This window comes from Rhinolophus ferrumequinum, chromosome 19 (assembly GCF_004115265.2).
Source record: "Rhinolophus ferrumequinum isolate MPI-CBG mRhiFer1 chromosome 19, mRhiFer1_v1.p, whole genome shotgun sequence".
NCBI lineage: Eukaryota > Metazoa > Chordata > Mammalia > Chiroptera > Rhinolophidae > Rhinolophus > Rhinolophus ferrumequinum.
This window is the reverse complement of record NC_046302.1, coordinates 37,904,506-38,047,183: the sequence shown is the minus strand read 5'-3', so window position 1 is coordinate 38,047,183 and position 142,678 is coordinate 37,904,506. Positions and strand designations below refer to the sequence as shown.

The 142,678-nt window shown below is 40.8% G+C and overlaps 3 protein-coding genes across 4 annotated transcripts; 2 read left to right on the top strand and 1 right to left on the bottom strand.

Moving 5' to 3' along the window:
- Nucleotides 1-22,571: 22,571 nt before the first annotated feature.
- Nucleotides 22,572-36,525, bottom strand: HAUS1 (HAUS augmin like complex subunit 1). 2 transcript variants are annotated; one of them, XM_033135621.1, is made up of 9 exons: nt 36,456-36,525; nt 35,529-35,703; nt 28,590-28,725; nt 26,720-26,854; nt 25,391-25,514; nt 24,968-25,033; nt 24,099-24,170; nt 23,802-23,849; nt 22,572-22,794 (listed from the first exon to the last, which is right to left on the bottom strand). In XM_033135621.1, exons 1-9 carry the CDS (start codon nt 36,480-36,482, stop codon nt 22,744-22,746), a joined length of 834 nt encoding a protein of 277 aa, XP_032991512.1. In that variant the 5' UTR covers nt 36,483-36,525; the 3' UTR covers nt 22,572-22,743. The 2 variants fall into 2 exon arrangements, with proteins under 2 accessions (XP_032991512.1, XP_032991513.1); XM_033135622.1 differs by lacking the exon at nt 36,456-36,525 and adding an exon at nt 36,035-36,088.
- A 2,828-nt stretch (nt 36,526-39,353) lies between these two features.
- ATP5F1A (ATP synthase F1 subunit alpha) lies at nt 39,354-47,379 on the top strand. Its single transcript, XM_033087610.1, has 12 exons — nt 39,354-39,508; nt 41,033-41,111; nt 41,932-42,101; nt 43,720-43,893; nt 43,975-44,141; nt 44,326-44,474; nt 44,868-45,019; nt 45,137-45,361; nt 45,888-45,995; nt 46,115-46,259; nt 46,870-47,020; nt 47,155-47,379. Exons 1-12 carry the CDS (start codon nt 39,449-39,451, stop codon nt 47,234-47,236), a joined length of 1,662 nt encoding a protein of 553 aa, XP_032943501.1. The 5' UTR covers nt 39,354-39,448; the 3' UTR covers nt 47,237-47,379.
- A 7,555-nt stretch (nt 47,380-54,934) lies between these two features.
- PSTPIP2 (proline-serine-threonine phosphatase interacting protein 2) lies at nt 54,935-130,672 on the top strand. The gene is made up of 14 exons (XM_033087851.1): nt 54,935-55,117; nt 93,271-93,371; nt 105,197-105,274; nt 110,506-110,540; nt 112,768-112,874; nt 117,478-117,540; nt 122,549-122,647; nt 123,225-123,270; nt 124,166-124,245; nt 126,955-127,053; nt 128,130-128,226; nt 128,348-128,429; nt 129,499-129,533; nt 130,615-130,672. Exons 1-14 carry the CDS (start codon nt 55,085-55,087, stop codon nt 130,662-130,664), a joined length of 1,005 nt encoding a protein of 334 aa, XP_032943742.1. The 5' UTR covers nt 54,935-55,084; the 3' UTR covers nt 130,665-130,672.
- The last annotated feature ends 12,006 nt before the right edge of the window (nt 130,673-142,678 follow it).

Genomic DNA, 142,678 nt, shown 5'->3' with positions numbered 1-142,678 from the left:
TTCCCTTGGCAGTCAATGCTGCCATCATCCAGGACTCTGGAAGGTAGAGTGGATTGCTTTGCCTCTCCCAGTGGTACTGAAACATAAAGGAGTGCATCTGAGGAGGAAGGAGGAATTAACTTTCCTGGTGACATTTCAGGTACCAAATCCTGGGTGGGGAAAATAGTACGGGGTGGGGATCATCCCAAGATTCCTCATTTGCACATAGTAAGTGGCCACCTCCCACGTGTTAGAAGGGCCGAACAAAGTATGCATGACGTGCAGTTTCATTCGAAAGACATTTATTGGAAGCCTGCCCACCAAACACAAGGTGTGCTGTGTTAGGCCCTTGACGTGTGGTATTTCATTTATCTTCACGACAGTCATCAAGGGTAGGCAGGTTGTACAGAGAGGGAAACTGAGGCTTGGAGAAGACAATGCACCAGACCAAGGTCACATGAGCTAAAGGGGCAGAGGCCGGGTTCCCGGAAGAGAACACGTTCACCTCTCACAATAACACTACTGTCTGTTTAGGAACCATGTTACCGTAGGCAGAAGGAAGTGGGCCACGGGGAGAAAAGGGCGAGGAAAGGAAGGAAGAGGTAAGGGGAGGCAAAGGAAGGAGGAGATGAGGTCATTCTTAAGAAGAGGTGCAGCTACCAGACCGGCCAGAACTAGATTTCAGTGGCTGAGAGCAGACCCAGGATGCCCTCTTGTCACTCAAGGTGAACTTTAGTTTATCGTGATGGATTATAATATCAGCACTATGGGCAGGGAAAATCTCCACCCCTTGTGCCACCACGACACTTCTGACCTGAGCCAAATAAGGACAAAAATCCCTCCTCCCCACAGGAAGGAGTGGTCAGCAAAGACCAGCCTGGGGCTACCTATAATGTCACCCCTAAATCTTAAATATTTTGTGCCCTCATTCTAGTAAATTCTAAGCCTCTTTGTTCTACGGCGCAGTTGCTCTTCTGGCCTGCCGGCTCCCACCATTGCGGGAGTGTACTATCCTCTTTTCTTTTAATAAATTCACTGCTTGCTTGGTTTATTCAGTGTGTCCTTGAATTCCTTCCTGTGGTGAAAACCAAGAACCCGCTTTCCACAACAACAAGGCTCTATCTGGAAATAAATCGCAATAGTCCACAAGTGGAACACGGAAATCTCCAAAACAGAGACAGGGACATGGGAGAGGGAGAAATGAATTCCCAAGAGCAAGAAGGACTGTGGAAGAGGAGGCTTTCGACCAGCGTCTTGGATAAAGAACAGGGGATCCGAAGACAAGGTTGAAGAGAAAGGCATCCGAGCAAAGTCCAGCTTGAGTGCAGGGCACAGCAGAAGGGCCTGGAATAGGTGTTTTTCTCAAACAAGTTGATACATCAAGTGGTATGGTTTGGGCGGTCATCTCCCAACCCTCCAATTTTACCTTTTTGGTGATTAATAACAACATAACATTTGTACAGAGTTTACCTTGCACCTTCACAGTACGATTTCATTAGCCCCTCTAGACAGCCCTGAAAAGCAGTGAGGGTGGGTATTGTTAACATTTTGCAGGGATTATATGATGACACAAGGAGATTTGGAATAAATGCTGACTGAATGGATGACTTGCCCAAGGTCACCAGCACTACAGGGGAACGTCAGGAGCAGACCTTGCTCTGCCGTCTCCAATCGCAGACTCTTTTCACTACTGTACATACGTATCTGGGAAGCTGAGCGAGGACATTATGTGTGTGTGTTGGGGGGATGGGGAATTGGACTTGTTATTGTGTTTTATAACGTGCTGATCGTTTGAAAAAGGCTCTGGGCACGAGAACAATACAAGCATTCATCACAGGACTTCAGTAGACTGACAGCAGCAAACGTGACCTCAAATTAAAGGAAGTAGAGCATCTCATGTGACCCCTCTCTGGAGGAGTTAGTGCAAAGGCACCAGGCTTTGGGGAAGCAGGACGGGGTCCCCTAGAAGAAAGACAAAGCAGAGATTTACAGAACTGCTTTGGGGACAGGAGGCTGGAAGGGCCTCCACCTGCCAAGCAAGTAAGCCCCCGGGAGAGCAGGGGGCAACTTCCAAAAGGCTCACCTCCTCTTGAGGAACTTGTCATTTACTGGCAACCATGAGTAACCATCAGGCCAAGGAGAGGCCTTAGTGATTATCCTCTGATTTTGCAGAAGAAGGATATCTTTTTACTAATTTTACTTTTTGGAGAAAAGTGATTTGTAGAGCTGCTCTGGCTTTTAATCCTGCTAGTGGTTTCTGCCATGAAGCTTCAAGTCACCAGAAGGGCAAAAGGTCCTTCTTTTCCCAGGATTTCCACTTAAACTTCAGAAGCTTCAAAGCCTATCTTCTCAAATCCCCCCAACGTCAGGGATCGGGGGAGGACAACCATAAGCCAAATGTTTTCCCATTGCCACAGGCCTGTAGGACAGCTCACTTCCATTCTGGCGGGCCATGATCCTGTTGTATAATCATGTGCCCAGAAACCCCAAGTCAACGTTGTTGAAATGAAAGAGCCAGGAACACTGAGGAGAGAGCTTATCTTCCTGGGAGGCCCAAAAGAGATTGCCCCGGGCTACAGGGGGTGGGGTTGTACGGTCACTGCTAAGGCTACCCTGTCCCTGCACGTAAGCCTGCCAGGATCTAGAGGCAGAAAAGACCGTGACACTGAGGGCTCACCCCAGCCAGTCCCGGGAGCTCTGCAGAAGGACCCCAGCTGCTAAAGGGCTGCCTCTGCCCTACACATCTCTCTCTCCAAAACAGGGACTGTTTATATTTGTCTTGTCTCTCCCTTCCCATCACCGCCCTATTTCCCTTCCTCGCTCCTTTCTTTTGCTACATCTTTTTCTTCATGTTCCTCTCTTGTATTGTACCCCAGTTCACATCTTCTTGGTCCCCATTTTCACTCCAGCTGTGTGCTGATGTCACCTGCCGTGGGGCTTCCCTCCTGGGACACTGGGATTGACGGTCAAACCTGGAAGAGATGAGAAATGAACACCACCCAGGGTGACCCTTGGCCAACGGGGCGGGGCGGGAACTGGTAGATAAACATCCCACCTTCTGTCCCTCGGGTGGACAATTCTGCAGCCTGTGCAGCAGGGCTCCTCAGAGGTAAACATCAGGACCACGCCCCAGGTGGCATCCATGGAGAATAACCTAGTAGCTAGCGCAGGCACCCTGAAAATGGCTCACCCTCCTTCTTTGAACGGTTCTTCCAAGTCCCTCCCTCCTGTTTGTAGGGTACGCCCCAAAATCGACTGCCTATGGGCAAGCTCTCATCTCCGACTCTGTTTTGGGGGGAACCTAAAACCACAGTTCTCCTCTTTCCTCACCAGTCCCCACTGGGCTTTCCCTCTTCTCATCGCTGCTCTGTTCTCCTTTCAACAAGTTCTCCTCCCAGATTTACCTTAGAGACAGTGTGCCCCGGGCTGAACCAAGTGTGAGGGAGTCAGAGATTCCATCAGGACACTGTCCTTGGGAGCTTTGGTCTCCGCATTATTGAGGTAGAGGAGGCTAGCAGGACAGGCGAGAGGAGAGAGATTCGCAGTTTCTAAGAAGTCTTGGTTGGGGTACAGGTGACTAGGACCGGGGATGGGGAAACCTTCCCCGTTCCCCTCTTAGTTCTTCTGACTCATTGAATAATTCAAATGACAAATGGCAGATTAACAGGAGAAAATCAAGTTTTAATACGTGCACCCAGGCAATTCACATAAGCATGAAAATTCCAAAGACAGTAAGGCAAAATGAGATATACATCATTCAGAACTACGGAGGGGGAAGTAAGGCAACTCACAGGGAGGTGAAACAAGGGATACACAGAGCACTTTGGTCAAATGGGTCAGTGCTAGGTTCCTCCCCAGTAAACGAATCACACCCAGTTCGTATTAAAGTACGGTCATCTATGATGATAGCTCCCTTCCTGGAGCAAGTTCTTTGTCTAAATTCTTTTAGGCATTAAGGGGAGAGGTCAGTTTCTTCCTGAGCCTTGTTTGTTTTCAGCTTGAATAATCTGCCTGCCAGACTGGCACATCTTGGTGTGACTGGTTCTGAACCCCCCACACTAGTCAGGTCTGAGAGAGAGAGATCCATTGACATCCTGTTCCTCGTGGGCACATCATTCTCTGGAGGGAGGCCTGGTTCTGGCTGGAGGGGTCTTTCCCATCTCTGCACAGCCCTCCCCCCACCTTTCCCCATCCTACCTGGACTCATTTCCCTGATAGCTTTGTCTTCAGCCTCCCTAGGGTGTCTCTCCCTCCAGTAGGTACAACTTGACCTTGAGCAGCTGCTCCACTCTCGTCCTCATTGAGGGAACAATAGAACTTTCTTTCCTGGGGCCTTTAGTCTCTGGCAGGAAACACCCACCAGGTGAAGGATTCTCCTTCAGGAGCTAACCCAGGAGACCATGAGTCTAGAGAATGATAAAACACCAAACTGCCACATTCTAAGCACCAGGTGAGCGGAGGATGAAGTAAGTAAGTTCTGGGTCAGTTCAGGCCTCGGCGAAATTTCTGGGACAGAAGAGGAGGAGGAGGAGCAACGTTTCGGGGTCTAAACAAAGGATCCAGAATTCATTTGTACTGGATGATAACCAAGTCCTCCAACTCAAGTATGCAAGAAACATCCCTTCTTTATGTCCTGTAAATCAATTTAACATCTACTCTAAGCACACCCACCTCCCAGCAGGAAAGTCCACATCGGTCATTGCTGAAGCCTCATTTCCCTTCCCCACCCAGGACCCCCAGAACCCAAGTGTCTGGAAAGTTAGGGGGTGGGGAGGCGGGGCGGCGCGCGGTTTAGTCTTCCATCCCCACAGAGATGTCATTTTCCAAAGCCCGGTGGTGGGCAGTAGCTGGATTCTGTTTTCATGTCAAGTATGGGGAGCAGAAATTTTTGCCAAGGCTGGGATCCCCAAAGGTCTCCGACCTCACGAAAGTGGACTGGCCACCTCCATCATGGAAGGCTGTGCAGGGGTGAGGGCACCTGCACCTCTCTCTCCTTTAAGGACCTCATGATTTCCTCTCTCTCAAAGACCATCTCCCCTCCTTTCCCCTTTCCTTCCCCCACAACACACATGAAACTCAGTGAGTTTAGAGTTAGTTTTTCTAAGGACAGGAAGAGTCATTGACCTCTCAGGCTTCTTCTGCTTTTCATCAAGCCCTAATCCCTGAGACAAGGAATGACCAAACTGGCAGTCTATTTGAAATGGACGGGGTGGGTGGAATACTATGAGAAACACACAAATTAGTATGTCAAAACGTCATCCTGTCACTCATTCATTCTCCAGCTCTTTATAGACACTGTGGAGCCAAGCTCCACGCCAGAACTGGGGACACAGATGTGACCAGAGGAAGTTCTTCCAGGTGCAGTGCTCAAACTAGTCTGTCCTACTGGGGAAGACAGACATGACATCATCTAACATCAGGACTCCATGACAACATGATGAAAATATGTACCCAGAGACACAGAAGCTGAGACCAGGAAGCTGCAAACTTGGCTTGGACCCCAGAGAATACTCACCTAGGAGACTTCTGAGCCAAGACTTGGAGAATGAAGACAATTCTGCAACATAGAAAAGAAGAGGAAAGGCATTCTACGGAGACGTCACAGTGGAATCGAAGAGCCAAGCCACTCTCCAGGGAACAAGTGGGCCTCGAGGTAGACAGCTCATTTGGGAGTGCTGAGGGCAACAGTGAGAAAGGGAGTTAGAAAAAAGAACCGAATCCCCCAGGAGAACATATTTGTAACTTGGGCTGTGATCGTTTTCTCCTTTTTCCTTGCTGGGGTGGGAGTGGAGGTACAATAAATAACCGTCTCTCTTCTTCGCCTCAAATTCGAAACCGATTGAGAAATAAGACACAGGAAACAGGTGAACATTTAAATGTCAACTTCATGGTAGATAAAAGCTAGATTGGAAGACACAATGCAAAAATGCAGAGTCCCCATGGACTTTCTAATATGTCACGGCCACTGTAGACATTCACCCAGCTGCAGTCAGACCTGGACAACCTCAGCCTTGCCCTCCAAAAGCAGGTTTGCTATATGATGAACAGCCCAGAGTGTACCCCCTCTGTAGGCAGGCAAGTCCTAAAGAGAGTATGATATTCGTTCTCAAGTCCCCGAGAGAGTATTGTACTGGTTCACTAGGGCTGCCATAACAAAGTACCACAGACAGAGTGGACTAAACAACAGGACGGTATGTTCTCACAACTCTGGAGGCTGGAAGTCTGAGATCCATGTATCAGCAGATTGGGTTTCTGAGGCCTCTCTCCTTGGTTTACAGATGGCCTCCTTCCTACTGTGTCTTCACATGGTCGCCCTTCAGTCTGTGTAGTGTGTGCCCTAGCCTCCTATTATAAGTCATAGTGGATTAGGGTCCACCCTCACCAACCCGTTTTAACTTCATCACCTCTCTAAATGCCATTGTATCCAAAAACAGTCACATTCTGAGGTATGGAGAGCTTCAACATATAAATTTGGGGGGAACACAGTTCAGCCTATAGCAAATACGCAGCAGGTCTTAGCAGAGCACGCTCAGTTCCTTCCCTCAGACTCCCAGTCAGATAGGTCTTTCTTCCCAGGAGAGAGGCCTGAGTCTCCCGGAGTGGGGCTCAAATGCAGCCCCCTCCACAAGGAAACACAGGAGCACGATAAGAGGTTCCAGGTCACGCCCCACGTATACTCTGAGTAGTCACATTATTACTGTTTTCTGAAATAAAGGGCTACCGCACACTTATGCAGAAATCAAACTTTCCAAAGCACTTTCATATCCATAAAACAAACCATAGAAAGAAAGATACAGGAGTTTTCAGAAATCACCTAATCTGTTCTTTCTTACAGAGGAAAGAATCCAGGGCTAGGGTTTTAAGAGACCAGCCAAGGGCCACACAATTAGTTAGTGGTCACCTGTCTTTCAACCCTATCAAATGTCCCAAGTTCATTTGACTTTAAGGTCCCCAAAACAAAACGTTCTTCCGTCTCATCTTCTCTGTAGGACCTACCTATCCTGAAGACCAGCACAGCCATTTGAAAAGGGACTTGAAAGAAAAGAGATTCAGAGCTAACTGCTCTGAATGGAACTTAAGTTGCTTGGTTTAAGTGTATTTGTTTATAATCGTGTTCCCCAGTGTTCAGCATAGGGTCTAATCCACAGTAGGTATTTAATTCATGTTAGCTATACACGTGCATGCAGAGCCAGAAGATTGGAAACAGGAAACGTCATGTTTTCGGAAGTGGATGAAGGATTTTTCAAACAATGGAGCCACGAACAGGAGCCATTGATCTGACGCCCCTGCTGGGCCTGTACTCTGGCACCTCTCCTTATTCTCCAGGGATCTTTTTAAGGTCATGTTGGGATCTTTCCTCTCCTCCACCTCTATATCAAATTTGTTTCCAAGTTCTTTCCTATCTCCTTCTTTCCCATCTCTGTTGCCACGTCTTGGCCTAGACCCTTATCACTTCATGCTGGTCTGGACTCACGTGTCTGGCAGCGCTGAGCACGGAGGCCGAGGAGGCAGCAAGGAGGCTATCTCAGCCGATCAGGCTGCAGTTGGACACTTGTTTTGACCCCCTCCCCCTCCACAGCCTGTGTCTTCCTCCTTATCACGCCCCCCATATGGACCCTCGCGCCGCCTCCTTTCAACCAGCTCCCAGCTCCTTACTCAGCCAGTCCTACTCCCCACCCTTTTGAACTTTCTCTACCACCCCACCCAAGCCTACCCCTCCTCCCAACCCCTACTTCAGGTTTCAATTAACTAGCTGCCCATAGAAAGATTCCAACAAATTTATTCTCCCTGAAATAGAAGTGACCCATAACAAGACTTAATGAGATCATCCCCCAAGGAATTTAATAAGGGACAATTGCTCCAGCCAGTAGAATGAGAGTGTCAGCTGTGTCTCAGGGAGCATTTGGGGGAGGAAGGCAGCAATCTGATGCTGCATCTCTGGGAAGCCTTGGCGGACTGAGGCCTCTGCGACAGGCAGCAGGGCTGTGGAAAGCAGGGAGAGTGGCAGATCGGCCTGGTGGGAGAATACAGAAGCACAACCCTCTTCAGAAGTTTACCAAGAGCTCACAGGAAACCTGATAGTCTCCCTGACTCAGCTTCCCATGAGTTTCCCAGGTTAGTTCCTGAGGTCACCAGCTTTAGGTGTCTCAAGGTGAAGATTGCTGAGAATGGACTCTTTGCCCCCTCCTAAACTGGCAGAGATGGGGGCGGGTGCCCACTGTGGTAGAGCTTTCCTTACAGTCTCCCTTACAGAGCAGGGAAAAGAGGATGCTTGTTTTTCCTGCTTTTGAAAGCTGATCGCCTCTGCAGCCAGGACCAGTGCCAGCTGTGGTCAGCGTCCAGCCTGGCAGATGGGTCATCGAGGACTCAGGGTGACTCCTCAGCTGTCTGCACTTTTCTCTGCCTGTGCACCAGCTGCCTCAACCGTACATCTCCTCGGCACTCACAGCCCCCAGCCCTGCATCTTCTCACCCACTACAGAACCATTCTCCCTTCTCTCAACACCAAATCACCCAGCACCTGCCTCATCCAGAGAGTCTCCAAAAGTCAGAGCTGGAAAGACTCCTTTGTGCCACCTAATCTGACCATCTCCCCAATTTACAGATGAGCCACTGGAGCCCAGGGAGGGTACGGGACGTCTGTAATGTACTACTTCTCTATGTTACTTAACCAATGACCACAGTCTGCTGGATTAAAACAACACACACCTATTATCTCAGTTTTCATAGGTCAGGAGTCTGACCTTGGCTTGATTGGATCCCCTGTTCCAGGGTTTCGCCAGGCTGAAATCAAGATATCAGCTGGGGCTGCCATCTCATCAGAGGCTCAAATAGGGAAAGGTCTGCTTCCAAGCTCCCTCAGGCTGTTGGCAAAATTCACATTCTCACGGTTGCAGGACTGATGTCCCCAATTTCCTTGCTAGTGGTTAGTGGTATGCCCTCAGTGACTAAAGGCTGCGCAGTTCCTTGCCAAATAACTCTCTCCACAGGCCTGCTCACAGCATGGCAACTACTTCCAAGCCAACAGTTGTGAATCTTCGACCTCAGGGAGGGCCCAGTCCTTCTTTTAAGGCTTTTCCCTGATTAAGTCAGGCCCACCCAGGATAATCTCCCTTTTGATTAAATAAAAATCAACTGATTTGAGATCTTGCATCTTTCAAATCTCTTCACCTTTGCCATGTTCTATGAGTTAGAAGCAAGTCAAGGTCCTGCCCACACTCCAACGGAGGGGATTATATGGAGCACAAATAATGCAGGAGATATGACTCCTCAGGCCATGCTAGGGTTTGTCTACCACATCTCACATCACACAGCAGCGATAAGACATAGAACTTAGATTTCATATAGAAACGGGTCCCAGGGGCCAGCTATGTTTCAGGATTCAGAATGTTCCAGATTTAGAAGACAATCAGGTGCTTACACCACAGACTCACAACACCTGCAGTGGAGTCTGGACAGCACCCTGTAATCAGTGAAATATATTTGAGTAGTCACGCCAAGCTATTAGCTGCATGGTGGTTCAGATGAGGTTTGCCACCAAATGAATTCAGGTCAGAGTAGGTTTTGACAAATAAATTATGGAAGACCTTTGGCTTTTTAGAGCTCTGGGGGCTTTGGAAATTTCAGGAAGGGAGTGTGGACATGTAACACCTACCACTCGTTGAGTGCTTGCCCTACACAAGACTCGGGCTAAGTCTGGGGCATCCTCCCAACCCAGTGGAAGGAGGATATTTTTGAGATATTAATCATTTTCCTTCTTCTCCTTCAAGTGGGCTCTGCATTCGTTGATGTGGGGTGGGGGGAGAGGATGGGGAATGAAAGAGCCTGGAAGTCTTTCTTGCTTATGTGTTCCAGAAGCAGCTCAAGCCTCAGCTTGGGAAAGAGGTATGGGGCTTTGACAATACACTCTGGACAAGCAAAAAAAAACAAAACAAAACCAGATCAAAACAAAACAAAAACTAGAAATAGATCCCTCACCCTAGGCTTGGGAGAGGAGTGAGATGGGATGGGGGTCCTGGAACCCACTGACGCTGGCAGGCCCCCATAGGTGGTGGCTGCACACTGCGTCTAGAGAAGCTGGAGTTTAGGTGGCCTCAGTAGGCTTTACCTGAAACGGAGGGCAGGGGCGGCCTGCTGGGACACTGGCTCGCGGCTGTCCTTACTGTTTTCTCATGTTGTGCAAGTGAAGCCTCTCTTTGTAGCCAGAGTAAGCCTAGTTTCCTCCCGCCCAGTGCAGAGCTGGTTGTTGAATAGGGGCAGTGCTCACTGAATGCTCGCCGAGTGACTCTCTTCAGTGAGGACTTGAAAGGTGGTAGGAACTTCCCACCACCTCTAGTGGTTCCTGTGCAGTTAACTTCCTCTGAAATGTTTGGTCTGGGAGACCCTCTGATCAATTTCATTATGGGCAGTCAGGCATTATGACATCATCCTCCATTCAAAGCACCAGAGCCTCGCGATAACGTGGTGTAATCCCTAGGCTTGAAGTGGGAGTGTTTGGGTACTAGTCTGTGCCCCAAGTGGAGTGAATCCCACCAGGTGATCTGACTCTGGCCCCAGAACCCCAGAGATAGCCTTTCCGGGAATGGGTTTGTCCTTTTTTTTTTTTTTCCCCTCTGAAAGTATTTTTTAAATATGACCGCCCTCTGGTGGCTAAAATTATATATGTAAATACTCCATGCCCTTCAAACACGATCCAGTCAAGTGATTCCATGTCGCAGGAATGAGAGAGTTGCTGGATCAGGTTACCGAGTTTGTCTGGCGGGGTGGGAGGTAATACCTCCTTTCTGAGTTTGTTGGCACAAAAAAGCAGACTTTAGGTAGTTAACTGGATCTGGCTCAATCTGGCTGTAAACGTCACGAGGGCTGGGAACTACTTCTTCTGGCCCAATGTTTTCTCCTAGTGCATAGCAGACTGTCTGGCACACAGTAAGTGTTCGAAATATTTAGGGAATGAATGGATGGACTGCAGGCATGCCTCAAAAGGAACAACCACAACCTCTTTCATTTTTACCTTACTTTGCTGCCTCTTCCTACACACTAAAAAGGCATTTGAAAAATTTCACTATCTAGTATTTTATTTTGAAACTCAGTAAAATTGGAAGAGAGACTTCCTTGACACGATAAAGTAATAACTCTGAAACCAGGATTAAAGTTTAAAACCCTGTTAGTGGAAGAATTTCCACTCAACTCAGGAACCCAACAGGGGGTTTCTTTGGCAGATTGTATTTTCCAAAGGTGGCCACCTTTTCAAAGATGGTATCTCCCATCCCACCTGCTCTTCTTAGACTGTAATCCTGACAATCCAAATCTGCCCACTGGGTGGGGAATCTATGTCCCTTTCTCTTGATTCTGTGGGTATACTTTTGTGACTGCTTCAGTTGATATGATGGAAGTGATAGATGCTTTGTGACTTTTGTTCTTTCTTAAAGTATTTTTTTAAGGGGAACAGGACTTTTATTGGGGAACAGTGTGTACTTCCAGGATTTTTTCCAAGTCAACTTGTTGTCCTTTCAATCATAATTGTGGAGGGCGCCATTCAGCTCCAGGTCCAGTTGCCGTTGTTAGTTGCAGGGGGTGCAGCTCACCATCCCTTGTGGGAGTCGAACCGGCAACCTTGTGGTTGAGAGCCCACTGGCCCATGTGGGAATCGAACCGGCAGCCTTAGGCGTTAGGAGCTCCAACCGCCTGAGACACTGGGCCGGCCCTGCTTTGTGACTTTTAAGGTTAGATCATGAAAATGCTATACACTTCTGCCTTGCTCTGTTGAGATGTTCATTCTTAAAAGCCAGCCACCATGTTAGAAAGAAGCCCAAACCAGCCATCATGGAGAGACCACTCAGAGGGGTCATGTGTAAGTGTTTTACCCAGAGGCTGATAGCCAGAGACTCCAGTCAACAGCCAGCAAAAACTGCCTGACACGTAAGTGAAGACATCTCCTGACAACTTTACCTCTCAGCTGTTGAATCTTCTCCAGCCTTTAAATCTTCCCAATTTGAGGCACCAGATAGTAAGGAGCAAAGTAAGTCATGTCCCCTGTGCCCTGTCCAGATTTCTCACCCCCAAAATCCATGATGCTTTTATGCCTGTTTTGGGGTAATTTGATGCACAGCAATAATGACTAAAATATTTACTGTGTACCACCATTCCTACATGGGTATTTCCATAATATGATAATACCTCTTGGGGGGAAAAAATTAGAAGAACTAAAATTGATAAGGAGGAAGTAAATCATTTTTTGCATGTGAAGTATTACATACGTGGAAATGCCAAGAGAATCAACCGAAAGCATATTAGAACGATAACGGAAGTCAGTAAGCAGCTGGGTTCAAAATTTAATTTCTTTCCATTGTTTCCACTCCGAGCTGCGACTCCCCTTGTGAAGATAACCACAACATGGCTGCTCGCAATCGGAATTCTCATTTAGAGACACCGTCAGTGAAGAGTACACACTGGTTGCCAGTTTAGCAAATAAAAATACAAGATGCCCAGTTACATTTGAATTCCAGGTAAATAGCAAAAAAAGTTTTCGTCTAACTATGTCCCATGAGTTCTATTAGTTAGAAGGAAGTCAGTAAGCTCAGCCCACACTGAAGGTGAGGGGTGCAGACAAAGAGGCTACTAGAAGGCAGGGGTCATTGGGGGCCATCTTAGAGGCCTCCCATCACACCCCCCTTCCTAACTTTTCCTGAGAAAGCCGTTGTATTCCAAATAGATACTGCTGCTCCTTTCCAGAATTTCTTTCTTGGACAATGATTTTATTCGGAAGAGCCAAAGGTTTAAAGGTCTTCCCACTAGGTTTTCGTCTACCTCGTGTCAAATTGAATGGATGTGTTTGTTGCCTGCTTCCCACGTGAATAATAAACGGGGAGATGAAAGATGAATTATAGTGTTTGCACTTTATATGTCCACAGCGTTGCTGAGGTCTGTAAGTTATAAATATCTGTCTGATGGAAAGCAGGGTGGTGGGATGACATTTACTTCCTATAAAAGGAGGTGGACTGGAGTGGTAAACTTCAGACCAGGTGGGGTGGTACAGAGAAAACCGTGTTATAAAGTATAAATGTGGGGCTATATGGGTGGATTACTTCTCTTGCTGAGAACTAGAAAGGCTAGAAAAATGAAAAAAGAAGATTCTGTGTGAAGGCATCGGAGAGTCACATAGGCAGGCAGCACTAGAGGAGCCAAGATTCCAGAGAGAAGGGAAACTCTAGATGCTGAGTCTCTTTCCCCTGCCAGGAATGTGCTGAATCATAAGTAGTGTGCGACAGGGAAGCTGAAAAGCTGAGTGAAATGGTGCCAAGAAGTGGGAATCTGAGCAAAGGTTTGGTGGTCTCACTGGGCTGGGAAGGAAAAATCTGGAGTTTTGGACAATCAAAGCAAGTCAGAGATGCCAAGATCCCAGAAAGGAAGCTCAGAGAAGTGAACTCAACAGCCTGAATTGTTTTTTCTCCTTACTCAACAGCCTGATTTTTTTTTTTTCCTCCTTAAAGCGCTCTTCCATTTGTAAGTAGCACAGGTCAAGAGGTAGAGGACTGAGTCCAGAAACTAGCATTCTCATAGTGTTGGGGAGATAAACCTGTGTGTGTGTGGCAGGGGGGTTAGGGGGGGCGAGGAAGAGCCAGGAGTGCAGTTTCGAGGCTCTCGGCCTCATGTGGAAAGGTGCTGGCTCAGGTAGTAAATCGGCCATCAACTGTGATTGGATTGGCCATCAGCTGTAACCAGTGAGCCATTGGCCACTAATATAACTGCCGTGGCTACGCTAGCAGAAACATGGGGGCTAGCCAGAAGATGGTGGCTGAGCTAGCACAGATTGCAGTTAGCACGGACAGTGTGGCTCCTGCTTCCTGTGTCTCCAACCCAGCCGCCAGCAAGACTATAGTGGTGTGACTCCTCTATCTATGGCTCTGTGGGTGTTCCTTTTTGGCCTCACCATGTCCTGTGCTCTTATGTGGGGAGCGGGACCAGAGACCCCACATGACACCCTGCATGACAGTGTGTGCGTGTATATATATATATATATATATGCACACACACATGTTATAAAACATATATACATATATATACATATATAATATATATATGTATATATAATATATAATATATATTATATAATATATATATAATATATATATAAAATATATACATATATATTATATAATATATATATAAAATGGAAAGTATAAATTGAAAAAATACAATAACTGAACTTAAGAATACAATACTGTACAAACAGCACATTAACCAGAACAAGATTAGTGATCTGGAAGATAGGTCCGTAAAAATATCCAGACTGAAGGAGAGAAAAAAGATGGAAAAACAATTGAAGGAGAAAAAGGATGGAAAACACAGAAAAGAAAATAAGAGATATATGGGACACAGCGAGAAAGCCTACCGTCTAGGTAATTGGGAGTACCGAAAGGCAGGAGAGAATGGAGCGGAAGCAATACTTGGAGCTATAATGGCTGAACTTTCCCAAATAGATGAAAAATATCAACCCACTAATACAAGAAGTTTTATGAACTTAAGAGAAGTTCAAAGAAAAACATACCTAGAACCTCATAAAATTGCTGAAAACCAGGGATTAAAAAGCAATCTTAAAAGCGGCCACAGGAAAAATACACGTTACTTTCAGATGAACAGTGTTAAGATGGAGGGGTGACTTCTCAGTAGAAATGACGTGTGGGGGCAGACTCTTAGGGTGATCCCCATGATCCCTGCCTCCTGGTGCTCACACCCCTATGTAATCCACCTCTGAGTGTTGGGCAGGGCCTGTGCCTTGCTTCTAACCAATAGAATAAGGCCAAGGTGACGATATGTACATGATTGAGTGTGTGTACGTGAATTATGAGATTACATGATTATGTTAATAAGATCATGGTGCCCATTCTACTGGAGTCTCACTTCCCCTGCTGGCTTTGGGAAGTGAGTGACTGTTGGGGAATCTCATCTGGCAGGGGGACTGCAGGTGGTTACTGGGAGATAAGGGCAGCGTCAGCTGACAGCTCTCAAGAAACTGAAGCCCTTAGTCCTACCACCTCAAGGGACTAATTTCAGCAACAAACTAAATGAACTTGGAGACAGATCCTTTTCTAGTTAAGGCCCAGATGAGAACTCAGTCCCAACCAACACCTTAATTACAGCCTTGTCCAGGACCCAGCTAGGCTGTATCCAGACGCCTGACTCTCAGAAACTGTGAGATAATAAATGTGTTTTGTTCTAAGATGTGAAGTTTGTGGTAATACTGTTACACAGTGCTAGAAAACTAATACAGGACGGAAGTTAGAAAATACCTGAATTCTGTATTTAAAGTGCTAAAAGAAAATAACTGCCAACCTGTAACTATAAACCCAGTGAAAACAGCTTTAAGAATGAAGATGGGGGGCGGGAGGGTGGAGCTGGCTGAGAAAGGGGAAGGGATTAAGAAGTACAAATTGGTGGCTACAAAATAGTCATGGGGATGCAAAGCAAAGCATAGAGAATACAGTCAATAATGTTGCAACAACTATGTATAGTGCCAAGCGGGTACTAGACTAATCGGAGGGATCACTGCAAAATTATATAAATGTCTAACCACTATGCTGTACATCTGAAACTAATATAAAGTAATACTGAATGTCAACTGTGCCTGAAAAACACATAATTTTAAAAAAAGAATGAAGGTGAAAACCAAAAAGGTAAAGATTAATAAATTGGATGTTAACATTAATTCTGTTCACAAAAGATGCTATTTTAAAAGAGTAAAATGTCAAGCCATAGAATGAGAAATTTGCAATACTTATAGCTGATCAAGACCTCATAACCAGAATATACTGGGGGTGCCAAAAAAATGTATACACATGACTTGTATTCACCTTTTGTTATCGGTATAAGTATTACAATTTTTATATAGTTTTTTCCTTTCTTAAAATGGGTATACAATTTTTTGGCACTTTCTGTATAAAGAACTCTTATAAATCCACAAGAAAAAGGCAAACAGCCTAACAGAAAAATGTACAAAAAGACTAAATACGTAACTCACAAAATAAGGTACCCAAATAGTTAACAAGCATGTGAAAATCTTCTCAATCTCATTAGTCTTCAAGAAACTACAAATTGAGGGCGGCTTAGTTGGTTACAGCAAGTGCTCTTAACAACAAGGTTGCTGGTTCGATTCCCACTATGGGAGGGGGGCTGTGCCCCCAGTAACTAGATTGGAAACAGTGACTGGACTTGGAGCTGAGCTGCACACGATTTGACTTGTAGCTGACTGGAAAAAACACACTACCCAATAAAATTTAAAAAACAAAAACAAAAAACTGCAAGTGGAACACTACTGACAGTGACAAAATGACTTAAAAATATTTTTATTGACAAAACCAGGTATTTATGAAGATGTGGAGCAACTGGAACTTCACCCACAGCTCGTAAAGAGCGTAATACAATCATTTTAGAAAACATTTTGGCAGTATTTTCTAAATTTAAATGTACCAGCAGTTTTAGTCCTAGGTATATACTTCACATAAATGCACACACATGCGCACCAAAAGACATGTATGAGAATGTACATAGCATTAGGTTCTTTATTCATAGAACGTCAAATGGAAGCAATACAAATGTCCATCAACAGTAGAATGGATAAATAAAATAATGAAGTATTCTAAAGTAGGCCACAACTGACATTTTGGACTAAGTAATTCTCTGTTGGGAAGGGCTGATCTGTGACTTGTGGGATATTTAACAGCACCTCTGGTCTTTACCACTAGATGACAGTAGCACTCCCTTAGCTGTGTCACCTAAAAATGTCTCCAGAGGTTGCTAAATGACTCCTGGGAGGCTTAAATCTGAACCCCTCCATGTTGAGACTCACTGCTCTAAAGCAATCAAAGTAAACAAAATTCTGCTACATGCCACTCTGTAGACAAATCTCAATTAGGTAATGAATATCGTGTGAAAACAGCTAGACACATAAGAGTACACGCTGTATGGTTTCATCTAAATGAAGTTCTAAAGTAGGGTAAATCAATCTATGGGATAGACGTTGGGATTTTTATTACTTTTGGGAGAGTAATGACTGGGAGGGGGCATATGGAAGGTGGTCTCTTGGAGATAGATTTAGATATATAGATATTGATATACAGACATATCTATCCATATCTGCGTCTGTGTCTCCTAATTTGGGCGATGATCATACTCGTAGGTATGTTCACTTTGCAAAAATGCATCAAGTTACACCCTTATGATTTTGCTGTGTGTGCTCTACTTCAAAAAAAGTTACTTAAGAACATACACTTGTAAACCTAGAGATGATGAGACACATAATGCTAGAATATGAAGCAAATGTTTTAAAAAGTTACTTTAAAAATACAACCTGAAGGGAGTCCAACATCTCATATTGGAAGAGAAAGAAAAACTGAACTGTTAGAATAAAAAAATAAAAAGGCAGAAAGATGTGGCAAAAGATGAATAAAAAGAAGGAAAATCTTAACTTACACCAATTGATACTCAAAAAAAAGGAAAATCTTATTTTCACAAAGAACAGAAATGGAAGCTAAAAGAAAATTCAGGACTGGAAGGTAAAAGGATTTCTACTGGGGTGGGGACATCCAGTTACTCACTTGTTAATCCTGCCTTCCATTCTTCCTTAACTAACAGAACCCCACATCTATTCTGTGCAACGTGCCCATGAAAATGCTACATTTTCCAGTCCCCCTGGCAGCTGGGGTTGTCCAAAGTGACATGGACGTGAAAGCTGGTGCTGCCAGCAGCCAACATGTGACTATGAGGTGACCTTGTGGATATAAACCAGTGCTAAAACATAGTGGACCACAAAGAAGGAACTGTAGTCCTTAATGACCATGGAGGTCCCCATCTCCACTCTGGACTGCCTGCTTCTGGCATTTTATATGAAACAAAGATAAACATCTCTTTTGTTTAAGCCACATTTTTGTTTTTGTCATATGCAGCTAAATGCAGTTCAAAACTCATACAATGACCAGAGGGATCTGCTGGCCCAGTCGAGGGCATTCAGTATTACAAACTGGGGCTAATGAGCCTTAGCAGCAATAGAGTCGTGGTCCCCAACTAAGAAACAGGGGATGAAACAGGGACACTTACCAAGAAGGATCCAGAACCTATATAATATACACACAAGAAAATCTGTTGGCTGAGTATGTATCATGTGTCACACATACATGATAATTTTCAAGTATTTGTAGATGCTGTTTTGATGAATAAATTGACATAAAAATGGTGTTAATATCTGAATTCATATTAGCTTTTTGTTATTGCACGTTTTCTCAATCATTGGATACTAATCGCACAACTTTAATGGGGTGGGAATATCTGATAATTTTTGATGTTTAAAAAATATTTTGGAGACCATCTGAATGTCATGAAGTATAACATGTGTATTTCTACGTGTTGAAATACTCCACAGTGTTAAAAAGAATATAAAAATATGTGTAAATGTTGAATGTGCATAGATATCTAGGAGGATTCACTCTAATGATACTAGTTACTCTTGGGGAGTAGAACTGGGAACGGGGTAGGAAAGAGTTTAGATTTTCAAATTTCATATACTTTTGAATTGTTGTGATTATTTACAATAAGCAGATATTACCTTTGTGGTTAAAAGTAGTTTGGAGTTTTGGAGGTCGGGGGATTAAAGACTTTTCTTTTTTTTTTTCCAGGAACTTCGGCATCCTCAGCCTGTAGTTAAAGGCTAACTCAGTCAGTGGCTGAGTGTGACAGTCATTTTACTTCTTTGGGCCTCAGTTTTGTCATCTATAAAACTAAAATGGGAATGTACAGTCCTTTCCAGTCTGATATTATGTAAACTTATAAACTGACTCTTTGAGATTGAGGGGAAATTCTTATTTATTTTTGTGGCCCCACTACGTAACATACAGTATTTAATACATAATAAGTAGATGAATGAGTGATAAGGGAGACAGAGCAACTATTGTGGCCACTTGACGCCTGCAAGTTTACATGATGGCTTTATCGTCACATTGCTAAGTAATGTAAGAGCTACGTTTCATGCTCAGTGTCTGAACATGCTTTAGAAAATCTGGATCCTGGAGGCAGACAGAGCAAGTCTTTCTCCCAATGCAGTGGAGGCTGTCAGCCCACAATGGCTGCTGCAGAATTCAGAGAAAACTGTTAAATGTGAGAGCTGGGCACTGAAGATAAAACGAAAAATATATACCTGCACAATAGGAGAGGAAGCTGTGCTGAGATTAGAAGTGGTCCGGGCACTGTGGTACTAAATAAAGCTGGCAGAGTGGCCTCTCTGAGTGGTGTCTCATCAAAGCCGGGATATAAACAGCCCAGGCACAGGGTCACAGACAGGCTATGGTGAGCCACCTGTCACATGCTCCTGGGATAATGCACAGGAGAAAGGTCCGCTGGCAACCAAACAGGCTCCAAGGACGTCCACACACAATCCTCAGCCTCCTCTTAAAATAGCTTCCGATGCATTTTGGTGAGGAACGTATTTTCATTCATGCTGCACTTCTTACCCAGTATCCAGCTTCATTCACATGCTTCCCGATTGTGGAAGCTAACCCCATTCTGCTGGTAACTCTGAGCCCCTGGCTAGGGCCTGAGGTCTTAACTTAGTGCAGACAAAGGCAAATCTGTTGACAGTACTGCCCCTTTCACAGGGCAGAACGTTGGGCAGAGGGCAGTGACCCTTCACGGCTTGGACCTCAAAACGTTCCTAGGTTTCTGCCTCCCTGGCTGGTCTAGTTCAGACAGTTGAACTGGGAGGGAAGTTTCATAGACTTAGAAATGGGGGTCTAATGAAACAGTAAAAACAAAATGGTCAAAAGCAGGTATCAAAAGCTGGTTTAACGTAGACCCAACTACACAAAACGTTGATTCTGGATTAGAAAAACAATTGTCATGAAGCACATTATGAGACAATTGGAGAAATCTGAGTATGGACTATATATTAGATAATATTTAATCAATGTTAAATTTCCTGAATTTGATCATGTTACTATGATCAAGTGAGACTCTGTTCTTAGAAGATAAATGCAGAAGTATTTAGGGGCGAAACAGTGGTTCTCTCCAGATAGACATGAAGTCCAAGTGTCAGAATTAGAGACAAAAAGAGAGGGCCCCTCGTACCCCGCCCTCACATGTGCATATATTTTGATGTTTCCAGGAAATATGCAGGTTAGAGACCTAGGAGTGGTAGTAGAGCAAAAAGGTTTAACTCTGAGCTGCCTTAGGTGTTTGTTTAGCCACTCCACACCCTTCCTGGCACATCAAGGCAAACAAAGTCAGCTTGAGCTGTTGCCCGACTCCTCCACAATCTATTCCTTCTCTTTGCTCTCTTGTCCCAGGTTTTTTGGCTTTCTAGGCCAGAACTTTTTTTTAACCCCAAATTTTGTTGGAACAAATAACCAAAGGTGATTCACTTTAGATTCTGGACTAGAGAATATTAATAAAAACACTATTATCTATATATTTAAAAATTTAGATGACACAGCAAATTCCCTAGTTTTTTTTCAAAGAACCAACTTTTGGCTTTGTGGATCTTCTCCAATGTATCTATTTTCTGTTTCATTAATTTTGCTCTTATCTTCGTTATTTCTTCCTGCTTGCTTCTTTGGGTTTACGTATTTTGCTCTTCCTAACTTCCTGGGATGAATGCTCTCACTTCAGTAACTTCATCCCTTTTTTTTTTAAAGATTTTATTGGGGAAGGGGAACAGGACTTTATTGGGGAACAGTGTGTACTTCCAGAACTTTTTTCCAAGTCAAGTTGTTATCCTTTCAGTCTTAGTTGTGATGGACGTAGCTCAGCTCCAGGTCCAGTTGCCGTTGCTAGTTGCAGGGGGCGCAGCCCACCATCCCTTGCAGGACTCGAGGAGTTGAACTGGCAACTTTGTGGTTGAGAGCCCACTGGCCCATGTGGGAATTGAACCGGCAGCCTTCGGCGTTAGGAAGACGGAGCTCCAACCGCCTGAGCCACCGGGACAGCCCATAACTTCATCTTTTAATAAAAACAGTTCTACCTCTTCTTTGTTCATCGGCAGACCTCTTCTTCAACAGCTTTATTGATATAATTTACGTACCATAAAATTCACCCATTTGAAGTGTATAATTCAATGGTTTTCAATACATTCACAAACACGTGCAACCTTACCTCAAAGAACTCTGTATCCTTCACCTATCACCCCCACCCCTCAACCCCCTCGCCGTAACCAACCAATTTGCTTTCCATCTGGACATTTCATATGAATGAAATCCTGTAATACATGATCTTTTGTGATTGGCTTCTTTCACTTGGCATAATGATTTCAAAATTCATCCATATTGGAGTTTGTATCAGTACTTCATTCCTTTTTATAGCTAAATAATATCCCACTGTGTGGATATGCCATGTTTTGCTTATTCATTCATCAGTTGATAGACATTTGGGCTGTTATGAATAACGCAGCTGTAAACATTCATGTGTAAGTTTTTGTGTGGACATGTGCTTTCATTTCTCTTGGGTATTATATACCTAGTGGTTGAATTGCTGGGTTACATGGTAACTCTAATGTTGAATCACTTGAGAGCCTGCCAAACTGTTTTCCAAAGCAACTGCACCATTCTACATTCCTACTATTAGTGTATGAGGGTTCCAATTTATCCACATCCTCGTCGACACTTACTATTATCTGTTTCTTTTATTCTAGTTACCTTACTGGTTATGAGGTAGTATCTCATTCTGGTTTTGATTTTTATTTCCCTAATAACTAATGATGTCAAACATCTTTTCATATGCTTACTGGGCATCTGCATATCTTCATTGGGAAAATGACTATTCAAATCCCTTACACATTTTTAAATTGAGTTATTTGCCTTTTATTATTGAGTTGTAAAAGTTTTTATATTCTGGATACAAGTCCCTTATCAGATACATGATTTGTAAATATTTCCCCCCATTCTGTGGACTGTCTATTCACTTTCTTATGGTGTCTTTTGAAGCACAAAAATTTTTAAGTTTCATGAAATCCAATTAATCTATGTTTTCTTTTGCTGCTTGTGCTTTTGGTACCATATCTAAGAATCCTTTGCCAAATCCAAGCTCATGAAGATTTATCTTTATCTTTTCTACTAACAGTTTTATAGTTCTAGCTGTTATATTGAGGGCTTTGATTCGCTGAGTTAGTATTCATATATAGTGTGAGGTAAAGGTCCAACTCTACTCTTTTGCATGTGGATATCTAGTTGTCCTTGGGCACCTCCTTGTACTACCTTTAAAAAAAATATTTAAATCTTTGAACCTTTGAAACTCTCCTGACATAAGGTATGAAGTATGGATGTAGAATCAGTGTTGAATTATCCATTTCTCTACTACTGATTTAAAAGGCCACCATTTTCATAAACTAAATTCCTGCGTACATTAACATCTGGAGGTAAGCAGGTGAGCTGATCAGAAAGAATGAAAGCAAACCCCAGGAGACAGAAGAATGGGAAAAACATAACTGGAGTTATAGAATCTTTTCTTTCTTTTCACTTAGCTGACCTAACAAGTGACTGCATGACAACTGTCATAATGTTTACTTAATAGAGCTACTGAAGGACACTTAGCCACCAGCAATATAGAAAACTAACATTTTTTAATATGAAAACGATGTATGCGGGCACAAAAATGCAACATAATTAGAAACAACTATCCTATCAATAATGACATTATTATCTCATCTAAGAACACAGAAATTAAGTTATTAAGGAATGCCAAGAGGAAATAATTCTGTAAAGTCCTATTTAATTTACTTTGGTTCTGGTCACAGTTCCAGCATGTCTACTTTCCTTGTAAGTTCAGCTTCAATGGTATCCTAAGGAAGAAAGAAACATCTGAAATACTACAAAGAACAACATAAAACAGGTGCTCTAACTTCTAATGTCATTTAAAGTAAGAAAAGCAAAAAAGAAAAATACTAAAACAGAACTTAAAAAATACCATTACAAATATTAAATATGCTTTGAGACATTCCCTTGCTTTTACATCTCTCCCCTTTCCCAAACCCCAAAAGTTTTCAGACTCGATTCTAATAGACATCTAACGGGAAGAAAAACCCTTCAGAGAAATAAATCAGTGTAATGATACACAAATACATTTTTCTGACCTTTACTCCTTAAATAACGTACTTCCATAGTTATCTCTCGTATCGCCTCTATTCCATTCTCTTTGCCACTGTCCTCATTACTTCTCATTGTCCTAAATAGGTCAACTGGTTACTGCAATTTTCTTTCTCCCTCCTCCTATTCATCCTGTACATTGATTACAGAATCATCTACCAAAAGAACTGACCTGATCAAAAAGCATAGCTTCGCTCATATTTCTACTTGGCTTAAAAAACAAGGAAACACATAGCAACTTTCAGTGGTCCCCTACAGACTCCATTCTCTTTACATTACATGCCCTTTACATCATAAACCAATTGACCTTCTTCTGCTCTATCTCCCATTGCATACTCCTAGGCAGCTGGACCTCATCACTTGCCAAAGATCGGAAAAGTTCTCCATTTTTCAGCTCTTGTGCATTTGCCAATTTCTTTAGCCTAGAATATTCTATGTCTCACCACCCTCCCCTCTTTTCACCCAGGAAAATCTAAACAAAATTTTAAAAGACATAAAAGACCACTATGTACCTTTTATGGAAAAAAATAAATACACATGCCAAAAGAAGTATTAAAAGATGCATATGAACAATACACAGTGACTTTGGGACTGAGGTTTACCTCTGAGGAGGAAGGAAAGAAGGAGGAGGAAGGGAGCTTTAGCTATCTCAGCATTTATTTTATTTCTTTTTTTAAAACTTGAAGAAAAAAATGGAACTTACTAATTCTCGCTTTGCTTCTTCAATTTTCACCTGAGCAAGAGATGGATTCTTTTAAAGAAAAAAACAAAGAAAGATTATATTGCCTCAATTAGGAATCAAGGTGAAAAAAATGCAACAATGCTTTTCAAAAGGCAAAAACAATTACAGAAGAGTATATCCAGTGAAATTCGGCTTGGACTTTAAATCCTTAAGCATGAACTCACTAATTTCATGAACTCACTAATTTCATGATCATTTAAGGCCTTTGGAGAAGGTTGGAGGAGATGTCTTTATTTTTTAATTCATAAAAATAGTTACCGGCATTAAATCTAAATAGGACTCCAATTTTTTCTTCAAAGGTACAGTCTGTCGTTTTAGTTCTGCCAGTTTCTGGGGGTGAAAAAAAACACAGAGTCACAGAGTAATAAGAGATATCACAATGCAACTAAATACTGCCAATTTCTGAAATGAAAAGTGGTAAAGCATTCACATTAGGATATTTAAAATAAAGTATCAAATATAGAGCTTCAAAGATAAATGGATACACAAAGTCACCTCCAATGGAAAAACAATCCTTATAAGATGCTTAAAATGGGAAAGCTGTACTACCATTTATTAAGAATAGGATTTAAGTTTGCTGTCTAGGAACACAAAATAAAGTGATTAAGAGGAATCAGAATGTAAGGGAACAACTAGAGTCTCAAATACATATTTATTAACTGTCAACTTTAGATTCCCAAAATAAAGTACAAAAAAAATCTTAATAGTAAAGTAAAACAAAACCACATGTTACTCCCTCTCCCACCAAAATAGATAAAACCCTAATCAACCTAAAAACCCAGAATTGCATGCCACAGGAGTTTGGGGGCCTGCATTTTTACTGTATACCGAAAGAGAAGGACGAGGAAGACCTAATGGTTAGTACATCGTCCTTCAATAAATTTAATAAATAAATCAATAATGTATTGACTCCAAAGAGTTTCTAGCATATAGTAATAAATTTGAAAAAACTAAATAAATATGAGGACATATACAGACAGCTAAATAAGAAATACAGATGTAAATACTGGGGAACGTAGAGTACAGAGTTTAGTAAAGCAAATCAGGTCGATAGTGCATAAAGCTCTATAAAAAGAAACGAAAAAGCAGATTTTAAAGAAAGTTAAATTGGGTTAAAATCAGCTCACCTCTGAAAGTGCTACCAGTGATTGATGAGACAGAGAAGCATCCATGCCTCTGGCTGAAAGTTTCTCCTACAATTACAGAACAGTGGGTCTAGTTAAGAAAATTTTCAAAGTGACCATCATGACAAATTTTCAACATATAACCCACTGAAGAGAAGCTACAAATCATAGATGTAAAAACACACACACATCTAAGCAATTCTGTGTTGCATGTGAATCATTTCCATAGTCACACACTTGTGACAAGATGGGCCTGGCTGCCCATGTTTAAATCTGCTGCCAAGTGGCTATGTAACCTTGGGCAAATTAACTATCTTCTCTGTAGTTCCCTTATCTGTACAAAGGGAATAGTAATACTACCTTGTGAAGATGAAGGCCAAAAAGAAGTCTGAAGAGAGCCAACTATATTTAGTGCTGCACACATACCTCTGCAGCTCTGATTCCAATTCTGAACTCCTCTGATTTTGCTTTTAGGAAGTCCATGTTCTGAAGACGATTATCAACTCTGGCCCTTTCCGTACACAGATGCACTTCTGCCTTCTTGAGATCCCTTTAAAAAGTAAAGTTGAAAACATTTTCTTCTACTCAGTGAAATTATTATAAAAAAAGAAACTGTACTACTTTTTGGATTCAATTCTGGATAAGTCAAGAGTAGATAACAGGGGTGGCCAATTAGCTCAGTTGGTTAGAGCGCGGTGCTCTTAACAACAAGGTTGCCGGTTTGATTCCCACATGGGCCACTGTGAGCTGCGCCCTCCACAACTAGATTGAAACTATTACTTGACTTGGAGCTGATGGGTCCTGGAAAAACACACTTAAAATAAATAAAAGTTTAAAAAAAAAAAACGCAAAATCTTCCTTTTTTTTAAAAAAAAGGAGTAGATAACGTACTTGCTGGATTTTCTACCATAAATTTTATATATCAGAGTAGCTACCAGGCATACCTCCAGGTCATCTTCCCCTCCACGTTGTTAGGTGGCATTTTTCTTAAGAAATACTAAATAATTTTAAGATTAATCTATCACAATTATTCTTGGAGAAAGTAAACCTGCTGCTCAAAAAGTGATTTAATATATCCTAAAGCCAATTTGAATTATGGAGGTCCCAAAGGCCTCCCTCCTAGATACGATGTGACACAACGCCTTGCATATACATACTTAATATTTGTCAAATAATTTACACCCCACCAAATTACTTGTGCCTATACATAATCCTGACCCACAGCATCTAATCTCTGGGGCAACAGGGACCTAAAGAAGGTCTGGAGCATTGAGAAGCATACCAGAGCTCTAGTAAAAAATGGCAACAAAATATAATGTACTTTTTATTTTTTTATATTGAAAGAAATGCTTTATTAGTAACACTTTTTTGTTGTTTTTTTTTAATTTATTGGGGTGACAATTGTTAGTAAAATTACATAGATTTCAGGTGTACAATTTATATGTACTTTTAGTTGCACTGTAGTTTATAAGTTAAAAAAAATTTACATACATTCTGAAAATTATAAAACCCAGGTTAGTTGTAGAAAAGAAGAAATAAAGTAGGAAATTATATGAAGTAAATGGTGAGAAAGTGTGTACCCAACCACCCCCCCACTTCCACCCAAGTAATATTCTACGTAAGAAAACATTTTATGGACCCCATTTCTTAATGTGTTGTTTTAAATCATATCTATTGACTTAAAACTAAATCTGACCATGTCTTATTTTTGCCATTATAATAAAAACTATCACCTTTTCCAACTCAATTACTTACTCTTGTAGACATTTTTCTAATACTAAAGTTGCAGTAAGATTTTTTTCAAGTTTTGCCAATTCAAGCTTGATTTCTTCATTCTTAGATTTGGTACGAAAAAGATCAGAGGTCAAATCATTCACTGCAGGGATAAAACTAAAAAAAGAATCAGGTCACATACATGGACATTAAGGACAATTACAATCATTCCTGATTTCTCACGACGATTTTATCTCTATGTGGATTCTTCCATAACCACACTGTTTCATATCTCTATGCATTTTGCACATGCTGTTCCCATTGCCTGGCAAACCCTTCTTCAGCTGGCAAATTTCCATTTGTCCTTCAAAACTCAAATGAGATTTACGCTCATCCTGGAATTCACTCTCCGTTTCTCTGTGCTTCCCGGCTACAGCTTGTACATTCTTGTAGATTGCAGCTGTGCTATAGTTTTACATGTCCACTTCCTTTATTTGGCCATGAGCAGAGACTGTCCTTGCTTGCAGTTATTATCCTATTTATCTCTGCTTCCCCAGTGCCATGTATATATAAATATGTATACATCTAGCATATAACTGGTACTTGGTCTCTGCTGAACTGACTTAAGTCTAGATGTCTGCTGCCATCAACCTACATGTTCTTACCAGGTCAGACAATTAAGTTCGAGAACTTGTTGCAACAATATTGCAATATTGCTAACCTTTTTTGGTATCAGAGGGATTATTCATTGTGAATTTGTACCAACTGGACAAACAGTTAACCAAGTTTACGATTTGGAAGTGCTGAAAAGGCTGCATGAAAAAGTTAAACGACCTGAACTTTTCGCCAACAATTTATGGCTCTTGCATCACGACAATGCACCAGCTCACACGGCACCGTCTGTGAGGGAGTTTTTAGCCAGTAAACAAATAACTGTATTGGAACACCCTCCCTACTCACCTGATCTGACCCCCAATGACTTCTTTCTTTACCCGAAGATAAAGGAAATATTGAAAGGAAGATATTTTGATGACATTCAGAATATCAAGTGTAATACGACAACAACTTTGATGGCCATTCCAGAAAGAGTTCCAAAATTGCTTTGAAGGGAGGACTAGGCGCTGGCGTTAGCACATAGCTTCCCAAGGGGAGTACTTCGAAGGTGACCATAGTGATATTCAGCAAAGAGGTATGTAGCACTTTTTCTAGGGTGAGTTCACCAACTTCATTGTCTGACCTCGTATACCTGAAACACTACTCTGGAGCATATAGAAAAATTCTAATCCCTTAAATTGGCAATGAAGCAGACTAGCTGAACGGTCCTCTGATTGTAAGCTACAGTGATCGTCCTAGCTAAGACATGGCTGCCGGTGATAGTCAGACGGACTTCGGAGTCAGACTGGGTTTGAACCCCAACTCTGCCATTCACTAGCTCGGAGGAGTTATTTAACCCATCTCTCCTGAGCTACACTTTCCTCTTCAGGTTGTTGGAAGAATAATGTCCTCATATAGGTGAAATGCCTGTCACAAAGAATAAAGGTCCTTAACCTACTCTACCCAAGAGGGTAGGGACACGACTAAAATTCACTATGCTGAACCAGATGACTTAGCCTGCTGCTTTTCTTATTGTCCATTTATAGGGAACAATGTAAGAGATACCTAATCCCTTTCCAAATATTCATGAGAACCAGTCTTCAAAACCTAATCCTGGAAGAAGAAAACACCAAAATTTAACCAAGACCAAGTTAATCTAAACTAATTATACCTACCAGCAAAGATAAGGAGTTAACTAAATTCAGTGTTTTGGCATTTACTGTTCATTTTGTACACAGAATTACCCTGAGAAGTAAGTCTTTGGGTCAAGACCTTATAGCATATATGATTGCAGAATTAAAACTGTCACAAGAATTACCTAGCCAGCGAGGTATCCTTTGTTTCAAGGGCCACTGCACTGTCAACCAAAGTGTTCAGATACCTAGAACCAGTGCAAGAGAGACTGGCTGGGGAAAAATTCACACTCTCCATGAGAAGGTCTTGCAGATGCTTGGCTGAAAAGACATAAGCGTTCTATGGTGACTATGATGTTTGCTTAGCTTTTATTTTAACCTTTAACAGCTTAATTGAAATCTCTCACATATCATATAACCCATCCACCTAAAGTATGTAATTCAATGGCTTTTAGTATATTCAGACATGTGCACTCATTAACACAACTAATTTTACAACATTCAACACCCCAAAAAGAAACCTCATGTTCCTTAGTCATCATTTTCTGATTAACCAACCCATGAAGCCCTAGCAACCACTAATCTACATTCTGTCTCTACCCATTGCTTATTATGGACATTTCATATAAATGGTATCATATAATAAATATGTGGTCCTTTGTGACTGGCTTCTCTTACTTAGCAGAATGGTTTCAAGGCTCATCCATGTTACAGCAGGTGTCAGTACTTAGTTCCTTTTTATGAATGAATAATATTCCATTGGACGAATCTACCACATTTTATTTCTCCATTCATCCATTGATGGACATTTGGGTTGCTTCCACATTTTGGCTATTATTAATAATGTTGCTATAAACATCCATGTACAGGTTTTTATATACATGTGTTTTCCTTTCTCTTGGGTATATACCTAGGAGAACAGTTGGTCATATAGTTTAACTGTGTGAGGAATTAAGACTGTTTCAGAAAACAACTGTATGATTTTACATTCCTACCAGAAGTGTACAAGAATCCCAGTTTCTCCACATCTTCACCAACAGTTGTGATTGTCTTTTTTTTTTTGTACAGTGGTCATTCGCAGAACTGAATGACGATCAATGAAATGATAACTCAAGACCTGAATATCAGTCTTTTTGATTATAGCCCCCCTTGTAGGTGTGAAATGGAATTGTGGTTTTGATTTGCATTTCCCTAATGGGTAATGATGCCATGCTTACTGACCATTTATATATCTTCTTGGAAGAAATGTATATTCATATCCCGTACCCACTTTTAATTGGATTATTTGTCTTTTTATTATTGAGATATAAGAGTTCTTCAGGGCGGGGGGGGGGGTAAGGGGGAAGGTGAGGGGATTAGAAAACAATCAGTAACCACAAGATGGCCACGGGGTTTTGAAAATTAATCTGGGGAACGTAATCAATAATGTTGTAAAGATTTTGTAGGGTATCCGATAGACACGTGTCCCATTTGGGAGACCATCTCAGGGAAGATGTAGATGCCTGATCACTGCACTGTACACCTGAAGCTGAACAATAATGAATGCCAACTATAATATTATATATACATATGTGTATATATACATATATACATATATATGTATATATAGGTATGTATACATTTACAAGAGGCAGAGTACAGCATTGGGAGTAGAGATAGTGGAAATGGGATGGCTCGGTGCGATGTCAGAGAGATAGCGGATGGGGGGAGGGGGATCCACAGTGTGAGGGATATAAATGATACACGTCTAAGGAAAAAAACAAAACAAAACAAAACAAAACAAAAAACCTCATAGACACAGACAATAGTTTAGTGGTTACCAGAGGGTAAGGGGGGGTGGGGGTGGAAGATGAGGGTAAGGGGGATCAAATATATGGTGATGGAAGGAGAACTGACTCTGGGTGGTGAACACACAATGTAATTTATAGATGATGTGATACAGAATTGTACACCTGAAATCTATGTAATTTTACTAACAATTGTCACCCCAATAAATAATAAAAAAAAACAAACAATGAATTTACCTGCCATCATTTGCATTATACAGATTCAGATGGGATTCTAATTCCAATACTACTATGTTCCCCTAACAAAAGTACTAGTTTCAATTGATTTTTTGTTTAAAAAAAGCAAAACAAAAAATATTGGAAATATTTATTAATGCAACTTTCTCAACATGTGGCTTCTTTTTCTTAAATAAACACCTTATTATTGAGTGGGGGAAAAAAAGAGTTCTTTATATGTTGTAGATACATCAAATCCCTTATCAGACATATGATTTGCAAATATTTTCTCCCATTCTGTTGGTTGTCTTTTCATTTACTTAACGGTGTCGTTGAGAAAAAAAGTTTTTTAATTTTGATGATGTTCAATTTACCTACATTTTATTTTGCTGTTTGTGCTTTTGGAATCGTAGCTAAGAAACCACTGCCAAATCCAAGGTCACGAAAATATACAGGATGTTGTCTTCTGAGCTTTAAGTTTGGCTCTTTTTCCAGGAGGAACAGGACTTCAGTGTTTCTCATCCTGCCACCAGCTATCTGTTGCTGAGCTAAGTCCCAGGGGAATGTGGTTAGAAGGGGTGGATTCTCTTCCTCCCTCCAGTCACTGCTCTTGGAATGATAGTTCTACCTTGGGTGAGGCACACAGAGAATACTGGGGCTCTAATGGCTCTTACACGAGCTCATGAGGTGGTGGTATCAAACCAGGAAAGGCACACCAAGAGGACCTTACGCTGCTGTACTTTCTCTCCACCAAGCACTCAGCATCTACATTGGGGGTGTCACTCAGAGAAAAGCTTGCCATTGTCTCTACCCCCAGCTCCAGAGTCCTGGCTCAGAAATTTTCCAGAGGAAGAAGCAAGCCATAATACAGATAGCTCCCAATGTCTTCTCAAAGGAACTAACTCCATTTGCAACAGAGCGTGCAGAAATTCAAGCCTAAGAACACCCTAAAAAACAGTGGAAGTTGTAGTAAAAGGCATTTGGGAGAAGGTTCTTGATACAGGTTAAACTGCAGGCCACCTACTTCACATGGAAGAACCAGAAAATAAGACATCTAGGAGGAGCCATCCTTCGGTGAGAACAAGTATCAAACACTGACTTCAGAAACTGTTCCTTAATGGTGCCAGAAGTTGATTGGATTAACTTGTAGAGCAATTTGTGCCCTGGGGTATTGTTGAAAATAATTAGCTGTCAATTAGTAAAATTTTACAGCTAGGTGTGGTCAGTGAAAGAGTAAGACAGTCCTACCAAAACCAATGTCATCCCACAGTCACTGTGGACATACGCAAGTACCGATATGCCTTGACTTATGATGGGGTTACGTCCAGATAAAAATGGACAAGGTAGAATATCGACAAGAAACCAGAAGACCTAAACAGTATAACCAAGTAACATAACAGACACTTTTAAAACACTCTACTCAACAACAACAGTATATATACATTCTTCTCAAGTGGATATGGAACATTCTCCAGGATATAGCTTTAAGCTAGGCTAAAAAAAAACTCAATAAATTTAAAAGGATTGAAATAATACAAAGTATTCCCTGATGACAATGGAATGAAATTAGAAAAAAAACTTAGAAAACTGATAAATAAATATGTGGAATTAAACAACACATTCCTAATAACTAATGGGTCAAGAAGAAATCAAAAGGAAAATTAGAAAATACTTTAAGATGAATGAAAATGAAGACACAACATACCAAAACTTATGGGATGCATCAAAAGTAGTGCTTAGAGGAAAATTTAGTTGTAGTTCTTGTATTAAGAAAGAAGAAAGAGGGACGGCCGGTTAGTTCAATTGGTTAGAGTGAGGTGCTCCTAACAACAAGGTTGCCGGTTCGATCCCCACTGTGAGCTGCGCGCTCCACAACTAGATTGAAACAACTACTTGACTTGGAGCTGATGGGTCCTGGAAAAACACACTTAAATAAAAGTTTAGGGGCTGGCCCGGTGGCTCAGGCGGTTAGAGCTCCATGCTCCTAACTCCGAAGGCTGCCGGTTCGATTCCCACATGGGCCAGTGGGCTCTCAACCACAAGGTTGCCAGTTCGATTCCTCGACTCCCTCAAGGGATGGTGGGTTCTGCCCCCTGCAACTAAGATTGAACACGGCACCTTGAGCTGAGCTGCCGCTGAGCTCCCGGATGGCTCAGTTGGTTGGAGTGCATCCTCTCAACCATAAGGTTGCCGGTTCAACTCCCGCAAGGGATGGTGGGCTGTGCCCCCTGCAACTAGCAACGGCAACTGGACCTGGAGCTGAGCTGTGCCCGACACAACTAAGACTGAAAGGACAACAACTTGAAGCTGAAAAAAAGTTTATAGAGAAAAAAATGTTATCCTTTAAAAAAAAGAAAAGAAAGAAGATCTCAAGTCAACAGCCTGCCATTCCACCTTAAGACTGAGAAAAGAAGAGGAGACTAAACTTAAACCAAGCCAAAGAAAAGAAATAATAAAGATTAGAGTGAAAATTAGTGAAATAGGGAATAAAAAAGCAGTAGAGAAAAATCAATGAAACCAACAGCTAGACTGAGGAAGAAGAAAAGAAAGACTAAAATTACTAGAATCAGAAATTAAAGAGAGGATCCCATTGACTTACCTACTTAATAAAAAGGATTCTAAAGAAATCTATGAACAACTGTACCCAACAATTTAGATAACTTAGATGAAATGGACAAATTCCAAAAAGGACACAAACTACTGAAACTAATTCAAGAACAAATAGATAATCTGAATAGATCTGTAATAAGTGAAGAGATTTAATTACTAATAAAAAAACTACCCACAAAGAAAAACTCAGGCCCAGATGGTTTTACCACTGAATTCTATCAAATATACAAAGAATTAATACCAATTCTTCACCAACTCTTCCAAAAATAGAATGGCGGGAAAACTTCTCAATTCTTTCAATGAGGCCAGTATTATCCTGATACCTAAACCAGACTTAGACAACACAAGAAAAGATAACTATAAACTAATACCTCTTATAAATATGAATGCAAAAGTTCTCCACAAAATATTAGCAAACTGAATCTAGCAACCTATAAAAATAATTATACACTATAAGGATGTGGTTTTATCTTAAGGATAAACATTGGTTTAACATTTGAAATTTAATTAATGTAATACATGACCATAACAGAAAAACATAAGTCACACAATCATCTCAATAGACACAGAAAAAGCATTTGGCAAAATCCAAAGCCCTTTCATGGTAAAGGCACTCAGCAAACTAGGAAGAGATGAGAACTTCCCCAAATTGATAAAGGGCATCTACATAAAAACCCACAGCCAACATTAATGGTGAAAACCGGATGCTTTCCCTCTGAGATGGGGAAGAAGGATGTTCACACTTGCCACATCTATTCAACTTTTTATTGGAGATTCTAGCCAGGGCAATTTCTTTTCGTTTTTCTCTTCAAATGAAGAAAATGGCAGCATGAAGAAGGGTTTCAATAGTTTCATCTGTATTGGTCATGACTAAAAAGGCTTCATACAAAACGTTTACATCCGCTGTCAATTCCTGAAAATAATTTCTAAAATGTTCCAATGTCATGTGCTGCAAAGAATTGTACTGTATATAAATAAACACTGCATCTGAAAAATGACTTTGAGCTCAGAAGTCATTCAAGTCCAAATAGCTATATGGCATCACTATTCAGCATTTAGTTACAAATTGGGGAAGCAAGACCTCCTTAACGGTACATATCAATCCAGACTTGTTACAAGGTCCCACAAATTTTCTATTTTCTGCTGGATAGCTTCACTGTCTAAAAGAAGGGAAAACTTAGAACAGAGGAGTGATGATTCAAGTCCACGACATGAAATGTTAACAAATATCACTGGAGGCAGGGCTGTTCTCGATACTTAAGTATTGAAAATCGTGTCAAAATTTGTATGTATTAATAGAAACATTTGCTATTTAACATGTGTCACCCTAAAAGGTACTTAAGATCACAAAAATCTTACTTTGAAAATCTTCAGATTTTTGTTATAGGATATTATAGACAAAAAGAAAGCTCTTAGAAGATTTTTTTGAACCCAAAGCTTCTTCCTCCATATTGCATTTTAATAACTACAAAAATACAATCATTTAAAAAATAAAACAATTTTAAAAGCACACACAGGAGAGTATGACTACAAAGGAGCATTACAGGGGAGGTTTTGCGGGATGACAGCCTGATTGTGGGAGTGGATTCCAGAATCCATGTGTGTTAAAACAGCACACCAAAACAAAAAGTCTATTTTATGTATGATAATTTTTAAAATTGGAAAAAAAAAATATCTGCAGTAAAATTACAATTGTAATTTTTCAAAATATTGTATATAATACCTGCCATACACGTGGTTAAACATAAACCAAATGTAGGTCTTACTTCCTTTTGTATATTCCATCCATAAAAAGATTTTTATCACTGTTTTGTTGTGGTTTGTAGTATAAAAACAATAGGTATCTTAAGTGTACTTTTTCAAACTACATATGCACAACAGAAAATTGTAATGCAATCCATGAAGACATAGCGATAGAGTGATGTATTCAAGTCTCACAGTTCATGGCTGCCACCTCAGGTATCCCAATGGCTCATTATAACTAAAGCAAAAAGATAGAGAAATGAAAAACCACCGGGCGGCCGGATGGCTCAGTTGGTGAGAGCGCGGACTCTCAAGGTTGCCGGTTCAATTCCCGCATGGGATGGCTGGCTGAGGCGCCTGCAACTAAGATTGAAAACGGCAACTGGACTTGGAGCTGAGCTGCGCCCTCCACAACCAGATTGAAGGACAACGACTTGGAGCTGGTGGACCCTGGAAAAACACACTGTTCCCCAATATTCTCCAATAAAAAATTAAAAAAAAAAATTAAAAACCACAGGCATCTTCTATGTCAGGCTAATAAGTTTAGATTCATGTTTCAGGGCTCACTGTTCTGCTATCAGAGTACCAGTAAAATATACACTGTAATGAAATTTATTGATTTATTTAGTACAACACAAAGAAAAATCTGGGTAAAATAAAGCAAAACTAACAAGTAGTCTACACTAAACTAACCTTGTACACGTTAGTGTTATAAAATTTGGTTACTTCTAGTTATTGTCTCATTCAAAACTCTGGAATTAATCTCACCTTCTGATTCATATTCACTTGCTTTCTGTTTCAAGTCCTCTACTACCAGGTGAACATCTCTGTCCCGGACCCTGTTGCGTTCTGAAAGGTGATGTAAAATCTCTGTGGTCCGTGGATTCACCTCATATTTTGGAATGGGATGATCTCCAAATACTTTTTTCAACCATGCAGCAACCTAGCCATTAAAAGGAAGACAAGTATTACAAGCCTTGTTTATTGCAATGACACGAAACAAATATAACAAAGTGATCAAAAGCAAACAAAATGCTTTCTATGAATATTCTGGCTTCCTACTTAACATCCTCACTTGTCTTTAAAGAGCTAGATCCCAGATATCAGGAAATAAAAAGTGATCAAGCACAAAGAAATTACCAGAAAATAATCCATCCTTTCCCAAAGCTACAAAGCAGTACAAGCAACACTCAAATAATTATAAAGCTTAATATGCAAGTGCTAACGCATTATAATACGTACGAACTCTGAAAAAAGAGTTGTCTCCAACACACCATAAGCCCCGTAAGTGTCATAAGCCCGCAGAGGCTCCTAGAGTTGGGATGCGGGCGGTGGAAGCAGGTCAGGTGTGAAAATTCTAGTAGGAATCAGCAGTGAACAGCGAGGTTTGGCTGGATGGTAGGTTTGGGTTCAGAATACCTACGTCAGTGTGCCAGAAGGGATTTTGTACCAGGGGACGCCACAACACCTCTCCAAATCCGAGTGCAAGCAAGGAAAGTCCCAGGAAGGAAGGGAAACACCTTTTCCAAAGCAGTCTAAGCAGAATGGGGATCGAAGATCCTGAAGGCGGGACTAAAGATGGACCAGCGGAGTAGGGCGAGGAAAAAAGTAAATGTGGTGAGCTCGGCGGGACGAGCGTGACAAAGACGCGGTTTCTAGGAGGCCGAAAAATGTCGGTCCAGCCCCATCACCTACCTGTGCGTCTTTCTCCAGCGCTTCCATAGCTGCTGCTCCCGCCACTTCTCGAGAAGCTCCTCGCGAGAGAAGTGCCTGGCTCTTTCTGAAGGCCCCGCCCACACACCGTTTGTCCCTTCCCACACACCGTTTGTCCCTTCCCCTTGGGGTCCGGGATTTCTGGGAGTTGTAGTTTTTACTAGGACTCCAGGCTGCTGAACCCTTAGACAAGACAGTTCCGAGGCTCCAGCACTTCAAACCTCTCCTTGCTTGCCACTTGGCCTGTCCCTCCACTTTCTTTTCTTTTTTTTCTTTTTTTTTTTTTTTTAAGATTTTATTGGGGAAGAGGAACAGGACTTTATTGGGGAACAGTGTGTACTTCCAGGACTTTTTTCCAAGTCACGTTGTTGTCCTTTCAGTCTTAGTTGTGGAGGGCGCAGCTCAGCTCCAGGTCCAGTTGCTGTTGCTAGTTGCAGGGGCTGCAGCCCACCATCCCTTGCGGACTCGAGGAATTGAACTGGCAACCTTGTGGTTGAGAGTATGCGCTCCAACCAACTGAGCCATCCAGGAGCTCAGCGGCAGCTCAGCTCAAGGTGCCGTGTTCAATCTTAGCTGCAGGGAGCTCAGCCCCCCAATCCTTACAGGACTCGAGGAATTGAACTGGCAACCTTGTGGTTGAGAACCCACTGGCCCATGTGGGAATCCAACCCACAGCCTTCGAAGTTAGGAGCATGGAGCTCTAACTGCCTGAGCCACCGGTCCAGACCCCCTCCACTTTCCATGGTATAATCTACAGGATCAGAAGTAGAGCCGCTTAGAACCAGACTGTGTTTTCTTTCTCGTATTTTTATTTCTCACTTGAATCACTTGTCTTAAAAAATACCCAAAACTTGTTTTTTGGAAAGCAGATTATTTGTTTCTTCCACACTGAGTGCATTAACAATTTTTGTTTGTTTGTTTACCCTGGCAATATAAACTGCGGAAACCTTAATCTTATCTGTTAGTTTCCATTAGCAAAGAACTAAATGTGCGGGAGACTGTTTAAAATGATTGACAGTATCCAAGTGCTGGCACTGTCACTGCCACTGAGCCATTCTTCCATTCATTTCTTGCCTTCCCTAAAGTTCTCTCTTCCCTCCATCACTCTAGTTAATACTGTGAGAGGTTCTTTATATTGCTACAGCAATGTCTCGTTTTCTATGTGTTTTCCTATTTTTGTTTCATTCTTACAGGAACCCTGTAAAAATAGATGGACTCACATTATTTTACCTATTTTCACATAAAAATGACACACGTGCACATTAAATGACTTGACCAAGATAAGGAAGTAGAACTGGAACCTGACCACAGTGTTCTGGCTCCAAATGGGTTTTCAGTCTCCTCAGGTTATACCACTCTGTTGTCCGCAACCTGCTGTAGTGTACTGTTTATATTAGAGAAAGTGGACTATGTACTCAATTTGTTGTGATGTGTAGTTGACTGTCAAATAGTGCATCAGATTTAACACCAAATAATTTTCTTCTAAGTCATATGCACATTTTAAATGATTAAACCTTTCTTTACAAAGGAATTTTATTAACTAGCCAATACCATATTGTATAGCTTTCTGATTCTTTTTGTTTCAAATATATCTCTGCTTAGTAACCAAATTTCATATAAGTTGGTACAGCCCCTGAGTATGGGGGAAAAAGTTATCTTTATGTCCTTGTCCACTTTAATAATCACTACAAATTTCACAAAATATCCCTGCAATTTTGTTCTTTTTGTAAATCAATTTTTTTTCTATTCCCACCAGATTCCCAGGAGGATTGTCATATTTACTCACCCATGGCTCACTTCGAAAAAGTGGAATATTAAAGGGATTGCTAACCATACATTTGCAAGCTATGTTTTAGGAGATGACCTTTTTAACCCAGATAGTTGTATGATCCCACTTAAGATTTTGGGTGTAAACCAGGATTTGGTGGATGAAGCTGGAAGATGCTTCTCAGAAGTTACAAGGCAACGTTAATAGTCTCCACTGTCACAAAATACCCAACATCCCCCAAATTCTGTACATATCTAAGTATCACCAAAATTCTGAGAAAAAAGTCCTGCTCCAATCTTATTGGGTAGGCATAGAATGTTATTTTAATCATTCTGTTCTACTCCAAATGGAAAAATAGAGTCTACTGTCATGAAACTAGTTGCTGATGGAGAAAAACAAGCTTTAGTATAGTCTGGCTCAGAGTCTGGTACAGACACTACCGGTTCTGGACCATTCTTCTCAGTAAGGTTGGCAACCACTCTACTTGGTACTCCTTGTACCTGTTACAATTTTTAAACAATTTGCTCTAATTCTCAGACAGAATTCTTTTAGGTCGGTTCTAAAAGAACTGCGATTTTCCAACTTGAGTGCATATCGGTATGGGTGCTTGTCAAAATTCAGATAGCCCGATTTTCGACTCAGGGTTTGGGGTAGGGCCCAGCGATTTGAGTGTCAACACGATGGGCAGAAAACGCTCGGTGGAGGACACGACGGGGGGAGGGGAGGTAACAGTTTACTGTTGCTCGGGCACCAATGTTCAACAGCTGTAGCCTCGGACTAGACACCATCAACCCGCCTCACAGTGCAGCCAGCCTGGCCTCGGGACAGGATGACACCAACAATATCTCACACCCCAGATAGAGCCTGAGAACTGCTTCTCAGCGGGTTCCGCTACCCACGTGGTCACCCTGGGCAACCACAAAGTCGACTGGAAAGACCAAAGTAAATGTGTAACGAATGTCTGGGCTGAAGCTGGCAAAGGTCTAATCAGTCAGTTTGAAGTTTAAATCTGAAAATGATTCTTTAAGAAAAAGTAACCACCCTACTCCCCGCAAAAAGGAGATTCGCGTCCGGAGGTGAAAGCTAGGGGCGGTACTTCCGGGTCAGGTGGGAAGGCTGCCTTGACCTTCCTCGCCGCTCGGCCATTTTGTCCCAGTCAGTCGGAGGCTGCGGCTGCAGAGGAACCACCCGGAGAGAAGCTGCAAAGATGCTGTCCGTGCGCGTCGCCGCGGCCGTGGCCCGCACCCTCCCTCGGCGGGCCGGGCTGGTGAGCGCAGAGAACCGGCGGGAGGGAGGTGGCCCGGTGGGGTGCAGGCGGGTGGGTGACAGTGCACTAGCTCGGGAGCTTTTCCTGCAAGGAGGGTGAGGGGCTGTGCCGGGCGCCGCCATCTTGCAGCGCTGGCCGGCGGTGCAGGGCTGGTGGCCGAAGAGCCCTTTTGCTCGTCATCCGTGCGGGACGGTGCAGAGTGGTGGAGGGGAGACGGTGACCTTGATGCTGTCCAGAGATGGGGCCTCAGGAGGATTCCTGTCTTCTGCTGAGAGCGGCCCGCGAGGGGCCTTGGGTGAAGGTCAGGGTTTGGGCGCTAGAAGGTGTCCGAGGCCTGCTTCGAAACGGCGAGGCTCGGGCCCGCTGATTCTCCGCGACTCCCTTGCTGAAGGTCAGAGCGAGCTGGGGAAGCCTGACATTGTATGAAGGTCAGCAGGCCCCGGCATTTCACCTCTGCCGGGAGGGGTTCAGAAAAAAGCAATAAATAGAGGTGGTTTTCTGTATACTTCGGAAGTCAGTCTCTTAGTGCTGAAATACTGAATACTGAGGCGATTGTGAAAACACCGCACAGGTGCAAATATGCTTTTCATGTTACCGATAACCTTGACAGCAGTGAAGCTGGCTTCTAAATTGTCTCGGTCTGGCAGAAGACTGCTTTGTGGTAGTTTGACATGTTTTAAGATTTCGTTCCTGAGTAATTGTTAGACCATGATTGCGAACTCGAGGAAAATAGAAGATAGGTTGGAAAATACTTGTGAAAAGTTAGTGCCCTTCATTACTTAATCTCCCTTGAACTTAAGAACGTAACCCTTAAGTCCTGTGTAAACGCTTTTGCATTTGGTTTCTCCCCCCCCCCCCCCCCCCCCGTCTTAAAAGTAGTCCCTATTTGAAAGGTGAAATTAACATACTGACCATTTTACTGCCGTAACAACCGCTGGTAGTATCTTGGATTTCTGTTGGCAAAACAAAGCATTTTTAGTCCTTTTCATCCAGATCCTATAGAAGCTTCAGAATGGACACAGCATTAAAATTCAAAGGAGGGGGGTCCAGATTGTTGCAGGTTTTGTTGAAGGCAGTATAAAAAAGTTGCATATGCCAGACCTCGTTTCTAATCAAATTCCAACATCTACAGGTTTTTGTTTGCTTGGGGTTTTGTTTTTGTTTTTTTAAATAGGAAATCTAGTGAGATTTGCCCCTTTTAGGAAACAGTTTATCTGATTGACAATTTCCACAACTCAGTTGAATTATATCTAAAGTGAAAATAGTAATACCTGATATCTTTAAAGGGAAAGATACTTGTTAACTGTTGTGAGTACTTACAATGTATCAGGAACCATATAATAGATTTTCACATATATCAAAAGGTATTTCCTCATGCGATAAATACTCTTCCAATTTTAGGCAAAATATTTTGAATATAATTAATATTTTTACTGATAACTCGATCAATTAAGCCTGCATTTAAGCTTGCCAGTTTTATAAAGTCTTTTAAAAATCAGATTTTTAAAAATATACTTGCTCTAGGTCTCCAAAAATGCTTTGGGATCATCTTTCATTGCTGCAAGGAACCTCCATGCCACCAACACTCGTCTTCAGAAGACTGGTAAGTAATTATTTCTAAGTCTACACCACACTATCTTCTCATTAAAAGAAAAATAAAAGAAACATAGTTGTTGCAGTTTTTTTCCCCATTTGTTAATTTTTTCTCAATTTTAGTTATTACAGAATGTCAGATTCTTAACCTATAAAGTACCAGTTAGCCCTGTCAGTAGATTTGCTTGTTGTAGTGAAATGAGCTACATTTATTATATATATTTCTCTTTTGACTTTAGTACAGCTTCTTTGTTCTGATAATGTTCCCTTGGCTGCAAACAGAATGTACACATGTCAGGTGGTGGGCACGCTTTCTGATCTTTGATTTTTTTTTTTTTCCTTTCCTAAAACACATGAGAAAAAAGGGAGCACTTTTTACCTCTGTTTTTCAAAGGCAGTAGCTGCTAATCTATGAATGGTAGGGAAGTGGGAAGATACGCATAGCAACCATAGTAGAAGATAGAAAATATTTATTTTAAGGGTATTGCTCAAAGGCAATAGCTGCAAATCTATGAATTTTCACTTTGCAAATTTGGTAGAGAAGTAGAGAGGGAAGCATAGGAACCAAAGGAGTAGGAGGTAGAAAATGCTTATTTTGATTTTATTTGCTTATTTGGTTTACATTTATCTTGTGAAGTTTTCTTTCAGTCACCTGGGTTCACTGTCATAGTAATAGGTATCAAGCTTTTGAATTGAAGCATATATATTACATTTTGGAATGTAATTTGATTATTATGATCACGAAACTATAGTTTTTATAGTTGGGGAAATGGGCTTTGAAAAGATTTTGGGACCAGATAATTTTTGTAATAGAGTTGTCCTCTCGATAGGCACTGCCGAGGTGTCCTCTATTCTTGAGGAACGCATTCTTGGAGCTGATACCTCTGTTGACCTTGAAGAGACGGGGCGGGTCTTAAGTATTGGTGACGGTATTGCCCGTGTACATGGGCTGAGGAATGTCCAAGCAGAAGAAATGGTAGAGTTTTCTTCAGGCTTAAAGGTAAATTATAAAGTGAAATTTTGTTATTTTAGTACCGGCGTCTTCATTCATTTAGTTATTCATTTAGTAAATCAGAGATTGTGTCCAATTTTTTTTTTTTTTTTAACTTAAAATCTTAATCTGCTTCAGTGTTTTGGGAGGAGGGGGTTTTGGTCATTGTCATATGTTGTGAAAAGAATAAATTTAAGGGTCTTGGTTAACCAAGTTTTTATTCTAGGGACTGACTGATTTACGTATAGGTTCTATCCACTAGCTCCTAAATATACACTTTAGTAAACCTTTACCCAAATTCTAAGAAGTTTGATCTTATAATAGACTCATCTTATACAAAAGCATTTGATAACTTCAACAAAATTCATTTCTGGTGGACAGCTGAAAGTCATTGACTTTGTATTTTCTAGTAAGAGTAGATCTGTTATTGAGAGGTGAATTAGTGGTGTAGCTGTCAGAAGCTGACTGGCGATATAAGTCCACTTCTTTTTGTTAGGTTGAGCCTAGTGGGCCAGTGGGATGAGAAATAAAAGTTGTAGGGTCATGGGTTCTCTGAGGAAGGCAGAGCCCGATAATCTGGATGGACCAGGAGCAGCGGGATTATCCGCTAAGCCCACAGATAGGGGAAAAGAGCGTCTTGGTCTTGTTAGTGTCTGGGTATGGAAAAAGCCACTTAATGTGGAAGACTAATTATAGAGCCAAAAATTCTATCAGTATCTGTAAAACCTTGGCTAAAAATTTAAGCTTTTTTATCTTCGGTGTATGTATCTTATATATCTTTGAAAGGTTAGGCTGTAATAGGTGAACTCTTGAGTTTCCTTTTAGCTTTTAAGAGTCTTGACGTGTACTGTCCAATAGAACTATCTTCAGTAATGGAAATATTCTGTATCTGTCCTGTTTAATATGGTAACTATACGTATGAGACCATTGAGCCTGTGACACATGACTAAAGGATAATTGAAATTTAAGAAGCCATATGTGGTTAGTGACTTAATGTTGAACATCAGAGATTTTAAAGATTTTGTACCTCCAATGATATTCCATGATATTCTTCTGTTTATTCTAAGTACTTCTCCAGAGCTTTCATTACTGACCACACTCAGATCCTGGAATAGCCTTTTTGTGTTAGTCATGATTTAGGGACCTAAAATCTTACTATTTTGAAATACAGTTGTAATGATGAGAGGTGACCCAGTACTGTTATATTGTAAAAATGTGTTCTTTATTGGGTAGCTTTTAATTTCACTTTCTACTAACCTGACAAATAGAGGTTCTGATTAGATAATTGAACTGTGTATGGCGAATCTCAAAGATCAAAAGATGTAATAACCAAAGGAAATGATTGGAAAAAGCTTAACCTGTTCAATTGCTTTGCTTTGAATTCTCTGCGGATGCGATACGGAGCTTGATAGGTTTATAATGTTAACTCTTAAGATTATTTCAGGGAACATGTTACTATTTTAAAAGTCTTAACCAAAGAAGATTGTTTATTGGAGAAACACGAGTAAACCCAGACCTAAAGGACAATACTGCTTTTTCCTCTCCCTATTTTCGTATCATGTAGTATTAGCGTATAGGAAGAAAAGCCCCTCAGGCTTCATTGGTGTTCAATGTATCTTCCATGTAGGGTATGTCTCTGAACTTGGAACCCGACAATGTGGGTGTTGTCGTGTTTGGAAATGATAAACTAATTAAGGAAGGAGATATTGTGAAGCGAACAGGAGCCATTGTGGACGTTCCAGTTGGCGAGGAGCTGTTGGGTCGTGTAGTAGATGCCCTTGGAAATGCCATTGATGGAAAGGTGGGTTTATCATTTATTGGATGTGGTTGTAGCTTCTAACAAACATCAAAGCTGATTGTTCTGGCTTCCTTTTTTTAACAGGGTCCAATTGGTTCCAAGACCCGTAGGCGAGTTGGCCTGAAAGCACCTGGGATAATTCCTAGAATCTCTGTGCGGGAACCAATGCAGACTGGCATTAAGGCTGTGGATAGCTTGGTGCCGATTGGTCGTGGTCAGCGTGAGCTAATTATTGGTGACCGACAGACTGGGTAAAGACTCAATAGCTTATTAAAAGTTCTAACAAAAATTTAAAATTGGCTCTATGGAAAGATTTAGGCTTGGAATGGGAGAGTAGAATGTGACCGTGCAGATCAGTCATAGTAGTGAAATTTTAATTGGGAAATCCTTTGAAGTGTTTATTTAGTAAGATTTGTGTTTACTTTCTTTTTAAAGCAAAACATCAATTGCTATTGACACAATCATTAACCAGAAACGTTTCAATGAAGGAACTGATGAAAAGAAGAAGCTGTACTGTATCTATGTCGCTATTGGTCAGAAGAGATCCACTGTTGCTCAGTTGGTGAAGAGACTGACAGATGCAGGTATTAAAGAACTTCAGTTCCATTGCTGTCATCTGGGAGTCCTATAGCTGTCTGTCTTAGGATAGCGTCTGCTTAATGTTGAGACTGATTTTAATTACTCCCTAATGAACTGGTCTTTCTATTGATACAATCAAGTAAAACAAAACAAGAAATAATAGCATAAAACAATAAATTTTAAGGTTTTATCAGTTTCTTTCAAATAGAAGCTATTTGGTTCTGGTTTATCTTTAAAAATTTATTTTTCAATTACCGTTGACATACAATATTAGGCTCTGGTTAATCTTGATAGTAAATCACTTAGTAGTAAAGCACTCATAATTTTTATTATAGTAGCTTCTAATTTAAAAACCATATTGACAACTTTGTAAAACCTAAAATCTGTTTCCTTCTCAGATGCCATGAAGTACACCATTGTGGTTTCAGCTACTGCTTCTGATGCTGCCCCACTTCAGTACCTGGCTCCTTATTCTGGCTGTTCTATGGGAGAATATTTTAGGGATAATGGCAAACATGCTTTGATCATCTATGACGACTTATCCAAACAGGTCAAAGGAAATGTATTTTTAGGATCTGTTTGTACATTTGTACCACAGTGGAAGTTGACAAATGTATTATAACTTCTGTATAACAGGCGAATTTCACAACCCTTTTCTGTATTGTAGGCTGTTGCTTACCGTCAGATGTCTCTGCTGCTTCGCCGACCCCCTGGTCGTGAGGCCTATCCTGGGGATGTGTTCTACCTCCACTCCCGTCTGCTAGAGAGAGCAGCCAAAATGAACGATTCTTTTGGTGGTGGCTCCTTGACTGCTTTACCAGTCATAGAAACACAAGCTGGTGATGTGTCTGCTTACATTCCAACAAACGTCATTTCTATCACTGATGGACAGGTATTTTTATGATTAAAATAAGTGTAAAAGCTTAGGTTGATTCCAATGCATTGGTTGAGACTAGTGGTTATGAATGATTTGTTAAAAGCCTTTTACTTTTTATTATGGAACATTTTCAAATGCATATGAAAGGCGAATAGTGTAGTAAAACCCCATGCATCTCTCACCCATTTATCAGTTCATGGTATATATAGAGCATTTCATTCTTGGCTTCACTTGTACCCACCACTGTTCTTACCCCTAGATAATTTTGAGCAAATCCCAGAGGTCGTGTTACTTTACCTGTATATATTTTAATAAAATGTTACCTATTTTTTCCCCACGTCACACACATATCCTAATCTCAGCAATGGAATATGTAGGTTGATTTGGGTTGTGAAAGATTTGAGGGGCTCTACCATAAGAAGTCACTTAGCATTCTTCATCAGAGTTTTTAGGCTTCAGTTTTTTTGAAGCACAGTGTCTTAATTTTATTTAAATGCTTGATTTCTTTACATTTGCCAGCATGTATATTCTTACGTTGCAGATCTTCTTGGAAACAGAATTGTTCTACAAAGGCATCCGCCCTGCCATTAACGTTGGTTTGTCTGTGTCCCGTGTTGGATCTGCTGCCCAAACCAGAGCCATGAAGCAGGTAATTTGCATTACTTTGTCAGGGAGGGGTATCATTAGGTTAAACTCAATATGTATTTGTATAGTGCTGTGTCATTAAGTATTTTTGTACTGTATGAGTTAACCATTTCTGTATTTCAGGTGGCAGGTACCATGAAGCTGGAATTGGCTCAGTATCGTGAGGTTGCTGCTTTTGCTCAGTTTGGTTCTGATCTTGATGCTGCCACTCAACAACTCTTGAGTCGTGGTGTGCGTCTGACGGAGTTGCTGAAGCAAGGACAGTATTGTGAGTTTCTCTTTTCATTTGGTGAAGCTCCTACTGTGTGTTAGGCTTGGGACTATCACAGCTCCGTATAACTGTTGTAAATGCTCTTCTCTTTCATCAGAAGCTCTGCCCTTTGAATGCAGTTGATGCCTGTTTTGTTTAATTTAAATAAATTAAATAATCTAATTAAAAACATTTAAATGTAAATGCTACAAACTTAAAAACTGGGAAAACTTTACTAAATATATTTAATACCTTTCTTTCGGTGATTAAGACCTATTAGATGTTCCGTCTCCTCCCCTTCCTCTTCCATGAGTGTGGAATTTGGCAAATTTAGAAGAACTTATTTAGTTTATCAATGTAAAAGTTGAGCAAATTATTTATATCCAAACAATGTAAACACTGTCAGATGATAAACAGTGCTTATGGAATATACCCCAATACTACACTTCAGGTCTTGCAAGAAAAAAGCTTGCCTGGGGAAGGAGGTAGGAAGGAGTTTCTCACTACGAAAGTGAGAATAGGGACTATGTAGAGAAATGTCATTAACTGGAGGAAAAAGTAAGTTTCTTACTTTGGTGACATGGCATTTATTTAACAACTCACTTGGCATTCTTTTCTTTCTTTTCAGCTCCCATGGCTATTGAAGAACAAGTGGCTGTTATTTATGCTGGTGTAAGGGGCTATCTTGATAAACTAGAGCCCAGCAAGATCACAAAGTTCGAGAATGCTTTCTTGTCTCATGTGATCAGCCAACACCAAGCCCTGTTGGGCACTATCAGGTATGAACACAATTGATGGCTTCTGTTTTGTAAGTTTTAAGATACAAAGTCTTGTTAAAATTCTTTTGTAGTTAGGCTAGTGGTTGAATTTTTGTCTGGGTCAGAACTGATGATCTGCTTTCATTTCCAAATAGGGCTGATGGAAAGATCTCAGAACAGTCAGATGCAAAGCTGAAAGAGATTGTAACAAACTTCTTGGCTGGATTTGAAGCTTAAACTCCTATGGATTCACATCAAATACCAGTTTGGTTTTGTCATTGTTTCTTTTAGTAATCAGTTCCATTTGTAAAGGATTATTCTCATACTCCAGATGTACAGAAATCACATTAAAAATAAAGGTTCCGTATTGCTTGGTGGTTTTCTGTAGTTTGAGTGATTCTTTAAAAAAAAACACCCAGATTATTTTGAGGATTGGTAAACATGCTTCTTTCTTAGCTTATTTTACTTGACTGTTATTACAATCAGCGAGCTTAGATAATTCGCTGCTTAGTTCTTTGCAGGATTCTAGAGTGGTTTGCGATTAACAAGAAATTCATAAACTGGATAACTGGCTGTATGTGGCAAAGTTCACATTTGATAATGTTGGAAGTGTCTGGCTTCTGCCCAGAAGACTAATCTGCATAAAGAGGTACTATAGGCAAGAGAAGAATACGACAACTAAAATTCTCAAGGAAATGAAAAAAATAGTAATGGAAGCATGAAAGATTGGGACAAAAACTGAGAAAGGAAATACCAGAATGAATAGAATTATGCACGTTTGTCAGTATCCTATCGTGTAGCTTGTTTACCATAACTTCATAAAACAGCTTTTAATTATAATGTAATCCAGTTGTTAAGGTATTTTTGTTTTTATTTAGGAAATCTTTAGTGACGAAAGACATATTTTATACTAAAAGGTTTGCTTTTGTCTTAAGACCTTAACCTGTGTTAGAGTTTTCCAGAGAAATACAACAGAGGATGTGGAGAGAGATTGTGGGGGCTAGCAAGTCAGAAAGGGCAGGCGGGCAGGTTGGAGACCCAGGGAAGAGTTGGGCCTGGAGACAGAATTCTTCCTTGGTAGACCTCAGGTTTTTCTTTCAAAAATATGGTGAATGTTTTTTCAAGAGAAAAACCTGAGGTCTACTAAGGTTTTTCTAGATGGGACCCAACCACGTTATGGGGAGTAAGCTGCTGTACTCAAAAGTCTACTGGTAAAAATTTTAAGGTGTTAATCATGTCTAAAAAATGCCTCAAAACAATGTCTAGACTGCTGTTTGACCAAAAACTGGATACCGTAGCCTAGCCAAGTTGACACATAAGACCATTACAATCAATCTGGAGTTAGGTTTTTGTGTGGAGGTCAGAGATCTATTTTCCTTTTCCATATGCATATTCAGTTTTCCAGCTCCATTTATTAAATGGCTCCTCCCCACTCCTATGTCCTGTGCCGCCCTTTCCCTGGTAGTTTTGCTGAGCCAGAGCTCAGCTCATTGTATTGCAGCAGCAAACCAAGAGAAACATTCTGAGATTTAAATGTTATTTTTTATTAATCTCTCAGACTGGTGAGATGGGAGACTTCACAGACTGTTCTCACCAGGCGTGCCTAATATACTCTGCCTAATGGCCCTCTTGTGTGACAGCCAAATGGCTGTCAAAATGTGTTTTTTGTATAGCTTATCACTGGTGAGTGGTTAGTGAGAAAATTAACATTGATTCAATATCTTGCAGGCAGTCCATTGAAATTTCCCCAAAGAGCTCCCTATCATCTTGCACAACAGAATTTTTAACACCAGAATCCAACTAAAGTTTACATATTACATTTCCTTTGTCTATTTTAATTCTTCAATCTATTTTAATTTCAATTTATGATATCCCATTGGTCTTGTTTGTTTTCCATGACTGAATTTTTTGAGGAGACAACTAGTCCTGTAGAACATCTTACAAATTGAATTTGAGATCTCAAATCAGAGTACTGCTTTTGTTATTCAAATTGTCCCAACTTTGGCCATGGGGGGCTCTTTCAGTTGGCTCCTGTGCCCCAATTTTGTGTGTCCGTGCATGTATGTGTATGTATATACGAAGTGTGGTAAAAATATGGTGAATGTTTAAAAATTTTAAAAAGTTTCAAAATTGCAGTAAAAGACATTTGCCATTAATCCCCCCTCAAAATACTCCCCCTTGCTTCAAACACATCCTATCTTTCTTGCCACTTTCTGAAGCAGTTCTGGCAGTCCTCTTTCATGAGTGTCTAGTCACATTGTCGTGGCTGCCCCAATGTCCTGAATCAATTCAAAATGGTGACCTGTCATGGTCATTTTGACTTTGGGGAAGAGCCAGAAGTTGCACGGTGCCAGATCTGGTGAATAAGGTGGATGAGGACACACCGTCATGTTTTTGACAGAAAATGCCATATCAGAAGTGGTGTGTGACATGGAGCATTTCCGTTGTGATCACAACATGGTGAATGCTGCTGCCAAGTGCCATCCAACAGAAAGGCAGGGATCTTCAATATGGGAAGCTGCGTGTGGAACTTTAGTAACAGTGTGACAAGTTTCAACGTGTTCGGTGCAGTCAGGTGTGAGGTATGGTTGAGAGGTGTTTTAAAGTGTGCCGTAAATCATGACAGCACTCCGTGTCACACATCACTTCTGGTATATGGCAATTTCTGTCAAATAACATTACAAGGTGTCCGTATTCACCGGATCTTGGCACCATTCGAATTCTGGGTCTTCCCCAAAGTCAAAAGAATTCAGGACATCGAGGCAGCCATGAGGCAGCTATGACAGCGCAACTAAAGACACGAAAGAAGACTTCCAGAACTCCAGAAAGTGGCAAGAATGATAGGATAAGTGTGTTCAAAGCGAGGGAGAGTATTTTGAGGGGGATTAATGGCAATGTGTCTTTTACTGTAATACATTTTGTAAATTTTTATTGGGGAATATTTGGAGAGTATTTTGAGGGGGATTAATGGCAATGTGTCTTTTACTGTAATACATTTTGTAAATTTTTATTGGGGAATATTGGGGAACAGTGTGTTTCTCCAGGGCCCATCAGCTCCAAGTCATTGTCCTTCAATCTAGTGGAGGACGCAGCTCACTGGCCCATGTGAAAATCAAACCTGCGACCCTGTTAAGAGCTCGTACTCAAACCAACTGAGCCATCCGGCCGCCCCAATTAATTTTTTATTGAAACAGTCACCGTATTGTTTGATCACACCTCATGTATGTGTGCTTTCTGGCACTACGAGATGCTCCTGGCTTACCTTACATATTTCCTTCCCGAGCCCTAGAAACAATCAGTTTTGTTTTGTTCTACAAGTTATATATTGGTCCTGTGTAGCACAAATGTATCACAGATTTCCTCTCCTGTGGCTTACTGTTCACTCTTAACAGCTTTTGATGAAAAAAAGTCCCCCATGTACACTAGGCTGTGTTTTGTGACAGTAGATAGCCAAGTTTTCCCATCTTGAAACTACTTTGACCAGAAATGGATCCTTTGAGTCCCTTACCTGATTAACTTTCACTTACAAAAATTCAAATTTTGATGGTACCCACTCCAAGTAACCCTTGCTTAGTTGGCAGACCTCAACCACTACACAGCTAATCTCTGGGCATTGACGCCTCCTCCTGAACATTTTTCCTGTATATTCTATTCCTGTCCTGTCCTGACTCTGCTCCATTCGTCAATCTACTCAGCTTCTAACCTTAGTGACAAAATCCAGCCTCTACCTTTGACGTTGACTTGGCAAACCTCTTAACACAGCTTACTCCTGCCCTTTTCCAGGTCATGGCTTCTGCTTGGCCAGGTCCTGGTTCTGGAATCCTATCTGGCTTTAGATACTTGGACAGTACCTCTGCCAGATTTGCTTCTGCTTCCTGGAAGGGAGGGATTAGACTATGGGAACAAATAAAAATCGGTATTTCTGTTGAGGATCAGAATGAGTTCACTGAATTCTCTGGCTGGCTCCATCATTGTCTCATCCATGAAAGTACATGAGAGAATACCCTTATCTTATGGTGCTTTGGAGTCGGAGAGGTAAGATACCTAAGAGGGAACAGAAATTAGAGAAAACAAAGATATGTCATATATTAAGGGCTGTGATAAAGACAAGTTCTAGAAATTCAAGAAGTGAGAAGACACTGAAGGCTGGGAAAGGTGGAGAAGGGGAGAGAGGATGTGAAACTTGAGCAGGAGGAAGAAAGACCCAGGTAGCCTGCAAAGCACCCGCAAAAATAGGGTGGCAGGACAGGAGCCTGACTGAGGGGTGGGGAGGAAGCTGTTGAATGAGATGGGGAAGGTCAGGCAGAGGCGGGTGGGATTGGTTCTAAATGGGCAATAGGGAAAGTTGGTGGTTTTGTGAGGAGGAGAGACGAAGAAAGCAGTGTTTTACGGATGAAAGGTTAAGAAGAGTAACCTGATACAATCAGTATGAAGTTGGATTGGCAGTGGGAAGAAAGAGGAAGTAGAGGGATGTAATCCTAGATACCAGGTTTTCAAAAGCGTGAAAGGAAATGTGATTGTAGTAGGCGTTATTTTTGTCACCCATCATCCATTTATTCCATTTCAGTGCAAAGATCCCAAATTCCCCCTGGGGAAATTTCCCCTTCCTCCACTGCTGAGACTATAGATGGATACAACTTTTCTGGAAAATAATTTGGCAATGTATTTCAAGAACCTTAAAAAGGTTTACATTCTTTGACCTGTAATTCAACTATGAGATTTTTTTTTTTGATTATTTTTTATGGGGATGCATGGTTTATTTAACATTAGAAAACCTACAGATTCTGTGCACCACCTTAACAGATTAAAGGAGAGAAATCCATATACTCATTAAATGCAGAAAAAGCAACCAAAATGGCACCCATTCATGTTAAAGCCTCTTAAGCAAGCAGCAGTAAAAAGGAACTTCCTTAACCTGCTAAATGGGTATTTACCAAAAACCTTCAGGTAATTTGTCATGTGTGTCGCTTAACTCTTCCTTAGCAGAGAATCCTTTGTTGAATTACAGGTGTTCAATTTGTGGTAACTTCCAGGGGAGATTTCAAGAAGCATCCCTTATGCCGCCATTTCTGTAATGTCAACTATGAGGTATTTTAACAAGGATTATATAAAAGATACTTATCATAGTAATATTTCTAAAAGCATTAGGGAAATGCTAAGAAAGTATCAGTATATCATATCCACTTGATGGGAAATTATGCAAAAATTAAAAATGATACTGAAGTTTCTTTTTTAATTTTTCCAAGTTTTTAATAAACTTACACAGTACAAAGTCAGAGGCCCAAAAAGACATGAAGTGAAAATTAGGTCTCCCTCCTTCCTATGTCCCTCAGCCCCACCCTCTCCTCAGAGGGAACCATTTAAAATGGGTGTATGTCTATTCTTTTTCCTCCTCACCCAAATGGCAGCTTTTTTTTACATGGTTTTCCCTCAATAATAGATATATGATTGTTCCATATCAACAAAGATCGTCCTCATTTTTTTATGCTTGAATATGATTTTATTGTATAGATATATCACAATATATTCAGGTAATTCTTCATGGATGGACATACAGTTTCAAATCTTGCTAGAATAACCTCTCACTTTGCACATGGGAGAATATATTTGGAGGGTAAATTCTTTGACATGGAAATATTGGGTCAAAAGATAGGTGCATTTAAAACTTTACTGACATGGCCAAATTTTTCTTCAGAATGATTTTCAATTTTACATGCAAAAGTGTCTGGCCAGTAGTACTGTGTGCTATGGAGCTTTCTGTTAGGAAAGATATATTTATGAGGACTTTAGAAAATGCTTCTGAAATTTGTTAAGTTAAAAAAGCAAGCCTCAAAATTTTGTGTACGTTAAGAACTTAACCATGCAAATGTATACTATTGGGAGAGGTTATGCCAAAATATTAAGTGGTTATCTTAAATGTAGTGATCATTAAATTTCATTATTTTATAATTGGTGTAGTAGTGTTATTTAACTTTGTTGGTGGGATGTCTCAACTTTGTTATAGACCCTTGGATATAGTACACATTTTGCTTGTCTTTTTACTTACAACACCTGTCCAGGTGATGAATTTAGTAAATGTTTGAGGGATGAATATTTTCCAGCTGCGTGATCAACCATTTGTAATTTGTAATCTTGCCACCAGGTGGTGGAAGAGAGTTAAAATTCAGGTATATTTGGGACCTGACCCTCGAAAAGAAAGCACAATGTAACATGAGAGCTTGTAAGACTTCCTAAGACTGTATACATATATATGTATAAAATTAAAACTTAGGCAATTAGAATTGTATCTAAATTATTTTATTTTTTTTTAAAGATTTTATTGGGGAAGGGGAACAGGACTTTATTGGGGAACAGTGTGTACTTCCAGGACTTTTTCCAAGTCAAGTTGTTGTCCTTTCAATCTTAGTTGTGGAGGGCGCAGCTCAGCTCCAGGTCCCGTTGCTAGTTGCAGGGGGCGCAGCCCACCATCCCTTGCGAGAGTTGAACTGGCAACCTTGTGGTTGAGAGCCCACTGGCCCATGTGGGAATCCAACCGGCAGCCTTAAGTTAGGAGCATGGAGCTCTAACCGCCTGAGCCACCGGGTTGGGCCCTCTAAATTATTTGTTTTAAATCTTCAAAACGTCCAGGAAAAGTTTTGGTCCTGCCTTTGGCCCTTCAGCTTCTTTCATTTCCCCAGTCGGTACTATTTCTTATGCCTCTTGCCATTTAGCCTGTCCTGGTGCCCTCCACGGCCTCTGCTGCCTCCTGACGGTGCTGTCAGTCTTCCTTCTAACTTCACTGCTTTCCAAAGAGATGAACAATCAGATGAAAGGATGCATGCCCTTGGAGTGACCCAGTGGGTGGAGGCCACAGCTCCATCATTGTGGTTGCGGACAACTCCACTGATGAAATTGCATCACAGTGAGACTGGGAGTGACAATACCAGGCAGAATATTTTAGTTGTCCTTCAAATGCCCCCAACAATTGATCTTTCACTATGTCTGGACTGAATTAGAACCTGCTCAAGAGGCAAATGCCTTGGGATGTGAGTTGGGCATGAGCACTCAATCTTGGTACCCTTGACCTGCATCCTGTCCTTGAGTAGATCTGCCCTAGGAGTGATGTGTCTTTAGCCCTGACTGACCCAGTTTAGAAGGGCAGAATTCTAAACCAGCTCTTCATCCCCTAAATACCCTGAGATCTTGGGCAAGTCAGTCAGCCTCTCTGGGCTTCAGTTTGGGCTCAGGGCCCAGAGTGCCATATTACTACAAAGCAGGGATGAGTCCAACTTGCCCCGGGATTATGTTTATGAGGGTGTTACTGTTATGAGAGAGTGGAGGGAGAGGAAGGAGGCTCAGGGCTCCTACAGCGGGAGTGGGATCGGTAAAAAAGGGTTTTGGGTTCTGAGAATGGGAAATTCGAGCTGGCAAGCTGTCTTTCAGGGCTGAGCTCCTGGACACTCTATAAGGACCCTACTAAGGGATTTAGAGTCAAGGGGGAAAGTATGAATGACTTGCTTATGACTTTTAGACTAAAACGTGGCGGAGGCTGATCTGAAGCCAGCGCACCTGGGGTCGTGCACGCGGCTCACTCAAGCGTCTACACCTCACGTGGCCGCTGGTATTGTCAGTCCTCAGGCTTTACGGAGCTGGCACCCGATCCACGCGACTACCTTCTGATCAGGCGGGTACCCTCCATCACCTCGCTGAGCCTGGATTTCTCTGCGAGGAATTCGGTCGAGGGAGGAAGGGGCTTGTGGGCAGGAACGGAGCCGGATTCCGGCGACTTTTCCTTCCAATTCTCCGAGGCTTCCTGAAGAGGAGGGGGGACCGAGGGCTCACTAACTGGTCGTTGGCTGAGGCCGTGGGGCTTTAAATCGGCTCGCGAGCGTGAGCGGCGGTGGGGACTCCTTGTCCCCGCCGGGAAGGGGGCGGAGCGCACCCACGCGGCCTTCGGAGTGGGGCGTGGTTTAGGACCCGGGGACGGGCCTCCAGGCCGGGGCGCAACTCCGGAGTTGGGCAGCGGGACCGCCGCCTGGACTGCTAGGCTTCCCAGCGCGCGCCGCCGCTGCTCCGCTCTCCTCTGCACCCGCGGACGCGCCGGCCATGACGGGCTCACTGTTCAAGACGAACTTCTGGGTAAGTCGGTGGGGAGGGCGGCCGATCGCCGGCTCGGGACCAGCGGCGGCGGGCGGCCAGCGTGGAGCCGCGCGGAGAGCGGGCGGGCGCCCCAGCGGCGCTCCACTCAGACACCGTGCGCGGCGCCGTGTGCCTGGGGCTCCGAGGGCAGGGCCGGCGGTGGGGACCCGGGTCCCGCTGCTCAGGGGCAGAGCTGGAGCGGACGACCGGCCGCAGTTCCTTCTCTGCCGCGGCCGCCAGCGCGCGGTGAGTCCACAGGTCCTCCGGTCCGGTCCCCAGGCTACTCTCTGCCGCCCATCACCGCAGCCGCGCGTACTCCTGCGGACGAGTGTAGTCCGAGACCACCATAGAGTCTGCACATCCAGCCCTCATCTCACAGATGAGGAAACCGAGACCCCAACGCGTTCGGGGAGAATAGCCGGTGACCCCAGAGGCTGCGCGGTGAGCGCATTTGGGAGAACCTGGGGTGAGCTTCGCAGGGCTGACAGCGGCAGTCACCCTCAAGGGATGTTTTTTGTCCAGGTCTGCAGAAACGTACTGCCTGTCAGAGCCGGGTTAGCGCCCGACTTTCCCCTGCAGACCCTAGAGGGCTTTTCTTGCAAAAGCTTGTATCACATGGCAGTCCTGTTTCCTGAGACACCCCCCTCCTTACTCTCCCGCCCAGGCCTTGACCCCAGCCGGGGAGGAGGCCGACATATGTGAGTTCCTAGGGCTGGTGGAGGCATCCAGTCTGGGTAGGACCGGCTGACGCAGGAGTTGGAAGAACTGCCCTCATCCCTTTAAGGCAGTAGCAGGAAGTCAGCACACCTCAGAATTGACCTACAGCTGCCAAGTGGCTCCAACTCCTTCCTTGGGACCCTGCTTGCTCTGCATTTAGCTTCACGGTTGCCTGGCAGGACCCTGTCCCCCATCAGGGGCTGCTGGGTGGAGAAACCTGGCAATGTGGCCTCAGGGACAGTTTATGCCCTGCCTTTTGAAGTCCCCTTTCCTGGAGTTTTTGAGGTTCTCCTGGGGCACTGCCCACCTATAGGATACAGAGCTGCAGAGATTCACAGAGAGTGAATGACATCATAGCTAGCCCTGTGAGGAGACCTGGGAATTTTTCAGGTAGAATATAGGACTTTTGGGTCCCATGACAGACATTGTGGGAAAAAGCAGTGCCAAGAGACATGCCTCCCCACCCTACCCCCAAAGTGTGACCCCCAGTTTTCAGATCTCAACCCAAATGTCACCTCTTCGGGGAAGCCTTTCCTGATTGAGCCAAATAGGCCCTAATCACAGGCTAACCTCATGCACATTCAGTTCCTTCATAGCATTTGTTAGTTTATGGTTTTGAATTTGGGGACCTACAAACACGTGAGCACCTTGTGGACAGGTACTGTGTTGGCTTTCAATGCCACTGCCCCTTGCACAGGCTGACATATAATGGGGGCTTGGCAAATAGTTGTTGAATGAGTAAAGTGGATCTGTAAGGCCAATAGGACGTGTGATGGGTGAGAGCTGCAGTCTCCATCCTCAGGGGCTCCCAGGCCACAGAGAGGCAGGCCCCCAGCTGCTCCTGATACATACGTGCGGGAAGTAGGGAAAGGGGCAGAAATGAAGCCTGGTTTGGGATTTAGAGGTTGTGTGATGGTTTGGAGAGTGAGAACTTTTGGGGCTTATATTTTCAAAAGGTACCTGAGATCCTGAGATACTTTGCAAAGGGTATCTCCCATCTCTAATTTCCTGTGACATTTTATGTCAAATAATAAAAACAATTAATAGCCAATATTACTGAGCACAGAGTCTATGGGAAGCTCATTTGCTAAATGCTTTACACATACCACTCAGTTATGCCTCACAACTACCCCATGAGGTAGCTTACTCCCTATCCCATTTTATAGATGAGGAAACTGAGTGGCAGAGAGATTAAGCAACATTGCCAAGGTCCTAGAGCTGTTAAATAGTAAAGCAGGAGTGCTTGGACCAAATGCTCAGTGAGTGCCTCCAGGAGGGTGGTGCTGAGCAAGTGTCCCAGCAGAGCTGTCTGCATGTCTGTCTTCCACGGCAGTGCCAAAGGAAGTTGGTGGGTCACCACTGGACCTTTATATAAATATGTCTTTCTCCTCCAGCTCCAACCATGAGCTCCTGGAGGATGGGCCCTGGTTGTCACCATCAGCTGAGCTCCCAGCAACTGCCATAGTGCTTTGCATTGGATGCTGAAGAGTCAGGTGGATGGGATAGTCAGCCAGGACTTGGGAGAAGAGGGGCAGCAGGGAAACTGTTGGGGATCTCAGGGGCTGCCTGTGAGGCTTTCACCCTCTCAGGCAGTAGGGAGGCAAGGTTGTTGTGAGCACCGACAACAAGGGGATGACAATGATTTTCATGTTTCAAGGATGAAAGTGTTGTGATAGGATAAGGTAGGAAACTTTGCCAACATACGCAGGAATCAGTTGACTGAATTTAATAGATATTCATGAAATACCTTCTCTGTACAAAGAGCTCTAATAGAGGGGGCATTTGCAGAGTAAGACCACCACCTTGCTTAGAAGGTAGATTTCTCACGAGGAAGTGAGGCTTTGGCCTTGAATGCCTAGCCTCAAGGATTTGGAGGAAGATGGGGCAGGGCGTAGGGAGAGTCCAGCAGGGGCCAAAGAAACTGGGCCGGGGATAAAAGGGGTCTGTTCCAGGGTGGAGACCATAGAGAGGGGCAAAGGAAGAGACCGGTGGGAGGAGTGGCAGAGGGTACAAGAGTTCAAAGCCACGACATGAGGCCACCAATGGAAGGTGAGCAGTAGGGAAGAGGAAAGGAGGGCGCCCGTAAACTGGAGAATGAGTGTGGGCCCCCGAAATAAGGAAGTTAGGAGGAGGAACTGGTATCTGGAGAGAGAGGGAGGAGGCAGAAGCGATAGTAACAATGTGTTACCCCAAGTGTAGCACCGGGGAGAACCCAGGCACAGTACCCTAAAGCCCCAGCGCCGTGCCTGGGTCGCTGGATGTGGGAAAGTCTTGGATGGATGTCTGGTGAAGGGACAGGTGGCAGGGTTTGGAAATCTTTTAATAAACAGTGCAAACATGTCAGTGAGTGCTCTCTGATGTCCGGTGGTCAACATTCTGGGTCTGAAGGGCTGGTGGATGACCCCAGCCCTTTGGAAAGGGTGTCCAGGGGAGGGAGTGCGCAGAACAGCGTGAAGTACAGCAGCGGCATGCGTTACCAGCAGAGGCTCTGAGGTAGAAGGGGTTCGAATCCTGGGTCTGCCCCTTACTAGCTGGGCAGTTAGTTGCTTCGATTCCTACAAGCCTCAGTTTTTCCCATGTATAAAAATGAGGATAATAACAGTGTCTACTTCACAGGACTGTTGCGAGGATGAAATCAGAGCTTAGTACACTGCCTGGCACATAATAAGCAGTTGTTGATTGTCAGCTGTAATCAGCACAGAGGTGACAATTAAAGGAAGTAGGTGACAGTCACTCAATTGAGGAGAAAGAATGAAGGGGTAAGAAGTCCCCAAAGAAGCACTCTCGGTGAATGCCTGTGTTTTGGCAGGAGGAGAGAGGGGGCAGAGAAAGAGGCAGAGGTATAGGGCTACAACAAGGAAAGAACGACCACAGGCCCAAGAGAGGGGACGTTCCGTGGAAGTTGAGGGGCCCATGGTCAAATTGGCTAGATGTTCCTGAAAAGGTATGAATCAGCACATACATCATAAACAATCGTATTCAAGTGCTTACGTGGAAATGCTTACGTAAAGGAACCATTCGGTGGATCTGTTTGAGGAGGGGAATAGAATACACAGTGTTCTTTAACACTGGGATCAGCCCCAGTTTATTGAGATATGGAAAACAAAATCTGAGTTTGCCTGACAGGAAGCACACCTGTGTGTTGTTTCTCTTCACCCTTCCCTACGCACACCTCCTTTGTGGCCATGTGGTTAAGTGGTGCTGAATTTGTCTTGGTTAATGTGGATGGTACCTTGTCAGAATCAGACAGACAGTGACCATGGCTGTGCTTTCCAGACCTCCAGGGAAATGGTTGGGCCACAGTAGAGGAAAAATCACACTCTTTAGCATGATCAGACACATGACAGACACAAGTGTCTTTCAGATGTGGACATGCACAGGTGACTGTAGGACCTGCTCCAGAAGAGGCAGATGTCCTCCCGCCCCAGGAGAGTCCTACATTTCTCACTGGGGTGTGAAGCGCAACCTGTCCCTGTATGTCCTCTGGGTCCTATTTTGACCCAGCCTTCCTGATCCTCAAGGCTCTAGGTTCAGACCAGCTTCCTAGTCCTGGTCCCAGCACTACCCCGCACCCCCTATCCTGTGCACCTGCAAAGAGCAGAGCCTCTCTGCTCTGCCTGGGGGAAGGCTTGGGACTGTCTGAACTTGCTTAGTGCCCCCTGGGCTATCCCTATGCTCTAAACCTTTGACTGTTTTGGAATCTTGTCATTTCAGGGCTTTACCAGAGCTTGAGCTGGTTCGTGCTGCATCCAGCTTTGCTCTGTGACTTTTCTCTATACAGTGTAGGAGGCTCCATTTTTTTTCTTAAATGAACAAAGAAGAAAACAGGTTATCACACAGACACTTCATGCTGACCCCATGTGCTATTTTGTGCAATGTTTAGGCTGTTGCTTTTTTTAATACTCTCTGTTGGAAACTGACCCCTAGAAACACACCACTAGGACTATTTCGTATTATGTGGCTTTAGTGGCAAATGAAAGGCAAAACCATTGGCGATTGTACTTCTCCAATTTATTCTTTCTAGAGCCAGCCAGTAGGATCTATCTTTAAAATAATGATCAAAATCCTCTTTTCTTGTTTTATCTTCTTAAAAATTTAATGAGAGGCATAGGACCCATCTTTTAAGGAAAATAAAAAGTTCTTATTGAGATATATAAAACAAAATCTGAACAAATGGAAAGGCGTAGAGGGTTTTTGGCTGAGGAGAATTAACAAACTTAAAAAAATCAGGTAATAGGGGTGACTGGTTAGCTCAGTTGGTTAGAGCATGGTGCTAATAACACCAAGGTTGTCGGTTCGATCCCCGCATGGGCCACTGTGAGCTGTGCCCTTCTTAAAAAAAAAAAATTAAAAAAAAAAAATAAATCCTAAACCAAGAAAAAAAAGAAAAAAAAAAAAAAAGTCAGGCAATACAAGCATATGCTTTAAAAATCCAAATATTTCCAAAAGACTTATAATTAAAAACAATGTAATTACTATTTATGTTGTTACAGCATATAAAGATTATTGATTTCAAAGCTAAGTAGTATATTATGATTAGATCCTCATTCTTGTTTTTCCTGGACTTTCTAGTTGCATTTTTTTTTTGGGGGGGGTTGGGGTATTATTCACCTTTATCAGAGAATTTTTTCTTTTTCATAAGTAAGAGGGTTTATTTACAGATTGGATCTATATAGTGAGTGCAGAGTTCAAAGTTTGATGTCTCAGGTACCGATTATGGAAAGGCCTAAAAATATACACAGCACATGCATGATACATGCATATAGTTCAAGTTCATTTTAAAGTCAAAAAGATTTTGGTGTGTGTAAAACTTGGTATAAGTATGTATGGATGCATGTTAATTTATGGATTTTCTGGTGAAAGCATGTATCAGCCAATCAAAGCAAAATACTGGTTATATCCAAATATATACATTATCCAAAGTATCTTTATTTGGACTAGTGGATAATTTTGCCATTAATATTTTATAATTCTCATTTACTGTCCCCTAAATGTAACCAAAATGTCCATTTTTGTACGTAGCTTGTTATAGGAAAAATAAATATCATCTAAATTTCATATTAATGAAAAGTTCATCTTGAGTAGGAAATGGCTGACATTTTTCTTTCCTTGCCTACACTAGAAATCTCCAGCTTTAACAAAAATGAGCTTTAAATTAGAGGAGCTGTTGGTTAGCTTCATAGAATGCCATTGTTATTTTTAAAAAGATCAAACTGTTAAAAATTTCTACCTAAATAAGTGAGGATGTTAATTAAGACATTGTTGCCAGAAATTTAAAAACTCTTAATATATTTTAAAAATCCACGAAGATGGCAGAACCATACGCTTTCACTCCAGAAAAGTCAGGCAGCGGGAAACCAGATACTTCGGACACCTGCGTTCGAATAGCTGGCTATGAGTCTTACCACTTCCAACAAGGCCTTGTAACTTGCCTCTGAGTCATCGGTTTCTTGTTTCCCAATAGCATGTGTGTGAGGAAAGTAGGAAAATCAGATTTCTCGAAGACTCAGTAGACTGCTGGCTTTCATTAAGGCTGCTTTTTGGGATTTGCTTTATCTTTGAAGCTTTGTGCATTTTGGGCTGAAGGTTAGACAAGAGTCAAGTAGGAGACTTCTGCATATCTGATCTAGCTTGTTGTTCAGGAGAAGAGGAAAGCTTTTCTCATCAGCCTTAATGTTCTCATCTTAAACTCTTTACACTGTTTGTATGTATAAGGTTGGCACAAGGCAATTTTAAACCCCAATGCACAAATCCATAACATTCGTCATTATGTATCTTTCGGAACAGTGAGTGTCAGAGCTCACTGTTCACAGATGACTGTTGCATTAGCATTGCCCAGGTCACACTGGATTGTATCAGTGGCTTATAAACCAACTGAAGTCTTTCTTTTTTAACAGAAATGATCACAGCTAAATATTTGTGAAAGTAAAACAAAAGACTATTCGTAGATATTTAAAGGCTATATTTACTCTATCTTTTGTTTTCAAAGGCTGCAGTGATCTTAAATATTTTTTCACAGAGGACTATTAATTTTTGAAACATACTACTGTTTGCTTATGGGAGTAGATTCCAGTTTCAAGTGCTTTTATAACTCCCACGACGGGGATGTCCAGTACAGCATAGAGAATATAGTCAATAAGATTGTAATAACTATGTATGGTGTCAAAAGAGTACTAGACTTATGGGGGGAATCACTTGTAAGTTATATGAATGTCTAACCACTCTGCTTTACACCTGAAACTAATATAATATTGAATGTCAACTGTAATAGAAAAAAAATTTTTTTTAGATAAAAAAAAAATCACAAACACCCAAGAATGGGACTAAAAGGTCTACTTATCTCATTGATATCGCACTGTTTTTACAACTATATTTTAGGAGAGGGAGAGGGAGGGAGGGATGGAGGGGTGGGGAAAGAGAGAGAGAGAGAGAGAGAGAGAGAGAGAGAGAGAGAGAGAGAGAGAGAGAGGAAGATGAGAATAAAGACTAAGAAAAGTTGTAATGACAGAGGACGGCTGACCCATAACTCTCACCTTCAACATTCCCACTATGAACCGCAGCCATGAAACTACTTGCTCCACTCCACTCCAAGGGGATTGGGGATTGGGGGTGGGGTGGGTGGATGTTTCCTTGGCCTACATCTTTAAGCCTTTGCATTGACCTCTACTCCCGCCTCTAGGTCTGGGTTGGGGACTTTTTCTGAAAGTCCACTGCATATTTCTAACTGCACTTATCACTCTATATGCAATCATGTTTCCTTGCCTGTCTTCCTCATTAGGCTATGGTCAACTTCTGTCTCATTTACCTCTGTGTTCCTGGATCTTGACACAGTTCTGAGAACAGAGGATATATGTATGCTATATAAATGTCTAACGAGTGGTCAGACATTTATGTACTTATGCAGTGACCCCCAATAAGTCTCGTACCCATCTGACACCATAGATAGTTATTACAATATTATTGACTATATTCTCTGGTATCCTGGCTCTGCTCCTTTCAAACTGAGGGATGTGCCCTTGTTTACATGACTCAACCTTCCTGAGCTTCATATCCTCATCTGTAAAATGATAATTATACTTAAATATGTATATGTATTTTGGAAATACTTTATACAGTCAAGTTTGTTGAGCTCGTCTTTTATGATTTCATCTATTACATACCAAGGTTTAAAACTCCTCCCTGCACGGAAAGCTTGATAAACACTGAATTATTTTTTCTTTGCGTTTCTCTAGGGTCCAAGTTTTACTACTATTTAATTGTCTTCATGTCCGAACCCTTAGGTGTTCTGATGTTTGTGGAGCCAGAGATCTGTGTGGCCTTCAAAGGTCAGGAGAAGAATGACATCTGCCCTCAGAGGGCCTACGCTCTTGTTAAGGGGCAAACACACGTGCAGGACACTAATCAGAAACAGGTTAACCTCCTCTCCTCACACTAAAAGGACAGGGTTATGAGAGCAAGATTCTGGGGCAGGTGCTATGGGGGACCGGTTCCTAAAAAGTGCTAAGATAGCACTGGGCATGCGATAAGATGGGGAAATCTATGTGCCTAGAACACCTCAAGGGAGGATACGGCAGGGTATGGCACTGGAAGGAATACTTGAATAAGCTGTTGAGGGTAGAGGGACTGAGACCCCCAACCCCACCAGAAGGCCTTGCTTGAGTGAAAACAGTTGATAGTTTTGCAGCCCTCTGAGAGGCTGAAACCTGGTTAACTGTTGGACTGAATTTTGTTGAGTGATGGATGCAAGGTGACACGCTGAGAAAATGGTCACCAGGGTCTTTCATCTCTGCTCTTACCCTGCAGTGCTGAGTCTCTACTCCTCATGGAACATTACGTTTTCTATTTAAAGAATAGCTGCTTGAAGTGACGCGTTCATAAGTGGCCACAAATGTCTGAGATCCCTAGAAATACAGGTGTCTACGTCTCTACCTACACTGCTCCAGGGTGTGGTTGCCCTGCCTTTTGGAATCTGCCCTGAGGATATAATCCGTTGTTATCAAATATACACACTAAGCTTCCTCCATCCCCAAAGATCCAGGTCCTGAACTGGGGGTTGAAAAAGACCTAAGTTCTCTGGAATAGCAGGTATTTACTTCAGGCCTTGGTCAGCACTTCTGTTGATGGCCACATCTGGACAGTTGACCAGTCCTGTGGGCCATCTATGCCCCGCTTAAGCTTCCTCATCGCCCTGTCCTATGTTAGCACCTATCTGTTTAATCAGGATTCCCACATAATTCCTGCTCATAAGAGTGGTTGGCCTGATTCCCACCAGCCTCAGCCCAGGGCCACTGTCTTAGCTGGCAGGGCTCTCCCTGGCTGACCCAGGCTGGTACTACCCTTTCCTGGGCAGTGTGGGCGGGGAGTCTGCCTAGGAGAGATCCTGGTGTTCCGCTTAGGTGTCCTCAGTTCTGAGTGAAAGGGAGTAGTGGGCTGCAGATCATGGCACGTGCCTGCGAGTCACATGGTCCCTTCTGCAGAAACTACACTGAAAGGCCCCAGGGCCCCAGGTCTCCGCCAGCTAGAAGCCCTAGACCAAAGTCCTGTGGGAGGGGTTTCAGATGGGGAAGTTAGAAGCCTGGAAAGACCGGGGACCCCAGAGAGGCTAAGTGTACAAGACAGCCGCTGTGATATTCAGCAGTGAGGTATGTAGCACTTTTTCTAGGATGAGTTCATGAACTTAATTGTCAGACCAAGTATGTATCACCTGGGATCTATATCCCACTCCACCTCAGACTACGTTGGTGCCTTGCCCAAAGCCACACAGCGAACGATTCTGGGCTTGCGCTTCCTGTTGTGCAATGAGGATAATAATATCTGGGCAGCACAATCCTAGGACTGTAATGTTTTCTAGCTGATAAAACTGACTACAGTTGTGTTAAGGAGGTAGAATTGTCAGGAAAGCATTCATACATCAGAATTGTAGGCTTTATTGCAGTTAAATTAATTTTAAAAATTGAGATAATGAATGAAAATGATGAAGGGAAATCACCTTAAACATTTTAAGGAATTGTTAGAACAAGTGAAGTATAGTTTCTAGTCCCTATGATTATGATTTAAAACAAACACCAGGAAAGACATTTATAATATATGAGGTTTAAAAAGTTACAAACCAATTTGTAAAATAAGACCTCATTTTTATTTTAAAAATACGAAGCCATAGTCATGCATTGTTAGGAAAATATCTGGGGATTGTACGGCAAAATGTTAGCTATTGTTTTCTCTGGGATTTCATGTGGTAGGAAAAACAGAATTCCTATTTTTTTTTTTTTTTTTGCTTATTTTACTTTTCGATTTTTCTACAATAAAATGTGTGCAACTTTAAAAGTGAAGAATTAAACAAGTTTTGTTTTTTAAATCATTAAAAGAAGAACAATTATGCCTGTTCAGACTAGAATAAAAGTAACAACCCCAGAGGGACATGGACCAACCTGCAGGGAAGGGGCCGTGGTACAGTCATGTGGCCATCTCCCTGTGCCAAGGCTTTACCTTTAGGATGCTCCACCTGGCTGGGGGGAGATTCAAATCCAGGGAAGACCCTCCCCCAGCTCCCACATATGCTGTGGAGAAGACCAACCCACTCATGGGGACCTCTCCTCCCTGCGAGGCCTGTAAGCAGAGAGAACCACCTGTGGATACAATGGATCATTTGTTTTTCATTTTTATTGGTGCTTTAAAAAAGCACGAATGTAACACATGTTCATTGTGTAATAGCAATATGATTCAGACGCTTATAGAGCAAAAAAGCACATAACATCAAAGGCTCTGCCTCAGCACCTCAAATCCCAACCGCCCGGGGTAAATTACAGAGTCACTGTCTAGAGGGTTTTCCAGGTGTTCGTGATCCTACCCACCCACACTTCTACAGCTTGTTGTGGAAGCATATTTATGATCCTGGTTAGGAAGAGCAGGCTCAAGAGCCATCCCTAGCCCCACCTCAGCACTTTTGTATTTTTTATAAGCATATGAATGGCAGTTATCTTTGGTTTTCTAGATTATGGGTGATTTTTTTTTTTTAAAGATTTTATTGGGGAAGGGGAACAGGACTTTATTGGGGAACAGTGTGTACTTCCAGGATTTTTTTCCAAGTCAAGTTGTTGTCCTTTCAATCTTAGTTGTGGAGGGTGCCGTTCAGCTTCAAGTTATTGTCCTTTCAGTCTTAGTTGTGGAGGGCGCAGCTCAGCTCCAGGTCCAGTTGCCATTTTCTAGTTGCAGGGTGCACAGCCCACCATCCCTTGTGGGAGTCGAGGAATCGAACTGGCAACCTTGTGGTTGAGAGCCTGCGCTCCAGCCAACTGAGCCACCCGGGAGCTCAAGGTGCCGTGTTCAATCTTAGTTGCAGGGGGCGCTGCCCACATCCCTTGTGGGACTCGAGAAGTTGAACTGACAACCTTGTGGTTGAGAGCCCACTGGCCCATGTGGGAATCCAACCGGCAGCCTTCGGAGTTAGCAGCACGGAGCTCTAACCGCCTGAGCCACCGGGCTGGCCGATTATGGGTGATTTTGATGTTGTTTTTTTGCTGAAGTATTCACAGGCGAGGAATCAGGAATTCTGTAAATTAAAAAAAAAAAAGTTGTGGGCCGGCCCGGTGGCTCAGACGGTTAGATCTCCATGTTCCTAACTCCGAAGGCTGCCGGTTCGATTCCCACATGGGCCAGTGGGCTCTCAACCACAAGGTTGCCAGTTCAATTCCTCGACTCCCGCGGGGGATGGTGGGCTGTGCCCCTTGCAGCTAGAGGACTGCAACTGGACCTGGAGCTGAGCGGTGCCCTCCACAGCTAAGACTGAAAGGACAACAATTTGACTTGGAAAGAAGGCCTGGAAGTGCACACTGTTCCCCAGTAAAGTCCTGTTCCCCTTCCCCAATAAAATCTTTAAAAAATATAATATAAAAAAAAAGTTCTAAGTGCCTCTGGAAGAAACGTAGTGGTGAAATCATTTGCACCCTAATGTGACTGAGAGAGGTTTCTTGGTGGAGAGAGGCAGTCTCTGCTGAGTGGGAGGAAGGCAGGGTCAGGACTAGAGTCAGCCACTGGGTTTGGGGATAAAATTTAGAGGAGTGCCCAAGGGGGAAAAAAGAACCTTTAGTAATCAAGATAACACTTTTGTGCAATATTTTTAAAAAATCAAAATTAATGCAATCCCCCTTTCCAATGAACAAAATTTTAAAGAAAGACATGCACGTCCATGGCTCTGTGTTCCTTGCCTCATCTTAGTGCTGGCCCTGGAGGAAGGAGTCTTTTGGGAATGCTGAGCACTGTGGAGAAGGGTGGTAACAGAAGGGAGGCCTGGGCTCTGGATGGGCAGGGAGAGACCGGAGAGGGGAGCTGAGGGAACATACATGGGGATCTGTTTTGCACAGGAAATCCCAACTAGCTATGCCCCGCCACTCCCACCCCCCCACCCCTCCCCCGTTGCTGAGGGAACACCTGGACATAAAAAGTGGACTCAGCAGTCTCGGATTTCCCGCCCGCCCAGCAGCTCCAGGGCCGCTGGAGCTGCTGGTTGACAGAGGGGGTCCTGACCACTAAGCACAGCTCTGCTGCAGAGAGAGAGGAAGAGGGGAAGGTGTGCCTGGGGCTCCTCAAGCAGCTACGCTGGTGAGGAAGCCCCCTCGCCCCCACCAAAGCTCAGGGAGGTACTTATTCAGTGAGGGAGAGCAGCCGGAAAAGATCAGCTTTTCCCTTCTAGGAGAAACTTGTTTGGACTTGTTTATGCCTGCTTTCTCCACCTTTCACCTTATTCTGTTTTAAAAATGATCTTCCCCAAGCCCTAGTTGCCGGTCTCTCTCTACGCCCCTCCTCAGCCTGGAGTAGCCAGAGCAGTTATTGCCCCCATTCCCTAATGGCAGTTAGGGTTACGGCTTCAGAGGGCGGATTGAGACAGGTTAGTTAGCATGTCGTTAAGGAGACAGGAAGGTCCCTGGTGGAATAAGCAAAAGGCAGCCGTATCCTGAAAGTCCACAGTTCTGAAATGTCTCCTTCACTCCAGGACAAAGATATGAGAATACGCCTCGAGGTTAATAAATTATCTCATGAATCACTTTTGGCCGGACAAAGGAGCAGATCTGATAGATAGGAATGGGTTTGTTAATCTCTTTAGAGCGGGCGAACAGGACAAACCTGACAGATGAATTCCATTAGAAGGCGCCAGCCCCCTCCCCAAGCAGGCCAGGGAAGGTATAAAAAAAGAGCTTTTGCCTCAGTCACTGGGCACCCCCATTCAGGACCCCCTCCCTCTCGGGAGCTCTGACCCTTTGCTTTCAATAAACTATCCTCTTAAAAAAAATGACCTTTCCAATTCACAAATGAGATTCTAAAAGTGAAAATATTGTAAAAATACGGAAAATGTTCAACCTCGCTAATAATTAAAACATCCAAAACAGCACTGAGATTACATTCTTCACCTATCAAATTTAGCAAGTTACACTATATATGTAATACATAAAAATATATAGTGTATATAATATACAATAATATTTTACATATATATAAATATATATATATTTTTACATATATATATGTAAAATATATATATACATATATATATATATACATATTTACATATACATATATATATATATATTTTTACATATATATAAATATATATATATAAGTGCAGTGTATATAAGTATATATACATATATATATATACATATTTACATATACATATATATATATATATAAATATATATATTTTTACATATATATAAATATATATATATATATAAGTGCAGTGCCTTCCTCTGGAGAAGGTGCAGGGAAGAGCACTCCGAGTCATTGCCTGTGACAGGGTAAACTGTAGAGTTATTTTGGAAAGGATTTGGCTGCATGCGGTATTAGCCTTTATAATCACAGGCGTTGGCATAGTAACACCTCTTCTGGCAAGGACATATTCCAAATATGGAAAAAGTGCTTATGCAGTAAGGTGTACATTGCGGCATTATTTATACTAACCAAAAGTTTGGAATCATTCTGGACTAGTTAAGCACTGATTTTATCCTATGAGAGTGGCCAGCTGAAGGCACAGGTTCAGGCATTTCATCCAGATACACCAAGGTGCAGAGGAAGAAAGGGAAACTCGACTTCAAAGAGCCCGTCTAGCCTCAGTACTCTACACCCAGAGGGAACTTGTTCTAGGTACCACTTACCCCAAACTACCTTCCATTGATGGTTCCAAACTCTTATTTTCTCTTTCCTTAAACTCCCATCCCCATACGTCCTACCTTTTACTCAATAGACAAAAAAAATTCAATTTATCTGAACAAAAATAACACTTGCATCCTGCTTTTCCACGTAGAAAATCCCTCCTGAAGTCTTCCAGAATATTCCCTTCTGTGAGGCCTCGTCTTACCAGCACTAGCAGTGCTGCTTCTCCTCCATGTCCCACAGCAATCTCTATGCTTCTGTCACGATGCTAATTACATGGTATTATCCTCGTGTAATTATTATCCTCTTTTTTAAGGGCACAGGCTTTGGCACTGGATGTACCTGGTTTTGAATCCCTGCTCAGCTATGTTATTGCTGTGTGACTTTGGGCTAATGGTGTCACCTCTCTGAGTCTCTGTGTCCGCATCTGTTACATTAGGACAATGATACCTATCAGGTTTGGGGTGAGAAGTCCTGCCTTTAACAAGTATTTACTGAGTACCAACTCTATGCTACACATGACATGAGATTTGGGGAACTTCACAGTGGTCAAATAGATACATGCCATACAATTAAGGAACTTGGTGACTAGTGAAGGAACTAGAGTGTATGAGTTTCCTATAGCTGCTGTAACAAATTGCCACAAATGAAGTGGCCTACAACAACACGAATTTGTCATCTTACAGTTCTGGATGTTACAGATCTCACTGGACTAAAATCAAGGTTGTCTGCATGCTGTGTTCCCTCTGGGTGTTCAAGAGGAGAATCCACTCCCTGCCTTTTCTTTCTTCTAGAGACTGCCTGCATTTCTTGGCCCGCGGCCCTCTTTCGTCTTCAAACCCAGCAATCACATCACTCTGCTTCTCCCTTTTAAGGACTCTTGTGATTAACATTGGGTCCAGCTGGATAATGTCTTCATCTCAAGGTCCTTGATTTAATCATATCAACAAAATTCCTTTTGCCATATAAGATAACATATTCACAAGTTCTAGGGATTATGACTTGAACGTCTTAGGGGAGGCGGTTATTATTCTCCCTTCCACATACACGTACGATGAGAGCTGAGATGTGAAGGGTAAGATCCAGCGAGGCTTGCAGATGGCTGGGGGAAGGGAAGAGAAAGATCCCATGTGGCTTCAGCAGAAGGCAGGGCAAATTGCAGAAAATCGGTTTGGCAGAAGCCAATTTGCTAAAATGATCAAGTCACTAAAAACTTGTTTCTGTTAATAGTAATTACATAGCTAAAGAATGCTGTGTTACCGATGGTAGTTTCAACAATTAAAAAAAAATAATAGATTTTGTTATTTAGAGCAGTTTTAGGTTTACAGAAAAGTTGAACAAAAGTACAGCATTCCCATATTACTCCCTGCCTCAGTGTCCCCCATTATTAATGTTTTGCATTAGTGTGGTACATTTGTTACAATTACTGTACCAATATGGGTACAATATTATTAGCTAAAGTCCATACTTTACATTAAGATTGATTCTTTGGGTGGGAGATGAGGGTAAGGGGGATCAAATATATGGTGATGGAAGAACTGACTCTGGTTGGTGAACACACAATGGGATTTATAGATGATGTAATACAGAATTGTACACCTGAAATCTATGTAATTTTACTAACAATTGTCACCCCAATAAATTAAAAAAAAAAAGATTGATTCTTTGTTTTCTATGGGTTTTGACAAATGCATAATATCATGTGTCTACCATGTTTTCCCCAAAAATAAGACCTAGCCGGACAGTCAGCTCTAATGCATCTTTTGGAGCAAAAATTAATATAAGAACGGGTCTTATTTTACTATAATATAAGACCGTGTCTAATATAATATAATACCAGGTCTTATATAATATAATATGATATGATATGACATAATATGATATAATATAATATAATATAATAGTGGGGACAGAGTCCCAGAGAGCAGTATCCAGGCTCTCGGCCTCACGTGGAAAGGTGCTGGCTCAGTAATCGGATAGCCATCAGCTGTAACCAGTAAGCTATTAGCCACTAATATAACTGCCATGGCTATGCTAGGGGGTTGGTTGGTTGGCAGAGAAGCGGATGGCGGATTGTGGCTAGCAAGTGGGGTTAGCAAGTGTGGATGGCAGATTGCAGATCATGTGGATCCTACTTCCTGTGTCTCGCCCTGTCACTAGCAAGACTGGGGTGCAGGAAGACCCCTTGTTGGGGTACTGGTGGATGTTTGCTTCTGTGTCTCAACCAGCTGCCATCGAAATTATAGTTGTATGACTCCCCTGTCTATGGCTAGGTTGTTCCTTTTCGGCCTCACCATATCCTGCATTCTTTTTTTTTTTTTTTAAATGGAACATTTTTTTTTTTTCTTTTAAGATTTTATTGGGGAAGGGGAACAGGACTTTATTGGGGAACAGTGTGTACTTCCAGGCCTGTTTTCCAAGTCAAGTTGTTGTCCTTTCAATCTTAGTTGTGGAGGGTGCCGTTCAGCTTCAAGTTGTTGTCCTTTCAGTGTTAGTTGTGGAGGGCGCAGCTCAGCTCCAGGTCCAGTTGCCGTTTTCTAGTTGCAGGGGGCACAGCCCACCATCCTTTGTGGGACTCGAGGAATCGAACTGGCAACCTTGTGGTTGAGAGCCTGCACTCCAACCAACTGAGCCATCCGAGAGGCAGCTCAGCTCAAGGTGCCGTGTTCAATCTTAGTTGCAGGGGGCGGAGCCCACCATCCCTTTGCGGGACTTGAGGAATTGAACTGGCAACCTTGTGGTTGAGAGCCTACTGGCCCATGTGGGAATCGAACCGGCAGCCTTTGGCGTTAGGAGCATGGAGCTCAAACCGCCTGAGCCACCGGGCCGGCCCACCATATCCTTCATTCTTGTGCGAGATGCGGGACCAGAGACCCTGCATGACTAATATATAATATATAATATAATATAATGTGATATAACATAATATAACCGAGTCTTATATTAATTTTTGCTCCAAAAGACACATTAGAGCTGATTGTCCAGCTAGGTCTTATCTTCGGGGAAACAGGGTACCATTACCGTATCATACAAAATAGTTTCACTGACCTGAAAAATCCTTTATTCATCCTTCCCGCCTCCTGAGCCCCCAGCGACCACTGACCTTGTTATTGTTTCCATAGTTTTGCTTTTTCCGGAATGTCATCTAGTTGGAATCATACAGTATGTAGCCTTTTCAGGTGGATGTCTTTCATTTAGCAGTATGTATTTAAGACTCTCCCATGTTTTTTTGTGACTGGATAGTTCATTTCTTCTTATTGCTGAGTAATTTTCCTTACTACGGATATACATACCACAGTTTATCCATTTACCTATTGGAAGACATTTTTGTTGCTTCCAATTTGGGACAATTAAGCATAAAACTGCTAAAAACACGCATATGTAGTTTTGTGGGGACATGAGTTTTCAACTCAATTTAGTTTTGATGAGTCCGATTTATTGATCTAGCTCAGTTGAATGTCATTTTAACATGTGTTTCACTTCTAAGATGCCTGAGTATCCACTCTGCTCAAAATTTATGCAAGATTTGTTTTTAAAGCTTTTTTTTTTTTTTTTTTTAAATTTTTATTGGGTAACTGTGCTTCTTTTGGGACACATCAGCTCCCAGTCAAGTTGTTGTCCTTCAATCTAGTTGTGGAGGGCGCAGCTCACTGGCCCCTGTGGGGATCGAACCGGCAACCTTGTTAAGAGCATGTGCTCTAACCAACTGAGCTAACTGGTCGCCCCTCCGCCCCTGCAATAAGTTTATTGGATCAAGCTGGGTAAGAAATTAGCAAGTTAGAGAAGGAGAAAAGGCAGTGGACCCAGATGAACATGTACTAGACAAATAGTTTCTATTTCCATCTAAAATCCTGACATTCACGACATGCATAAGTTTGAAATTTGAATATCAAAACATTCTCATTTCTAAAAATCAGACAGGAATTCCAGAAAACCCCAAGTATACTGAACTTGGGGCTGGCCTCAGTGAAATGGCAGTGGTGAAACTAAAACTAACCTAAATCCAAAAACTTAACTAAATTTAAATTAAACTTTGGAAAAACCCCTTAAGGACAACAAACATTGTCAGTTTTACAGAGAGTCAGTAGGAACAAGTAGAAACAGGAGTTACATACTATTTCAGAGATCAGGGAAGTTTGAATCATTGAGACATGGAGGATGAGTAATCCTGGAATAAAAAAATGGATTAGTTGGAGTTATTCCTCAGAATCAAAGTTAATCTGCCTGATGTGCAAATTTGGAGATTATTGCATTTATTTTGAATGTTGTTGGTGGAGTAACTCTTTTTGCATTTATGTATTTTTATTCATGTTAGAAATATAATGACTGTTTAAATTGCAACTTAGGCCTCAGTTTCTTCATTGGTTAAAGGATGGCAATTAATTACATGGGTGAGCTCTAAGATGTTCTCTAAAATACTAGCATTCCAAGGCTACAACACTGTAGGAAAGTAAATAGACTCTGATTACATAGAATGTTTCGGGAATGGGATAGTCTGATTAATTGTACTTTCTGATCAATTGATAATTAACCCTGATTCATTTTTGATTCACAATTTGTGACAAATCATAAGTCCACTTTTACCTTGGAGAATCTAAGTCCAGAGAATTTTTTTTTTTTTTGAGGACTCTCCCGATTATGCATTCGGGTTTCACAAAAGGAGATAGATAAGATGGAAGAAATTGAATAGGAAGGAATGATGCCAGAGTTTACCTTATAAAAAGTTATTTTCATTTACAGCCATTATTTTATATTAACTTGCAATTTCGTTGCTTCAGATAAAAAATTCTAGCAATTGAATATCTGAATCACTTGAGTATGGGATAAGGAGTTAAGTTGAGGTTTCCCAGTTAACAGCTTGGAAATGCATCCTAGCCATTACTTCTGCAGGGAGATGGCTCTTTAGAGTCTTCACAGTTATATGCCTAAGACTTCCAGATTTGTTCTTCTCTGAGTATCTGGTTTGCCTAGAGGATCAACCTGAAGGATAGATAGAGATTAAAGGCCTTCCAAATTGTATCGCAGTGGGGATGTGACATGGAGGGTGTCAGAGGCTGCTGGGAGTTTTTATGGATTGGGCTCAGACCTTCCACCTGGAGTGAGAGGGAATACAAGTCAGCTGGTGCAGTAACTTTGGACATTCCCCTGGGGTTCCTGGGTCCCAATTCTATATTTGCTTTTGACACTAGTGACCATGTTCGGTGCTTGATCTGGCTTGCCTTCTTGGCTTTGCTGTCTGGACCACTGGGTTTGGAGTCTCACTTTGTTGTTCCCTTGGTCCCATATTTGAAGACCTACTTCCAGTTTTGAGTGCAGCCTTTTTCTGGCACTTGCTTGTCTCTCCAGGCCTGGGAAATGTCTTGGGCATGTCTGGAGTATTCTCCAGGGCACGCCATGGATCAGGAGGAGGACTTTTGGGTCTGTATTTCTGGGCATTGACATATCACTGATTTTAACCCGTGAAATGTACAGTCATGCACTTCTTAGGGGTAACCTACAGACCTTCAGCTTGTTTTTATTAACTGGAAAAGTCTTAGCACTGTTCTCAGGGCTGGTCTAATGTTCCTTGGGAATCAAAACACCCACTTCAATCCTTAGATTTTTCTTTCCCAATGGCTTTGCAAATCGAACCTCTCATGTTCCTGAGTTTGTGGTGGTGGTGGTGGTGGTGGGGAATGACAGAGAGACAGAGAGAGAGAAAGGGAATTGGATCATGTTCCAGGTTAGATGGGTAATATTGAACGTTAGCCAACGTGGAGAACATTGACATGTTCTAAATCTTATGCTTTCTACGTTAAATGTACAGGGATGATCATCTTTCGCAAAGCCATGATCTCACCATACATAATGTAAATTAATCTCTATTTAGTAAAATGTGAAGTTGTTTCTAGTTTCATGTCCAATTTTGTTATAGGAATCCAAACAGTTCAGAAAGAGGTTGCCACTAGTAAATGTGCAGTGTGCGCCTGTCCAGACTTCCATCTTTGCAGTTATATAGACATAGACATCTTTATAAGTATTTATATATCTATAAATATGTAATATATATTATATATATGTTCATTTTCTTAAAAATATGGGCTCACTTATAAAGGACTCATCTATGCAACTTCCTTTTTTCTTGTAAAAAATATATTGTATCATTTTGTGTTACTATGCATAATTCTGCTTTTTTCTAATATCTTTTCAGTTGTCACAACTTATTTAAGCAATCTTTATTGTTGTTTCCAATTCTTTGTCATATGTTCCCTTTGTGTGTGTATCTTTTCAGAGCTGTATAATTATTTCTATATGATGATGAGCTCTTACTAGTCAAAGACTATACACATTTAAAATTTTAATGGCTATTGCCAATTTGCCCTCTAAAAAACGTACCAATGTATAGTTCTGTAATAGAATATGACACTATTTTCCTATTTCCTTGCTAATGTTGGATATTTTCAATTTTTCCCAATCTGATGCATGAAAAATTATCTTTTGTTTGATTGCATTTCTTTGGTTATTAATAATGTTGATTCTCTTTTAAAAAGTGCTTATTGGACATTTGTTTTTCATTTTTAAGAGCACTGCCTGGTTATATCGCTTACCTATTTGAAAAAAAATGTTCATCTTTATGTGATTGATTTTAGGTGTTTGTTATGCATATTAATCCTTGATTAAATATTGCTGCTCTTCTCAATTTATCATTTGTCTTTTTACTTTGTTTAGCATGTTTCTTATTATGGTGAATTTTAATCTTTTTAACTTAAAATAGTAATTTTAGATTAACAGAAAAGTTACAAAATAATACAAAGAATTTCTATATAACTCTTTACTTAGGTTCCTCAAATGTTAACATTTGTTTTCTCTCTCTCTACACACACACACACACACACACACACACACACACACACCCATCAAGATCCTTAACTTCACAGTTTCACTATTATATCTGTAAATACCTTTTTTATTATGTTAGGAAACATATTCACAGGTTCTGGGGATTAGAACATAGACATCTTATAAATATTTATATAGCTATAAATATATACTATATATATATATATATATGTATCACACACATTTATTTTTTGCCCCAATTAAAAGTAAAGTTGCAGGTGTGATTTCCCTTTATCCACAAATACTTCATTATATATTTCCTAAATATAAGGATATTTTCTTACATAATCATATATTTAAAAACTATTAAAAAATATATAGACTCTACTTAAATTTCCCCAGTAATGTCCTTGATAGCAAAAGAAGAAAACATTTTTGATCTAGGATTCTGTGTTGCATTTAGTTGTCAAGTCTCTTCAGTCTCCTTTAATCGAAAGAGTTTCTCAGTCTTTCTTTGTACTTATGACTGATGTTTTTGCAGAGTACATGACAGTTGTTTTGTGCAATGCCCTTAATTTGAGCTTACCTGTTTCCTTATGATTAGATTCAGACTGTGCATTTTGGGCAGGAATTTCACAGAAGTGATCTGTGTTATTTTCAGTATCAGGGGGGCAACATGATGTTTATTTGCCCTGTTTCTGGTGGTGTTAATTTTGATCCTTTGGTTAAGGTGGCTGTGTTAGTTTCATGTATACATCTCCATCTCTCCCTCCTTTTCTCCCTCCCTCCCTCCATCACATTTCCTACTCTCACTCTCCTGCCTCCTTCTTATAAGAAACACTGTGATTATCCTGGATAATCCAAGATAACCTCCCCATCTCAAAATCTTTTTGTCATGTAGGGAAACATATTCTTCACAGGTTCTGGGGATTGGGTCATGGATATGTTTAGGGGGCCCTTATTCAGCTTAGGCCACAGTGTTAGGTGTTAGAAAACACCTGGTACTTAGCACTTTAGAAACACCACTTAGGTGATGTTTATAATACCACAGTGGTGTTTTCTAGGTGTGTCCACTGTAAGATTACTGTTTTCCTCTTTGTAATTAATAGGTAATTTAAGGGAAAATACTTTGACACTATGTAAACAAAGCACTCTCCTTAAACTTTCATCCATTAGTTTTAACATCCATTGATGATTCTTGCCTGAATCAGTTACTACTAGAATGGTTGCCAAATTGGGATTAAAAGTTTTTAGCAACTTTATTGAAGAATAATTGACATAATAAACTGCCCATGTTTAAAGTATACAATTTAATAGGTTTTGACATGTGTATATCACTGATGAAACCATCACCACAATTATGGTATCGAACACACCCATCACCCCAGAAGGTTCCTCTTGCCCTTTTGAAATCCCTCTTATCAGTCTCTCCCCAGGCAACCAGTGATGTGTTTTCTATCACTATAGATCAGCTGCATTTTCTAGAATTTACATAACTGAAACACAGGAAGTATTTACTCTTCTTTTTTGGCCTGGCTTCTTTCATTTATCATAATTATTTTGAGATTCATTTATGCTGTGTGATTAATAGTTTGTTCTTTTTAATTACTGAATAATATTTCACTTTATGGACATATAATTGTTTATCCATTGACCTGTCGATGGACTTTTTTTGGCTATTACAAATAAAGCTGCTATGGACATTCATGTACAAGTCTTTGTACGGCGGTTTTCTGATTCTACCTATATAATAATACAGTTGGCATCCTGCTGTGAGGGAGAGCCTCCCCTCTTTGTATGGATTCATGGACTCTTATTCTATGCAATGGATTATAAAAGGGTACCATCATTTTTCACCTGGATGCTCAAATTGTCCTAGATTTGGACAGTGGGGAGCCCCTTTCACTGGATCCTGTGTCTGAGATCCTCTGTCCTTTTGACATATCCCCATCATTCTTTGTTTTCTGGCACAAGATGTTACAGGCTTAATAGATAATTTCTCTGCCCCAGTCCTGGAATCTGCCATTCTTCCAAAGAACCCTGGTTCCTTTTAGTAGAGACTTGTGTTTAGAAACCCATCTTTGTGCTCTAGCTATGGTCATTGCCACTCGGATGTCATTGTTTCTAGGGTCTCTCAACTGGCAGAGCGAGGAAATAGGCGTGCGCGTAATGATAGTCCCAATTCCATTCCAACGCCACAGGGTCATTCCACCCTTCTCCCACTTGTTATATTTTCCCATCCCTTCCAGTGGTGTGCTGCTAAATGTTTAACAACCGCTCTCCAGTGGTTTTAAAACTCTGATTGCAGCATTTGCCAGTTTCCATGGTGTAAAAACTCTCCATGGCCAGTTTCAAGCCACCGACTTGACATCACTGAACAAGGAGTTAGGAAGAGGTGTGTACAACTCGTTCTCAGTTACTGGAGTGAGCCAGGTCTAGCCTGCCCCTCCTTCCTTTTCTAAGAGAAACCTGAGTCCCATTATCCACAATATATTTAGTCCTTTATGCAGTCCAAAGCTACAGAGAAAGTTGTTTCAGAATTGCTAACCCATGCCATTGTGAAAAACAAACTAGAGTTTCATATGTGTACTTCTTTTTGTCTTAGGCTGAAAGGATACAGTCAAGACTGTGTACAAAAGTTAGTTGGGTTAGTTCTCCATTCCTCTCCTTCAGTGTGGTTATTTATTTATTTATTTTCATTTGCAATGAGGTCAGGTTCATTCGTTTTTGTTTGTATTCCATTTTTTTTAATTAAAATTTATTGGGGTGACAATTGTTAGTAAAGTTACATAGAATTCAGGTGTATAATTCTGTAATACATCATCTATATATCACATTGTGTGTTCACCACGCAGAGTCAGTTCTCTTTCCATCACCATATATTTTGCATTCCATATCCACAAATATGCAAAGAGGTTCCCCCCATCCTTGCATATTTGTTTCTAGTATTTTCCACTATGTAAAATACTAACATGATTTCAAGTTAGAACAACTCAAAAAAGTGTGCCTAGAGAGGCATCACTGTCCCCCATTCCATTCCACTTCCTATCGTGTCCACTCTGATCCCACCTACCCCTTGTAAGTTACTGATTTCATTACTTTCTGTTTTATCCTCTTTGCCCAAGTAAGCAGATAAATATATATTTTCTCTTCTGTCTTATACAAAAGGGAATACACTATGCAGAATGACCAAAGGCTGAAAACATCTATATTGTTGTTTTATATTTTAGAAGTGAACTTTGATTACTTCTGGGGCATACTAGTGACATAGGTTTATTCAATGAAAAGCAAAAACATGAATCACTGGGAGCAGTGCATCAAAGATGCATGGGCAGGGGTTGATGGAAATGCTGCATTAATGGACCATGTTCGTAGCAGTTTTGCTGAATGCATTCGTCTATGCATTGCTAATCAAGGGCAACACATTAAACATACGATGTCATTGAACATGTTTTGTAATGTAAATAGCAATAAGTCATTTAGTATGTGTATATTTGGCTGTATTTCCAGACTTCATGGTCACACAGCCATTTCTCTCTTTTTTTATTTTTATTTTTATTTTTTTTAATTTATTGGGGTGACAATTGTTAGTAAAATTACATAGATTTCAGGTGTGCAATTCTGTATCACATCATCCATAAATCACACTGTGTGTTCACCACCCAGAGTCAGCTCCCCTTCCATCACCATACATTTGATCCCCCTCACCCTCACTCCCCACCCCCCAACCCCCTTACCCTCTGGTAACCACCAAATTACGTTCCCCAGATTAATTTTCAAACCCGTGGCCATCCTGTGGTCACCGACTGCCCTCCAATCCCCCCATTTCTCTTTTGCCCTTTGCTTTTTTTTCCACTGTAAAATACAGACTGGAAATCCTTCCTTATTTTTTTTTTAATTGGTGCACAGAACTCCATTGTATGGATGTGCCATAGTTCATCAAACACTCCCTTATGTGTGAGAATTTAGGTAGTTTCCAAAATTTTTCAACTACAAACAGTACTGCCATGAAAAACCTGTGCATATGTGTTTGGTTTTGTTGGAGATGTATCTTCGGGATAAGAAGTGGGAAGTTCCTACAACTGGGATAACTGGACCAAGAAGTAGAGACATGTGGTTTGGTTAGATATTGTTGAATTCCCTCTGCTAAAGTTTGAACCAATTTTCATTGTCACCAGCAATATAGGAGAGTGGCTGCTTCCCACGGTCGGCCAGCAAATCTGTTGTCATAGTTAATTTTGCCGTTCTGAGGAGTGAGATAAGGCATCTCAGTTAAGTTTTCATTGTCTTTCTCTTTTTTATGGGTAAGGCTGTATGTTTTTCTATATATTTAGGGAACGGATACACACAATCATCTGTTCATATCTCTTTTTCTGTTTTGGTCCTTTCTCATCAATTTTAAAGCATTATTTATATATAAGGGATATAAGCTGTGATTTTGTTGCAAGTATTTTCTCTTACTTTGTCAGTTGTCTTTTTGTGTTGTTATTATTTTTGCTATGAAAAAGTTTTTATTCTTAGGTGGTCAAATTTATGACTCTTTTCCTGTATTGCATTTTGATTTTAAGTCATAGTTACAAAGCCTTTTTTGAATGTTTACTTCCAGTATTTGTATGGTTTCAGGGTTTTCTGTTTTGTTTTAGATTTTTACCTTTCACTTTTGAAAATTTTAAAACATTTTTTAAAAATTTATTTTTCAATTGCAGTTGATGTACAATGATAGTTTCACATGTACAAAATAGTGGTTAGACATTTATATACCTTACAAAGTGATCACCTTTCATGCTTTTACATTTAGTTCTCTGATCCATTTATCGGATTTATTCTTGTGTATGGTATGGAGCTTGGATCTTTTTTTTCATTTTCTACATGGCTAACAGTTGTTCCAGCACCACTTAAGAAAAAGTCCATTTTTCCCCCAGTGATGTGATTTGCTACCTTTAGTGTATATTAAATTTGTATGCCTACTTGGGTCTATTTCTGGACTTTTATATTCTATTCTACTGGTCTGTTTGAAAATTTATGTACCAGTACTGCACTGTTTTAGTTATGGAGGAATTATAATATGTTTAAATGTCGGGTAGGGCTGCCTTCCCTTCATAACTTTTCTTTCTAGTAGTTTCCTGGCTATTTTTGCATTTCATGTTTTTCATTTGAACTTTGTTTAGTTGCATAAAAAATAATTTGTTGGTATTCTTGTTGAGATAGCATTACATTTATAAATTAACTAAGAACTGACATTTCAATGACTTTGAGTCATCCTATCTAAGAACAAAGAATATCTTTCCATTTGTATTATATCATCTGCAAGTAGAGGTGGTTTTATTTATTTTCCAACTCTTAGGCTTCTAATTGATTTAGCTTCTCAAATTGCATGTTTAATACCTCTAGTATAAAGTAGTAGAGATAAGGGCATTCTTGCCTTGTTCCCCAACTACTGCAAATGCCTCTCATGTTCTTCCTTTAAGTAAGATACTGCTTTAAGCATGAAGTATATATACAGAGGGTGCCAAAAAAATGTATACACATTTTAAGAGAGGAAAAAACTATTAAAATTGTAATACTCAATATATACTGATAAAAGATGAATACAAGTCATGTTTGACTTCTGCAATTACAAGAGGTGTTCAAAGCGGTTACCAGCAGCATCCAGACACTTCTGATGACGGTGAACTACTGCTTGAGCAATGTTGACCAAAGTGTCCACTTGTATACTTGTATACATTTTTTGGCACCCTGGGTATATTTTAATCATCTTAAGAAAGTACTATCAATTCCTATTTTCTTGAGTTTCTTTTAAAATCCGGAATGGGTGTTGAATACTATCAAAGGTTTTTTTTTGGCCTTGCATTACTTTCCTGTGGCTGCTGTAATAAATTACCACAAACTTGGTGGTTTAAAGTACCAGAAATTTAGTCTCTCACGGTTCTGGAGGCCAAAATCACTATCATGAGAATGAAATCAAGGTGGCAGCCAGACTGTGCTCCCTCTGGAGACTCCAGGGGACAATCTAGTCCTTGTTTTTTCCAGCTTCTGGTGGCTGCTGGCATTTCTTGGCTTGTGGCCACATCACTCCAGTCTTGCCTCCGTGGTCACATGCCTTTTCCTCTTCTGTGTCCAATCTCCCTCTGCTTCCCTCTTATAAGAATATTGTGAGTGCATTGAGGGCCCACTCAGATAACCCAGTGTAATCTCCCATCTCAATATCCTTCACTTAATCGTATCTACAAAGACTCTTTTTCCTTATAAGATAAAGCTCATTTTGTCCAGGAATTAAGACCTAGATACCTTTGAGGTGTGTTATTCAGCCTACCATATGCTTCCATGGAGAAAATCATGATATTTCTTCTTAGATTTGTTAAAATGGTTTGTTAGGTTAATGAATATCCTAATATTGAACCAACTTTGCATTCCTGGAATAAATCCCATCTACTCATGGTGTATTCTCAATGTGGCATTGGATTCTTTTTGCTAACATTTTATGTAGTACTTTTTGATTAATATTCCTAAGTGATATGGTCTGTAACTTTTCTATTTTATACTCTATCAAGTTTAAGTATTGAGTTATACTTGCTTTAGGACATTTTCTTTCCTTTCCAATCAGTTTATGGACCTTAGGGACACCTTTTTCCCCCTGAAGGTTTGGTAGAATGTCCTGTGAAAACATCCAGTCCTGTTGTTTTTTTTCTGCTCCTTTAATACTTTCTTTGTTTTTTCTATGAACATTGGCTTGTTTAAGCTTTCTGTCTCAAATGGGGTTAATTTTGATATTTGATGTGTTTTTCAGAATAGTCTAATCTGTTAGTCTTTTCTTTTATGTTCTAAGCTTGGAATCATACCTAGGAAAATCTCTTACCTCAATTAAGAATATATGTAAAGTGAGTTTCAACTCTGCCTGTACCTCTCAGTAACCTTGAACCAATCACTTTTTCTCAGATCATGGCATTTCCAGAACCAGTAAATAAAAAATTATAAATCCTTAAAAAAAAAAAAAGAATATATGTAAAGAATCTATTCTATATTTTCATCTTACGTGTTTCTGATTTCCATGTTTAGACCTTTAATTCATCAGAGATTTATTTTAGACTATGATGTTAGAAAGGGCTTTATATTTTGTTTTTGGCGAAATGGACAGTCATTGTCATAATAACATTTATTGAATGAGCCATCCTTTGATATTTGGTTTTGAATGCTTTCTTTATCATGTGTTAAATCTCCATATGTACATAAGGCCATTTCTGGACTGTTGTTTGTGTTTTATTTACCTGATTATCAATTGTCAATATCAGTAGCATACTTTAAAAATTTTTGGTTACTCTGTATGTTTTTTGTAGGTAGAGTAAGTCCTCACTCATTAATTACTTTTTCAACATTTTATGGGTTACTTTTATTTACCCACTTTTCTAGGTGGCTTTTAGAATTAACTTAAATTTAAAAAGAACCCCCATTAGGATTTTGATTTTGATTGAAATAATTTTAGCTTTATAGATTTATTTGGGGACAATGGAGTCTTTCCAAAACTGGATTTTCCCATCTTGGACAAGGATATATTTCTAAATGTATTGAGATCATTCTGTTTTTTGATAATGTTTTATAGTTTTCTTTCTTTTTTTAATTAAAGTTTATTGGGGTGACAATTGTTGGTAAAGTTACATAGATTTCAGGTGTACAATTCTGTGATACATCATCTATATATCACACTGTGTGTTCACCACCCAGAGTCAGTTCTCTTTCCATCACCATATATTTGATCGTTTTCTTTCAAAAAGGCTTATTCCTAGGTATTTTATAAGTTTTGTTGGCACTGTGAATAGGACTTTGTATTTTAAATTGCACTTTTAATGGTTATTGACATATAAGAAAGCAATTACTTAAAAAACAATAATTAACTTCCTAGCTTTTTATTTGATATCTCTGGTTTCCTAAGTAGATTCTGGTGTCTTCGAGAAATAATGACAATTTCTGATCTTTTGCCTCTGTCTGGAGTGAGAAAATGGGAAAGGTGTTATCCTGGAAGTGAATGGCATTTACAGGACTTTAGAACTGGGCAGAACTGTTTTTTTCTTCCAGTTTCACTGTGGGAGCTTTGGCCGTGCCTAGGGACAGTTCTGGTCTTCATGTTCTGGCCAGGGGCCTGCTGCAGGGTGGAGTCCTCACCAACTGTGGCTTTGGCACAAATGTCAGAATCAGCTGCTCTGTTTCTACCCGGAGTGGGGCAAGGCACTGGCCGAGTTCCCGGTGTCCTACAAACACCCTCCCCATGTTTCCATGACTGCTTCAGTTTCCAGCCCTTAACTGATTTGAGCTCAATGTTTTCTAGGACTTTGTTGGGAAAGTTTGTGGAATTTCTTCTGTTTCACGTGGGTTGAAATACTTGCTTCCAACCTCTGTCCCTCTAGTCCCATCTGCTTTTTCTGTTACAGAAATCCCTACAAATCTCCAGCTTCTTCATTGGGCCCATCCCTATTTTCTGTGGTTGCTATGGGTCTTTTGTTATTTTAGTGGGGCCTGGGCACAAATGAGGGAGAAAGAAAATACTTCAATTTGCTATCTTTAAGGGATGGAGGTAGGGAGAAAGACGTGAGATTATAAAAGGAATATAAGTGTATTATAGAATATTTAGAAAACACAGAAACATTCTAAGAAGAGAATTGCTTTCATTATTTTGGTGCATATCCTTCTAGTCATTGTTTTTTTTCTAACAGTGTTGAATTACACAGTTACTTTCTCAGGTTTTCTTTCACTTAATATATTTTCAGTGGAGCAGAATTGCCGTTTTAGTTTACCTGCTGACTTGGCAGGAGGGACATTTAGACATGTGAAAATGTCAAATGTGGATCCAGGCTAGACAGAGCTGTGGTGTCTGAGTGAGGGCTATAGAAGGTGAGAAGGCGCACTGGACTCATGGAACAGGCTGGAGTGGGACCTGCGTTGGGGTTTCATTCTTGCCTTCACAATCCACAGAGAAGGCTTAAGGACACAACCATTGTAGTGACTTTGACTTCAGGCTTAGGTAAACATGGCTGAAAACACTGCTGGCAGTGTCCTTATCCCTTGCTGAGGTATCTGACACATTTCCAGCTGCTTCCACAGATGACAACATACATATTTTTTGAGTAGCTACATTTATTTCACTGTTGTCTTCTTTCAATGAAGAGATTCCCATGGTCTAAACACATAGGCCTTTTTGCTTTTGTGGCCTGGTCTTGAAAATTTCGAATGTGTCTTCCTTAATTCCTTTAGTTTTTGAAGCATTTCACCAACTCAAACCACGTGATCTCATTTTATCCTTCCAGTAATCCCCATTTTACAATCTAGTTAGTTAGCATTAAGAGAGATTGAGCTATTAACTCAAAGTCACATAGCTTGGGTATGGCAGAATTAGGACTCAAACCTAGTCTGGCTTAAATTCTGGGTGTGTACCATTCATTTTGTAAAATAAAACTTTTATTTATGTTAAGTGTGTTTTTCCAGAACCCATCAGCTCCAAGTCAAGTAGTTGTTTCTATCTAGTTGTGGAGGACGCAGCTCACAGTGGCCCATATGGGGATTGAACCGGCAACCTTCTTGTTAAGAGCACCGCGCTCTAACCAACTGAGCTAACTGGCCACCTCTGTGTCCCATTTTAAATTGCAGGAAAATGGACTGACAAAAAACTAGATGTGGTCCTTGTTCTCCAATAAGAGAAGCTGTGTGGTTGAGTGGTTTAAGAATGCAAAATTTAGTCTGTCTCAGAATACAGATTTTGATCCTTAGTTTCCTGTCCTATAAAATGAAGATAATAATGACACCTTTGTTCTAAGAATTAAACAATATATTTCATGTAAAATACTTGGTATATTGTTTGGAATACCGCAAATATTCAATGTGTATTAGACCTAATTGTTAATAATAATGAACAATAATTAATTTGCAGACAAGGTAAATTTGATCCATTTGGTTTTACCTCTCTGGGTGAAAGAGGTAGGAAAGAAAGATCAAGGTTGAGAGCATAGGGAGATAAAATGAAGCCCTCAGTCTTTATTCCAAGTCTACTGTTAGCATATATCTTTTCATAAGTAACAGAGATTTGGATAGTATTATTGGTTGAGAGTTGAGTTCTTTCACTGTGGTTGGAAGCAGTAATAAGGAGAACATCTCTTTTTAGTATCTTATTTTTCTCTAGCTGTAAAACATGGAAATTGCTCTTGTCTCACTGTGTTTATGGGACATTTTATGGTCCTTTAATGCAAAGTGCAACACACTTATGCATCATATGCCCAGGAGTCAAACACAACCTTTGTATATAATATGCAAAGTCAACGCGTCCTCTTCCCTGTTCTGTGCTTCGCACAGAGAGGCATCAATGAAAATTTGCATTTTTTACTCAGAATCAGAGGTTTGAAAATTCAACGCAAACCATGGAGAGTCTTCTCTGCCCTCTTCTCTCGTGCCCTTTCCTAGCTGTCATTCCCTCACTGCCCCGTTCTGCTGTGTTCTCTAGTTCCATGTGCATGTATCCTGCTTTCTTCCTGCAGCCGGCTCCTCTAGGCAGGAACCACAGAATTTCTGTGGCAGCGGTTCTCAAATGGCATTATGGTCACTTGGAAGGAGTGTAAAAAGCGGAGATTTCTCTACCCCAGGTTCAGAATCAGCAAGTCTGGGTGGGATCTAGAGGGTCTGCATGTTTACCAAGGTGATTCTGGCATAGGTGGTCCTTGGAGCCCATGTCTGGAGAAACTCGATGTAGCAGACATCATGATGGGGTGGGTCTGAGATGCAGCACAGAAGCAGATGTGGGGATGCTCTGGTGGCAGCACCTGTAATTCCAATGGCGGCTGCGGGTGCTGTGCTTCCCCTCTGCCTCTACACCTTCTGCCAGAGGCCGTGTGGTGGAAAGGGATCCTGGAAACAAGTTCTCAGGGACTTCTTCATCAGGGAACCCAGGGCTCCGGGCTGGGCAGGAAGGAGGGGTCTGTGTGCTTTGACTGAGTGGGTGAAACCCGCCTCGAGCATTAGAACTAGGGTGAGGAAGCTGGCAGGCAGCCCACGTACATTTCTCCTTCTCTGAACCCACACCCCACCTGGTCTGAGCTGCCCGCGGGCGTGCTCAAGACAAGACTGTTTTTGTTATTCTTTGGCTCACACATCTGCCGGGTGTGTCACAGATGTGCTCACTACTGGATCTGGTCTTTTTTTTTTTTTTTTTGGTCTTAAAAAATGTAAGTGGCTTAATGGTTAAAGTACAAATCCATTGATTCAAACGTGAATGCTCTTTATTTAACCTCTTTATCATTTAAGCATTTTTAAACCTTACATACTGGGTCTTTGGGAGGTTTGCTAGATAGGGGCTTTGGATCAGCTCACCCTTTTTTCATTTCCCGCCTCACCCAGACCTCCAAGACTAGATCCATTTCCATGTCTTAGCTTCTCTTATTCCTTCTAGTGATGGCCTCCCTCCCATTCATTATTCCTGTGAATCCTAATCAGCTTTTTTTTTCTCTTAGTTTTTTTGGGGGCATTATTTATATAAGATAAAACACACAGATCAATGAATTTTGCAAACTGCATACATCTGTAAAGTCCACACCTTTATAGAAAGATCTTGATAGGAAAGTAGGTCACATGGGTGTCTGCATTTCTACGTTTTAGGAAGTTCACTCACGGCCCCTTCCAATCCACCCTCAGTGTCTCGCCGACTCAGGCAACCACTGTTCTTATGATTTTTTTTTTTAACCATAAAAATTTGTCCTAGAACTGCTTGCCTATTCTAGAACTTCACATAAATGGGATCATACAGTAAATACGTTTTGTGTCTAGCATCTTTCACTAGTATAATGTTTTTGAGATTCATCCATGTTTTTTCATATATCAGTAGTTCTTTATTTTTTTAATGCTGATTAGTATCCCATTGTATGAATATGCCACAAATTGCTTATCATTCATCCATGGCTAGAAATTTGGATTGTTTCCAGTTTTTGGCTACAGTGAATAAAACTCCTATGAACATTCCTGTACAAATCTTTTTGTGGACTTATGTTTTCATTTCACTGGGTAAAAAAAAAAATGCTCAGTAATAGAACGTGAGGTATGTGTGTGTTTCACTTTTTGAGAAATCGCCATTTTTCAAAATGATGGTACCAGTTTTACACTCTCATCAGTAGTGCGTGAGTTCTGATAGTTCAATCTCCTCACCTACATTCAATGTTGACTTTTTAATTTTGGCTGTTTTAGTGGGCATGAAGTAGATATCATTGTGACTTTCCTGTCTTGTTAAGTGACTGTTCATGAACTTTTTGGTCAAAGGAATATCTTTTATGAAGTATCTTTTTATAAAGTGTTTATGAAGTTCAAGTATTCTCAGTTTTATTGGGTTGCTTATATTTTTATTACTAATTTGTTGGAGTTATTTAAATATTCTGGATACTAGTCTTTTGACAGATATATATATGTATTATGAATATTTTCTCCCAACCTGTGGCTTGCCATTTAATTTTCTTAACAATTTCTTTTGATGAGCAGGGGTTTTTAATTTTGATGAAGTCTAATTTTTAAGTTTTCTTTGGAGTTCATATTTTTGGTGTCCTAGAAATAACTCAAAGGTATTTTCTTATTTTTTTCTTTTGAAAAGTTTATTTGTGTATTTTAGTTTTACCTTTGAGTCTGTGACTCATCTCAAATTAATTTTTGTATATAGTGTGAAGAATGAGTAGAAGCTCTTTTCTCCCAAAGGTTTATGTAGTTGTTCCAGGACCATTTGCTGAAAAGACTGTAATCATTTTCCCATTGAATCGTTTCGGCATCTTTGTTGAAAGTATTGATAAGTGAGTCTATTTCTAGTTTCTGTTCTGTGCCATTGGTGTATTTATCTATCCTGAGGTTAGTACCATACTGTTTTGATTACTGTAACTTCATAGAAAATTTTGAAGTCAGGTGGTGTGAATACTCCAGGTTTGTTATCTTTAAAAAATTGTTTTGCCTGTTCTAGGTTCTTTGTAACTCCACATAAATTTTAGGCTAACTTGCAAATTTCTACAGAAAAGACTTTTGGGATTTGGATGGCATTGTGTTGAATCTATAGATCAATTTGAAGAAAATCAACATTTTAATAATATTTACTCTTTCAATCCACAAACATGGTATATATCTGCCTTTATGAGGTCTTTCATTTCTTTCCGCAATGCTTTGTAATTTTCAGTGAAGAACTCTTGTATAACCTCTTAAGTATTTATTCCTGAATATTTTGTATATTTTATGCCATTGTAAATGATGTTCAAGTATTATTATTATTATTTTGCCACTGGTATGTAGAAATACAATTGATTTTTGTACGTGGACCTTGTAAAATTTATTTATTAGTTCTAGTAATTTTTTTTGGTAAATTTCCTAAGATTTTCTATGTATACATTAATGCTGTCTGCAAGTAAAGGCAGTTTTACTTTTTTCTTTCCAATATACAGAGGGTGCCAAAAAAATGCACACACATTTTAAGAAAGGAAAAACCTGTATTAAAATTGTAATACTCAATATATACCAATAACAAAAGATGAATACAAGTCATGTATATACATTTTTTTGGCACCTCCAGTACAGGCCCTTTATTTCTTTTTCTCGCCTTATTTCTTGCCTATTTCCACCTTATTAGGAGGAAAGTGTTCAGTCTTTCACCATTAAGTAGATTGGTAGCTGTAGATTTTTGGAGATGCCTTTTGTCAGATTGAGAACATTGGTATTTTGTGTTTTCTTTTTCCTCACTCTCTTGTTTTTCAATCAACTTGGATATGGGTTTATCTATTTTATTAATCTTTTCAAATGACCAACTTTTTTTTCATTTATTTTCTCTATTGTGTGTCCATTTCTATTTTATTGTGTTTATCTATTTTTATTTCCTCCCTTCTACGTACAATAGGTTTAATTTGTTTTCCTTTTCCAGCTCTATATGGTCACTATTTTTAAAACCTTTTTTTCTTTTCTAATGTAAGCATGTAGAGCTATAAACTTCCATATGGTATAAGCGCTGTTTTGCTGCATCTCACAGATTTTGATGTGTTGTTTTCTTCACTATCAGTTGGTTTGAAATATTTTCTGATTTCTTGGGTGAATCCCAGTCATTTTAAAAGACTCAATTTAAAACTTATTTCTTTTCTTTTCTGATGACCCTAGTTCATTCTCTCTTTTCTACCTCATTTGTCATATCTTATATACTATTTTAGTCTCTAATTTTCCTTGTGCATACACCTTGTTTTATGTACCTGTTTTTTACTGAATCCCTAAATGAGTAATAGGCGCCCTGGTTGCAAGAACTCTATCTTATGCTGGCTCTGCAGCCTTTTCAGTTCCTTGTCTGTAGTTGGTATACAGTTAACAGACATTTCTCAAGCAACATTAAGGTAGAAATTACTGTGGGTGATAAAGGTTGGGTATAATCCAGATACTCTTTAAGAAGTTAACTAATTTTTTAAAAGCTGTTCAGTAAAGACACAAGATAATGTATAATAAGAGCCAAATGAGAGGAGCAGGCATACAACACTCCAGGCATTCAGAAGAAGGAGAAGAGAGTATAGGGTGAATTATTTGAGGAAGACTTCAGAGAGGAAATGGGATTTGAACTGGCCCTGAGCAGAGGTGAGATTTAAGTGAAGAGGAGATGCCGTTCCCATTGTCGGAGGGAAAAGCCTGTGCAAATGTCGTGGAGTGGAAATGTACACTGCTTATTTGGAGGACAGGGAAGAAAAAAGCTGAGGAAGAGAAGTAAGATATAATGTGTAGAGGGCTCTGATTACCAAGCCAAAGATACTGGGTTTATGGTTTGGCATACTCACTTCTGATGGCAGGTCTATAATGCCATCTTGGTGCTCAGGTAGCGTTCTTTCCTAGTTGGCCCTCCTGTTTTGACTTCTGCCAGTCAGAGGTTACCACCCATGCTCTGTGAGTAACATAGGAAGGAGTTTCCAGGCCACGTCCTCCACAACTTTGAACTTGGCCTTGGGCACTCTTTGTTTTCTCTTGGGGATTTCTTGTCTTTGTTGCCTCTGTAGCCCCGTCAGTCCTCTGAAGCAGCAATTCTGATTTTTTAAGGCTGGCAGCCAAGAGGCCTGGTGATTTGGTTTGTTTCTAGGAAAACTTGGTCTAGCTCCACCCTCCCTGTCTAGCTCGAAGAATGTCTGCACCCTAAATTATGAAAAAGGAAACCACCTTTTCCAAATGAGTATCATAAAACAAAGAACCCACTGTCTTTCTCTGGGAAGAGCAAAGCACTTCTTTCTATAAACCATCATTGATATTGACCCTCTGGACCTATTCATTCACGCAAGAGTTTTTGTTTTCTCTTCTAACGTATCTGGCTGAGAACATGCTGGGCATTTCTATCCTAGAGAAGTTTACTAGTTAAGCTGAATTTTTTTTGGGGGGGTATGTGTGCAGGAGTGGTCCAAGACATGGAAGAAGCCACAGTCACTTGAAGTAAGCCTGGAACAGCAAGGCTACTCATGTGGGGGACACCAAACAGCAAATTCAGGAGCTGAGCATTTGGAGAATCCAGAGCAGGGAGCATTGGAGCTACTCAGAGAAGGCTTCCAGAAAACTTGGGGTTTGCGGGCTAGATTTGGGGGTAATATAAACATCATCTTAGAGTTATCACTGAGCACTGCATTTTGGGGGGCAGTAAGCAGCCTACCTGCTGGGACAGAAGAGTGAGTATGGAGGGGGTGGGTGGGGAAGTGAAGCTTTGGTGGGCGCTATTTCTTTAGGCTTCCCAAGGCTTTCATTTATGCTCAAACCACAGCCAGAACCCATGGAATTAAATGTATTTTTAACTTCGATTTATCTATATGCCCAAGGGTAAAATTTATTATAATAATTGTTTTAAAACTGCAGTGAGTTACGGCCAGTTTAGTTAACGAATGCCATTTTGAAATCAGGCTCAGACCTTGGTCCTGCCAGGTTTCTTTGGGACCACTGTCTGGTCAGCCAGGCCATGACTAGTGGCAACAAAGGGCAGAGAGGAATCCTGCTTTTTCTGGTAGAGAGGTCCTTCTGGTGTCCCCCACCACTACTCAACAGCCACTCCTCCCTCTGCAGACTGGGGGCTGGGAAGGGATGGTCTGCCTTGGCTGGGTTGGGAGTGGGGGAGCTCAGATCTCCCAGAACAGGGCACTTTCCGAGGCAGCCAAACGACCCCCCCCACTCCCCCACCCCCACCCCTCCACCCCCACTGAAGGACTGGAATCTGAGTTATGCAACCTTTTGTACTATAGAAACCAGATTCATTAGGGGACACTTTAGGGGATATTCTTTAGAACCCCTGAGCTTTTGGTTTGGGGAGCTGAGGGGACTTCGATTTTTTTTTCCCCTTCTTCCACCTCCCTGCCCCTACACTCACCGCAGTTCAAGCTGTTGTTTCTCAGTCTGGTTGTGTAGGACACAGGCCACAGGCCTATGCTGGGATTATGAGCCTCGTGCGAGCCCCCCCCAGGCAGTCAGTTGCCAGGCGTCGGTAAGGCCACTCATGGCAGCTCACAGTAGACCACACCTGTAGCAGCACACGGTACTCATGGCAGCCCAGAGTCAGGGAGAGCCGTTGTTCTATATTAGCTGTAGAGGGCACAGCTCACTGGCTCATGTGGGAATCGAACCGGCGACCTCGGTATTAGGAACACAGCGCTCCAACCACCTGAGCCACCGGGCCGGCCCTGAGACTTTGATTTTTAAAATACACTGCATCTGTGCTCTACTGCTTTGAGAGACTTAGGCAACTTCCTCCAACCTCGGAGCACATAGTAGAATAAAATAGGAACACACTGCTAATTTAAAATTAAAAAAAAAGATCCTTTTCCACAAGTTGGGCCCAGTGACCTATGCAGAGCATGCTGGCTGGTGGGCTCCCCTCTGTGCTTCCCCATGGAAAGCCAGCTTCCCTCTCCCACTCCTGGGGCCTGGCTCCTGGCTCCTGGCTCAAGGTTGCTTGGCCTTTGCAGCCATACCTTCCACCCTCAGATGGGGCTTATTGGCTATGGGAAGAGATGTCATGGTCAAGTTTTGTGACATGTTTAAGGACAAAGCGAACCTTGTATAGCCCCTGTTAAAAGGGGCCTGTAGTGTGAGAGAGTTCCCGTGCAGCAGGATGAAGGAGCACTCCGCAGAAGGCTGGATGGAGAGTGGGCCCGATTCCTGTTCTCAGTCCTGGACTGATGCAGGGCCCAGGTGGGGGCCCGGACTGGGGCCTGAGCCAGGGCAGCTCCTTCATCCATGTGCCTCTCAATCCTCTGTCACTTCCTTCCTGTTTTGTGGTCCTTCAGTTTCATAACTTTAGAAACCCTTCCACAGCTCTTTGCGTTCTTACTTCTTCTATTTTGTTCGTTTTGGTCACATATGTCTTGGAGGTAATGACGCATTTCAGGAACTTCCCATTGCCAGCTTCCCCCAGCGCTTCAGGCCTCAGGGCTTCTGTCTGCACTGCTCCTGGTCTGACACGCTGTCGTTTTCTTCACCAGAGTCCAGACATTCTCAGCACCGTTGGCTATGACAGCATCATCCAGCATCTGAACAATGGCCGCAAGAACTGCAAAGAGTTTGAAGACTTTTTAAAAGAAAGGTACATGCTGTTTCCTCTCCGAAGACAGAGGGGAGGACAAAATGCTCCCATACAAACAAGGAACAAGTCACTGTTTCTTGTTTGTGTTTAATGGTTCACAAGACCCTTTGCTGTACGTTATGGAAAAATCCCCAAGCACTAAATGGTATCTTTGTCCTAAAGTTCTTAGAAACCAGTTGGAGTGAAGCAGCAAACAAAATATAACAAAACATTAAGTTGTGTGATACCCATGGCACTGAAAGACCTCACGGGAGAGGGAGACTGTGGAGCACAGGCCAAAAAAGGGGGTGGGGTGGGCTTCATGGAGGAGGAGATCCTTGAGGTGGCCCTTGGTGGGTGAGGTGGATTTGACAGGTGGAGGTATCCAGATATCTGTGGGGGAACAGCAAACTTGGAGATGAGAATGAGAATGACCCATGTGGCGGAGGGGGGTGGGGCAGTGCCTGCCTCAGAGACCACTGGGGGTCAGGGAGCAGTGACAAAAATACAGGACACATCATAGCACTCCAGAGGGAAGCAGAGCTTGGTGGTAGGGAGAGCTGGCTTGGTTCAGAGGATTTTTTTCCCCCTTTTATTTTTTTTTTTAATGGATAAAATGTTTTTTTTTTTTTTTTTTAATTCTATACTTAATGGTGTGAGTTCATTTTGTGGAAATCTTATTCATCCAGAATACTCCATTTCCCAGTGATTCTGGATAAAGGAGTTGCTTTAGGGGAATTTTTGGCCAAAGATGCACTCCGTTGGTGGGTCCCAATATAATTAACGGGTCCTATTTGTCAGGCAGTGAGTGAGAGACTCATATTTTGGAGATGCAGGCATCAAAGTGTTTTCAGTCAAGTCTCCTTATTTTCTATTCAAGAGAACATTAGGTCACAGCGAGCTCACACGGATGGTGTGGCCTCTCTCCTTGAACTGATTCGAAGGCCACTCTGTGCATCTCAGGAGGCGTGGACAGAGAGAGGTCTGTCCACTGCCAGGCTCCATGGAGCTGGTCACTGCACCTCCTCCCCTGAGGGATCAGCCTCTCTCTTCTACACAAGATGGTTGAAGGTGGTGACATCAAGTTACAACTTTCCTTTCTCTTGGTGGGCACTGGAGGCAGGCTTCCTCCTTTTTTCAACAGAGCTCTGTCAAAGTAGCAAGCAATCAAGTGGTCCATGACCAGGCAGGAGATAGAGACACAGGACACCCCTTGCTTTTGTGTTCCTTTAGTTAGGGCTTTTGTTAGGGCTTTTATACATTTTTTCCTGGAAATGAAAGAGCCTTGCCATTCATCCATGAAGGAGGTGTTGGTTAATGGCCGAAGCTTCCACTACCCAGGCAGGACCGTCCAAGGGTCCCCTGGCACAATGGGATGGTGGTATAAATCAGCAGTGTTCACATTTTTTTTTGAATGTAACCCTCAGTAGAAATACATTTTACCACGTGAAACCTATGTAACTTTACTAACCATTGTCACCCCAATAAACTTTAATTAAAAAAAAAAAAGTAGGGGCTGGCCCAGTGGCTCAGGTGGTTGAAGCGCAGTGCCCCTAACGCTGAGGTCACCAGTTCGATTCCCACATGGGCCAGTGAGCTGCGCCCTCTACAGCTAAGATTATGAACAACACCCTCCCTGGAGCTGGGCTGCCGTGAGCGGCCGGTGGCCAGTGTGAGTGGCCGGCAGCTGGTGAGAGCTGCCGTGAGCTGCCGTGAGTGGGCGACCAGTGACCGACTGCCCCAGCCAGGGGGAGCGCAAGGCTCATAACACCAGCAGGGGTCAAGGAGCTGTGTCCTACACAACTAGACTGAGAAACAATGGCTTGAACTGGAGTTGGGGGGGGAGAGGCAGAAGAAGCGGGGAGAAAAGTTAAAAAAAGAAAAAGAAAGCAATTTTACACTGTCACCCAGTACATACATGCATAAAAAAAAGTTTAATTAAACATTACTACCCTATAATTTATGCAGTTCTCTTTAATTAAAAAATGCTAGTCATGACCCATTGAATTGATTTATAGTTCCCAAGTGGGTTATGATCCACAGTTTGAAAAACGCAAGTCCAAATAGAACCCAGAAGCTAAGACCTCACTATTACAATGTTTCACAAAAATATATGGGAAAGAGGAAAAAAATACATGTACATTAAAAAGGATTATATATTTATACTGTATTTCTAGTATATGGTCATTTTTCTCCAGGAGTTTCAGAGTAACTGAAACCAGTCCCATGTGCTCTGATTTTGAGGAAGAACCTGCTGGCATCAGGTCAGAGAGTCAGATCTGTATGTACGCCCTGAGTGTGGGCATTTGGGGCACCTGAGCAAGGAGCCTGCCTGGTCTTTGGTTTTCCTTTCCTGGCAGTGTGCTTGCGTGAAGGAGGCTGCTGCCGCTGAGGAGAGAGTACCCATGTCCTCACCGTGTCCGGTCCAGGGATGACTCGTGTGAAGAAGTACCGTCCTCTTCAGGTTTTGGGGGGTCCAGCCTTTCCTCTTGCTCTGAGGAGGGTGAGGTGCTTGTGGGACCTGGAACTTGGTCTGTTGAGTCTGGGCCATAGTCTGATGTTGCTGACGTGTCCTCCTTGGGTCTTGAGCATTATTTTACTGAACTGCCGTAAATGTCATGTGGAACCCTGGCGTATCCATATGGGCTAGAGGCAAAACACATACAAACCTGGGCAAAGATAACAGCCGTCTGTCACAATTGTTTATTATTTTGAGTTCATCAAGTGTGATGCACATACATTTATAAAAATTTTATATTATGTGGCTAAATATGCCTTATATCCTAGTTTTGGGACATCCCCACCCAAAGTGTCAAAGTCCTACCATAGACCTCTCTGGAATTTCTGGTGACTTAACCTGCCCGGGAACAACAAAGGGAAGGGACAGATACTGCACCTCGAGCGTGAACACTGTCCCCTGGATGGAATCCGGGACTATGACCCTCCATGCCACATTTTACCTCCATTATGGAAACTAGGAAGTATCCTTTTCCTTGCTTATACCCTGATAGATTGCAGTCAATCCATTTACCCTCATTTGAGGATGGACAGAACAATCACCCCAATGCAAGGTGTAGTGTCAGATGCTGCCCTGGAGTGGGCAGGAGTGCTCCTGATCTTTCATCTGTGTTGCTGATCCCTGGGCCATGTCTTAGCACATGCTCTGTAGCTGATCAGTCCCCAGTAAGTCCTGGATGACTTATTGTAACATAGCAAGTAAGTAACAAAACAGAGTAACAAACAATCCATCAGCAAATTGCAAGTTTGCCTTGTTTACCCTTCTACCAGCTAGAGAGGCATGATGAGAAAGATGATGACCATTGTATCAACGTCTGAGTAGCTACATAATAACAGCCACATATGAAGCATTTGCTATGTGCAGTGCTAGGAGCTTTGTCTCAGTACCTCTATTACTGTAACGTTGGAGTTTATACATTCCTTTGAAATATTCCCCTTTGACGCACATCAACTGCATGAGGTATTATTATCTCCATTGTCTTTGCAGGGAACTGTAGCTTTTTAAATGAGGTTTGATAAGTAATTTACCTGGGAACCTAGAAAGTGACAGAATCTAGAACAGCTCCAAAGGTCTCACTCAGACCCTGTATTTATGACTCATCAAGTCTGGGCCGAAGGATAGGATGGGTTTGTTTCCAGCACAGAGACCTTCTCTCCCTCTCCCTTTTCTTCTGTTTCATACATTCTTACTCATTACACGACTCTCTCTGTTCCAGCCAGACTGGTTTATTAGGAAGCATACTTTGGGTGTCTCTGCCTCTACATCTTTACTCCATTATTTCTCCACCTGGAATGTCCTTTGTCCTCGATGCCTAAGTAAATCCTCCTCATCCTTTAAAGTCCAGGTTGGGGTGGCTGGTTAGCTCAGTTGGTTAGTGCATGGTGCTGGTAGCACCAAGTTTGCCAGTTCGCTCCCCGCATGGGCCCTCCTTAAAAAACAAATAAATAAATAAAGTCCAGGTCAAATTTTCCTCTTTTTTTCTTTAAAGGAAGCATTCTACCAAACACTCCAGTCTGAGGTCATCCACAGGGTAACAATTAAAATGAACCTATCTTGTCCCTGGTAGCCCAAGCCTCAGATGGGGCCAGACATTACATACTGAGCTCTTGCTCTGAGCAGCAAATGAGAAATATGAAAACGAGGACAATCATACTGCAGAGGATAGCTGGGGGGTGAGTAAGTGTGATTTATTCACAGTTGCCATTGATCGAAGGTGTGCTAGATACAAGCAAGCTACTGTGTATTTTGCATATGTTATAGCTCATTTAATTCTCATAAAAACCCTGTATGGCAAGTTTTATCATCCCTATTTTACAATTGAAGAAACTGAGGTTCAGGGAGGTGATGTGACTTGCCTAAGGTCAGACAGGTAATCAGGGATGGATCTGGTTTCAAACTTAGGAAAATTGGCCCCTGGATCTGTGCGGTTAACCACTCCAGTATGCCTCATACCCTACCTGGTAAACAATAAGTGGTGGGTAAAGGGTCCCCATTGCTAATATTGTTACATTAACCCTAGAAGGTAGGTAGGGAATATATCATTAGCTCCATTTTACAGATAAGAAATGTGAGGTTTAGTAGGGGTTTCAATGACTTACCAAGATTACAAAAGCCATAAGTAATGAAGCCAGGATTTCTATTAACCCCATGTCTAATGGTTTTTCCCACTTTACTTAATGGTCTCCTAAGATGACTGGGTATATTCTCTGAAAGGGGGTTTCTCCAGGAACTTGGTGGCCAAGTCAGCTTTCTTAATAGTGTGTTGCAACACAGTCCCGAGTAGGGAGGAGGGAAGCATGTTGTAGAACTTTTATGCCTGGAATTCTGAACCATTTGTAGGTTAGCAGTTATACCTAGAGACTGGGGGATCCCCAGCCCCAGTGCCTTGGGACTCTGTGCTCTTTCCATGAGCTCCTGTACATTCCAGAGTTCCTTTTTAGGGTGAGGTCAGCTTGCCCTGGTTACAGATCTCATTCTGGGATTCTCACAATGGGTCAGCTATCTCTCAGGATGGGCTTAAGAAGGACAGATTGCCAGGGTGGGAATGACAGATTTCCTTAGACGTTAGCATCCTGTGGTCAAGTTACAGTCAAGCCACTGTGTACTGCATGAGTTTCCAAGGGCTCTCGTAATAAATTGCCACAATCTGTGTGGCTTGAAACAACATAAACTTATTCTCTCAATCTAGAGGCCAGAAATCCAAAATCAAGATGTCTGTAAGATTATGCTCTCATGAAAGCTCTAGGAGAGAGTCTGTTCCATGTCTTTTTCTTAGTTTCTAGTGTTGCTGGAAATCCTTGGTGCTCTTTGGTTTGCAGCTGCTGACTCCAGTCTCTTCTTCCATCGTCACATGACATTCTTCTTTTGAGTCTTCCTGCCATATTCTTATAAGGACACCAGCCATATTGGGTTAAAGGTCCAACCTACTCCAGTGTAAGCTCAACTAATTACATCTGCAACGATCCAATTTCCAAATAAAGTCGTGTTCTGAAATACTGGGGGTAAGGACTTTAACATCTTTTTGGAAGGAGGGGGATATAATTCAACCCATGACATTAACATGTACCCAATGTACCCGTACCCAATGGAATGGGCTAGAAGCTGAGATCTACAAGGGAAGTAGAGTACTGGGATGAGAGGCCAGACACCTGAGTCTTCTAACCCTGGCTTCCTCAGTAGCCAGTGGTGGTACTAATCAAGGGCCTACACCTTTCTCAGTTTCCTCCTCTGTAAAACAAAGGGGTTGTATTAGATGTTCTATAAGCTCCCCTCTGGATCTAACAACGTTGTCCTTTTCAAAGAATTGATAATTCAGGCAAGGTACTGTGCTTGGCATATACAGCAAAAATGAGCAAGATATCTAAGTGTCAGGTTTTATAGCAAAAGGATTTCCTCTTACACACCCACTCTGACCTTGGAGCTGCCTGGAGCACTGGGTTGAGGATCATCCTGAGGGAATGCAGACCTGATGGAAAAGGCCAGATCTGACAGCGTTTGCTGTGGGTCACTGAAGGGGAAATGGCACATGAATTATGCCTGGTGTGGGAGTTTGAATAGGGGAGGGGTAAACGTGAGCTGGAGTTTTCAGGGAGGGCTTTGTGAAGGAAGTGTAGGCAGCTAAATGCTTAGAGGAATAGTATTCCCTCTTCTGTTTCCTCTACTGTTTTGTACATTTTCATCATGGCCCTCGTTACCTGCTGGTGAACGAAAGTATTGGTTTACATCTCTCCCCTGACCGGATTATGAGCTCCTCTAGGCAGCTCTCGTGTTTCAGTCATCTCTATATTCTCCTAATATGATGCCTGGCACATAGTCAATGTTTAATAAATGACAAACTGATGAACAGATGAGAGGGAAAATGTGGATAGATGGTAGAAGGGCGATCTAGGTAAAGGCTTATCTTTTCCAGGATAATTTTTGCGAAGTCCTAGATTCCTTCATTGGCTACAGGCCCCTAGACTCCACTACTTTCCAATTGCTGGGGAAATATCTTCTCAATTTCATGGTTGTTCCCCTGATTTTATGAGGATGACGCTGTAGTTTCACCTCCATTAAAGCCCCTGCTTTCTCCAAAGAGCATACCATTGTGCTTACTGGGACTCATTACTCCCCAGGTTCTAGGACTTTCCATGGGGCTCAGATGCTGTCTATGGTGTGTTCCGATTCATGGTACCTTCATCTCATAAGAAAGGGATTCAGTAATTTCTCTTCCTAGAAACCACAAAAGATTATTGAGAAGTTTTTTTTTTTTTTTTTAATAGTTTTTATTTAGTTAGTTGTTTAATCCTTCTTGCCTTCTCTCCACCCAGCCACCCTCCACTCCAAGGAGACTTTTTTTTTTAATTGGGGAATATTGGGGAACAGTGTGTTTCTCCAGGGTCCATCAGCTCCAAGCCATTGTCCTTCAATCTAGTTGTGGAGGGCGCAGCTCAGCTCCAAGTCCAGTCGCCGTTTTCAATCTTTAGTTGCAGGGGGCGCAGCCCACCATCCTGTGCGGCAGTTGAACCGGCAACCTTGTTGTTGGGAGTTCACGTTCTAACCAACTGAGACATCTGGCCAGCCCGAGAAGTCTTAATGAATATAATCCTGAAAGGAGAAAATACATGCACATTTTAAATATGCTCATATGAATATTTTAGTGAAAATGGCCTTAACATCTTTTTACATGTAAAAATATTAAATGTTCATTGTAGAGTGTCATAAATTTTTATGTAGATATGCTAATCCAGTCCTCCCTTATCTGTGGTTATGCTTTCTGCGGTTTCGTTTACCCATGGTCAACCACAGTCCAAAAATATGAAATAGAAAATTCCAGAAATAAACAGTTTATAAATTTTATATTGCACGCTGTTCTGAGTAGAGTGATGAAATCTCACACTGTCCTGCTCCATCCCAGGAGCCTGGGACATGAATTATCCCTTTGTCCAGCATATCCATGCTGTATACATTCCCTGCCTGTTAGTTGCTTAGTAACTATCTCGGTTATCAGATTGACTATTATGGCACCACAGTACTTGTGTTCAAGTAACTGTGTTTTTACTTAATAATGGCCCCAAAGTGCAAGAGTAGTGATGGTGGCAATTCAAGTATGCCAGGAAGAAGCCATAAAGTGCTTCCTTTAAGTGAAAAGGTATGTATATATAAGAAAAAACGTATTATATATAGGATTTGATGCTATCCATGGTTTCAGGTGTCCACTTGGGATCTTGGAGATCCCTGGGGAGAAGGGGGAGACTACTGTGTTGTGAACAGAGATTCAGAAAGGTAGAAATACTGTAGTTTCTAGGGAGTTAAACTGCATCCTTTCTTACAATTAGAGTCACTTTCAGGTGCGTTTCACTCTACATTACTAGGAGCTGGCAAAATTTTTAGAAATAGAATCCAAGAGTAAAGGCTCAAGAAAAAACAGGATTCTTGCTCAAACTGTAGTAGTGAAGGTAGTGAAGGGAAGTACGATATAAGATCAGAAGGGCATGAAGGAGAATGCACTTTCTTAGTCTTAGAGCAAATAGATAAGGTTGCCCATGGTACCCAGAGCAAGATGAACACAAATGACACCACAACCATGCAAAAATACCTTGACCAACAAAAGGAAGGGTGGCAGAGAGGGAGGGAAAAAGGGGGGAGGGAAGGGGAAGGAGGAAATATGAAAAAAGGAGCCAAAGAACCACGGCTCATAACAAAAGAACAGATAGACAAAACCAGTCCAACATCTGGGTAACTGATCCCAACTACAAGATTTACCAAAGGAAACAGTAAAAATATTCAGAGGTATAATCCAGGAAAATTTTTATGAAATGAAGAACTACATAGCTCTGAAGGACACACCATAAACTAGGAAACCTTGATAGAGAGTAATCAATATTGATTATGATTACATAAGAATCAACATTAACATACAGCCTGGTTGAGTTATTGAATTGAAGAAAGAACTCTTCAAGTATCCAGGAAGGAAAAACAAAACACAACACAAGGTACCTATACAGAAATGGGCAGCAGGGAACCAGCATGGCCCCGGCTTCTCTACAATAACAGATACTAGTGGAACAACCTCAGCAGAGTTCTGAGAGAAAGTTTAAGAACATTCATTACACCAGGAAGGTTGTCACTCAGATATCAAGGCTACAGATAAATGGTCTCATGTATGAAAGAATTCAAGAAATACTGACCCCTCCCTCCTGCCCCAGAGCCATTTTGGCAAAAGACCACACACAGTGATGAAATTCAGTCAACCAAGAAATGAACCAAAACTCAAAGCTTACAGATGGATAAGCAGTGGTAATGGAACTGGTGGTGAACATCAAACCTATTTAAATAAATAGTTAAGACTAAGCAACCAGGAGGAATTATGATTGGAGAACAGAATGTGTTATAAATACAAATGAAGTAAAAATGTAAAATATGTAGAAGAAGTGGAAGTACAACAGTGCTCACCAGCTGATCCTTTCAGTGTGCTGTCACACATCTAACACTTGTCTAAAACTGAAAGAAGTAGTTAAATATCTTAATGTCTCAATCCTCTTACTTTCATAAACTTCTTTTTTTTAACTTCAGAAGGATCTTTTAGGAGTTAATTTTTCCTGTGGTAAAGAAACAATTACTTGAAATTCAGTAATTCCTTCAGTTTCACTTCAGTTTCCTTTTCTTCTATGAAATTCAAGTAAAATCAAGTTTAATAGCCTATTTAAAAAAAAAAACAAAACATGTAGAGTATGGTCTCATTCTTTTACAATGATTTATGCCTTACTTATCTTCCATCTTATCTGCAAACCTGCATAAAGAAATGTACAATACAATCAGCACCAAATGTTAATACTAATTATTTATTTTTATTTTTATTGTTTCGTTACCAAAAAGTATTTACTGGGGAGGTGGGGAAAGGATTGCAACCCAGTATCCTGCAAACATGGTGAGCCACGTGAAAGTTCTGAATACTAATTATTTTTAGTTTGTGGAATTTGGGACAGTTGGTTCCTTTGTTCTTTATATTTTTCTTTTGAGCTAGTTATTTAAAATAATGAGCACATATTATCTTAATAAAATGGATCAAGTCATTATTTAGAAAAGACAAATGACAGAATGGGAGAAACTTTGTAACATATGTAAGAATAAGTATTAATATTCATAACATAAAGAACTAATACCAAATAATAGGAAAAATGCAAAACACAATTTAAAAATTGAGATGATATGGATGTGTAACTTAGAGAAGAGCTACAGATGTCCAATAAACAGAAAAGGATGCACAACCACACTAGAAATCAGGGAAATGAAAATTAAAATGAGATCCTTCCTTTTTTTTTTTTTTTGCGTCTTTCCCCAGACTGATAACAATTTAAAAAGATTGTTAATATCCAGTGTGGGTGAGGGTTTCTGGGAATGGGAACTCTTATATACTTGTGGAAGTATAAATTGAAAGGGCTTTATTGGAGGGCCATTTGACACTATTTTCCAAAATTTAAAATGCATATCCCTCTTTTTCAGTAAAACCCACTTTCTCAGAAGTTCAGTCTTGGAGAAACACTCTCAGAGATGCCCATGGATATCTGTCCAAGGATGTTGCTTTACCTTTATTTTGGTAGTGAAAACTGAAACAAATAGGGGGACCCTGAACTATGAAAGCTCCGTGTTATGAACATGGTTTTGTATTACTGATAAGGAAAGTACTACATGATATGTTAATCGCTGGAAAACAGAACAGCAAAGAATGGAATGATCTCAATTATGTAATCCTAAAAAGTTATGTATAGGTAAGATAAGGATATGTAAATGCAGAGAGAAAGCACGGGCGAGATCCGTATTAAGCTTACCCGTGGCTACCCCTGGGGACAGAGGTCGGGTTGGGCAAGAGCATGAAGGGAGACTTTCACGTTTTAGTCCATGCAATTTCATATTGTTTGAATCTCTTGCAGGGAGAATGTATTCATTTATTACTTGTGTACTTCTTTTTTAATTTGAAGAAAGTGGGGTAGACATGACTAAAAATCCGTCACCTGATAGAATGGTTTAAATAAGGCTGGGGCCGGGACACAAAGAGCAAAGGGGAGAGGGAAAAGAGGGGATGAAAGGGTTATATTTAGTGTGTTAACAGACTTATTCATGCTACACCAAATAATGATCAGTTGCCTTCATGAGACACACTGACTGCAGAGTTTATATTCTTAAATTCCCCTCTTTGGTACAATTCAGTTACGTATTTGAATTGACTGTGAATGAGGAACTCTATAGGATGGTGAAAGGGTACTTTTTTTTATTATTAGTTTCAGGTTTACAAAACAATATAATAGTTAGACATGTATACCCCTCACAAAGTGATAACCCTCCTCCCCCAATCTACTACCCCTCTGATGTCGTATACAGCTGTTACAATTCCACTGACTCTTTTCTCTGTGCTGTACTCCACATCCCGTGACCATATACACGTATATATTCATATGTATATTTAATTATGGTTGACATTCCATAATATTCAGCTTTAGGTGTACAGTGCAGACAACTACACAGTTCATGCAGTGGTCTCCCTAATAAGACAAATGCCCATCTGAACCCCTACGAAATCTTTACAATATTATTGATTATATTCGCCAAACTGTATGAAAGGGAACTCTCAGAGAAGATGGGAGGAGGGGTGGGTCTAAGTGCATTTGATGGAACTCTCCCTTCACTAAAGAAACACACACACACATATATGTATTATGTGTAATATGTATATTATATACACATATATGTATATCATATATTATATATATTATATAATTATTTTATATAATTAATATTATATAATTATATTATATAATTATTTTTCCGAAAATAAGACCTAACGGGAAAATAAGCCCTAGCATGACTTTTCAGGATGACATCCCCTGAACATAAGCCCGAATGCGTCTTTTGGAGCAAAAATTAATACAAGACCTGGTCTTACTTTTGGGGAAACACGGCTATATACTATATATATATATACATATATATATACGTATATATATATATACGTATATATATATGTATATATATATGGCTCATTGGATCGTAGTTTTGCAAATTTTGTCTGTAATGTAGTAGCCTGTGCTGGTCAGGGGGCCGTGCTTGGTTTTGCTGTAATGTCATCCTAGGGACTACTATCTAGAGAAGACTACCTTAGAGATGAAGGCCACTGGTCTTTTTACAATTCTTCCCTGTTACGTAGAGGGAGTTTTGCATTTTAGAGACTGGTGTTATATCTGAGCTTCTACTGTGAAAGCTGCAATTTTGTCTGCAAGGGGAGTGCCGTGTGTCTTCACTGAGTGTCAGCCCTGAGAAGGACTCATAACCCTCTCTTCTGTTCCCCTAGAGCATCAATTGAAGAGAAATATGGCAAAGATCTGCTCAACCTCTCTAGGAAGAAGCCATGTGGACAGTCTGAGATCAAGTAGGTGCCACGTTTCTTTCTGGTTTCCAGGTTGGCTGATACTGCCTGGAACCCCTACCACTTCAGCAGACAGAGCTGGCCAGTGGGTAAAGAGTGTTGGGTGAAAACAGTTTTTAATGTTTTTTTCTTATTTCCAGTTGTGATAAATATAGGAAAATAGAAAGAAGGTTAAAACAAACTTTGAAGCCACAACCCGTTATTAATATTTTCTAAATTGTCCTTGAAGTCCTTTTCTACATATAGTTTTTCATAGTAGGGTTATATTATATATAATTTTATACTAAAAATTTAATAGAGGGACTTCTACACACACACACACACACACACACACACACACCCATATATAGTTTGTAATAACTGTGAGAGACTGTCTTTCACGCCATTTTATAGTTCTCCCCACCAATGTGAGATTTCTCTATCACAATTATTTATTCTTCCATCATTCCTGGCTTCATGGACAGTCAGACAGGAACCTACCCTTAGCTTTCATAATTTGTTTAATGCTCTTCGCCATCACCATTTTGAAATTCTTAATCATTTATAAACAAGGGGTCCCGCATTTTCATTTTGCAGTGGACTTTCCTTCACAACAAACGTTGAGGGAGGCTTGGGAGAAAGTTCAGGCAGACCTTTGCAGGCCACTGTAGGCTGCTTTGGCTGTGCTGTCGACAGCGACCTAGGTGCCCTGAGGTCTGTGTCCTCTCACAGGTGAGAATGGGGGCAGACATGACATTGCCCTTCCTCTTCCCTTGTAACTTGCACCCGTGCACGCACACACTCACGGGCATGCGCCTCCCAGACTGCAAAATACTGGATTATTGAAAAGGAAGAAACGTTGGAAGATATTTAAAATACTAATGGGTACATAAGCCTGAAAATGTATTATCCTCAGACATTGGTCCGAGGAGAATTTATTTATTGATTTATTGATCATATCTTACTTTCGATGCTGTGAATGAAAAATTTTAAAATACACTGAAGAGTAAAAAGACAACCACAAAGAACCCATCACCTAAATGTAATGATTATTCACCTTTGCCATATTTTCTTAATATAATTTTGAGACTTTCTCCAAGTATTTTTGGTTCCTTTTAGTGAGTAACTGTATTTAGAGATGAAACTCTGAGTTCTAGCCTGGGTCATTGTCATAGAGATGTTCCTGTTTCTAGATCCTTTCAGGGGATACATTTTACAAGCATGAGTTCATATTGATATTTCCAATTCTAATTTAACTTTACAGGATTTTACTTAGTTTCCTTAATTTTATACTTATTTCCTTTTGCACTGAAAATCTTGCTTTCTGACAATATTAGCATACTTGTTTGCTTTATATAATATATATTAAAATGTTTTAAAATAATAATATCAATATTGCTAATAACAATAAAACTTCTGAATGAAGTTTAACGTTTCTTTGCAGTTCCTTTTGCTCTTATTGTTCACATGAGAACACTGTGTTCTAATGTCACTTAAAATATTTATTTTCTCTGCGTGGTTAGGTAACCCATTTCATACTGGTTTAAGTTCATTTCAGTTTGTTTTAAAGTTTAAGGATGGTTTTCTTTTCCCTGTTTGATGTAGTTTTATTTATTTTTTTATTTTATTTTATTTTTTTAAGATTTTATTGGGGAAGGGGAACAGGACTTTTACTGGGGGAACAGTGTGTACTTCCAGGCCTGTTTTTCCAAGTCAAGTTGTTGTCCTTTCAGTCTTAGTTGTGGAGGGTGCAGCTCAGCTCCAGGTCCAGTTGCCGTTGCTAGTTGCAGGGGGCACAGCCCATTATCCCTTGCGGGCGTTGAACTGGCAACCTTGTGGTTGAGAGGACGCACTCCAACCAACTGAGCCATCTGGGAGGCAGCTCAGCTCAAGGTGCCATGTTCAATCTTAGTTGCAGGGGGCGCTGCCCACCATCCCTTGCGGGACTGGAGGAATTGAACTGGCAACCTTGTGGTTGAGAGCCCACTGGCCCATGTGGGAATCGAACCGGCAGCCTTCGGAGTTAGGAGCATGGAGCTCCAACTGCCTGAGCCACCGGGCCGGCCCCTAGTTTTATTTTTTGAATATGTAAAGCATTTACATGTTCACTGGTCAAAACTGTACAGACTTGGATAAGTTGCATTGTCATTCCAGGAGGGTTTAGAAAATTTCAAGGAAGATTAGTGGGTCAGCTGATTAAAAACAAACCAACAAACAAAAAACCCCACCCGACTCTTATTCTTTATTTAAAAAAAGCATAAGCCATTTGGGAAAATATCCAAACATTTTTGAGGGATATGATGGAAAGACCCATATTCTCTTACAAAGCACTTCTTGGAAAAGCTGTTTAGCAGAATGAGTCTGATCCAAAATGGTATTTCTTATATTCTTACACAATTGAATTGTAACTTAGTAAATTCATAGAGAGACTCCAGCACCGTTCGCTTCTTTTCTGTGATAAAAGCCAGTCCGTTTTCCTTCTAAGAGTATACCTCAGAGCAGAAGACAGAACAGGATATGAGACCTGGGGACTTCATTATCAAGGGTGAAGTGAAATCGGTGACTTCTGTTTTTGTCATCTCCAGGATGATCTTTAGGAAGGTGCCTTAGATGAGAGTGCATGACTGCTTATCCATGGGCTAGGTAGGAGTTTTCACCTCATTAGCCACATTGAGAGACTCTGGCCTCTGAGGGGTCTTGTTAGGGTTTAAGGACAAAGTGCTTACTAAAAGGGTGATAGACTATGTTGTTTGCACAGTAAGGAGAACCCCAGGCAGAAGAGGAGGTGGAGGTTGCTGCTACCACCCTCAAAGCTTAGATTCTATCCCCTGATGATCATCATGTCCTGAACATGGGAAATAACAATTAAGTGATGACATGAGACAACAAAGCTAATGACAAACGAAAGGGATATTGAGGCTACTCCTGTAGTGGCCCATCATTCAGTCACTTAAAATGGGAGAAAAATTTAAGACCCTGAACAGACTATTTATCTGTAAGCCTGGATTTCAACTCCATGACTCGCAATAGGGCCAGACTTCCAGTTGTATCTGCTGCCACATCCACCTTTGTTTCTCACTAATTCCAGTAATAAGTCCGCTCTTCAATGATGCTCATTCATCTTTCTGGACCATTGATGCGTTTCTTTGGATGTGGACACTTTTCTAGTGAACTGTGTTCCTTGAAAATTTGTATCCTAAAATGGGTAAAGTGTATGGAAAATACGGTTATGTTTTTCTGCTTGATATATTTGTAATAATTGGAAATGTTTGTATGAGAAAAGGCAGGGAAAAATAAGAACCCTTTGTTTAGGAATAAACAAAATGGGAAAAGTGAAATAGCTATCTGATAAAATATAAATTTCCCTACAAGTAATCAGCATATTTTAATATCAAATTCTAATGAAAAACAGTTTTCCATTGAATGATGCTGAAGATACCAAGGAAGTGACTAATAAATTAGTCCACGTGAACTTTAGGGAAACACTGTAGGACTTCATCTTTATGTAGATTTGCCAAAAGCATTTTTATGTGAATGCAATTTTTATGTGAAAGTAATTCGGAGGGCAAAAATTTTCAGGCTAAGTTACCAGAACCAGGGACAGCTTTTTACTCTACCCAATTCCCAAATTCCTGTAATGTTAATGTTTGCAATGATGTTCCAGGAATCATTATTTTAAAGATGGCATTACCCATTTTTAGCTATGTTAAACTGACTCAAATCCTTAAAAAATAATGAAATAGCTAAAAGAAGGGGCCAATTGGAAAACAGAAAGGTTTTTACTTTGCAAAATAGCAGAACTTGCCACATAGATACAGAAAATGATCCATGATCCTATGTTCTTGTGGCTAGGGGAGGATGAATTCACAAAATCCCATTCCTACTTGAGTGGCTGAAGTGAGTCCAGTGAGATTTGCTTCCATGAAGGTAGCAATGAGCAAGAAAATTCCGAGGGCATTTTTTCATATATCTGTTAGCCAGTGGCCAACATATGGAAACAACCAAAGTGTCCTTCGATAGATGATTGGATAAAGAAGATGTGGTATACTCGTATATACACACTGGAATACTGTTCTGCCATAAGAAAAGATAAAATACTGCCGTTTTTGACAACATGGATGGATCTTGAAATTATTATGCTAAGTGAAATAAGGCAGACAGAAAAAGTCGAGAACCATATGACTTCACTCACATGTGGGATATAAAACTGAAAGCAACAAAGAAACGTGACAAAGAAACAAAAACTCATAGACACAAACAGAAGTTTAGTGGTTACCAGAGTGTAAGGGAGGTGGGGGAATGGTAGATGAGGGTAAAGGGGGTCAAATGTATGGTGATGGAAGGAGAACTGACTCTGGGTGGTGAACACACCATGGAATTTATAGATGATGTAGTACAGAATTGTACACTTGAAACCTATGTCATTTTACTAACCATTGTGACTGCAATAAATTTAATTAAAAAATAGATTCCCAGGGCCAATTCACCTCAGAAAGAGGTTTAATTAAGGAAGGATGGGAGAGAACTAAAACCATGGCCAAGGGGGAAGTCTACGGGAAGAAGAACCGTGGGCAGTAAGCGAGGGGAAGGGGAATATTGAGAGAAGGTATGAAGAATGAGTCATGGCCTTCTCCACAGAAACTGTGGGATAATAAATGTGTGTTGTTTTAAGTTGCTCACTTTGTGGTAGTTTGTTATTCAGCAATAGACCACTAATACAATGTGTTTCATGTCTGTCTCCTCCGTTAGACTCTGAGGTGTATCTGGTACCATTGACTCACCAACATCTAACACAATGTCTGGCCCATAGTTGATGCTCAATAAGTATGTGATGCTTGATGAATGGATGTAAAAACAGGTGACCAAGAGCCAGAGTGTGAACCCTTCCTTTATGAGCTTGTCTCCGTATTTCTAATGACCATACTTTAAAGAATAACTGGTCTTCTTATGAGAAAGGGACTATAAGTCCTGTATTACCACTGGGGAAATGAAGCACGAAGAATGTTGGCATCTACCCAGATGGACAGAGAGAAAAATGTATGATACTTGTGCCACACATTTTGGATGAGAGAGTAAGAAAGAGGAGACTGGACTGGAGAAGTCTTGGTCTTTTGCTGTCTTCTCAAGCTCATGGGCAAAGATAAGTCCATAGGCTCCACGTTAAGATGTGAGCAGAGAGAAGCATGCAATGGCATTGTAAGAAGATTGTACAGCCAGTTTCCAGAACTGAAATTATACATGTGCTTGTGTTTTAGTACCCTGAAGCGGGCCCTTGACGTCTTCAAGCAGCGTAAGTGACTCTAAAAATGTATATTCTGTCCTTGTTAAGCTCTGTGTCTGTCACTGAAGGTGGGTTTTAATTTGACCCAATCTCATATTGGGTGAAAAAAAGTTAAAGCCATTCCTAAGGTGAAAAATAGCTCTGCAGAGTTGAAATGAGCCGGAGAAGCCTCCACATCCTGCGTATCAGGACGTGCATTCGACTTCCTTAGAGCAATAGTTCTCACACTTGAAGTCTAGGGTGAGATCCTGGCACTTTGGTCTTCAGGGGATCCTGTCCAGTTCTAATATTCCCCAGGCCTGTTACTGAGAAACTGCCTTTAGGATTTTCGATTCTTCAGAATACTTGCTGCTTCCAAAATAAGGATTTTACCAAGGCATAGTATGCACATGTGCTTAAAGTGTTTCTGTAGCCAATTGAGTGGTTCTAGACCTTTGTAAAGGTTAGCTAAATAAATATTCATCTTAACTTTTCCATTGAAGGTGTCCTCTTCCCTCTTTAACTCATCAATGAATACACTTCTCAAGGTATATGCACAGTATCTTTTTATATTTCTTTTGTGCACTGCAAGGCCAACCATGGTGGCCCAGTGGGACTTCAGCATAGGCTGGGTCTCCTAAGCATACCTATTTTCCGTTACTTGTTTTCTTTTTTCCCAACAAGTGGTTTCGTTTTTTTATTAAAATAATAAATATTTGTATTAAAAATTTGAGTGAGACAACTAACTATGAAGAAGATAGCACATATCTGAATTTTCACTTCTTACTGCTGAGCAGTTATTGGTGAATATGCCTCCAATGTTTTTACACAACACACACATACACGTGTGTGTATCTATTCATATAAATGTATACGATTATACCATGGCAATGTTTCAGAATCTATCCAGTGGGGCATATGTTTTTAAATTGTCTTTAAAATGAAAAATGTCAATTTCTAATCATGCTAGCAATTTGGTATATATCTTTCCAGACCTTTTTCTATGCGTTCACAATTCTCAGTCTCTCTCTCTCTCTCTCTCTCTCTCTCTCTCTCTCTCTCTCTCTCTCTGCAGACATACACACACGTACAGACAGAGTGAGTTTTTATATAAATGAGATTATACATGTCTCTCTACAATTTGATTTTTCATTTAAAAATGTAGCATAGACATCTTTCCATTTCAGATCATATGGATCTACCTCCATTCTTTTAGATTTAAACTGTTTGCTATAAAATGCCAAGTTTCTTCCAGAAAGGTTATATGGATTTCCCCCCCATGAACAGTGCTGTTTTCCCACAGGCTCGCTAATACCACAAATTTTCATACTTTAAAATTTTGCCAAACTGAAAGGTAAAAAATTATCTATTTCTGAGTTTTAAAGTTTTGCATTTTTCAATAGTTTTAAGGCTGAATATATTTTCAAATCCCTATTGGCCATTTAGCAATCTTTTTAAAATTTCATGTTCTTTAACCAACTTTTTAATATTGTTTTATATAGATAGATAGATAGATAGATAGATAGATAGATAGATAGATAGATTTGCTTTGTGGAAACTCTTTTAATATAGCTATTTACTCTTTGTTATATAAATTGCAAATATTTTTCAATTTGTCATGTATCTTCTAACCTTGTTCAGATTATCTTGATACACACAAGCTTAAAATTTTTCTTACATCAAATCTATTAATCTTTCTAGCTTTAATGCCGTACTTCAATTTATTTTCTCAGAACAAATAAGATAAAATTTTTAGTTTTTCTATTATAGAGGTAAGCCATACTCATTGCAAACGTCTTAGAAACTAAGGGGAAAAAATCAATAATAATCTTTCTATCCAGAGATAACTATTGGTAGCCAAAATTTTGGGGTATGACTTTCTTAAAAATGTTCAGGCATATGAGATGTGAGAGATCTTTAGAGGCCATCTAATAAGAAATAAGATCAAATTTTCAATTGTAGTGCGTTTACTAATGTCTCTTAGCATGTAAACTCCATGAGCTTCTTGCTGACCCTGAGCATACACTAGGTTAGTAACAATTAGTGGTAGGAGGGTAAGCTATAGATTTGCTAGCCTTGGATCTTAGTAGCCAGAGCACACGGACAGTCTCAAAAAATGTTGATGACCAAATGCAGTCAGTTAATTTAACCATTTGCTCCATATTTTATATATATATTTAAATTTTGTACAGTTTTATGTATTTGAATTCAGATATGTAGCTCTTGTTTATTGTTTCTTTTTAAATTCTTTTTGCAGAAGTAGACAATGTGGCACAATGTCATATTCAGCTTGCACAGACTCTAAGAGAAGAGGCCAGGAAGATAGAAGAATTCAGGGAAAAGCAAAAGCTACAACGGAAAAAGGTTGGGTTTGCATATGTGTTAAGATGTTGCTTTTCTTCTGGCAGAAAACTCCAGGCTTGCTTTTTCATTAAACTCCTTGTCTCTGCTCCCGCCTTCGTGCAACCATGCTTCTTTGAACTTATGAGATCATTTATCAGGGAACCATGTAGGAACCATTTATCAGGGGACTCAGTCTAGACCGTTATGCCTCTGTGCCCACTTACACCCCAGGCAAGTTCTATTTTAATTCTGGCAGGATTCAGGGGTCCAGTCTGCTTTCCTCTTCTTTTCATATCTGCTGCCACTATTGAAACTGACTGAAAGGGGAATCCCTCTTTCTTCCATAGAATCTAGCACATCCAAGCTGGTGGGCTCCCAGACCACATGCCTTCTGGCCAAGGCACGAAGGGACGGGTAAGAAGTGGAGGAGGCTCACATTCTCTTTCGAAACCATAATATACTCCAACCTCCCTATTTTACAAATAGGGAAAATGAGGCCTTGAGAAACCAAGTTCTTTTTGTGCTCTAAGCAGATGTGCATAGGTTCTTTTTTCACTGATGGGATTTATTCTGGCCAGCTATGTGGAAGGAGATGGGAGTGAGCAAGTTAATAAAACTGGCGAACATTTGGTAAGTTAGAAGGATCAAGTGTTACTTTGACGAGACCAGCCACTATTCTGACTCCCTGCTATTTTGTTCCTAAAAGACTTATATATTCAGGGTGGCCTGGCAGCCAAGTAGGACCCTCCCAGAGTTTTTGTTTTATTTTGTCTCCCCGGTTGGAACTCAGTTTCACATGGGGGACAAGCTCTTCCCTATCTGGCATCCAGAGATTTCCACTCAGGTCTCCACAGACAGCTCTGCATGGACTTTTTGGAAACCTTTCTTCTTTCTGACTTTTTATTGTCGCAAGGTCATTGTTTTTAGTGTGTGTAGCCAATAAACAGCCAGCTGTTAAGGTTGATGCTACCCATACTTTAATGTAGCCTTGGTCTTGGTAGCCAGGCCAATGCTCAACGCAGGGAAAGTCTCAATAAATGTTGGCTACCAAGTGCAACTTTTCCTGTGGTTCTTCCAGCTCTTGGTGGCCACTTGGCATTTGGAGTGAGTGGCAGCATCTTAAGATCCTGACCTCTGTTGTCATTTCATAAAAAGCTCTTATAGCTGTGCCTCTTACTAGGATGGAAGAGTGGAAACTAACATTTAAGGAATACCAGTCAATCGCTTTCACATAAATTCAAGCTTCATGTGCTAGGTCTAAGGGGTCCATCTGGCCCAAAGTATTTTTCAGAGCAGAAATAATATGTCTATTACACCCACTCATTGGATGGTCAAAGTATTTTTGGCTGACTGTGCCAGCCCTGCCCAACTCTTTAGAGGAATCACAATTTTTGAAACAAAATGCCTTAGACAACCGGGATCTATGCATACACAATTTCCACTAAGAGGAGAGGAAGGTCATTTCCTCACGTTTTCAAGCGACCTGAGTAGCCCTAGTCATTTCAGAGAGAGTTTTAATGTTGCAAGGCTGCACAAACTTCCCTTCCCTACAAGTTACAAAGAGCACATTTTCATAGCTAGAAAAAGGTGTTCTGAGTTCTGTTAAGCAATAGAGCAGCCTGTGCTCAACCCACCACTGTCATCTATCCACCCTACATACTGTGCTCTCAACAGCAGGAAAATGCCTTCTTGGCTTTTGTGAAGTTTATTAATATATTTGTAATTACCTGTGTCACAATGAACTCTGAATTGTACCACTTCCGTATGTACATACTTTTTTCTTAAAAAAAAAAATTCAAACTTTGGAGGAAAATGTGTCAATGCTAACTTCTCATTTTCAGTGGTCAAACCCTGCATGCCTTTCTTGGTCTTTCACTTCTTGGAAATGAAGCCACTTCCATTTATTAAGGAAAGCTCTCAAGTTGGTTTCTTTTAGTAAACGGGGGCAGGGAGATGCGGGTAGAAGGGCTGGTCAGACAGAAGTTTATGGTGTACTCTCTTATACAACGAACATTATCTGAGGGTGGTGAACAATAGGGACGTGGGCATTCTTCCCTCACTGAGTAGAGAGCATAGCAAGAGAGACGGACATGACACGGCGATCATGACAAATGATGAGTCTTAAATGGTAGGGGAGGTTAAGGTGCCACCTGAACATACAGTGGGGACACCTAACCTAATCTATGGGTCTAAGGAGGTCTCCTGGAGGAAGTGACCTTGAAGCTAAGGTGAAAGGCAGTGGAGGTGAGGGCTGTGAGAGAAGAGGCTGTCACTGCTGGGGGTGGCAGGGAGGGAGAGTCTGTGGAGCCATTCCCAGGAGGCTTGACGTCTTTCTTCCCCAGCCCAGGCCTAAGTCTGACAGGGACAGCACAGGGTCAGTTTCTCTCTCTTCTGATGCCCATATGGTTTTACCGTCTCAGCTAAGATTGGGATGATCAGGGCAGAATTTTGTCCTGCCCGTGTAGAGGCACCTGCTTTGTTACAGAGCAATGCTTCTAGTTTTCAGAATAAAGTCTGAGTGTGGGTAGACAGACCACTAAGCAGCTATTTCAGTAATTTATTGCAGGGTCATTTTGGTCATTTATAAATTTCTTCTTCCTTTTCCCCTTTTCTCTTCTCCCCACCCTATAGCAGAGATGATTGTGTTTTGCATTACTGTGAGATGTCAATAACAAAACAATCAAATTTTCATTGGATTTGGTCTGAGCAGAAAGTCTGAGTCCTAAAAGAAGGATTTCCCCAAGGACACCTGAAAGAGAACCCTTGACTTACTGGGGCCACCATGAGTGGGGTCACCCTATAAGTGAACATGGACATGAGGAGACTTAAATCGAGGTGGTGTAGCAGGCAGAGCAGGACTTGGTGTCGCTGAGTGGCCTTGAGCAGAGGCTATAACCATCACCTCTTGGGACCCAGGGGTCACGCCTGTCAGGTTAGAGAGTAGCACTGCTGTTCTCTAGGATCCTGCCCACCTACAGATGCCAGGAAGTCTACAGATGCCAGAGAGAGGAATGACATGAAGTGGAAAGGGTTGGCTCATAGTAGAACTTTGTAGCCCTCAGAGAAGTGTTTGAAGCAGGTATTACGTAGAACTCAGGGATAAGTAGGTCTGGCTTGGGCCGGAAACTATAAAATAATAGCAGCTCCCAAACTGGAAGACTGGCAGTGTGTCTGTTTGGACTAGAAAGGACCATGGACTAGACCAACATTGCTAACCGATCTGCTACAGGGAGCCTGGGAAAATCAAGAACCATTGTTAAATAAATAAACCCAGCTCCTTCGACTGGCAGAGGCACGTGGGCTCATGTGCACCACATAGCTCCCTGTCTGCGATGGCAAGGGTGTTGGAGCCCTGTCTGTTCTCTAGGTCAATGGTGTCTTCACATTAGTAGGTGCATGGCTACTTCCTGGTCCCTCACTTTCACCTGGGCTGGAAGATGACTCCTCAGTTCTCTGAGGGCCCTTTGGGGCTCCCCAAGGGAATTTCACGTATTCCACAAAGTTCATCTTCAAAGTGAGACCATTCCAAATATCCTATCCAGATATTTTGGAAATCTATATTTGTGTGTTATAGTAATAGACAGAAAGTTAATTTTCCAAAAGAGAAGCCACATTTGAATTTCATCTTCAATATTATTATTTTGCATTATATCATTTTGCACAAGAGCAATGTAATGTCCTGGCTTATTTTGAATTATTGCATCTCGTGGCCTTTTATGTACCCATTTGCTTTTATAGAGCTACAATGAGGATTGTGGTAGTTTAGGGTAATGATTAGGAACAAGGGTGATCAAAATCGGGTTCCTGGGCTCAGATCCCAACTCTACTAATTGCTGAGTGTTAACTTTGGTAAATTAATCCACCTCAGTTTACTGTCAAGAAAATACTCACAGTTGTGATGGATGACAACTGCTTAGTACATAATAATGCTTGATAAATGGAAACGAGGATTTTTATGTCTGAGAGGTACATTTTTATTATTAGTTCTATTACCTTGACTAATAAATGTATTAATGTCACAGCCACAACAAATAAATTACTCCCGAATGAACTTGACAGAGTAGCTTACATCTCCTGGATTAGATGGAGTAAAGAGTAGGAAAACAGCTTCTAATTTTAGCTGTCCTACAAACATTTATTCCCTTCATACTGCCTGGGCTCCTTGCTGTTTAAGGGTGTACCATTGATGGATGCTACAGGAGTGAATATTTGTAAGTCCCTAATTTAACTGTGTTGACCTAAATTTACAGAATAAAGACCCACTTTAAAATCTAAATGGCACTTTAACAAAAGTTTAAAAATCCCTTTTTGAAACCAAAGTTCATTGATAACAGATATGCTGAAGAGACTGTTCCAAGTTGATCAATAATTCTCAATAGTGGCTGCCCAAGTTCAAAGGTGGACCCCACCATTAACTAGCCATAAAACTTTGAGCAATTGTTCAGCTTCTCTTTACTGCAGTTTCCTCACTTGTGAAATTGGTATAATAAACAGTTCACCTATCTTCTGGGTTGTCTGAGGACTAAATGAGACAATCCATCTGGAACACTTAGCCCTCAAGATAAGCTGGTATTAACAATAATTTCTGTTTTTATTATTAATAGCACCTGTGCTCTCTTCACAGACAGAGCTTGTAATGGATGCTGTCCATAAACAAAAGAGCTTACAATTCAAGAAAACCATGGATGTGAGTTTCACTTTATTGCCTTTTTCTGAAATCCTGTGCTGTATGAGTATATTCGTCCTTAGATAACATTTCAACAATGTTATTTATTAGTGCAGTGATTTTTTTTTTAGTGGTTTGACTTTTCTTCTTTTCAAGGCCTTGGAAATATTGAGGATGAAACTAGATAGTGGAAATACAATGATGTTATTTATCTGGTAACCTGGAAAAGTATAGCAAGCCAATTTAAATATTTCAGGCCAAGACACAAAATTATACGCGTATATACCGTATGATACCATTTATCTTGTGGGATTTGAGCTTTCCTCCTGAGAGTATTCTGAATCTTGATTTCTTCACCCATTTTATTGAGTGACCCCTTCCTCTTTGAAGATAACTGCTAGTTGTAAAAGCCTTCTTTCCTTTAAGTAATTTATAAAAAAAAAAATTCTTAACAAGACCGAACTAAGGCAGTTTGCTAGGGATCTCACCCTACCTTTTCAGGAATCTGTTAACTCTGGATACAGTGAAGAGGAATTATTGGAACATCTATGACTCCATCTTTGTACAGAAGTGTAATCATGATATTCTGATTATGACATATTTGGTAACCTGGTCAAAACAAGAAAATGTCACCAATGTTGATGGCAATTCACAGTCTTTTCTGTGTCATTTTTTTTTTCTGATGTAGATCACCTCAAAAGCAGTTGATAAATAGGGATGCTATTAGTGTAATGCAGAAATAGTGTTGGTTGATATATGATTGTTCCCAGACCTTTTTTTTCAATATGGATAATGTACTCTACTTTTTTTTTTTAACTTATTTTTATTAGTTTCACTTCACTTCCCAGACCTTTTATGTTTTGAACAATCTGGGGCAAGTTTTCTCTCAATTAAAGAGAAAGCCTTATTGAAATATAATTTTCTTAACTATTTAATCTTCCTCATTTAGAGCTATATAAGCATTACAATTTTGCTTCAACTGTCATAAATAATTTAGAAAACTTAAGAGGAAAAAGACTATTGTGTTTACCATTTTTTGCTTTCTGTTGTTTTTCCTTCTAATGTTCCAAGGTTTCTTCTTTTATAATTTCCTTTTTTTTTAGATAACTTCCTTTAGATGTTCTTCAGGTTAGGGCTGCTAGTGACAAATACTCTTAGTTTTTCTTCATCTAAGAATGTCTTGATTTCCCCTTCATTCTTAAAGGATATTTTCACTAGATATAGAATTGTATGTTGACAGTTCTTTCAGTATTTGAAAAATGATGTGCCACTTCCTCATGACCCTCCATAGTTTCTGATAAGAAATCTGCCGTCATTCAAATTGATTTTTTTTCCTTTGTTTTTAGTTTTCAAAAGCTCACCACGTATGGGTCTTGTTATGGATTTGTCGAGTTTATCTTGTTTGGAGTTTGAATCAGCTTTTTAATCTATCTTTTGCCAAATTTGAAAAGAAATTTTGGAAATTACTTCTTTGAGTACTTTTTCAGCCCAACCTCCTCTCCTAGGATTCCAAGGATGTGAGTGTTAGATCTTTTTTTTTGGTGTCAAAGGTTCCTGTGGCTCTGTTTGCTTTTTTCCCACCTATTTTCTCTTTGTTGTTCAGATTAGGTAATTTATATTGTTCTATCTTCCAGTTCACCAGTTCTTTCTTCTATCTCTTCCATTTTCTTCTTAAGCCCATCCATTGAGTTTTTTTTATTTCAGTTATGTTTTTCAGTTCTAAAATTTTCATTTGGTTCTTTATATATTCTATTTCATTTCTGACCTTTTCTATTTATTTGACAAGACACTGTTTTTTTTTTTCATTTTTTTCAAGTGTGTTTATAATTGCTCATTGAATATTTTTATGATGACTGGTTTAAAATCTGTCAGGTATTTCTAACATATCTGTTATCTTGATGTTGGCACCTACTGAGTTTTTCATCTACTTTGAGATCTTCCTGGTTCATGGTATGATAGATGATATTTGATTGATTTTGGACATTTCGGTATTATGTCACAAGACTCTGGATCTTATTTAAACCCTCTTATTTAAACTTTTTAGGGGGAAAAAGTCCAGGTTCCACCCTTGGCCTCTGCTGATGCCACAGGGTATGTGTGGCTTTGTTACTACTGGGAGGTAGTTAATGTGCTAGACGTCCGCTGACACCACTCCAGCAGGGAGGGGGTGTGCCTCATTATTGCCAGGTAGGGGTAGAAGTCCATGTTTCCCACATGATTTCCACTGGCACTGTGTGTGGGGCTTTGTTACTTCCTGGTGCAAATGGAAGTCCCAGTTTCCTCTTTGTCCTTCTCTGATACCATCTGGGCACCTTCTTACAGCTTGGTGAAGGTGGAGATCTAGACTCCCTAGATGGCCTTCGCTGGATGTGTGGTGTTTAGCGGAAATAGAATGGTTATTTTCTAAAGGTTTCTGTCTTGCTAGGCTGCCCTTTTTCTGGTGTTTTGGGCAGAGAGAGCTAGTTTTTGTTGTTTTTTTTTTGGTCTGTGCCCATTAGCCTTTCTTGGTTGCTTGCTTCTTTGGCCCTCAGTCTGTGATATCTGAGGCAAAAAGAATACCCAAGGAGCTAATTTTTAGGTCACTCTTCTGAGACCAAGGTCACTTGTCAGTCTGCCTTCTTCTCTCCATCTTTCCGTATTCTTATGTTTGTTTTATACATAACGTCCAGGGTTTTTAACTATACTTGTATGAAGGAAGAGGTAAAAGTACATTTGCTCCCTCTTCCCAGAAGCCCACTTAACCTTTCAAAGAAGTATTTTGCCATATGTGTTTAGAACCATAAATAAGATTATATCCCATTAATCTTATGCTAAGAATCCAAGGCTCTATCTGTAGGAAATCATTCAAAATAAGAGAAATAAAAGCATGAACTTGTACACTATTTGTAATGAAAAATATAAATGATTTAGTGACCAAATAATGGAGAAAGATTAAATACATTTTGTAACCTTTAAAATATGATTATGAGGACTATGTAGCAACAGAGGAAAAATGCTTAATATGTTATATTGAAAAATAATGCAGGATAGAGAAAGCTTGATCACTGACAACGTTAACATTTAAGACTTCTTTAGAGCAAAAGAAAAACATCAGCTTACACATGGTTTCAAGACATATGACAAATGGGGGAAAATATTTGTAACTTATATAACTTACAGCCAGTTAGTGTTTCTAGTATAGACTGAGCTCTTAAAAACTAATTAAAATAGAGAATGCTCCAACAAAAAAGTAGGTAAAAGACAAGATGTAGAAAGGACATCCACCTTAATAGTAATGAAATAAATACAAATAAAATAAAATAACACTATTCTAACATTCTCACCTCTAGTATTAGAAAAGTTTAAAAATATTGCCATATTTGGTATTGGTGAGAGTGTGAGGAAACAGATACTTTTGTAAGGAGTATAAATTGGCACAGCCATTTTGGAAGGAAGTCTGACGTGTACATATTCTTTTACCAAATAATTACACTGCTAGGAATTTGACACGTATAGATAAATTTACGCTACCCAAAATAAAATCAGAGTATTTTCGTTATAAAAAATGGGAACCAAAATAAATGTCCACCATAGAGTTGGTTAAGAAAATTATGGCGTGTGTGTGTATTTACAACCCTTAAAAGTGTTCAGCTACAGAGAACATGTTTGATTCAGACAAATATCTATAAAATATTGTTTCAAAAGAAAAGAATTGTGGCATGACTATCTTATATGCTTGTAATAATGAAAAATTACTGGGCCTGTCTGCTGGCTTAGGTGGTTGGAGCACTGTGCTCCTAACGAATGCCAAGGTCACCGGTTCGATTCCCACATGGGCCAGTGAGCTGCGCCCTCTACAGCTAAGACTGTGAACAACAGCTCTCCCTGGAAGTGGGCTGCCGTGAGCAGCCTGAGGTCGGCGTGGGCTGCCCTGTGCTGCCAGGAGTGGCCAGTGGCCAATGTGAGTGGCCGGTAGCTTACGGGCAACTGACTGCCTCAGCCAGGGGGAGCGCAAGGCTCCTAATACCAACATGGGCCAGGGAGCTGTGTCCTGCACAACTAGACTGACGAAACAACAGCTTGAACTGGAGTAGGGGGCGGGGGGAGGCCGAAGAAGGGGAAAAAAAATTGCAAACTTTTATTTCTGTGTGTGTGTAGCATACAGTGAGAATTATAAGATTGTTTACTGAAAGGTTAACCCTATCTGAACTACAGGGGAGGCTGAGAAATGTAGTGCAGCATGTGAAATATTTGACGAGCACCAGGCATTTCTGCAAGAGAGTCTTCATTCTTAGTGAAGCACTTTCTTTTGGTCACCGTTTTTACTTATTAGCTAACTGACTCATAGCTCTGCTTTGTTTAAGCAAATTAAATGTTTGCTTCAATAGTTGAAACTATTTGAAAATTTGAACTATTTGAAACTATAGAAAATTATTTGATTCACTACCTATAGTGTGTCAATTGTTTCCCTACCGCTGCTAGTAATGGTAGTACAGGATAGACTCTGACCTATTTTTAAAGTAGCTAAAAGAGAATATTTTAACTAAAAAAGGAACATGACCATCTTTAAACAACAGAAATGATGGGGTCGATACCATTGCCACATGGTATGTGAGGCACATTAGAATATTGAAGCATAATTATAAGTACCATGACCAAGTGATTGCATCTAAGTTTTGAAGGTTATGAATGGTGTAAAAGTGTTGGCTTACATATTTTATATTACACATATATTTTGATTTTACCCATCTGAATTCCATCTTTTGTTCTAGGCAGTTTTTAAAGCTTATATACTTTGTTTACCAAATAGGAGTCATTATTCCCTTGATCAGGTTGCCACTACATACATAATTTGGAAAAGGGCTAGACAGACCTTCCAAAGATAGATAAGAAAGAGCATCTGCCCTCTGAGTGGTCACATTCTAGGGGTGATCACAGCCCTATTCAGGGTGCCCTGTTTTTGGCTGGGCTTGGCAGGCTAGGGTGGCTGTTTTTCAGGGTTATGTTATGCTCACCTATTGTGGTCCTCTTTTGGCTCATAACCACTAAGGCAAAGAAGAACTATGAGCAGAAATGCCGAGACAAAGATGATGCAGAGCAGGCTGTCCACCGAAGTGCCAACGTGGTAAACTCAAAGCAACAAGAAAAGGTACCTGGGAGGGCTGACTGCCTGAAAAATCTGAGATTTGCTACATCGAGCTAAAGCCAATTAATAATCTTAATTATAAATGGATCTGCACCCTAAGCTCCCGGCAATGTCTTCCGTTAGGCTATTAGGATCTTCTGAACCAGAGAAACCCTTGTCACAATTTTGGGGTTCTGGAAGAGCTAGAGAAAGGAGGCCATAGGGGAGGGAGAGGGGTGATAAGAAGTGGGGGAGGGGTTCTGATTTTTTTTTTCCCCTTGAAAAGTCAAATTATGTATTCTTTGTAGCCAGTCTGCCTCCTGCTTGGGTATGTTAGAAATTTAATTCTATAAAATCTATAAGATTGCCGGCAACCAGAGGGCAGGGGTATGTCTTTAGAAATACATAGGGTAAGCTGCTTGATGGATACTTTCCTATGGCAATAAGATTAGAGAGCAAGTTGAATGATTTGCTCATGAGTGAAACATAGGGAAGTCTGGGACTAGCCCTTGTCTCTTCATAGTAATTGCTTTTAGGTCTCTTCTGCCCAGAGAATCCTGGCCCAGCATTCCTGATCTCTTGTTCTGTTTTCTCCCCACAGCTTTTTGTGAAACTGGCAACTTCCAAGACAGCAGCAGAAGACTCGGGTGAGCGGGCTGCTCCCAGGGATAGGGGAGGATTGTGGTGAGGTTTACATTATCCTAAATCTGTCTGAGAAAGGTCGTTTCATAGAACTTCCAGTAAAGAATAGCTGGATAGACAGCAGGATTAACAAGCTATCAGAAGGGAGAAATCAGGGAGAAAGGGAGGAAAAGAGGGAGGGAGGGAAGGGAAACTGGGGGGAAGCACAGGAGGCAGCAGTTTCTGGCCACTGCCTGCTTAGTCTGGCTGCCTTCCATGTAATTGCCTAGTGGTGGTGGGGGTCATGTGACAGCTGCTATGTAATCAATCGGGTGGATGCTGACTCTGATTTATTGGAACATCTGCCTTAAAAGCCACTTGCAGCCCTGATAACTCTTCTCTGCTGTGAAAGAAACAGCCAAGTGGCGAGGCCTTCTCATCATCAAAATATAAGATCCAAACCAGGTGTATACAAAGATTTCTAATCCGCAGAGCATCCTCTAGGAAATACGCCTGTCTTGACGGTGGTTACTTAAGAAGTCTCTAAGCCCCAAACTAAAGTAACTTGGTGCCTCTTTAGGGCTCAAGGTAGTTCTCTTCTCTGCATCCCTCCTTCGTTGGATAATTTTCCTGAAGACGGAAAGGGGTGGAAGCTTTTGAGGCCGAATTAGATAAACTCTGGTTGAGGTTCCTTGTATGCTTTCTCTTCTTTCTTGGATCATTTCTTGCTAATTGCTTGGTTCAGTGCTTATTTCACCAAGACCTTATAAGGGTGAGAGATGTAATTGCGGCCTTCCAACGTTCAGAGCCCCGTGGAGCCCGGTGAGCTCACCGCCAGCCCAGCGGCGTGAGCCTGAGGGTGGGTCTGCGAGCTGCTCTCCTGTCGGGTTTCTGAAGCCAGGCCCCTCCCCTCCATTGCAGACAAGGCTTACATACAGCACATCAATACGCTGGATAAGATCCGAGAAGAGTGGCAGAGCGAGCACATCAAGGCCTGCGAGGTAACCGAACCGGAAACTGCTCAGGAGGGGGTGGGTCTGCCTCCTGGAAATTGTCGAGTCTACTTTTGTAGAGATGCTTTGCCCCGTTTATGATACCCTTCAGTTCTGACAGAATTGCTTGAGGGCAGATTAGAAATCAGGAATTTAAATGTAGGATGGCAGGAACTGGAATGTTTTCCCCCAAATCTCATCTTCTGCCTCCTCCCCACTCTGACCATGCTTTCCAACTCTTTTCAAGGCCTTCTGCTAATGTTTGGCTAGCAAGCACGAAACAAATGAATCAATTAATGGTTAAATTAATGGTTAATGAATCATTAATTAATTAATGGTTAACCTTTTGAGAACCTCACAGGTACTTAGTATGTGATAAGGAAAATCAGAGAGAAGGTGAGCAGGCTTTAGAATTTTTTACCCTTCTCACACCTGTTTTCATCATTGCCTCCATTCGTATTCAGCTCATGACCTCACTTATAATTTCCCAGAGAAAATAAGACATAAGCTGGAAATTTTCTGAAGTTTCGGTCACTCTGCCTACACGTTTTCTTACCACTGGTTCTCAAAGTGAGGTCCCAGGAACTGTGTAGCATCAGCATTGCCTGGGAACCTCTTAGAGATTCAGAGTCTCAAACCAACTCCAGACCTATCGAATCTGAAACTCTGCGAGTGGGCCCAGTAACCTGTCTTAATAAACCCTCCAGGCGCCTCTGCTGCGAATTCAAGCATGAGAACCACTGATCTACACACTCCACTCCTCACCTTTTCTCCTGTTATAGTAGAAAAAGGGCTGTTCCCACCCTATTGAGATCTTCTCGCTGGGGACGGGATCCCATCCAGCTGGCTTGTGCATAGCTCCCTTTCATGTGAACTTCTATTATTTACACAAACTCAGCTCATTCCTGGCTTTAAAACCTACCCGCAGCAGTCTGTTGCTTCCCGTCTGCTCTCTTCCTGGCCAGGCTTCTTGAAGGAGCTGTCTCCACATCCTCATTGCTCCTGCCTGTCCCGGCCTGCTGTGTCTTGGGTTTGCGTCCCTGCAGCGGCTCTCTGCGAGGACCCAGTGATCCTGTTGGTGTGAGGTCCATCAGGCCTCGGCAGTTTCTACTCTTATTTGACTGGTCTTTACTATCTGATACTGTGGTTCACTCTCCCCCTTCTACATAAAACCCTCTTTTCTGCTTTACTTCCTTAACTTTACATTCTCATGGAAAAGCCTGGAATAAAGCCATTTTTATTAGGTTTAAGAACATGCAAAGCAATACGGTATACATCTAATGGATATGTACATACTGTGTTTCCCCGAAAATAAGACCTAGCTGGACCATTAGCTCTAATGTATCTTTTGGAGCAAAAATTACTATAAGACCTGGTATTATATTATATTATATTATTATATTATATTACATTATATTATTATAAAGATCCGGTCTTATATTAAAATAAGACCAGGTATTATATTACATTATATTATATTATACCCAGTCTTATATTATATTAAAATAAAACTGTGTCTTATATTAATTTTTGCTCCAAAAGACGCATTAGAGCTGATTGTCCGGCTAGGTTTTATTTTCGGGGAAACACGGTATTATAAAAACCTGCATGAGAATGATAAAACTTAGGATAGTGGTTATCTATGGAAAGGAGGAAAGTGATGCAGATTGGGAAAAGCACACAGGGGCTTTAACAGAAGCTGAAACAAATATGGCCACAATTTTTGACAAAGCTAGGTTGTTGGTACATGGAATTTATTGCTCTCATGATTCTATGCGAAATATTCTATAATAAAAATAATGTAAATTTTAGTGTTTATATACTATAAATAAATATATAAATACTAAAATATAATTCTATATAAATAGTAAAATATTTACAGGTGAAATAATGTCTTTGTTTCAAAATACTCCAGGAAGTAGGTGAGTTGGTAGGGATGTCGGTAAAACAGATTTGGTTGTGAGTTGATAAATGTTTATACTGGTGAGAGGTACATTATACTCTTCTGTCTACTCTTGTATATGTTTGAAGTTTTATATTCTAAAAAGTTCTAAAATGTAATAGTGTTGTATTCAATATTTTAAAAATACATTAATATGTACCATTCACTGTTGAATAGTATAGTATCTATTTTATAGAATAGCTTGGTTTTCCAAAAGTTGATATTTGTTTATATTTCAAAAAGTATTGTTCTGGCAGTGACTTTAAAAAAAACAACAACTTTTTTATTAAGGAAAATTTCAAACATACACAAAAACAGAAGACAAGTGCAAGGACCCCCATGTACTCTTCAACTAGCATCAACAAATATGACCGTCATGCCAATTGAATTCATTCGTTGGTATGTGTGTAGGGGGCAAATTTTCAATCTGAGGCTCCGGAAGGCTGCCCAGGTGGAGACGCATCTTAAGCAGCTGGAAATGTGAGCTGGAATTCAGGTTACATCCAATACATGGGTGTCTGGGTTCATCATAGCCTCTTACCTTCAGAATTATAATCAATCCAGTTTGTGTTAATACTATATTAGAATTCATTTGCATTCTTTGCCTGCTATGAGAGTTTATGAATTCTCTCAGTGCTGGGGGTAGTACCCTAAATGGGACAATAATTGAGGATTGACAATAATTGAGGGTTGACACTGTTTCTTAAGTCATAGCCAGTCTAGACAAATGGCCGTTTTCTCTGTATATGTATGTACATGTAGTTGTGTTTCTGCAGGTGTTTGAGGCTCAAGAATATGCACGAATAAACTTCTTTCGGAATGCCTTGTGGTTACACGTGAATCAGCTGTCGAAACAATGTGTCACAAGCGATGACGTAAGTCAGAGACATCCATGCAGGATTCATTAGAGTGGAAAGAACTGTAGACATTTATTAATTCAGCCCCCTCATCTGAGGCACAGAGAGGTACAGTGACTTGCCCAGGGCCACACTGTGAGTTGATAGAAGGATCCAGATAAACATCTAACCTGACTGACTCTTGGTCCACTTTGTTGCCATGATTTTCTCTTATAGAAATTCAGAGTTAGGGCAGGAGAGCGGAGAAGGGAGACCCAAATGCAGTTTAAATTGTGAAAGACAGAGGTGTCACAGCGTGAATGTGAGTCCCAGAGGGTCACTCCAGGTCAGCACCAAATACTAGCAGACCTGTGCCCAGGCTAATGGTCGCGCCAGGGCTCAGGATTTACTTTAATGGCATTTCCAGGACCATTATCCAAGTTTAACTTGTGCACAGCAATCCTTATGGGCTTCTCAGATCTCAGAGGGACCAGAATCAAGTTATCACAACCTTCGTTGCTAAGAAATAGCCACCCTCACTTAGATGAGACATTTGCTTTAGAAGAGCAATTAAATACTCAGAAGACCTGTAGCACTGAATGGAAGAACTTTGCTCCAAGTTAAATAAGTATCTTTGCATTTGTGGGTGGCATTGTTCTTGTGTCATGGGACGTGTTATCTATATTCTTTGTTCAATCAGTATTTAAAAAGAAATCTTTTCAAAACAAAATTTGGAAATGAGTCAGCCATTCATCAAGCCTCCTGTTTTAATACCATGTTTCGCTGAAAATAAGACCTAACTGGACCATCAGCTCTAATGCGTCTTTTGGAGCAAAACTTAATATAAGACCCGGTCTTATTTTAATATAATATGAGACCGGGTCTTATATAATATAAGACTGGGTCTTAAATAATGTAATAATATAATATAATATAATATAATATAATATAATATAATATAATATAATATAATACTGGGTCTTATATTAATTTTTGCTCCAAAAGTCACATTAGAGCTGATGGTCGGGCTTGGTCTTATTTTCGGGGAAACACGGTAAGCCATATCACAATTTTGATGGACATCCCTCTACCTTGATATATCTTCTTTTTGTTAGATGTATGAACAAGTCCGTAAGAGTTTAGAAATGTGCAGCATTGAGAAGGACATTGAGTACTTTGTGAATCAACGAAAAACTGGACAGACTCCACCAGGTGAATAGAACAGTGGGCTTGGGGGTTTATTTAAGCAATTTTATTAGTCTTTCTTGTCTCATGCCATTGAGAAAGGAAGACACCTGCCTCCTCATGTATTGTTTCTTGATGATTTCTGTAGCACCCATCATGTATGAGAATTTCTACTGCCCCCAGAAGAATGCAGCCCCACCTGGAAAGGCTACAGGGACTAACTTGGCAAGGTAATGACCAGCTTCCTTTCACATGAAAAAAATATTTTTAATAAACTTTTTTTTATCATTAGTGTCATAAGACATTAGAAGTGGATCATGTCTACCACTGCATTTGCTTAGTGAGGTTGCTAGAGTTTTGGAAAAAGCATTTTTAGGATAAATGTGAAATGAATTTTACTAGCCATAGTTCGAGGACAATATCATACTTGGCTGTGATTATTTTTCTTCATGCATGAATCCTATACCTTTCTTACAGCCTGTACAGAGCAGGAGTCAGCAAATTCTGTCCCGCCCCATGAGTCAAATTTGACCTGCCTGTTTTGGTAGGGCCTGCGGGTTAAGAATAGTTTTTACATTTTTTAATGGTTGAATAACAAATGGAAAGGATACTATTTTGTGACATGTGAAAATGACATAAAATTCAAAGTTCAGTGTTTCTATGTAAAGTTTTCTTGGCACCTGACCACACTTATCTGTGGCTGCTTTCGCACTAGAGTAGACTTGTGACAGAAATGGTATGTGGCCAGCAAAGCCTGAATCATTCACAGAGGCGTTTGCTGCCCTTGATATAAAGGATCCTGAGAGAAGAGAAACTTTTGTTTCATATACAGTCATCTTGAAGCGGTTTTGAAAAAGATCATGGAGGGGACTGCATGATCCCCACCAATATTTAAGAATGCCAGGCACTGTTCAAAACAGTCCACATTAGCTCCTTTAATCCTCACAGTAAGGTAGGAGCTGCTTGTATTTCCCATTTTACATGTGAAGAGGCTGCTGAACAAGGAACTCAGGGCACCCTGGCCACACAGCTAAGGTGTTCATTCTGCCAGTCTGGGCCGCGGGGTGAGGGCCCTGGGCCGCTGACCACTGTCCATCCCGCTCCTCAGCTCCACAGAATGTCTGCAACTTAGCTTCCAGAAGGTCGGTGCTGCAGACTTTTCTCTTCATCTGAATTTTGTTTTGACCTCTCCAAAGCAGAAACCAGACCTGATTAGAGTGTAATATGTTTGGTGTGTGAAGTAGAAACTTAGGAAAAACCAGAACGTCTCTGAAAGACTTTGGTGTTCATTTCTTACAGGAGGGGACCTCTCCCAGTTCCTAAAGGTTTACCAGGTAGGTCACCAAGAAAGACCTTTGGAAATGCTTATGTCAGGTTTTCTTTAAGGTTGAGTAGCTAGAATTTTGAAATAAAGGGAAAGACAGGAATAAATAGAATCAAATTCCCGAGAGAACAAGTCTATATTAGAATCTTACTATAATCCTGTGGGTCACAGAGTGCAATTTGGTAATTGGTGGTCTATTTGATAGCTTATCCAAGAGAATTTATTTCCTGGAGTACCAAAACAAACTTCTTATAAGGCAGTGTTACTTAAGAGATTATTTCAACTTGGGCCATATCTCAGCAGAACTGAGATATGGTTTCCTTTGGATTGCACAGAAATATAATTTATAGGAGGCACAGATGTCTAGAACCATATAACTTAATATTATATGTTTTGTACATGGCCCATAATTGGATCTTTCACTAATAACTGGTCTCTTTTTTCTCTGAACTCCGATACCTCTGGGAGAAACACACATTTTAGCATTTTTCTTTTTTTTAATTCCTTGGATAATTATGAGATTCTTGAGGGCAGGCACTTGGTTTTTTCCTTATCACTCACAATTCCTCAGTACTCAGTACACATTTCATCAGTACTGAGCACATAGTAGGTGCTAAGCAAATATCTATTATTTGAATAAAAGAAAGATATACCTATCAAGGGAAGGAGGGAAGAAACAGCTAATGCTGCATTTAGCAGCTTAGCAACAAATTAGTGACTGAAAAACAATTTAGTGGCTGAAATTATATCTTTGAACAATATAAGGATTTAAATGATCTTTTTTTCTTGTTGCCTTACAATTGCCGCTTGATAATGTGGGACTTATTTTTGTCCATGTTTCGAAGATGACTTTACTGTGGGTGGGGCTCTCTGGGCATGGATAAAAAAGGGCAAAGAAATCACCAGAGTGATTTCCAGAATATTCTCTGAGTTCCAGTTATGACTACCACTTGTAGGTTTTGTTGCCGGGTACAGTTCCTTCTTACAAAAGGGACATCCCTAGGATCTTTGAGAGGAATGCCTTGAGTTGAAAGACCTTAGCCCATGGGAGAATGTTGCCTTCATGTTGCTCTGTGTCCTGCCCTTTGCAGATGACCCAGATTATTCTTTGGTTGATAACTACAGTTTGATCTACCAGTAACATCAGTGGTAAGAGCCTTTAATTTTTCATGTTATCAAGTTGCATTTAGATTGGTGATTGTATTTTTGAAGTCTTTGACTCCTCTTTATAACACCACTGAACGTGATGTCTCGTAGCAGGCGGGCACACTCACTGGTGGATGTGGTGTTCTTGCAGGATGTCTTCTCTGGATCCCACTGCTGAAAGGAGACTGGAGACCACTCCGGTGGTCTCCGTATCTGACTGAGGGTATTTTCCCTTCGTTAGTTATTCTACCACTCTTTTGTCTTGCTCTCATTAAGTTCCTTCATGGCTATTGCTCATCTACATGTAAAGCAATACTCACAAATGACATACACCTCATCCTTACTCCTTCATTTCCAAAAGAGGAAAAGTCAAGTAAAAGGAAGTCAATAAAAATAAGGCAAATGCTACTATAGTCACAAAACATACAAAGGCATCACATGATAATCCTGCACTAGGTTATTAGTGTTCTGAACTAGCAAACCACAAGGATTCCTAGAACAGAACAACTAAGCCAACCATGGATACAAAGATGACTCTTACTCTTTGGCATTCCAGGGCATTTGGCATTCCACATGCCCCAAGTCAGTATCAGTCTTCACTAATGCTTAGGAATGATTCTGAAGCCACAAATAGCAATGCTAAATGAAACTCCTCATAAAGTACAATTCTTTTAACCCAAATGGGCCTATCTTGGGGTATGATGCTATATGCATATATGAGCAAAGGAAAGGTCCAAAAAGATATAATCCCAAACAGGTAATTGTTTTTCTTTTTGTTTGCCCACATGTTCTAATTTGCCTGCAATACACATTTATTCTTTAATTAAAAACTGTTTTAAAGAATTGATCCTGTTGCGTATTTCTGACCGTAGTGTATTTTTCTGGGGGTGATCGGAGAGGTGGCAGGGATGCAGGAAGGCATAAAGGAACTGGAACGACCTCTCTCCTACCCTTCCTGGTCTGGTGTTTGTGACATTTGCTGTCACTTATGAAACAAAACAGGTTTTACCAGGGCTCTTCTAACCTTTCCTGAGGCTGTGATGTGCATGTGCTTTTCCTTCAGGGTTCTATACAACTGAAAAGTGCTTAGAAGTGAGGACATTAAGCATTGCTTGTCTTCCGCCCTCTGAAAACACCTGCTTTGTGACTTATAGCCAATTAGCTAACTAGGAGGGGAGTCATAGTGTCTTGATTAGATAGAAATAATCAGCTAGTATTATTTAGATTTAAACTTAAGTCTTTACATTGCTTAAGAAGTGTGTTTACTATTTAAGGAAATTTGCTGTAAAAGATAATGGACAATTGAAGACATAACCTACCCCATACTCGAACTATATCTAACTTTCCGATGTACAGTGGCCTTTACAACCAGTCATCATTTCTTCTTCATTTCATAAGCTTCCATCTTTCTCATGGAAAGAGACAAGGCCCATATTAGATGTAGAGCAGAACCTGGAAATCAGTGACGTGGGATTCAAAGTGAAACCACTCTCTGGAACACCGTGTAGGTGATGGCTATGGCTAGAGCACTAGCAGCTCCAAGAGTTTTTATTTTGTTTTATTTTTTACATCTTTCTTTCTTGCCCTCACCAGTTTGCATACAGCATGTATTCGAGTGGCTCAATAATTGCGTTTAAATCAGCAACTCTAGTTCCTCAGAGCCCAGCAATCTGCTGTTTGAATGCAAGATGCTAATACCAACCATTTAGTCAAGTTATATCATTTCATCGGTGTTCATTAGTGTGTGCACCAGCGCAATGATAGGAATTCAACATATACTGGTATAATTGACTGAATTTAAGAGAATTTTAAAGAAGGGAGTCTACCTTAGTAACTTAGTGAAGCAGCTCATCACAGCATTTAAAATAGTTTGAATGAACATTTGGAATTGAATTTAAATAAGAAGGTTTAGGAATTTGCGATTTGTTCTGCAGTTGTTGATTTTAGCTGCTGTTTCTGTTCTTCATTCTAACATACTTAGGTAGAGACAGATTACAACTTTTGAATTTAAAAATATGTGTATCAAAAAATATAAATCCATGTATTATTTACCAGAGAGCAATGCTATTCTCCTCATATTCCACTTTCCATCACTTGGAATACCCATTTCTCACCCTGTGTTTTCCCTGGCCAACCACACTTATCTGCATTGAATAAAATCTCAATGTTGGAGCTGGCTGCTGACATGAATGATTAATCCAAATGAAATTTCTTTGTTATTTTCTTTCAGAAAACAAATCTTTTTCTGGCTGGTGCTTCTATGGCATGGAAGGAGGCACTCGGAACAGCAGAATCTGTAGAAATTATGTCAATCATGAAGACTTTGAAGTGAACCCTTGCTGTAATTTTTTGATATTTTAAATTTATGGTAGACATTTAGTTTAACTTAAGCTAGTTGAACTCTGCAGTTTCTAAAACAAGTTTACAAATTGCCCCAGACTGAAGAATAATCCTTTCCTAATCGGTTACTAAAGTAGTAAACGAACTGTGTTTTCTTCTTGATCCATCCAGTACAGTCTCTGGATTTGGAGCCTTGACTCGGGGCGTGGGGGGCAGGCATGGCTGCAGAGGAGTCTGAGCCATCGACCTGCATAAGAAGCTCCCTTGGCTTTGGGGCAGCGTGCTGTGGATTTCCCACAGCAACACACACTCTCGGTGGTGCAAGATTTAAAATTACCTTCCTTTTTGGCTGGAAGACTTAGAGGCCATCTGATCGTACTTACAGATGAGGAAATGAGGCCCAGAGGTGTGAAATCAATTTCCTTACTGTTCTCTCAGCTGATTGGGTACAGAACCAGAAGAGACTGCTAGTGTATCCGACATCACAATTCTTCTAACCTTCCCTGAGGCTGTGATGCTCATGTTGAAATTTGAGCTGCCAAATGTTTTTTGCTGGCATCTACTCAATTGGGAAAATTACCAGGGTTTAAATGTCAGATTTATTTTTATATGGCTCACTCTGTGTACTGAACTACAGAGCACCAAATTTAATTTAATATAAGAAACATTGATTGTAAAATATGCCATTATTTTCTACACCACTAAGAAAGTTGGGTGGGGGAGAGTTGACAATTAACTTGTGACAATTAATGGCCATGCCCATTTAAATTTGAGATGCTAAAGTGTGCCAAAAAAAAAAAAAAATATATATATATGTATATATACATATCTCCTAGAATCAATGAAATATGACTCTATTTTTTGAAATATTTTGACTCTATTCCTAAAGAGAAATTTAGAGTTACAAAGCTGGTTCTCAGTCCTGACTCTTAGAGAATCTTGCTGGATCCTGGAATCTTTAAAGTGTCGATCTTACCCTTTCTCAAAAATTGAGGTCTTCCTTTGGTCACCCACAAAGAACAGGGAGATTATGTACTTTTTGCACAACATTCACACACTGTGAGAAAATGGTTCATTGTAGTTCATGACAAGTTAAAATAGCACTGTCACAAAATAAAATAAAATAATAAAATGCGTGTAAGATAAAATAACACTGGTACTTATGTTGTAAAATTCTGTTACCACAAAGAGCAAATGTTTTCCTCTTCTGCTGTATGCATTAACTTTCCCAGAACTATGGACAAATTGATTGAAAGAAGATTGATTATTTCCCCTCTTTTAATGTAAGGCACTACTGAAAGTGACAGCTTCTTGTCAGGACAGGAAAATTGCATCAGTTGGACATCCTTTTGAGAAACTGAAGTTTGCAAAGGGCCATTGACTTCCCCAAATTGAATAGGCTCAGGAAATTTTCCTTCAAACTCAGAACATTCTATTTTTAAGTACTTTATTTATTGTCAGCAATTCCTCAGGGATGTCACTTTTCTCTCTGTTAGTGTGATTGATGTAAAAGTGTTTTACGAATTGAAAATATTTTTATTTTATTGCTCTTTCAGTGTGATATGAAATAAAGATTCTTGGTGATTTGGGATTTATTTTGCATTTTGGTGTTAACCATCTCTCTCTCCCAAGTGCTATTTGACCCCTTGTCACATTAGTTTTTGTTAGACTACAGAAGGACACACTGCTGGTGAGGGAAGCCAAGCAGAGTTGGGTGCCATGCCACTTCCTTCTGGTGCCAGCTGCAAGGTCAATTCCTCAAGGACGCTCCTTCCCTTCCTCCAGACTAGGTTGGATCCTACTGCTGTATCCTTCACCCCTCCCACATTTTCCTAGTTATTACACGATTCACTCTTGAAATTAGTTGTTCAAGGTCTGGCTTCCCTCCTAGACTGTAACCTCCATGAGAGCAGGGACCTTCTCTATCTTTTTTCCTGCAGTCGCCCTATCACCTGACACATAGTAGTAAACATGAAAGAATCAGTAGCCTAGAAGAGAACTCAGTTAGAGAAAGAACCAGTTGAGAGAGAAATAAGGAGTGTAAAGGAAGCAAAGCCAGTCAAATAAGTATACATGTTAAATTTAGTAAATATGAGCTCCTCTGTAGACTGTTGGAGTTCTTAATTTGGGTTCCACCATAAGCAGACCCTGACATAAGAATTTGAGTGCCGGTACTTTTTCTGGGGGGTGATCCCAGAAAGCACCGGGATGGAAGTGGGGAAGTAAGCCAGGGTAGAGAAGGAAAACAAAAAAGCGTGCATGATCAAGCAAGTTACCACAGTGGGCAACTGGAACCTAAGCCTTTTGGGGATTTGTGGGAGATAGTGTGGGACTCGCACCTTGGCGGTATCTTACCTGAGGCGAGGGGCTGGGCTAGTCATTCACCAACTCCTATTAGTCACTGGTCGAGGGCAGCTCCTAGGAGGCATTAATTCTGGCCTGCTGTAAACGCTGGCAGATTGGGTCCCAGTAGCCTCCAAGGGTCTTCAGGCAGATGCACTTCCTGACAGTTGGAGGCTGGGCTGGTGTGTAAAAGAAATGATAGATACTAAGGGGATTTGGATGGGACACTGACAGTGCTGACACCTGCCTGGCTCCGATTCCTCTGTGCCCACATGCATTTTACTCCATCCCGTCACTACTTCTTCAAGTCCCCCTTTCCAACACACACACACACACCAGGAAGTGTAGTAGGACAAGCTATAGTCCCTGTTGCTACAGATGAGTTCATCATTGATATTCATTATCTCCTGCCTCCACCCCGTTAAGGAATGAATTGTGTCCACCCAAATTCACATGTTGAAGTCCCAACCCTCAGCACCTCAGAGTGGAACTATTTTTGGAGGTAGGGCCTTTAAAGAGGTAATTAAGTTGAAGTAAGGCTATTGGGGTGGGGGCCCTAATCCAGCCTGACTGGTATCCTTATAGGAAGAGGAGGAGGCACGAGGGGTGAGTGTGCACAAAGGGGCGACCATGTGAAGAGGCATCTAAGAGGCCGCCATCTGCAAGCCAAGGAGAGAGCCCTCAGAGGAAACGAACCCTGCCAGCACCTTGATCTTGGACTTCTAGCCTCCAGAACTGTGAGAAAAATTAATTCTGATTATTTAAGCCACCAGCCGGTGGTATTTTGCTATGGCAGCCCTCGCAAGCTAAGACACCCACATTCTAGATGCCCTTCACCGCTGGCTGGTCTTCTGCTTGTCTAGGTTGCTTGACCGGTAGAGTAACCAGACCCTCCTCCCTAAGGGGTCTTAACCCCTGGTTATCAAGCCCTTGTCAGACCCTGTTTGCTGAAATTGTCAGTTTGTGTTTATCACCAGGCCTGGCAACACCAAGAGGCAGCCCAGTAGCCCTTGCGGCCCCCTTTCCTCATAGTCATCACCTACTCCTGCTGGGATAGTTCCTTTTGCTTGCTGGTCTACTGGTATGTGGACCCCCAATGACCAGGCATCAGCCATAGTTTTAATGGAACCCTTTCTATGTCCCCTGGTAGATGTATCCCTTGCCAACTACCTGGAATCAGGTGCTCTAGTCCAGCAGAGCGTAACATTGAAGGGATGGGAACCCAAGTTCCCCAAGTGGGTCAATGTGAGCTCTGGTGACAGAGGCCACTCTTACTATTTCCCTTGGCTTTCAGATTTGTGTTTTCTTACCTAGTGAAGCCAGAACACATTGTGGCCATATTAGCACCATATACTTCATCTTTAAGACCAGTTCTCCAATTGTGCAAGATATTCTCAAGTTGCTGTACCTTTAAGAGGCCACTGCAATATTCTATCAGGGCTGCAGCTTTTAGTTGCAGTGGTTTGTAGTAGACAAAGTGGAGCCCATGGACCTTTGCACATTGTTGTACCACCTGCACTGTAAAGTGAAGCTCTTGGTGTAAGGCATGAGTTCTCGACAAGGACACTATTGTTCTCAAAGGGGTGAAAATTGGTTTTTGGTTGGCAAAACAAATCTTACTCTTTTTACATATAAAGCACAGATGTACAGTGCATAAACAGATACAATGGTATTAGAATTTCGTGGGAGTGGCAATTAGGAAAAAAATGTCCAAAAAGGCTCCATGGGGGTTAATATCCAAAATTTATAAGGAACTCATATAACTCAACACCAAAAAACCCAAACAATCCAATTAACAAATTGGCAGAGGACCTGAATAGACATTTCTCCAAAGAGGACACACAGATGGCCAACAGACATGAAAAGATGCTCAACGTCACTAATCATCAGAGAAATGCAAATGAAAACTACCATGAGATGTCACCTCAACACTTGTCAAAGTGACTACATCAGTAAATAAACAAACAACAAATCTTGGTGAGGATGTGGAGAAAAGGAAACCCTTGTGCACTGTTGGTGGGATTGCAAATTGGTGCAGCCACTATGCAAAACAGTATGGAGGCTCCTCAAAAAATTAAAAGTAGAGCTACCATATGACCCAGCAATTCTACTTCTGGGTATTTATCCAAAGAAATCCAAAACATGAATTTGAAAGATATCTGCATCCATATGTTCACTGCAGCATTATTTACAACAGCCAAGATATGGTAGCAATCTAAGTGCCCATCAATCTAAGTACATATATACAACGGAATATTACTCAGCCATAAAAAAGAATGAAATCTTACCATTTGTGACAACATGGGGGGAGCTAGAGGGTATTATGCTAAGTGAAATAAGTCAGAGGAAGACAAATACCATATGATTTCACTTATATGTGGAATCGAAAGAACAAAATAAATGAACAAACAAAACAGACTCATAGATACAGAGAACAAACAGGGTTGCCAGATGGGAAGGGGGTTCATGAGTTGGGGTGAAAAAGGTGAAGGGATTAAGAAGAACAGATTGGTAATTACAAAATAATCATGAGGATGTAAAGTACGGCATAGGGAATATAGTTAATATTGTAATAACTATGTCTGTGGTGACAAGTGGGTACTAGACTAATGGAGGGGATTGCTTCGTAAAACATAAATGTCTAACCACTATGCTGTACGCCTGTACACCTGAAACTAATATAAAATCATATTGAATGTCAACAGCAATCGAAAAATAAATAAATAAATAGGTAAATAGGTAAATAAATGGCTCCTTAGGGGAGTGGTAATGAAAAACAATTCGATAAACACTGGTCTAAGGTAATGTTATATGAAATTTCATAATGACACATCATTCTTTTAGCCTTTGGATAGTGTTGCTGGCCAAGGCTCTTCCGGCAGAAAAGGAAAATCTATTCTTGGAGTCAGTCCCAGTAGAAATGAATGTCTGCCCCTTCCAGAGTGGAAGGAGTTTAATGGAATCAATTTGCCACCAGTAGCTCGTGGGTCTCCTTTAGCGATAGTAACATATGTATTTAGGGCTCAGCTTCAACCTCTGGGGTGAATTGGTCAGACATCTAGCGGTAGCCACGAGATCAGGTATGGTGAGTGGGGGCCCCTGTAGAATTTCTTTCATCCCTGCCACCACGGCTACTCTGTTCACGAGCCCGCTGAGGATCACGCACTGGGGTGGCCAAGGACAGAGGCTGGCTGGATTCCATTGGATGATGAGTCCTCCTAACCACCTGGTTGTTCCGCATCTCCTGAATTTGCCCACTGTCTTGTGGGCACTGATATGAGATGTTAAGATTTGCATATTTGTTGCCTATTCATTTGCTGTTCCTCATGGTAATCACCTACTCCCGCCAGGCTAGTTGCTCCTTTCTTTGCCCTCGTAGCTCTTCAGTCTTCTAATATTGTTCCCTGATCAACCAATCAAGTCATGTGCCCAGGAGTCTATGGGTATAGTTACCTTGGGCTACTCCTCCCTTCACCCCAGGTGGATGACCAGCTGTGTTAATTCGTGCACCACCCACTGGGGATATTTTTCTTCTCCATGGTTTTTCGGTTTTTCACAGTCACTCCTAAGTGGGGCTGTAGTGTGCCAACTGTCCACAGACTAACTACAATTGACATATAGAGCTGACCTATTCTTGAACCAAGCCTGAGTTTGTTTGCTCTTCTCCATCAGTTGGGTTGAAGGAAACCTCCTATGAGGCCACAGACATGAGCTGAAGGAGAGCCATAAGTGTAACAAAGGAAGGTGATGGAGGTGTTTGCATTGCTTTTTTGTGTAATGCATTTGGTTTTCTGGATTTGCCCGATCTGATCCAGAATGTACCATTTTCATTGTCTCGTTTGATGGATTGCTGATGTGCTGGCCTGACTCAGTGGGTCTGCAGAAAGCTAAAATAGTTTAGTAGCAACATTATTTCATGTTCATGTTTCCTTTATAATATTACAAAGCGTATCTCTTTAAATGCTGCCATAGAAGCTTTCTGGCTTTGTTAGTCCCTAGTGACCTGAGCTTCTAGTTTTCTTCAGTGTGTCAATAGCAGTTGATAACAACCATCATTGACTCCATATCTTTCAAATGCTAGTGATGCTGCATAAGCCCTCTCCCCTGATCGTAATTCACCATAGATGAGGCCTCCAATAATTGTATGCTTTACCTCAGAGTTTCTCCCCATTCCACTTCTATAAGCACTGAGATACTTGTTACCATGTGTCTGGGAAGGCATCTAATTCCATCCTGATATCTGAGTACCATTTCTGATACTGTCTTAGTTTGGGTTACCCCAGAAGGAGGCCTGGAGATAAGGATTTGAGATGAAGTAGTTTATTTAGGAGACGAATCTGGTGGACACCAGTAGTAAAATGGGAAATGAACAAGGGAAGAGAAGGAAGTGAATAAAGGGTGTGTTATTAAGCAAATTGCCACTGCGGGAAACAAGATAAATCCCACTAGGGACTCTGAGAAATAGCACAGAACGCATATCTCAGAGTTCTTCCACCCAGCAGGTGAGGGAGCTGGGTATTTGTATTAGTTTGCTAAAGCTAATTATTTAAGCCACTAGGTACCACACACTGGGTAGCTTAAATAATAGAAACTTATTGTCTCACAGTTGTGGAGGCTAGAAATCCAACTCCAGGGGTTGGCCGTGTTGGTTCCTTCTGGGAGATGTGGAGGAAGGATCTGTTCTAGACTTCTCTCCTTGCGTTGTGGATGACTGTCTTCCTCTGGATGTGTTTCTGTGTACAAGCGGCATTTCCCTTTTATAAGGCACCAGTCATACTAAATGAGGGCCCACCATTATGACCTTATTTTGACTTAATTACCTCAGTAAAGACCCTATTTCCAAATAACGTCCCCTTCTGAAGTACTGGGGGGTAGGAGTTCAACATATAAGTTTTGGGGGATACAATTCAACCCGTAACTGTATTTATATGCCAACTTCCATCTGTCACTGGTTGCTGTTTAGTTCAGGACAGTGAATTCTTTCCCTGGCACTTTCAGCCTGTCATACATGTGGCCAAAGAGAGCTTGAGGCTAAGAGGTGCTAGTCATTAGGATTTGGGTTTGTATACTCAGACATAAGTACCCAGGGGATATGAGTGGGACACCAGCAGTGTCTGATGCTTTAGGGGTGCCAATAACTGTTTCTATGACTCATTTAATCTTTTTTTTTTTTAGTGGGGAAGATTATGAGAGGAGAAATAATAGAAAAAAGACAAGTTTTATATGTTTGCTTCCTGTGGAAGCAAAAGTCTATTAACAGAAGAGACCCGGTCTATACAAGAGTCTTTAAAAATATAGGCTGGACATTTTTGGTAAATAATTACTTTCACAGCCACCTAATTGTATCAAGAAACTGAAATAATTGAGAAGTAACATGATTTTTTTTAAATTTAAAAATACATTTGGTACTTATGAATGATGAAATAATTAATGCCTCATACGGAATCATGTACAGGAAGTAATGAACTGTAGAATGAAGACCTCGGAAATCGTGTCAGAGGAGGTTTCACCAATGGGGAATTGCCACCAGATGGCAACAGAGACTCTGGAATGTATTTTTGTGAGCAAGTTTAAGAAAGGTCCACCCTGAGCTCCTTCTTGAATTCAGCAGCTTTCACTGAACGGGTTATGACAAGCACTGTTTCAGATGCTGGCTGACTTATGATCATATTACATTTTGGAATGTCATAACGTAATATGTGAATTATACTCCTACCATGAAAGTCTTGTTCTTGTTTTTAATTGATTGAGATTTTTCTGAAATTAAAAATTATTTTAAATTCTTAAAGCTGCAGTGAAAAGCAATATAACCCATTGGAGGAAAATTTGGTAACTATTCACTAAAATTGAAAATGATAATGTCTCTGATTAACAATTTCCCAGCTAGACATCTATCTTATAGAAGTACACATGCACAAAAATATAGAAGTATAGTTACTTGCAAGCATTGTTTTTATTAATGGAAAAACTGGAAATGACTTAATGGCCATTAGAAGTCTGTTTAAATAAAGTTAGGGAATATTTAATTAATTAAGTTCAAAATGAAGTAGAGCTATGTATCCTTACAAGGAAATAGATTTATGAATTAAAAGGCCACAGATAATACAATACGTAGACACTGAGTATTTCAGAGTGTGATATTTGTATATGGGTAGAAAAAAATCTGAAAGGATCATACTGCACAGCTAATAATGGTTAACTCTAGGGAGAGGAGTGTTAACTTTTTATCGTATGTACTTCTATGTTTGCAGAAACATTTAAGAATATTATAACTTAAATAGAATTATAGAATTTTTGAAGGAAAAAAATGAACCTAATAGCCAATAGTCAACATTGTGACTATTGTGAATAATCAAGTATCTTCTAAATAAAATATTTCTGATATATTCATCTTGGCCCCAGTGTATAAGTTTAGACTATTGTAAACATGGAGCGACTAGGCCTGGCTTCCTACCTTAAAAGTCCATTTATACTATACAACTGTATTGGTTCAAATCCTAGCTCCACTACTAGCTGTGTGACCTTAGGCAAATAATCCAACCTCTCTGAGTCTTAGTCCAAACCTATAAAATGAGAACAATAAAATTATTGACTATGTAGGGTTGTTATGAGAATCAAATGAGTTAATAGTGAAAAGTACTCAGAACAGTTTCTGGCTGATAGTCAGAGCTCAGGAAATGGTGATTATTACTACTCAGGGATCAGTACTAGCAAACTACTCACTGCTAATTAGGTTAGTAATTAACCCTGCTTGCTGTCAATGTGAATTTTTTTTAGAGTTACTGCAGAAAGCGTTTATATATAGAAAAGACATTTGCCATTGCTTTTTAAAATTAATCTTTTAAATTATTTAAAAAATAATCTTCAATTTATTCAAGTTATACACATTTTAAAATTTAAGTCTTCAAGTTATTTTCATAAATTTCAACATTCTATTTATAAATTTTATACATTTGAATAACCACTTTCAAGGGGGAACTGTAACATTTGGTCAACTTAAAATCAATAAACCAAACCTTGATAAACAACCAGTCCCACATATGACTTAAATTTCTTCAAGCATTTTTTTTTTTATAATTTTTAATACTGATCACGGCTGGCAGTCCAGCTCCAGAGAGAGCCCTTGTTCACAATCTTAGCTGTAGAGGGCGCAGCTCACCGGCCCATGTGGGAATCGAACCGGCAACCTTGGTGTAAGGAGCACAGCACTCCAACCACCTGAGTCACCAGGCGGGCCCTCTTCAAGCATTTAAAACGTCAGTATTGAATGTATTTTGATTTCTTCTATTGCCTGAACTGACTGACCAATCAACCTAAGTACCTACA

Excerpts from the sequence above, each read along its gene's own strand:
- HAUS1 (XM_033135621.1), bottom strand. The coding sequence starts at position 36,482 with ATGGAAGCGCTGGAGAAAGACGCACAG. Across the intron at positions 35,704-36,455 it reads CGCTGGAGAAAGACGCACAG|GTTGCTGCATGGTTGAAAAA; the intron begins GTAGGTGATGGG and ends TTTAATGGCTAG. Across the intron at positions 23,850-24,098 it reads CCTATTTAGATTTAATGCCG|AATCCATCTCTTGCTCAGGT; the intron begins GTAACTATTTTT and ends TTTCTTTAAAAG.
- ATP5F1A (XM_033087610.1), top strand. The coding sequence starts at position 39,449 with ATGCTGTCCGTGCGCGTCGCCGCGGCCGTGGCCCGCACCCTCCCTCGG. Across the intron at positions 43,894-43,974 it reads GAAATGCCATTGATGGAAAG|GGTCCAATTGGTTCCAAGAC; the intron begins GTGGGTTTATCA and ends TTTTTTTAACAG. Across the intron at positions 45,996-46,114 it reads AAACCAGAGCCATGAAGCAG|GTGGCAGGTACCATGAAGCT; the intron begins GTAATTTGCATT and ends TCTGTATTTCAG.
- PSTPIP2 (XM_033087851.1), top strand. The coding sequence starts at position 55,085 with ATGACGGGCTCACTGTTCAAGACGAACTTCTGG. Across the intron at positions 110,541-112,767 it reads CCTTGACGTCTTCAAGCAGC|AAGTAGACAATGTGGCACAA; the intron begins GTAAGTGACTCT and ends TTCTTTTTGCAG. Across the intron at positions 128,430-129,498 it reads ACAGGGACTAACTTGGCAAG|GAGGGGACCTCTCCCAGTTC; the intron begins GTAATGACCAGC and ends CATTTCTTACAG.